The following is a 122,067-nucleotide window of genomic DNA, read 5'->3' as shown; positions in this document are numbered from 1 at the left end:
GACGTAAGGGAACTCTCTGTACTATTTCCTCAACATTCTGCAAATCTGAAATTATTCCAGAAGAAGAAGTTAAAAGAAAAAAAAACACCTTAGGGGAGAGTCCCGTTTGACTTCAGACTACATGAACCCATTCACTGTTACAGCTCCATCAGTTCCACGGCAAATGCGACTCGGGAAGGGGCTGAGAGGCGGTCCCCCAGCGAGGGCACACATGTCAGGTTGAGCAGCTCTTCAAACAACTTGTATAAACTCGTCAAGTTATCCAAGGGCCCTAATACGCTGAAATGGTGAGTTCTGTTACCGCTACTGAGGGATAAGAATAAGAAGAGGCCCCGAAGCTCCAAGTAAACGCACCAGGCGGGGAACGTTCTCGCAGGCCAAAGACACCCACAACCCCAGCAGGCTGTCGTAACCCTCAGACGTGGAAAAGCTGCAGCCCCTCCTGAAGGACAGCATCTGCTTCGCAGCAGCAGGCATGGAAAGAGACACGAGTTGCCCAGCTTGGTTTAGGCCCATTAAGTGAAGAAATGGGAAGCACCCCAAATCCATGTTCTTTAGAAAAAAAGATTTTTATTGTTGCAACTAAAATGCAAACCATCATTTATATGGCAAATTGGAAAACTGTACAGTTTGACAGTTCTGTGAGGTCACAGAAGACCCTGAGACGCGCCCCCCCACCCCCATCATGCATCCACGTATACACACACCTGGAAAGGTATTATACCAAAACACCTGGCTTTTTTGTTTTGTTTTTATTTTTGTAAAAATGGTTTATTCTATGGCCATTGTAAAAAATAATGACCTGATGAGTAAATGTTGGCTTAAGGCATATAGCACAGCAGCTCACTACTTCTCTAACATACGGGCGACAGGACGCAGAGCCATCTGTTTTCCAAGGACAGGAGGTTAAACCAGTATATTCACTTTGAAATGCTACTGTATATACACACCCAAACTACTACATACACATACAGGACTTAACAGAACAGACGCACAGGCCCAGCTCACACACGCTTACAGCCTGGCCCCCAGCCTCATCTGCACCTCACCAAGGCCTGCGGGCAACACCGCAGATGCTCCCCCATGGAAACTTCTTGCAGAGCTTCTAACACGTGAAAGGCAAAAATGTGAAAATGCTGGCAAAAGAGCAGCTCATGAGCCACAGCTGCCTTTTTTTTTCTTGGTAAAAAAAGCCACTGAATGTGGAGGTCATAGGTTCCCCCCACACAGGCGGAGTCCTGAGCACCATCAGTCCCCAGAGTTCGAGGTGGGGGCAGACGCCTCGTGCAGCAAGGCCCCCGGACCTAGAGGGCCACAGGCTGACTTGAAGGGACCGTCGTCCAGGATGTTTCAGGAAGGGCAGTTTCCGACAGTTGCCTTGGTTCCAAATCACGGTCCGCTCAAGCTGAGTGTGAACTTGGGCGCAGTGGAGGCTGATCGCAAAGGTGCGTGTGTGGGTGGGAGGGAGGGAGGGAGGACCCTGCTTCTCTCCAGAGTGCAGGTGTGACTGTGCTTCCCATCCCCTTGGAACGTCTGAGCTGCAGTGCACCCAGCTGGAGCAGGACAGGCTGGGCCTCACTTGAAAGTCACCAGACTGTCGTGCCAGGAATTACGCAACTATCTGTTACTCGAAAACGTCATTCCACTGCTGAATGGCGACTATTTCAGCAACAGTCTAAGGAACCACAGCCACGTAACGATCAGACCGTGCAAAGGGAAACTGGACTTGTACACGGGGCACGCTAGTCAGCAGAGCGCGAAGTATTCCAAGCACGTCATATCTGATGGGGACACAGGAAGATGGGACATGCATCCTAATACACACAGAGGGAGTGGTGGCTGAGATCAAGGTTGAGCAGATAACTGGGGAGGTGAGGAACCAGGACAAAGGAACCTCACACCGTGTCTTAAACAGCCAAGTGTCCATTATCATTATCCCCTTGCTCTATGAACACACGCAGACTTCCTCTCAAGCTCCCCGTAGCATCACGACACGACAGCTCCCAGCCATCCTCCTACTGGGCACTGGTCTATGCAGAGGCTCACGGCAAAGTCCTCCGTTCCCAGCCCGACCTGAGGGTTCACTGCTGTAATTCTGGATGAAGCCCTTGGTGCAAGGCTGACATCAAAAAACTGGAAGCTGTTACTGGTTTAAGAAGACGCTAGTGAACTGTGGATGCCCTCGGGGAAACAATGTAGAAATAAATACGGAGTGGAGAGGGGCTCACTATGGGCAGTCTCCCAGGAGGGCGGAGGGAAGGACTGTGTGCCAGCCACCGAAGGCCCCCATGTGAGGCTCGTCCCGCTGCCCATCCAGGCTGCCCTGCCCCGTGCCACGGGCACAGCACCCTCCCGTGCCCTCTCAGAACCGGGCTGTGGGTCTGGTCGTCCAAGCAGGGGAGGGGGAGGAAGGGGGGACAGTGGAGCCGAGGCCAAGTGCCCAGGAGGGCCGCTTCAGTGCAGACCCGCGGCTCAAGGGCAGCTGCGGCCCTGCCCGCTGCCTCACTCACGGTGGCTGCCTGCCAGGCGGACGAGGCTGGCACTGGGTCAGGCTGTATGTTGCTGCTGAACAGGAACTGAAAAGAAACCAAGTATTTCCAGACGAGCCCGGCACTGCAGAGCTGCAGACGCACGCACACCCTGGCCACCCCCACCTCCCACGAAGAGTTTGATTTTTCACAGGAGCTCTGCCTTCCCAAAAATCACCTCCAAAGAAGAAACTGTTTGCATGCTGCTAAACCGCTGGATGCAAAGACGGTTGCTTAGAAAAGAAGTAAAATGTGAAAAACCAACAAAGAACGAATCACCTTGGGAGGTGATTTCTGTGACCGGAGATTTGAGGCTCCTCCTTGGCCTTTTCCCTAACTTGAACAGCAACACGTTCCAACGGGGGGATTTCTGCTGAGACAGCATTCCTATTCCGGGCCGAGCGGAACCTGCTCCGTCTGGGTCTCGGGGCCTGGGTGGAGGGCCGGCAGCCGCCCTGTGGTGACCTCTGGCCCCAGGGGACCCTGAGTGGGGATGGAGCGAGGCGGGCAGGGCGGGCAGGCCGGCCGAGAGGGGAGGGCTGTATGGGGAAACAGACAGCGGGACACAGCGGGACACCCTGAGCAGAAGCAGAAGCCAGGTTCTGATTCCTAGAGATGGCCTTCGCTGCTCTCCTTCTCCCGGTGGGGAAGTCCGCAGCAGGGGCTGCGCCCAAGCCAGACAGGGTCCGACCCTCAACCCTCTTCTCCAAAGGAATTTACATTCGTACACGTGTGGGAGTCTTTCCCTGGGAAATCAAATAAAAACTGTATCTGGTGACGCCACCTAAGGGCACAAGACAGTTTCGTTAAGTGCGCCTGGTCTTTTCTCCCCACCACCCCAGAAATAACAAAAAGCTGCTTTTTATAAAGGTTAAAAACAACAATGTGTTGTAATTCTATTATTTTTTTTTCAAAAACAAATGAGCAAAAAAAAGGAAAAAAGAGAGAGAGAGACGTATTTGGCATTTCCTCTGCTTACTCCTGAATAGGTTAAGGCCCTGAGATTAGACTCTTCTACTCCTGGGACCACAGCGCCTCCAGACCCCAGTGCATCAATCCCCAGTCCTCTCTCGTTAGCCCTTCACAGTTCCAGACTCTGAACCCTCTGGCCTGCTTCTTCCGGGACAGGCTCAGCGCCTCCTCTGCACTGAGCGCCGCCGCCAGGCGAAGGCCAGGCTCTCTGTAGGCGGCCCGGCCAGCACGTCCGTCAGTGGAAACAGACCCTGTAGCAGAGGTACGCGCCGGCCGTGAGGACCGTGGCCACGCACACGTTGACCAGGAAGGGCTTCCAGTGGCTCAGCGGCTGGTCTCGCTCCTCTGCGGGCAGCGACGGCTCCCCCTGCGCAGGGTCTGCGCCCACGACCCGCCTTCTGACTTCAGTGTCTTGACTCGCGCTGAGGAGTGAGGGGGCAGAGAAGGGTTACTCACCCGGGAAAACAATGGCAAGGACGCTATTACCATGGGAAGAGCTGTAGGGAAGGGGAGCCCCCTGGAAACGGCCTGAAGACGCGGATACTGGCCGGAAGGCTGCCTGTCACCACCTCCTTCCCAGGGCCCGACTGTAGGGCCAGGGCAGGGGTCTGGGGCGAGGCCTGGGTGCATGTGGGCTCCCCCCGGTGCAGGCGCTCAGGGTCTCGGCCCGCTCCATGGTCTCCTGGCATCCTCTGGCTTTCAGCGCCCAGATCCACGCTTCCCTGCTCCTCACTTTCACCCACGGAATGTGGAGGGCACCTCTCCCCACGGTCTTCATGAATACAGAAACAGGACACGTGACACTGACATGACACAAGCCGCGTGCCGGCACCTCTCTCACCCGTGGCCCACAATGAGCCCTCGGGTGGAGCACACCGGTCCACCCTCGAATGTCAGTGGAGGCCCGGGAAGCCGGGCACAGCCTCCCGCACTCAGGATCTGCTCTGGGAGGCTCCACCGGACAAGTGTCTCTAGAGCCCCAGAACCAGAGGTGCATGAAAAGTCCTGGGAGTAGGTTCATGGGTGGGGACTCAGGTCTGGAAGCCAGCATTTGGCAAAGTAACCAGGGAAGATCTGGGTGGCGAGCTTAGCTGGAGGGCCTGGCGGGGCACACACCATGCGTAACCTGCTCTCTCATGCATGATGTTCCCAAGCCCAGCCACAAGAATACACTCTGATCCCGTCTTTCAACAGCTGCAGAACATTCAGCACAGGGAGAAAGCCCTCCCGATACACTCCCTGGATACAGAATCAACCCACCTCTAGTTTTTCACCATTACAGGTGATGCCAGCATGAACACCTCTGCCTACACACCTCTGCACTCCGCACGCCCGCTGAGAACTGCTGCAGGCTGAATCTCAAGGTGCAGACAAACGTGAGGTCAGAGTGGGCGCTAATCTTAAGCTGCCCTCTAAAACAGCAGGTACTGAGGGCACTGCTTTCACGGGCTCAGGCTGACCCCTGTCCATCCTTCGAGCTCCTGCACAACGCCACCTCCTGCAGGCAGCCCTCCTTGACCTCCCAGGCAAGGCTGGGTGACTCTTCTCTAAGGCTGACCACCTCAGAGTGCACCTCCATCAGTCCCGTCCATGGGGCCCCCACCACAACCTACTGTTCCCTTCCCAACAAGGTGGTCCAGAACACAGAGCAGGGGCCCTGGTCTAATTATCTCATTTCTCACAGGCATCAGTAGGTGCTCAATAATCTTTCTCAAACTGTAAGGAAGCAAAACGACAATCAAAGCTGCATGAAAAGGTTAAGTTCTGGGGGCTGAAGGTACGTGGTCAAGCCTGGACATCAGTTTCAGGACCTGCCCGAAGCCCGGCTCCTGTTTTCTGTCGCCGTCAACACTGGGCCACCTGTCGCGCCGGAGCCCCGGTTCCGAGAGGCACCACCAGGTGGCGCCAGACCCCGCTGCAGTCAGTCCCTCTCCCTGCCAACCTGTACTCAGTCCAGAGGCTCCGCCAACCAGCGGCGGCGGAGGCGCAGAGCTGGTCCAGGGCCCGTCTCCCCAAGGACACAGAAGTACCAGTTGCCAAGAGGAGGCTGCCCGCCCCCGCCCCCTCCAGTAAGCCAGGACCCTCTTCCTTTACCTCTCCAGGCTGCCGGGGGCATTTAACGGGGCTCTGGTTGCTTCCTGGACGGGGCCGTCTTCTTTATCCTCCTCCTCAGTGTCATCCTTTACCCACTGATGGTTGGGGAAGAATTCCTTGCACTTCCCGTTGTGTGGCTCCAGGACTCGCTTGGGGGGCCGGGGAGGTGGGGGGACGTGCTCAGGTGGGGGCTCCAGATCCTCATGGGAGAGCTCTTTCCATTGCTCCTTGAAGAAGCAGCAAGAGGAAGATTTCACAGTTGGTGATTTGTCAGGAAATCTGCTCCCTTTCAAGTGAGCAGAGGTGAGGGCTACATGAGGGGCCTTTCAGCTTCTTGGGTCTCCAGCCATGTGCTTGGAAGATGAGATCTTTGGAAAATAAAGTCTATTCTCCCTATTAATGCTCTCTGTGTGAGCACTTCAAAGAAACTGGAACATGGTGACAATTTCCACAACTTTCTAGCTAAACAGACTTAAACATGAAGTCTAGCTATTTCCCCTGACATGTGACATTATTTCAACTTTGACAGTGAACAGCCTCCTTTAGAGACAAAAGTTTAAAACCAGCACACCCGGATTAAAGCAAAAGGAATGCTGACCTGCACCGAAGAGTCTCCCATGATGAACTTGGCGCCCTCGATCACAGCCAGGTAGGAGAAGCGGAGCTGGTCTGCTGTCTGGATCAGTCCCATCCGAAATTTCCGCATTTCTAACAAAACTTTCTTGATATCAACAGAAGAAGGGTCTTTCCTTTTGTCCATCTGAAAGCCAAAGAGGAGACACAGCTGAGTGAGGTCTGGGTGTCAGGTACAACACAACTGTACACGTCCTAGGGGAGCGTGAGCGGGAAAAGTGTGAGGGAAGGGGATTCTCTGGCTTCCACATCAAAATTAAAAGCACTGCTCCAAATGAAGCTGTTTAGGGTAAAGCTCCCTTGATGGGAGGGAAGCTGCTAGAAAGTCAAGACCAAAGCTGGCTGATTGCAGACAGTGACAGAGGGCCGCGGCCAGATCAGCCTGGAGGTCACTGCATGCTCCCTCTGCTTCCTGTGGTCTTGAGGGCCGTCTTACCAGCAAGAGGCAGGTGTCAGCCAGGCAGAAGGTGCCTGACCTGCCGATGCCAGCACTGCAGTGAACCACGATGGGGCCGTGCTCACGGCTGAGCGAGCCCGACTCTCGGACTTTGAAGAGAAAGTTCAGAAACGAGGCCGGCGATTCGGGGACTCCGAAGTCAGGCCACGTGGTGTAGTGGAAATGTAAGATCTCTCGGGTTTCTCGAGACTGAAAGAGAAATACACACGTGACGACTCTCAAAGAATCACCTGAGTGAGAAGCACTGACTTCAAGTAAGCGTGAAGCGCCTTTCGACGTGCCTGCCTCCACAAGGAGTCTTTGTTCCCAGATTCTCTCCTCGGGACCACAGACTCAGCGGACAAGATCCGAGACCCAGGCAGGTGCCAGGCTGCTCCTGCCAGCTGCAACACTTTTGCCTCCAGGAGCCCTCATCTCGACGCCCCTCTCCCTTCTGCCGTCTTCCAGGTCACAATGACTTCTCTCTGTAAGTCAAAGTGATGCTGCACTACCGCCCACAGCAGTCTTGTCATCAGCGCCTCGGGGTTTCACACCAAAGAGTGGAAATGTAACCCCAGGTGTGGGGCACCAGCTCTGGGGAACTTGGGGCTTTACGAGGCGATCGGGACGTCTCAGAGGACTGTCATTTTACAGAAAAAGGTTACTGACTCGGTCCCCAAAGACTGGAGGCTGCACGTGTGACCTTCTGAACAGACGGTCAGTGAGGAAGGGGTGTCATAAGACCAGCTGGCCCGGCCCCACAGTGAGAGTCTATGTGCTCCCGCGCTGGGTGCCTGGGCTCCCGGAGCTCTCGCATGCAACCCCACTAGTCCAGTTACTCCCATGCTCCAGATTAGAAGCCTGAGGCTTGGCAGGCACCCCCCTACTAGGTAGGGAGCAGGAGTTTCAATCTGAGTTGCCTGACTCCAGACCCCGCGTTCACAGCCTGCTGCAGGGACCCTTGAAGGTGGACCCTGACACTTGTCCCCGAGTGTTTCTCCTCGTGGCCCCATCAGCTCCCAGGGGAACTGTGAGGACGGCCTCTGGGGCTGATTCCAGCTCTGCTCCTCTGAGACTCCACTCCCAGGGCAGATAGCGGGCTGCCAGGGGGCGATGGTCAAACCGTGGTTCTCATTGAGGAGAGCCCTCACGCTAAGAGCCCACAGTCATGGGAGCCAGTCACGGGGCAAGTAAGGCCTGAGACAGGAATCCCACCAGCAGCATGGAGCCAAGGGCCACGCCGGCACCCAGGTCGCCTGCAGAACAGCTGATGGAGAAACACTGGGCCAGAGACCTGGTGGCCGACAGTGCCCCTCCCCTCATTTGGCAAATGCCCACCATGTGCCTCCTGGGTGCCAGGTGCCACGAGGGAGCGACTCGGCCCTGCCCTCTTCCCCGAGCTCATGCCTCCAGTACAACCACCCTCCCTGACCTGAGGGTGACAGAAACGTGGGAAAGGACCCACAACAAACAGCAAGGACCTGACACCTGCAGAGAACACACACGGGTCACCCCGCACCAGCCATGACACATGCTGGTATCTTCCTGCAGAACTGGAACCAATCTGCTGATCACATCAGGATAACTTCGAGAACCACGCAGACAGCTCCACGCCTTCCTCCCTAGAAAACGACCTCCTTACATACTTTAATGGTTTAAAAAACAAACGTGTCTTCCTTTTTTTGGGGGGGGGTGGGTAAGAAAAGCACTTAAAAACAGATTTTAAAAAAATGGAATAAGAAAACAGGCCCAAAGCAAGTTCCTTCCTTAAATTCTTGAAAAGGTGTGGGTCATCTGTTTACTCCCTCCCTCATGCCTGCCCACTTCTTTCTCAAGGAATTCATTCCAGACGTACGCGTGAACAGATCCACAAGGCTCAGAACAGACTTTTTTTTGAAAACCACATTCTGTTAGAGCAAACAGATCTCCCCCAAACCTCTCTGCTCTGACGCCCAGATAGCGCGAGCCTCTTCTGCTCCGGTTGAATTCCATTCTCTTCAACGAGCGAAAGAAATTTTCTCAAGAGTTTATCAGAAGTCATTCGTAACGCCAAGCTCGCAAGTGCTCAAAAGCATTAAAAAAAAAAAAAGTCTACCACACAATCCTCCAGGCACATTCCAACCCTCTGCCAAGATTACTCCTGAAAACTGCCCGTCTCAGCCCCTCCATCGGTCAGCGCGGGAGCCTGTGTGCGCCCCCCAACCCTCCCCCTGCCGCCACTCCCCACCCCCACCCCCCAGCTGCAGCGTCCAGCAGGGCGGGACCTGGCCCGGCACAGTTCCCCGGAGCCGCAGGGTTTCCACCTCTCCTCCACGCCCAGGCACCTGTGCGGAGCTCTCCATCTCACTCTCACTATGAACCCACCCCAGGAGCCACAGCGACCACAGAGCAGAAGTCGAAAGTTAAGCTGCGAATGAAGACAAGGCCGGAGCAGACCCTGCCCATCAGCCCGCCCGCAGCCCTGGGGGTCCGTGCTCCTTCAGCCCCGCTGGAGCCCGCGAGCCCCTCACGGCGTGTTCTGGGCCTGCATTGCTCACACCACACACAGACCGCTGCGAGAAGCCTTCCAAAAGCCCGGGCTGCGGGCAGACTGACACGCGGGGAGACACGGTGCCCTTGGCTCAGGGCCGACAGTTTGAGGAGGTGGGCCGTGGGACTGCACCAGGCTGGGGTGCCCGCGTCTGAGGGAGCCCCCCGGAGCTCCCCTCCATGGTCTCCGTCACCGGTGGGGGCACAGGCGAGCTCTGCAGCCTCCCAGTGAACGGGTCCTCAGCGGGGCTGCTTCCAGCAGACCCAAGAGGTGGCCCAAGGCCATCATTTAATGAGAGCCGGCCCCTGGTGTTATAAACTCCCCGCCACCCCCGCCAGAAGCCCAGGACTTCATCTAGAAACTTTACACTGACCACAAACTGGGCCTTTCTTCTGTCACTGCCGATTAGTGACTGTGGATGAGAGGCCCGCGTGCTCTGCTCGTGTTAACTCCCAGGCTATCATGTTAGACCTTCTGTAGTTGGTCCGAGGTAAAAACCTACCCTTTCCCCTAAGAACTGGTGTTAGCTGGGACTGAGAGTTCGTTCTGTGGAAAGGGAGGTACTAAGACTTGTCCGCCCCCCAGACACTGCTGGTCACCTGGCAGGTAAGCAGGTAGGCGCTGCTCACCATGGTGTGAAAACCGCATCTTGCTCAGAGCTCAGAAAACCACTGGTGCTAAGTAAGTCGCAACTGAAACAACACCTCAAGGAGATGTCACCAACGGGCCCGCCCCGGGCACTCAGGCGTGGGTCGTACTCACCATGAGGTTCTCCAATTCCAGCTGTCGTACTGTGTAATAGGACTTAATGTCTTCCGAGATCAATGTCAATTTCAAATTTGTGTCTTCAAAGACCATTTCTCTCTCTTCTTTCTGTGGCCAGTACTGTGCACATTTTAACTAGAACAGAAAACAGCGCCCAGTTACTGTGAGCAATGGACTGTCTATCTATGGAGTGTGGAGTACTGTCCATGAGCTTTATGGTAACCACCAAACCGAGGGTTTTCTGACCTTGGAAGCTGACATCAGTGTAAGCTGCCTGCCTCCTGGGGAGATGGGGCCAGGGCGAGGCGGGCAGACAGGACATGCACTCCACACCCAGCCGCCCCGGTTATCCGCACAGAGATGTGCTCCAGGCGTTGCATCCCCTCCCTGTCACCCAGGAGAGGAGCCAGCCTGCACACAAGGTTCAGTCTCTCAGGAATGACTTCATGTAGCCATTTCAAAGATTATCAAGAACCTGACTGGTGCCCTTGGCACAGCGCCGACTCCTTACCTTGGGGACGATAACAAGACTAGACTGTGAAAAGCTTGAGGGGTTGTGCATGCTAATTTGCTTCAGTGGTGTCCGCAAACTTTGGCGACCCCATGACTGCAGCCCACCAAGCTCCTCTGTTCATGCGATTCTCCAGGCAAGGATACTGGAGTGGGTTGCCATGCCCTCCTCCAGGGGATCTTCCCGACCAGGGATGGAACCCACGCCTCCTGAGGCTCCTGCACTGCAGGCGGATTCCTTACTGCTGAGCCACCAGGGAGCCCCTTGAAGGCTGTAATCAAATGCAAACCAGGATCTAGAAGGCTTGAGAGGGGTCCTCCAAGGCTGGGCATCACCTCCTGCCCCATCCCACCCTTTTATTCTGGTCTGGTTCAATTCAGAAAAGTCCTTTTGATGTTCAAGTTTAAAAATCCCAGGAACTACTTGATAGTCTTGATTTAAATGTAGCTCATTAACATTTTCCTTAAAGCAAGCAAGCTCCCAAAGACTTGGGTTTCATTTAGAGGTCAAGAAGGAAAATTTGGGTCAAATTCAGTGCCAATGCTTTGTGTGAGCCAAGCTGTTACACCAGACATTTCTGGTTGCTGATGACTATTCTGGACAAAACCAGCAGGTAGATGGGGAGAAGCTGCTGGGTCCATAAGCCAGAAGAACTGACACATCCCCAGACAGGGGCCCTCAGAGGCAGTATGACTTCCATCAAATGAAGTATCAGTGCATGTCAACAGCTCTTTGGGAAACAGTACAAGTTCAAGACACTTACAATTCAACACGCACTGACTCAGAGGAGCCAGGAGGCTCTTGAAGAGGCTGAAGACAGAACAACAAATGCCCATTGATCCTGCTTTAATGAAAACCAAAGCCACAGAAAAAAGGAGGGAAACAAATTAAGAAACACCACATTGTGAAGCCACCAAAGCATCCAACTTTATGATCCCCAAACAGAAGGCCAGTAAGGTTTTCTAAAGAGCCCGGACATGGAAGTTTTGGACAGTTTCACCCATGTCATCTCCCTGCACCGATGTGCACGTGTGCATGCTAAGTCGCTTCAGTCGTGTCTGACTCTTTGACATCCTATGGACTGTAGCCCTCCAGGCTCCTCTGTCCATGGGGTTCTCCAGGCAAGAACACTGGAGTGGGCTGCCATGCCCTCCTCCAGGGATCTTCCCGACCTAGGGATCAAACTTGCGCCTCTTAAGTCTCCTGCACGGGCAGGCAGTTTCTTCATAACTAGCACCACCTGGGAAGCCCAACTATCAGCATCGAAGTGATCCTGCCACTCAGGACACAGAAGCATTGGTGGCATCGCACGATCACGAATGCATGCTTAGCCACAGTGGGCAAGGCAGGTGAGAGCAAGACTTTAGAGGATGTTTAAAGGAGGCATTTATTCCTACACTTTGAATAATCAGATCTGTGTAATGCCTTGAGACACCAGAAACAAAGAAACCACCTTGGTAGGCCCAGAGCCACGAGTGCTGAAGTGGGCACCCAAGGCAGTGAGCAGACAAGAGTGAAGCCAAGCAGCAGAAATGCAGAACGGCCAGCTGCTCTCAGAGAAAAGACCAGTGTTTTCATGTCTCATGGGCAGGAGAGGCAAGTCTTTTAAATCTCATCTCCACACAGCAAGCACTCACTTTCAAAAGTGAATATAAAGCCTCACAAATCTCTGTTATCTGGATAAAGACCAAGACTCTGAAACTTTATCGCTGAGGAATTTTGGCACACACCGAGTGTCAATCAACCAATACTTATTTAAAAATAGGAGTTCTTCAAAGAACTCTTAGGCATCTCCAGCAACATGCCACAGTCTGCTCTCTGTCATTTCCTGTAGAAGTTTTTTGCTGTAAACACATAAAACAAAACAGAAGCAGCACAAGATCACCATTTCCTACGACCCTATTAAGCTGATCCACAGGGGCTGGAAAAGGGGATTATTTTGTTGGAAAGCAGTCCTTTACTGAGTTAAACTGGAGGCATGTCTTGAGGGGGCAGCAAACAGCCACAGGCCAGGGCCAGTGCTGGCACCTGTTAGAGATGCTGTCACTACCAGGAGGGCGGCGTGAGAGTTCTCGGGTTCTTCTAAAACAGCTAGGGCATGCTGAGAAAAATCCACAAAGTCATCTGAGGTGACCCTCTGATGGGTGGGTGATCTGGCTGAAAGAATGATGAACACAGAGAACTAAAAGTGGAGTGTGAGAGAGACAGACAAAGCCTAAAGCGCCCGTGATATACAACTCAGGGTCCCGAGGCTGAAAGCCCTTGAAATCAAACAGCATCTCTAGTGGGGACTTCAGGACAGAGATTCAGGCGACGCTTCTGGGTGAACATGGCCTGGCTTATTCCCCCTGCCTAGACAACTTGCATTCCCGGCCCCTGCACACATATGCACGCTAGCTTATCATGTCTAAATGCAATGTCTACATGGAATGAATGAGAACTTTGGCCACTTGGACGAACCTGGTCTAACACACACAATCATTTTTTGCACAACTGTCTTCCAGGAAGTATATCAGGTCCCAAAAGGGTAATGGGTAGTTCTGCCAAAACATACGAGGGGGACCACTGGACACTATTTGGTGAAAGAAACCAGAAAACAAACATGCATTACACGGAGACACTCTGCAAGCTGGTTTTTAACCACAGGCTGTAGTGGAGAAATTATAATTAGATTAGTTGAGCAAACAAGACACTGCAACTTCTTATAATTCCCCCGGTCAGCTCTGATGGGGGTGGTAACTGAGAACGCGGATGCAGAATTTAAAGTGTTTATCCCAAGGAAGGTTCAAGAACCATAAACCATACACTGCTTTCCATGCCAATCTGCATGTCCAAGTGCCCTAGGGTAAAAAGGAGAGCTACAGAGGGAAACAGGGACTGCGCCACACCACCACAGTAACCACCGTCAGAACCACACAGGTGTCTCTCAACGGCCAGCACAGAAGTCCAAGGGGAAGGACGGCACAGTGGATCTGCGGTCTGCTTACGCTCAGCCTGGGTGGGAGGCCACGGAGGGCAGGGCCTGCTGAGGAGCACGCGGCCTGAGGACCTGGATCCCCTTCCTGGTGTCCTCTGACCACAGCAGCTGGAGCAAACCGTGTGCAAACAGTGACGAGGTTTCACCTCAACTTTTAGTGACAAACAAACAAAAGGCAAATGCTACCTTCTCTGATGAGTTTTGAGTAAGTCCGTCTTGATTTAAAATTCTCAACCCTCCACACCACGATAGAGTGAGTCGCAACCGTGGGCAAGTCTGCCTCCCTGGGGACACCGGACAGTGTCTGGGGACGCTTTTACAGGCTTCGGCCGCGGGCAAGGTGCTCCCAGCAGCTGGTGGGTGGAGACCATGATGCCCCAAGGCACAGGCTGGGTGTCCCTGCCCCTCGGCAGAGCGTGACCCGGAGCGGCAGCAGCACTGGGGCTGGGAGACCCCGACGCTCCTCTGTGCTCAGCACCCACGCCGGCCACCACGGTTCGCTTTCCCTTGCGGAGCACGTGCGTGGCAGGAACCTGATGTTTTGTTTCTTTATTCAAAGTTGCTGACAAGAAAGTGGTGGAGACGGCTTACTTCATGTTCGCAACTTTGTGTTTTACTAATCAAGCCACTGCAGAGAAAATTAAAAAACCACTTTCACTGAAGACTTTTTTTTTTCCTCAGACAAAACACACTGCTGCAGCACTTGAATATTCAGGTAAGCGCTTTATCTGTTTCTGTAGAACAAATGAATCCTTTCTTCTCAGAGAAAGAGGCAGAGGCAAAAAAGACGACTCTAAACAGGAAATGTCCTAAGAGGGCCGTTTGCTGTCGCCAAGCCCCGTCCCTTCTGGGGAGAGACGGACGAGTCCGTGAGGCGGGTGCGTTACCCCTTCAGGTTTTCACTGCTCAAGTTTCCTTTGACACATTACTGCTTCACACTTTTACTTTTCCCGAGGGCCACGATAGTCCTTTCTCTGGAGGCAGGCTTCTCTGGAGCGGTCACGTCCTTCTGGAAGCCGGGACAGCGCATCCCCGCTGAGTCCGAGCACGGAGCCAGTGCCGGCCCTGCCTGGGCCCCTCTTCCCACTGGCCTCCACGCTCCTCGGCTCTCTTCCCCTGGGGCCTCCACCTTGGAGGCTGCGGAGCCCCCCGGCTGGCAGTGGGCATCAGGGAGAGGACAGGAGCCTGGGGGGACATGACACTACACCCTGCGGTGAAGACCACACTGTACTCTCAGGCGTGAGGGAGGTCAGAGGCCACGCGGCGCTGAGGGCAGCCATGCGCGCCTGGAGGGGCTGAGTGCGATTTGGGTCATTAGTCCAGAGAAGGGGCAGAAGACTAAAAAAAAAAAGTTTTTTTAATAAAATACAAGTCTGTTCTGGCTGGAATCGGCTGATGAAGGGAGAGAGCGGGGCCTAGCTGTACCCGGTCCAGCAGTCACACGGCGTATGTCCTGGGAGGCAGTGGGAGCCCCAGAAAGGTTTCAGCTAGCAAGAGGTGTGGGAGACCTGGTTTAGAAAGAGCGCTGGATGTAGAGGCAGAAGAGACTGAGGAGAGGCAGGAGTGGCCTGAACAAACAGGCTCACGTTGCAGAGTACTCGGAAGGGAGGCTCACACTCCTGAAGGGAAGTGCAAGCGGACACTGTCCCTGTGAAAGGAGTGGCCAGGGGCCCAGCGTCTGTGGGTTTGACAGGGCTGAATCTGCGTCCAGCTGCTCCCACCGTTTGGCTGTGCAAAGGGACACTTTACCAGAGAAAGCAGGCTCGATCAAGGCACAGTAGGAACTTGCTTTTCAAAGTGAAACTCTGCTCGCACCACTCCACGAGGCCAACAGAGCAGCACCAGAGGCACCGGGGAGAGGAAAGTGGGGCTCACTCACCAGTGCTGGGAGGCCGGCTGACAGGGTGGGGTGGACACCAGGGCAAGGGCTGTCTGACCTTTCTCTCCTTTAAATTCACCTGTTTATCTGACTTGTTTACAATAAACATGTTATTATGTACTGCTTCTTTGTATTTTTCTAACAGAAATCTAAAGCAACCTGAGGAGAGGAACAGACAGACGTCGCCCTTACGGACTGGCGCCGCGGGAGGCGGCGTGAGGTTCACTCACCGATCCTTTCTCCATCACTCTGTTGAGCATGACAACGCCCCTGCTCTTCTGCTCCCACACCATCTCCCAGAAGTGGCCACAGGTGTTGGGTAGAGGGCCCTGCAAACAGAATCCACAGTGTGTGCATCTTACGTACAAACCCGCCCGGCGCGAGGCGCCCTCAGGCAGCGTGGAAGCCGTGGCTGCGGCCAGGGCCCGCCTCTCCCTGCCTGGTGGTCAGTAACCACAGTTCTATTTTCTACCACGTAGCGAAAGGTCATTTCCGTATTTCAGAGCTGGTTCAGAGCCGAATGACAGAGGAGAGAAAACACTGATTCTGCTCTCTGGTTTGGGCTGGCCGGAGCAAGGGCGCCAGAGATCTCCACGTCAGGGCGGGGGGCCAGCGAGCAGCACCGCTGGCTGCAGGTGAGCGGCGGCTCGGGGAGGGGCCCCACCCGCACGGCCTGGGACGAGCCACCCACCTCTATTCCTGCAGCTTCTCCACCAGCTCGCTACCCGTTAGAGCGCCTGAAGTTCACAGGGCTGTGAAGGTAGGCAGACTTACTACGCCTTTCCACAGGACCCGGGACACAGCGAATACCCAACACAGTGTGAGCTCTCATCATTACTATTAATGGCTAACCTGACCGTGGACTCCCCTCATCCTCGGAGCATGGAACCTAAAACATGAGGGCACACAGACAGGGTGGGCAAGGGCTGCGGTGCCACTGGCCCACAGCCGGAGTTCTCATCACGGCCCCAAACACCACTCCAGTCCAGAACGGGTCTGAGGGACTAAAGTCATGGAAGATCTGAAAGGGCACACACCAAACAGCCAATACTTGAAGGTGGGCGTGAAGGCCAGTATCCGTGACATTACTCTCCCTACAGGTTTAAAAAGTGAGACGAGAGCCTTGCATTATTTGCTTAATGAACACATTTTAAAAATGGGCACCGTGTTCTTGGCTTTGTGGCATGGAGATGAGCTCAGTCCCACCGTCCAGCAGTGCGACTTTGGGCCAGGCTGCTCGAACCCCTTACATAAACCTCAGGGCAGAGGGAGACCACGTCAGCAAGCAGCTGGGTACATCTGGGGTGTGATCTGACAGACAGACAGAACTTCACATGTGCCAAGCAACCGCGAGGGTGTGAGTGCGGTGAGGACAGCAGGGTAAGTTTTCACGGTGATTTCCTAATGCCTGTTTGACTTTATATACCCTATCTTTGCTTTGGGCTTGCTGACCCCAGACCAAAGTTGAATGGCTGAAATCAGAAAGTAAGAAACTTGACTACTTCTAAAAGAGAAGTTCCCAAGAAGCCACTTTGCCACAACCTCTTCCCACCAGCTTGCCACCAAGGTCTCCCTGCCCCTCACCCCAACCCCAGAAGGGCTGGGAGGATCACGGGCTGAGGGCCTGGGGACTGATGTTCCGTACAATGACTGGGGGGGTGTTGGGCCGACTCTGGTCATGTGCGGAGAGGAACCCGGACAGAACAAAAGGGACAGTCAAGAAGGGCCACCAGGAAGACACCCGCCCCAAAGCAGACTTTGGTCATCGTGCTTCCTAGCTTCACTGTCATTTTAGCCTCCAAATATTAGACAGGGTGATGATGTTCAGTCACCCTAGGACCCAAACCTAATGTAAAACTGAAAAACTGACATGCAAAGAGAAAAGAGGAAATCAGGATTTATATATAGAGAGATTTAGACTGTGTATATCAATGTACCAGTAACAGATGAAGACTTGAGAAAATCGGTTAAGAGAGACCCCTTCACTCTTCCCCGGGCTCCTGTGGTCTTTGGGTCATATACCAGTGTTTCACAAAAGGCCAATTATGAAACCACTGTTGTGATTTCTTTTTCCATAAAGATGCCAAAAACCAATGGGAGTTTCAAGTGAGTTTGTATGCTCCTCCACATAACCTAACTCACCCCTCCACCCCCAAGGAATGAGGACCATGCAGAGGAATTCTGAAAGGCCATCTGGATAAAGATTTCTGGTCTATTACTAACCCTCTTACGTGTCCATAAGCAGCCCTGATGCCCTGAGGCAAATGCTTAGGGACTCAACACAGGTACAGTCTTTTCTAGCTACTGCCTCTGTCAACAAACAAGACAACCCTGGCATTTTACTGCTGTTGTCTACAAACCCAGCAACACCATACTTCCCAGAAAAGATTCATGTCATGACCAGACTGAATCTCTGAAGGAAGACTTTTCCCTTCCATGTTGCTTTTTTGGGTTAGAAACCTGATCTTCTAAAAGATGTGGCAGACTTTATCTGAGGCGTGGATAACGGCACTGTCAGACTCTTAGGCTGACATCGAGAGAGGCGAAGCCCACTAGGGAAAAATTCAGACTCTGTTTACCTGGGTGAGAATGTAACTCCTTTGGGCTTCTTCCATTTTTATCAAACTAGCATTGATATAGTCGTTATCTTCTTGATGAAGTTTAATCCGACTGTGATCAACTGAAAGGCAAACCAGAACGCAAGGTTAATCCAGGGGGACTTAAGTGCTTGCACACGCGATGTGCCCTATGGGGAAAGCAGAGAAAGCGAGTGAGGCGCTCAGGGTGTTCACACTGGCTGAGTCCAAACTGTTCTGAGATTAACTTAGTGTCTCCAATAATGGGAACCGCTAGTACTTTCAGAAGGTTTCTCAAAGTATCTGAAACTTAATACAAAATAGCAACAGAAACAAATTACACTAAAACATAGATTATTAATTCTTGTTTGGGAAATCTGTTTTTAGGCTTTATCGTCTTATTTATTACTGTCCTCACACCTCAGAAGACTGGGGGGGAGGGGATGTCAAGGAATCTGTTCTCTGAGGCCTAAAACATACTTTTATGAGTGAAAAATGCAATGGCTTTGATCTTTAAAAGGGAACAAAATCCACCAATATTCCACCCAGTCCCCAGAGTTCAAGTTGGTACAATGAACCAAGTTGGTAAGATTTACGATCACGTCTCAGCCTCACCTGTGCCTAAGGCTTCCAAGATTAAACGGCTGAAGTCTACAACAGGGTGAAAACTCACACCTTGAACTGCCTGATACAAGGTTGTCTTTAGAAAAGCTCAAGTACAACATATATGTCATAATCAGAGACACTTAAAAGCGAGTTTAACAGGAAAACACAGACTCTGAATCCAAAACACAACACCGAAAGTATATTAAAGTAACTTTCAGAATAGCTTTTAGAAATACACTCGCATGTGAAAGGCCCACCCCAGGGGACAGAAGAAGCACAGCCGCTTCTCCTCCTCTCTGCCACGGTCACAAAAGCCCTACTTTCCCGAAGGCAACTCTCCTTATCCTGCCGGGGCCATTGACAAGCGCAGGTGGGTGTTTTATTTCTGGTACAACACAAGGGACGGTAAACTCAGGAGACGGCCCGTAAACAGTTCTCCCCTCGCCCAGAGAGAAAGGAAAACCTAACAGGGTAAGCAGTTAGGGCCTTCTATTCGAAAGCATTCCAAAGAGACGTTTTAGTGAATTAGCCATTGTTTGGAATAACGTTTCTCATCATAGAGGGTTATTACACACTGAAATACTCGGGTGATACTGAAATGGGCCATGGAGATAAGCGGTCTCACAGCACTGGGTGGTGACCTTGGACAGACAACTTATCTTCTGAGTGCTGAGTTTTTCACCTGCCAAATGGAAGATAATAGGATCACCTTCTACCTTGAAACATTCTCCCCATTTCCTTCATAATTTTAAAAGCAAATTACCTTCTCTAGTGAAGAGTGGAGGTAGGGGAGAAAAACGCAAGGAGTTAAGACTGGCTAAAAAGTTTGGGAATTGTATCCCTGGAAGAATATTTCAAATGCTGTTTTTTTTCCCTCTGTAAAGCTGGTTTACAACCTTATTTAGATGAATACTGATCAAAATCATAGAAAAGAAATATGAAAGATAATATTGTTGCCTAATTCAGAGCGAGTACAGCAAAGCCTACAGACCAAGGGCTTGGTGGGCACCGTGTGCATGGTGTGAACTGCGACGGTGATTCTAGCGCAGGGCAGCTGGCCAGGGCCTCATGGCAGAATTCCCTGAGAAGAGGCCATTAGTATTATTTTTAAATAAAATCTATGTGCAGCCGTAGCCTGGAAGTGCTAAATCAAGAGAATCAGACACTGGGGCAAAATCCTGTGTCACCCGACCTAGACCCACGTGGTGGACGTGCCCAGCGGGCACTTCAGTTCCTGGCCGTCTCAACCACAGCCGACACTGAGAGTGAGACTCGGGGCTAAGCACTGATGTGCCCTGACTTCAGTCTGCGCCCAGTCCTGAGATCCCTGTGACTCCTGTGTGACTGAAGATCAGGGGAGAGGGCAACCCGCCTGAGGCCAGCAGCTCAGAGGGGCAGAGCGCCGCGGCAGCCGTCGGAGGCAGACTGCTTAGCGCCAGCCCAGGTCTGATTCACTCCGCCCCCCCCACAGCCTGGGGCACTGCACCATCCGGCAGGGGGCACAGCCACTCTTCTGTGGAGGGCACCGGGAGCCGCCCCTGCAGCAGGCTTCGGTAGGACGGGCCTGCCCGGGGGCCTGGCGGCATCGTCACGTCCCCGGCAGAGGGCACTGCTATGGAGCTGCTGCAACCACGGCCCTCGCTGCTGGGCGATGCCACGTGGAGGTGAGTCCCAAGGCTCTCTGTGACCCAGAGGAGGTGGTGAAGTTCCTGTCCTTCCCTCCTCTCCAGTTTTTCTCACTTTACACAGATTCTAACACAGTTCATTCACTTTCGAGATATCAGCAGACTGAAAGCCAATTACTTGGAAGGCAGAGGAGGCTGCCAGCGGGCACACTGAGAACTAAGGATAGGAAAGAGCCAGAAAAACAGTGATGGCGGAGGGGGTGGGCTGGGGGAGGTGAGGTCAGTGAGCAGAGCCGACTGCGTCTCTAGCTGAGGCGGCAGGTGAGTGCCTCCCCGACCCTGGCCCATGCCCGCGCAGGGCATCACTACTGGTCAGTACAATGCCTTGGGCCCAACAATACTGTCGCGGAGTCACCCGGAAGGGGTATATTACGCCTGCCATTACACACACTCAGCTGGTAGGAAATGATTCATCATTAAAACAGTAAAAGCTAAGGAAAGCGCTTTGAACTTTGCTGAATTTTCTAGAAACTGAAACCTTATCCCTCCTCCATGGGCGGAAAAGTGAGCCATTACTATAAGCCTCTAATACCTTCATCATAGGAAACAATCAAGTCATAAACCTCAACTGCTATTGATTTATTACCAAACCCCAGGGCTAAAGGAGTCTGAGAGGCCCACAGCCTCGGAGGGGCTGGCTGGATGGGAGCAGGTAACTGTGGTGTGTGAATACTTACAGGGACTGACGTCTCTGTACCTGTTTCGGTTTTTGTTCTTAGGAAGCTTGGCCACTCTGCATGGGAAGTCACTGGCTTCATGTCGGATATCCTACAAAATAAGAGATAAAGAGTTCTCTCTTGAAACTCTGGCACCAGGAACCCAGCTGACTGCGTGCGGGCCATGTGCCAAGCACTGAGGAAGACGCAGCACAGAAACAAACAGCAAAGGGGGCCGGGGAGTGCGGGAAAGGCAAGTGCTAATTCAAGAGGCACGTCCAAGGTCACGGGAGGGAGACAGAAGGATACCCGCATGCCGCAGGCGGGCGGCGGCGGTGTGGGGCCGGGAGCTAGAACGACGAGGAAGAGGGCAAGGAGATGGGAACGGGGCGCAGTACTCAGAACACCCAGCACAGCAGAGGCACAGGGGCTGGGGTTCACACTTTGTGTGGGGACGCTGAGTGGGCTGGTGGAGGAATGACAGGGCTGGAGTACACAGGTGGGTAGAGATCAGATCTTGGAGAGCCTTCTATGTCAGGCCTGGGAATTCCATCTGCAACCTCCTGTAAAGCTACAGTTTATCAAGAGCAGATAAAAGGCCCCTTTCTGCCAAACAACTATCTAAACACTTTCCCATACGTGTGTGTGCGCGTGTGCACACACAAATGCCATCAGTTATGTCCAACTTTTTGCAGCCCCATGAACTATATAGCCTGCCAGGCTCCTCTGTCCACAGAACTTTCCAGGCAAAAATATTGGAGTGGGTTGCCATTTCCTACTTCAGTGGATCTTTCCAACGCAGGGATCAAACCTGCACCTCTGAAGTCTCCTGCACTGACAGGTGGACTCTCCACCACTAGCACCACCTGGGAGCCCCAATGCTTTCCCAGGGGATGGCAAACAAACCCCATTAAACCAACCGTCAGAAGGAGAGCGAGTGCCTGAGCTCACAGGAGACTGCAGCATGTGTCCTACCAGACAGACCACACACATCTCATTTTGCTCTTCTACATCAACACCACTATAACCCCACTTAGAGATCTTTTCCTTTACGTCTGTATTTTACTAGTACTGTCATGAAAGACAAGCTTGCCCAACAATGTGCATATACTCAATGCCGCTGAACTGTACACCTAAACATGGTTATGACGGTCAATCTTTGTTATGTATGTTTTAACAGAACTTTTTAAAAAAAGGGAAAGGCTGCAGTGAGAGAACAGGAGAGCAGACAACAGCAGCACAGCTTTGGAAGCTGGCAATCAGACTGATGAGCAGCTGGCAGGTGGGAGCAGGCTCAGTCACAAGCCGGTGGCTAGGAGAGCAGAGCACCGGCCTGGTTTCCACCACAGAACCCTCCAGAAGGGCAGGAAGCCTGCTTCTGGAACGAGGGGTGGGATTCACCGCAGGGGGGCAGGGCTGGACCAGAGGAACTGCATCTCCGCCCCTACCTCCCCCTTCCCGCTGCTGGGTGCCTGCTGCCTCACACCTCTGCTGAAATCTGGAGTTTACTTTTTGGAAAATGTGAATCAGGGGGCAGAGTGCCGTCCAGGTGATATGAGCAAACAAGAGGAAAGACCAAAAGGTACCATCATGAGGGTATACAAACAACAGCCCACCTGCACCCAGAGGCCTCGAGGCAGACGTGTGCTGACCAGCCCCGTGCACCTGCTGGGAGCCTGCAGTAGACCCCGGAAGCCCCCCATCTTCATCACATGCAGACCACTGATTAAGAGACGTCAGAGGAAGGAATGCCTCTAGTACGAAAGAGATCTAAAGGAAAAATAAAATGGGAAAAACAAGCCCCTCGGAAGAAAGAGTGCAGAGAAACCAAAGCTTAAAAATATATTTATCATTAATATACTCAGAAAGATAAGAACCATACATTCATGGATTAAGAACAGGATGTTGGATAAAAATGTCTCTTGGAACTTGAAAACAAGAAATGGCAGAAATGATAAGCTTAACAGAAGAGTCAGAAGATAAAGGCAGAAGAAATTCTGCTTTTCCAGAAGGCAAAAATAATTAACAATGGAAAATTAAGCAGAATAAAATGCAAGGAAAGAAAACATTAAAAACTAGTTCAAGGAAATCTACCAGATACATCAGGTGCTCAGCAAAATGATAAAAACAGACCCACACTGGAGCACAGTACCGTGCAGGTCGAGGGTCTCGCCAACAAAGAGAAGATTCTGTAAGTTTCCAGGAAGAAAAAATAGTTCACTTTCAAAAGGTAAGGGGATCTGAATGGCTTCAGATTTTGCAAGAACACTGAAAGCTGAATGGCAACAGAGCAATGCCTTCAAAATTCTGAAGAAAAATGATGTCCAACCTAGAATTCTATACACAGCCCCAATAATCGTCAGGCAAGAAGGAACGAGAGAAACCGCTCAGATCTGTAGGGCCTCAGAGACCCCACCACCTCTGCTCCGTTTCTCAGCATCCACTGGCGTTTCCACCTGAGTGAAGGAAAAAACCAAGGAAGAGAAAGATGTAAGGTACCCAGGGGAAAAACAAACAAAAAAGGATCCACCACAAGAGCAAAGGCACAGGAAATTTCCACGCAGGCTGTGGTGGGGGAGGCCCAGGATGACAGCTACGCACCAGCCCCAGGAGGCGAGCACCCAGACCAGACCAGAGTGACTCAAGAGATGGACATGCCAACAGCATGCCTCTGTCCAGCATACCCACCGTGACTGAGCAAGACCACCAGAGGGAAACGAGAATACCTGCAGTCCAGAAAACAGGGATGCCAACTGAGAAGCAAAGCAAAGCGGTCTCAAGATGGACGCCGTGTGGCAGTCTTCAGAGCCAGTGACCCAGACAGAGGGATGGAGGTGTCCAGGAGGGATGCCTCCTCCAAGACCAGGGCTGCTGAGTCACCTGAAGCTGCTCTATCTAACACAGTAGCCATAGGCCACCTGAGACGTGGTGAGTCTGCAAAGAGATGCTGTGCAAATGTGAAAAACACACATCGGGTTTTGATAACTGAGTACTAAGAAAAGAAATTAAAATATCTCAAATACTTGAAACATTGACTATTGGTTGAAATGACACTTTGAACATGCTGGATTAAGCAAACTATGTTGTTACTTTCATCTGCTTCCTTTTACCTTTCTTGCTGCATGCTAAGTCATTTCAGTCGTGTCTGACCCTTTGCGACCCCATGGACTGTAGCTGCCAGGCTCCTCTGCCCATGGGATTCTCCAGGCAAGAATACTGGAGTGGGTTGCCATGCCCTCCTCCAGGGGATCTTCCTGACCCAGGGATCGAACCCAGGTCTCCTATGTCTCTTGCACTGGCAGGCGGGTTCTTTACCACTAGCGCCACCTGGGAAGCCCCTTTCTTACTGCGGCTACTAGAAAAAGCAGAATTACATACATGGCTGGTACTTATTTCTATTGGATGGTGCTAACTGAGCTGGTGGAAAATTGCTGTGAGAGGTTCTCAGAAGGTATGAGAAGAGTTAACAACAGGTAGGGGCTTCCCTGGTGACTCAGGCAGTAAGGAAACTATGCAAATGAAGAAAAGGCAATTATTAACTACGAGAAAATCTATTAAAAAGGAAAGCATGACAGTACAGCACTACCTGTGACTGTGTGCGAGGCAACAATGTAAACAGTGAACACGGCTTTCACCTAGAAGTATCACAGGCTGGGGGAACGGGGCGGGGAAGCACGAGGGACAGCAGAAGGCGGGGGCTTAAGAAAGCCACATCCTGTATCTCCCTGACAAGCTAAACTCATGAATCAAAGGATAGACATTTTCCTTAAAATCTGGGAACAAATGCAAGCTCGAAGCAGGCTCAGAGTTCAAAAGCCATTCATAAAGAGAAAGACTGGGAATGGGGAGATGTGGGCAGCCAATAAAACTTCTTAAACCATGTATACATTCAACTTGGATTTAAAGAGGAAGTCCACATTCTGCTATTTAAAAGAAAAACCTACAAAACGGCAAGGTTTTTGACTCGTACGAGCAAGATAGATAGCACCTGAAAAGTATGATAATATAAACTCACTTGAGATTAAACAAATTAGTCTAGTAGTAATGTATCCATCACATCTTTTATGGATGAGATTAAGCTTTTGGGGAAATGCTACAGAGCACAGAAAAATGACTTCAAGGGGGAAAAAAAAATCTCATTTTTAAATTTCTTACTCTAGTTGTTATTTGGAAGTGTTCACCAACAGGTACAAATCTGCCTTATGACATGAAACAATCTTGATCAGTCCAGCTGGTGTGACTGAAAGAAGATGGAAGAAACAGTTGATATGAATAAACCACTGAAAAAATATTCATTCTGAGGAAATAAGGGCCAAAATAACAACAGTGTGCGACTGATTCTATGTAGCCGAAGGATCTAGTAATCTGTACTTTTTTGGTTGAAGAGAACACACCAAAACAGCTAATAAAAATATTGGGAAAATAGAAGCTATCCACACAATACTTTTAAAAGAAGAGTCTAAAATTAAGGTAGCCTCAAACAGTCAAATGCACGGATCTTAAATACGTAGTTCAGTCAGTTTTTCTAACCAATTTCTTTTTGTTTCCTGATTTATTTTTTCCCCAAATGTCATACTTTTTGTTCAGTACTGGGGTATAGCCAATTAACAATGTTGTGACCGTTTCGGGTGAGTGGAGAAGGGACTCAGCCACACACAGACCTGTATCCATTCTCCCCCAAACCCCTCTCCCATCCAGGCTGCCACAGAACATTAAGCAGAGTTCCATGCGCTACACAATAGGTCCCTGTTGTCTAATCAATTTTGAGGTATAATTTACAAATAATAAAACAAACCTGGTTTAAGTGTTTCTCTATTTCAGAACTGCACATGAGAAATACATGCAGGCTCTAAATATGAATTTACATTTCACTCAGTAAAACAAAATGCCAGGATTATAGTATTAATATTGAGGAGTGATAAAAGCACCTATAAAATTAAAAGTTAACTACCAATAGTGGTTTAGAAAGGTAGCAGATGAACCACTGTCCCTCGAAATGTGACAGAACTACAGCAAAACAAGATTTCTGCATTGGATTCATTTTGATATTTGGCAAAACTAATACAATTATGTAAAGTTTAAAAATAAAATAAAATTAGAAGAAAAAAAATAATAAAATAAAAAAAATAAATAAATAAAAATAAATAAATAAAAGGGCATCAAAGGTGAGCCGACCTTCCAACAGCTGAAGAAAGCAGACACTGACTAATGATCAAGTTTAAGGGGACTGCCATCACAAGCACATGGCATCCTTAGATCTTTTACTACTTTGACCAAAGATTAAAGAATCTACTGAGGCGTGCAAAACATCCACACAGAGAAAATAACACAGGATAAAGGTCTTAAAGCTGATGATGAGAAGATGACTGTTGGGTAAATTTAGGAGCCAAGCCAAGAAGGAAATAGTAAACTTGCCATGAAACATATTCTCAGAAGCATCCCCTAAAAAAACCCCATTCAACATTTCAAGCACCTTTCAAAGTGCACCTCACCCTTTCAGGGATGAGATCACACTGAATGAGAACTGGAAACAGTGAAATGGCCCACACCAACAAACAGATAAGCTGCCCGTCTCCTTCCCTCGGACGGTGCTTCACTGGCTTTTCTGGAGTCTACTTCCTATTCTTGGTACAGGTTTCTTCAGAAATGTGACAGAGAAAGCAGCACGTGTAACAGCCATCAAACGTTCACGCTCTCCTAGAGAACACATCTGACGGTGTGCGGCCAAGGGAGAGCTCACGTTCAGTCACAGCTTACTGGTGAGTGGTTTAAATTACACCGTGTCATTTTATATAGGCACTGGGTACCCAAAATGATCTGCCTCATTTCTACAGTGAATCATTTTCATGGGAGAGAAAAAAAAAACAAGTTCTTTTAAAATTATGACTGATCTGGGCTAGAAAGTTGGGATAAAGATGCCTGATAAAATTTAAACAAAACATCTGAACTGAAAATCGATCTTAAGAGGCAAGGTAGGGCAGAAACCATCATTACTTGAAACATTTCTGAGGCTAGTTCTGACTCCCCATCCTTCCACACTCACTTAAGAAGATGACCGATGACCTCCCAGCGAGCACCCACTGAGCTCCTCATAAGGCTCTGGGAACAGAAGGAATCAGGGCCCAGAGTCAGTCAGTCTGTCTACTTACAGGAAAGCTCATTATCCATTATTTAAATACCTCCCAAATCCAATTAGGCAAAAGTCAAACATGGGGTAAAGCTGATAATGCTTTACGTGAGAGCTCTAATTTTTGAAAACACATAGGCATAAAAGCCAGGCTTGCAGAAATATTCTAATGTTTATAGCACTTCGTTAAGTTAAACCTAGCAATTTTGGTTTGAACATCCTTCTCTCTTCAGTCCCACAAGAGGGCGAATGTCTCTGGCTCCACTGTAAAATGCATTATTTCTCTTAAAACTATCCAAGAGTGATGAGGTGGAGCCAGTGTCTCATTAAAGCTGGGAGTCTACTGGGAAGGTCCTAGACTCTCAACCTTCCTAGCACCAGCCTGGGCCCAGAGTGGGCATTCAACCTAATTCTAATGACTGAATTAAGGAATGGTTCTAAAGGTGCTCAAGGAGTCCTTAACTGTGTACCAGTCTGATTCATATTATGCAATAGAAATGTTCTTGAAAGAGAATGCGTTTAAACCAATGTCTGGTCCACTCCTGCTTTCCAATAATAACAATAATTATTATTACTACTATTTTGCTTTGCAATTGAGTCACACAGCCTCTCAACAAGATAGTACTAAAAGAGCTACTGAAACACGAATTCAAAGCATAAACGGTTGTTTCAGATGGTTCAGACAGCCATCTGTTTCAAATGAAGGAAGAAAGCACTCCAGCGGCACCCTGTATCTGCCAGAACCGCAGCTCCTCAGTATCTTCACATCTTCTCTACTCCCCACACCTCGTTTTACAAATGGCTGCCTAATTTGACTGTTCTAGCTGCTACCTAGTACTTTAAGGAAACTACTGGCTCTCAGAAATAGAGCTAGATCAAAGGGAAATACAGAAGTACAGTAAAGGCAATAATTTAAAATAAGAAGTGAACATATAGGGCATACATTTCCTGGAACTCTTGCAAGTAGTCACCACTGAATAGGAAGATATATATAGAAGTGGGGAGGGGGGCGGGGATGGCTAGACTAGAATTTTAGGAACCAAATCTTCAAAGTGACATTTGTGTTGAACAACTTTGTTACTCATAAATCTCATTATAAATGACAATATAAAATTACGGTATAGTAAAGCATACTGAGAAATACACAACTTTCAAAATCAGAAATTCAACGTCTTTCACGGTGAAAGCAATGCTGTACTCTGTCTATACTGGTTAATGGAACACTGTAATTGACTACAAAGATCTTTGTTGTGGTTTAGTTGCTAAGTCATCACTAAGTCACGTCCAATTCTTTGCCACCCCATGGACTGCAGCACGCCAGGCTTCCCTGTTCTTCACTATCTCCCAGAGTTTGCTCAAATTCATGTCCAGTGAGTCAATGATGCTACCTAACCATCGCATCCTTTGCCACCCCTTTCTCCTTTTGCCTTCAGTCTTTCCCAGTATAAGGGTCTTTCCCAGGGAGTTGGCTCTTCATATCAGGTGGCCAAAGTATTGGAGCTTCATTCAGCTCTTCCAATAAACCTTAGGAAACGATTATATTTATCCATTTATATAATCAATATGCCAGAAGTCATAGTCAATACTGCTAAACTGTAAGATAATCTACAATGCTTAGATAATAAAAAGTTTAAAATTTAGTTAACGAGTAGCAAGCCTGCTTTGGTTTAAAGTTTAAAATGATTATGTACTGAATAGAAAAAGATGCTGAAAAGTAAACCCAGAGCCTCAGAATCTAATGTGGTAAGCTGAGAGAGAGGAAGGAGAAATGAGCACAACCAGCCTGCGTTCAAAAGACAGCAGACCTGCAGTGATCAGCCTCGCCAGAGCCTATGGAGACGCTGGGTCATCCTGTCCACTGTTCGGGGGGAGGTTCAAAAATAATGGAGTTACAAATCACTACCAGAACAATTACGTGCATTTGGGAAATGACATGGAAAAAAGCAGAATCAAATTGTTTTACAAATTCCCCACAAATCAGAGGATGAGGGCAGGCATGGGAAGTGTGGAGTACCCTCCACAAAGTGGGCAAGGGGAACCGGGGAACCAACCGGTAGAGGTGGTGGGGCTGATTTCAGCTCTGAACTACACCCTCTGCTCTGAACACAAAGTGAGGGTCGATTAAACATAGAGAAGAACACAAAGGCACAGTCAGTTCAGTCGCTCAGTCGTGTCCGACTCTGCGACCCCATGAATCACAGCACGCCAGGCCTCCCCATCCATCACCACAAAGGCACAGCTAGGCTCAGACACAAAACAAGAACAAACGAAAACAACAGCCCCCCACTCAAAATCACCTGTAAGCACAATGCCAAAAACAGAAAAACACACACCACCACCAAAGACTCGTTCTGAAAAAGATAATCAACTAGAAAAATAACTATTTCACATGAAATTTACTGTTGGCTTGTCAGGCGCTTTAAAGATAAATGTATTTGAGATCAGGGATAAATAAAGAAATTGTGTATAAAAAAGATGTTACATATACATCTAGGAAGGAATAAATGAAGCCACAATAAGCAGATAGGAAAGAATAAATGAGAAATCTTGAAATGAAATTGACAACCACTGACATTTAAACAACAGACCTTAACAGATGAAGATAAACTCTGCACTGAACACAAAGGACAGGCACTTTGGAAGCGAGTGCAGAGGGACACAGCGTGGACAACAGGAGACAGGACAGAGCGGCCCCAGCGCGCCTCCAAGACAAAAGTCAGTGCCCGCGTGCTAGCGTCAGAGTGAAGCTGCAGGATACTAGGGTAAAAAAAAATCTGCAAAGTAAATTGTATTATCCTTTGGACGCTTAATATAACGTTAACATTATCATTTATTTTTAATAACTCTATGGTTACACAGTCAAATAGTTAACAAAGAAATATGAAAATTGTGTTTTCAAGGGTCACTGACTTTAAACCTTATTTTTACAATCCTTGAAGTATCTGGTTTTTGTTTTTGTTGCTTTTTAACATCACTTACGTTTTCTGTTAAATGTCATAAATTTCACCTTGGGCAGAAATCAATAGGCAGCAAATGAATCAGACTTACAGTAACTGATGTCAGTGAAGCATATTGGAACAAGTTTTTTTTTTGAATGCTGAGAACCACAAAACCGTTCCTGTAAGAGAACAGTCTAAAAACTGAATCCACTTTCACTTCTGTTTTGTTTACCTTCTGCTTTCCATAAGGACAGTTGGCGTGTTCAGGCCCTGGGTTCTGCCACTTTGCCGAGGACAGCGGCACAGCTGACTGAGGACACAAGCAGCTGGCAGGCATCTGAGAGCGGAAGGTTCACAGCTTGCTTTACAAGGAACCAGACTGCCAACCACCAGCTTCCTCCCTCCACGTTTAATTTCCCTACAGGGACCTTAGGAACCCACACAATATGCCTACTTTGAAATAACTGAAAACCATATTTATGAAACTGATGGTATTCTGTGGATAATCTGGGAGTGTGAATGGGAGGGAAACAGAATGTCAAATGAAATCAGCTTTGGTTAAGCATTTAACACTCCAAGAGTAGTACAAGATTTCTTACCATAACCAAAGAAAAGGCTTTTGTATTACTGTTACCAAACAAGTGAGTTTTCTAAATACCTTCTCAATATAAATGTACTTTTCTACACACCATTTGGGGATTAGAGATGATGAAGGAAGATATGCCCATTGCTCAAAAGCATTCTAAAGTGATAGTTCTTTAGTGAAGCCACAAAAGTAAAATGACAATTCGGGGAAGAGAGGAAGCGGTGACCAAGCTCTTCTGCCTGGCTCTGCAAAGAACTCAGCGCATGCGGATCAAGGAAGCAAGGTTTACATTCAATGTTTGAATCTCTTCAATTCATCCAAATATTTACTTAGCACTGACCATGTGGAAAGCAAGAAGGACAGGAGGGTGAACAAGGGAGGCAAAGTCCTGCCACCATGGACCTTGTGCTCCAGTGGGGAAGACGGCCAGACAGACAGACACGAGGTTCTGAGCTAGGCGCTGCCACACAGAACTCACACAAACATGCCCACGATTATTCATCAGGGACTGATGGTAAAACAGAAGGATTAGAGCTCCGAGCAAGCGGATACTCTACCTACACCCCCTCCCACCACCAGGGATCTGATCCCTCCTGGAGGAGCAGAACAGCAGTTCAGAAGCCCCGACCTCCATCCGCACATGCATTCCTTTCGCTTCCTCCTGGGCTCGAGCGCTGAAGTGCGCCTGAGAACAATGAGGGACACCAGGCACCACGCGTAGAAGCACACGCACCGCACGTTACGGGTTAATGAAGGACAAGCTGATCTATGAGCAGGCCACTTCTGCAGACAACCCAACGTTAACGGTGTCTTTCGACAAAAAGAGTTCTTCATGTCAACACAGCTCAATTTATGGATCTCTTCCTCTATAGTTAGTTTTGTGGGGAGTCTTGCTTAAGAAACGGTTTTCCATCTCAAGTTTATACACACACTCACCTACATTATTTTTGAAAGTGTAAAGAAAAATGTTTCCCATATAGTTTCACTTATATCTTGATTATGACTCAAAATGCTGGAATAAAACAGATGACAAAACGCCATGTCTGTCCCTCCTAACAGCTGTTTTTGTGCACAGTAAGCACTCCTTTAACTTACCAGCAGGCACTCAACATCTGCTGAATGATGTACAATGGAACGGATGCCTGTCTTTGCCTTGAGAATGTAAGCATTTTTCCTAAGCTCTTTACATATTTTAAAGCCATCAATTCTTTGTCTGTGCTGGAAACCACTTTTCCAATTTATTTGTTTGCACATTTAATTTCCCTTACATAAAAATTTTTTTAAGTGTGGGAGGATGATCGTAAAATGTCATTATAGCAATAGAGCTGCCAATTGGGAGAATGATTGAGGGAATTTTTATTTTCTATTGTTTTCCGATGGTTTTCTAAGCACATATGCATTATCTAAGCAATAAAAAGTTTTAAAGTAGTTCTAAATTTTTAAGTAGTCAAAGCCTATTGACCTTTTCCTCTGCGATTTCCTTTATTGCTTCTAATGGTAGAACGTCGTCATCTTCTTCAGTATGTAGTAACACTTTAATAAAAAAAAAAAAATCTTAATCCATCTGGTTTATTTTCCTTCTACAATTTTCACCTATACCCACTCTACTGTCTCTAAATCTTAAACTAGGCAAAGAATAGGTGATTCTTCTCCTTCTGTCAGCCTAACAGTTACTCTAATCTCTGTGTCCCTTCAGAGTGCTTGACCTCCCTCTCCCTAAACTCAAATAGCAACAAAAACGCAGCTGCATCTGATCATTCAGATTTCAGAAAGAACAAATCACTATTTTTCAGAGAAAGAAAAACCATTAAAACTAGGTAGAATTAAAAAAAAAAAGATTAATGAAGGCTCGACTCATTCTTTGCAACTATTTAGCAAAGATCAAGAGGAACACAGGAGATTAAAATAGTAGGAAATTTAAAAAACCCATAATAATATTCCTGCACTTACGACGACACTGCTCCTTTGTTCTTCTGTGAGGAGAGGGCAGGCAGCACGGCTCTGGCCCAGAGTTCTGCCCCCGTGTCTATCTGGTGTGTATTATTATGTGTCTGAACTTGTAGTGAAATACATGGAAAAAATGAAAACGTTAAATTATTTCTGTTCGCCATGTCAATAAGCAGATTGTTTTGTAAAAAGCATACTTCTCCATGTTACCTGACGTCTAAGTTTTTAACTTCTGTCAAAGCAAATTTTACTTTATTGAGTCAGTCAGTTCAGTCGCTCAGTCGTGTCCGACTCTTTGCAACCCCATGAATTGCAGCACACCAGGCCTCCATGACCAATTCCCGGAGTTCACTCAAACTCATGTCCATCGAGTCGGTGATGCCATCCAGCCATCTCATCCTCTGTCGTCCCCTTCTCCTCCTGCCCCCAATCCCTCCCAGCATCAGGGTCTTTTCCAATGAGTCAACTCTTGGCATGAGGTGGCCGAAATACTGGAGTTTCAGCTTTAGCATCATTCCTTCCAAAGAAATCCCAGGGTTGACCTCCTTCAGAATGGACTGGTTGGATCTCCTTGCAGTCCAAGAGACTCTCAAGAGTCTTCTCCAACACCACAGTTCAAAAGCATCAATTCTTCGGTGCTCAGCTTTCTTCACAGTCCAACTCTCACATCCGTACACGACCACTGGAAAAACCATAGCCTTGACTAGACAGACCTTTGTTGGCAAAGTAATCTCTGCTTTTGAATATGCTATCTAGGTTGGTCATAACTTTCCTTCCAAGGAGTAAGCATCTTTTAATTTCATGGCTGAAGTCACCATCTGCAGTGATTTTGGAGCCCAGAAAAATTAAGTCTGACACTGTTTCCCCATCTATTTCCCATGAAGTGATGGGACCGGATGCCATGAGCTTCATTTTCTGAATGTTGAGCTTTAAGCCAACTTTTTCACCCTCCTCTTTCACTTTCATCAGGAGGCTTTTTAGTTCCTCTTCATTTTCTGCCATAAGGGTGGTGTCATCTGCATATCTGAGGTTATTGATATTTCTCCCGGCAATCTTGATTCCAGCTTGTGCTTCTTCCAGCCCAGTGTTTCTCATGATGTACTCTGCATAGAAGTTAAATAAGCATGGTGACAATATACAGCCTTGATGTACTCCTTTTCCTATTTGGAACCAGTCTGTTGTTCCATGTCCAGTTCTAACTGTTGCTTCCTGACCTGCATACAAATTTCTCAAGAGGCAGATCAGGTGGTCTGGTATTCCCATCTCTTGAAGAACTTCCCACAGTCTATTGCGATCCACACAGTCAAAGGCTTTGGCATAGTCAAGAAAGCAGAAATAGATGTTTTTCTGGTACTCTCTTGCTTTTTCGATGATCCAGCGGATGTTGGCAATTTGATCTCTGGTTCCTCTGCCTTTTCTAAAACCAGCTTGAACATCTGCAAGTTCACGGTTCACGTATTGCTGAAGCCTGGCTTGGAGAATTTTGAGCATTACTTTACCAGCGTGTGAGATGAGTGCAACTGTGTGCTAGTTTGAGCATTCTTTGGCATTGCCTTTCTTTGGGATATTTAATTAAAAAGCAACTTTCTGAGTAACTACTTCAAACAAGATCCAGCATAAAATAGCTGGTTGTTGTTGCTCGGTCGCTCAGTCGTGTCCGACTCTTTGCGACCCTGTGGACTGTAGCCCGCCAGGCTCCTCTGTCCATGGAATTTTCCAGGCAAGAATACTGCAGTGGGTTGCCATTTCCTTCTCCAAAAATAGCTGTACCTCAACAAATTAAATCAGAACATCTTTCCACCTCCTTCAACATATTCAGATGCAATTGTTTTAAAGAAGATGCCTGTCAATGCAGTAGCCACAGGTTCAATCCCTGGGTTGGGAAGATGCCCTGGAGAAGGAAATAGCAACCCACTCCCGTATTGTTGCATGGGAAATCCCATGGACAGACAGGTCTGGTGACCTGCAGTCCATGAGGTCGCAAAGAGTCAAATACGACTTAGTGGCTAAACCACCACCACCACCACAAACTGCTTTAAGAGGGTTCTGTGCCCTCGTCTTCTCTAGTCATAAGCCATGGGCGACAGCTACATGACCTTTTGGTCATCTGCCTTCTTAGAATTGGATACATAAAAAATACATTTTCTATGGGATGGAAGGAGGCAGTAAACCTCTTCTAATAATAGATGATCAATTTTTAGAAGCTTTTGAAAGCTGATGCATGCCAAATCTTTCCTCAAGAGGATTTGCTCAATATCTCAAAGCTATAACTAAAACTATATAGGAACTAAAAATCCATATACATATTGCTAGATACAGACTAGGGTCACTATTATTACATAAATAACTGAAGCTACTGCAGAAGCAATATCCCTTAAGATATTACAATAATAGCCAAACACTCTTCTTCCCAAGGCTCACAAAATGAAGACATTTATGCTGGTTTAGCAGGAAAATAAATCCCTAGGACCAAATAAAACAAATATTTTGCAAAAACCAGGATAAATAAAGAACTTTAGAGACACTAAGTCTAGTGACATTTTCATGGAACAAGCAATGCCTAAACTTGAAAAAAAGCTCAGCATTAGAACGTTTGCTTTCTTACTGCACTGAAAAGCAATCTTCACAAGATTACTCAGAGCAAACAGTGCATAACTTCAATAAGGTATATTCATTAGAGAACAGGATAGTTAAAAAGCCAGAGTTGTAACATTCTTAAAAGTATTGGTCTTAACACCCAAGTGTATTTTTTAAAGCAAAGCCTTACATATGATGCCAAAGTCAAGTTTTGAGAATCACTTTCAGAACCCAGAGCACAATATATCATTGTACTTGCAGCCAATTTTTGGCCTTGCATTTCATGCTGCGCCAGTGTTGTGGGGCAGGTGGTCATGATCCCTGTCCTCATTGAGTTCCCACTCAGTGGGGAAGACCAGCTGTGGCCAAACACAGCACTACTGAGTGGAGTCCTGCTCGGAGGGGACATCTATTCACAGGAAGAAGGGAGAGGCATCGAGAAGAGCCAGTGACAGTGAGAACAGCAAACTCAGGAGCACCTGGGGAGCAGCCACATGGATGCAGAGCAGAGCTCTTCTGGCGCTGCTGACCTGCTGCGTCTCCTCTCCTTGCCCATGCTGGCTGGCGCTAAGCGCAGAAAAGAAGTCCGACAGCTGATACCCAAGCTGTTTCGCCTAGTCTGTTCTGACACTGTTGATTCAAAGGAAGCCTAGAGCAACGAGGGCTGGGGAGGAGAAAGGATGGCCATCCTTGACTGGAGCAACCCCAGCAGCCTGCCGCCTGGGCCTCTCCAGGCCCATTTCAAAGAGGAGAGAGTGGGCCCGCAACTCATCCAGGCCTGCAACCCGGGTCTGTAACCCCCAGAGGCACACCGGGCACAGCTACCATGTCCTAAACCTGCCTCGGCTCCACAGGCTTCCCCAGAGACTGCGATCTGAGCCTCCTCAGCTCCAAGGAGCAGACACGCCAGGTCGTGTGTTTCCCCGCAGAGCACGACTCCTGCAGACGCATGGCCCTCATCAAGGATCCCGAGTTGAGTCGGCTAAACAGGACAAACCAAGCCGGGAGGGAGGAACGTGGAGTGAAGAAATCCGAGAAAACGTGAGGATGGTGCTGGAAAACAAACAGTGGCTGTAAGAAGCGAGCACCAGTGACCCCACTATCTCTGAGCACTCTGCTCTCGGACTTCCTCAACAGAAAGGTTGGGGTGATTTTCCAGTGATGAGTAACTTCCTGCCATGATGCCCAGGGAACGGCTGGGTGTGAGAGCAGCATTTCTTGGAAGGATGCGTCGCTTCCTCTCCACTTTTCCTGCAGGCGGTACGGCTCTCTGATGTGCTACCTTCCTGAAGAAGGCTTCACTCTATCTGAGATGGGATCTAGGCTACCTGAACCCCACCCCTACAGACCAGCGGAGGAGCAGGTCAGCAGTTGGAGTATCAAGAAGGCTTTTCTGGAGCCCGGAGCCGGGCCGAGAACTCAGCCTGGTAGAAAGCACACCCCCCCACCCCCGGGGCCCTCTGCAGCAAACAATATTCAGGCAGGAAGGGCAAGTGCTGTCTTCCCAGCTCCCTGCCTAGCAGAGCATGCCATGATGTCCAGCTCCCTAGAGGCCGCACTCTGAATTTCTGTCCATGTATGACCGGGCTGACGGTGCCTCAGCCCAGACCCTGGACATTAACGTCAGCTTTCCCTGACATTTCCCTTTCCTTCCCAAGTCCAAAGGCGATGTGGCTCTGGCTCCTCTGATCCCTGAGTGTTCAATTTTTCTTTTTTAAGTATTTATTATGATGCTAGGACATACTTCAAAATAAATGAGAGCTGGGAGGAGTTAATGGGTAGGGACTACAGAGGAAAAAAGATGAGCCATGAGCTTATAATGACTGAAACTGGGTGACAAATACACAGGGGTTCGTTACACTAATCTGTTTCTATATGTTTGAAAGTTTGCATGAAGGGCTCTCGCAACTCAATTCTTTTAAGCAGGGAGGAACACTACAATCGGACGCATGTTTCTGAGAGACTACTCTGGCTTTACGGTTCTGGGAAGTCAGTGGCAGCAGCACAGGTTTCCCCCCCGAACTCCCCCATAAAAGTAAACAGGATGGCAAAACCGACAGACAACCCTCAGACAACAACGCCAACAAACCCCTTAGGGTTTTGAAAGTGCAAGGAAGTGGGGGACAGCCAGTGATTAAGACCCATGTGGCACTGCACTGTATAGGAGGAGGGAGGATCCAGACATGGGGGATTCTGATGGCTGTGGTCAGGAGAACCCCGAAGCATCAGGCCTCGCGGGGAGGTGTGACAGTCCGACCGTGTGTGCAGCCAAACCCGGAGCAGATCCTGCAGGCTCCGATTCACAGGCATCAGCAGGCTCCCCCTCCCCCAGGTACCCGGAGGCCCTCCAGACTCTCCCGACTAAGACCTTCCTAGACAAAGCCTGTACCGAGAGGCTTCTGGGAGTAGACCACATCGAGCACGGTAAGGACAAAAGGGGCAGAGGAGAGAGAAGGTTGAGATAATAGGTAACAACAGGAGGAACAGGGGAAGCAGATCCTGGAGACACAGAAGTCACTTCACAAAGGCAGCTGAAGAGGGAGCCCGAGAGCCCTGAGCTAGGCCGTCCACGAGATCCACCCCTTCCTCCTCAACACTGCTAGGAAACTGTGTGCTTAAAGATGGCCAACAGACAAGGAACAGCTAAGTTCCACATAACATTACTATACGAGAGAACAAGGGAAAAAAAATACCCCTACGGAAAAGAAGAGCAAGCCAGAAAGAGGCCCACAAAAGATGAAACTAACCCAAGTTGAGAAGACCCTAAGAACATGGTAGAGGCTCAGGAAGAACAGTATGAATGAGGATGAGAACTCACAAACAAAGTGACCGGAAAACAGAAGGGTTCGAAAGGTTAGTGCAAGAAAGCGGGGACGAAGTAAAAAGAAAAGAAGGAAGTATTTTCAGAAATGAAGATAAAACAAGGAGAACCCAAGAGCAAACATACATGTTTAATGCCTTCAAGGAAACAGATATAGTGGAGTTAAAAAAAATTTTTTTCCAAAAAATATAACCAAAGAGAAATAGGTTCTTTGTACTGTTTTAATTGTGTAAGTTTGAAATTGTATTTTTTAAACATGCAATTATATTTAAAAATTTTTTTTTACTTTAAAAGCTAATTAGATTTAAAAATTTTTTGAGGAAGTGAAAGAAACAGATGATAGAACAAGAAAATCAAACAAACACACAACAGGCTGAGTCCCTGAGAAGGAAATCAAAACAATGGAACAAAAGAAAATACTGCAACTTTGAATTTAAGACTCTCCTGAAATTAAAAGAAAGAAGATTTGAAACTATACATTAAAAGAACACAGATTTGGGAGGAGAATGACCCAAGATGACCAAGAGCAAGACACAGTTTAATAAATGATAACACTTTGATACAAAAGGTTAAGAAAAAACTCCTCTGCGCATCTAGCAAAAGGACCAAATCACTTAAAAGGCAAAAAAAACCAGACCGTCAAACGCCCACAGCAGCGCTCTACACCGTGAGACACACAGTGGGCAACATTTAAAGTACTGAAGGGGATAACATGTGATCCAAAGATCTTTATATAGATAAAACGGTCTTCAAATAGTAAAGCTGCAAACTGTTAGGAATATGCATTGATAATTCACAGAGTATTTCTATAAACCATTCCCAAGGAACCTAGTAGAGAAGGAGCATCAGGCAACCGAAATGACAAGAAAGGTTTAAGGAGCAATGACCGTGAGCATTGAGGAGAGTCGGATACGACTTAGTGACTGAACAACAACAGAGCAGGCCTAAGACAAAAGGACGGCTGTGCGGTGGGCAGCGTGCATACAGCGCGGGGACAACCTCCAGAGGGGCCGGGAGGGCGGAACAGGAAGGGCAATTAGCGGCGGATACTAACTGAGGGTCTCTCAGACGCCAACCAGAAATACTTCCCATCGGATGCTGGGGGAGAGGGAAGGCGAGAACGGCTGACTACTACATAACTTCAACAGTGCTCACAGAAGGGAATCGCAGGAACAGTTCCAAACTGAGGGCATCAAGGGTACAGAACAGTGACATGAGTGTCGAAGGAGTCATCAGAAAATGCAAACATCCCTAAATACTCAAAGACTTACTTACAAAATCCCTCCCAGGAATTATACAAACATGTCCAGTGTATACAATATAAAGGTAATGGAAAACTTCACCAGTGTTAACAGTCTAGCACTATCTACTCCTCCAAACACACAAAACAATGAACTCTTAAATAATGAATTCATTATTTTTGAATTGTTACTACTTGTTTTTACATAGACGGGCCCACAATATATGTATTAGTCTATAATATAATCTCCTTATCCAGCCATCTAACCTACCTTCATTTACTCAGGTAATTTTTCTAAAACTGCATTCTCTGGGTTTATCAATCACATTGCAAATAGAAGAAATCAAACTGTCAGCATCCACTGGCTCACAGAAAAAATAAGAGAATTCTAGAAGAATATCTGCTTCACTGATTAGGCTAAAGCCTTTGACTTGGGAATCACAACAGACTGTGGAAAATTCTTAGAGAGATAGGAATATCAGATCACCTTACAAAAAGATGCTTGCTTCTTGGAAGAAAAGCTGTGACAAACCTAGACAACGTATTGAAGAGCAGAGATACTGCTTTGCCGACAAAGGTCCGTCTAGTCAAAGCAGTGGCTTTTTCAGTAGTCTCACATCCATGCACAGATGTGAGAGCTGGACCATAAAGAAGGCGGCTGCTAAGTCACTTCAGTCGTGTCCGACTCTGTGCGACCCCATAGACGGCAGCCCAGCAGGCTCCCCCGTCCCTGGGATTCTCCAGGCAAGAACACTGGAGTGGGTTGCCATTTCCTTCTCCAATGTAAAGAAGGCGGAGCACCAAAGAATTACCACTTTTGAACTGTGGTGCTGGAGAAGACTCTTGAGAGTCCCTTGGACAGCAAGCAGTTCAAACCAGTCAATCCTAAAGGAAATCAACCCTGAATATTATTCACCGGAAGGACTGATGCTGAAGCTGAAACTCCAATACTTTGGCCACCTGATGCAAAGAGCTGACCCACTGGAAATGACCCTGATGCTGGGAAAGATTGAAGGTGGGAGGAGATGGGGATGACAGAGGATGAGATGGTTGGATGGCATCACTGACTCAAGGGACATGACTGTGAGCAAACTCCAGAAGTAGTGAAAGACAGGGAAGCCTGGCGTGTTGCAGTTCAGGGCTCGAAGAGAGTCAGACACAACTTAGTGACTCAACAATTAGTTAAAAAAACTTCACCACTTTACCAGGTTTGAGAGACAGATTCTCTTGTTGAAGTACCTTCCACACATTCTTACGTTATTAAATCTTAATTATTAAGAGTTGCTGAACAAGGTTAGCCAGAACCAAACAGTTCTTTTTCATCAGTGGGAGCCTAACGTCCACTGAGATCCTATTCTGGACAAGAAGGCGCCCTCTTCTCTCACTCTCCAAACTCTAAACTGACACTCACGCCTCGTGTTCCTTCTGGGGTCCTTTCCATGTGCATGCCCTTGGCAGTTACCTCCTTCTGCGAAATTTCTCCAAGCGGTCTGTCTGGTCACCGAGCTTTCAGCGACCTTGTGCAGCTTCATGACTGGCATCAATCATCTTGGCTTCTCTCCCACTCTATTCATGCTTCCTGAACTCAGATACTTAAAACCAATTTCCTTCTTACTTTTCACATGTCTACTGTTTCTTTTTACTCCAAAATTGAAAACTTGGGGGTATTTTCTGATTATTAAGGTAATATATTCCCATTGAGAAAACTCAAACAATACCAAAAACCAGACCACATATGAAAGTCATATGACTAATGAAAAATCAACTGACCACACATGCAGCAAGCAAGTGGTTATTGGCTTAATGAGAAGACTATTCACTCAAGAAATAAGAGCAAAATTCTCAAAGCCTCCTTTGTTACCTGTACTTTCCCTGTATATGTTTATTCTACTTACTCTGCTCTGCTTAAATTACAGGCAACTTGGCATTTACACATCCCTGTCAGGCTTTTTTTCAGACATACTTTGGTCTGTTTTGAATGGCACTAAATGGTTCTCTCTTCATTACAAACCACCCAGAGGATCTTTGAGTAGCAGGGCCAGACACTGTAAACTGGCTGAACTGTCTACAGACAATCAGTAAGCTGGTAAAGTACATTCAGACTGACAATTCTGCTCTCAATCTACTTATTTCCCTTATGGGCAGTTGCTTTTTAAAACAAGTTGCGACAAAGCACATAAGGATATGAGAGGGATATATGATTAGGAGAGGAGATGCTTTTTGAGGGCAAAAAAGAAAAAAACTGGAAGGAAATCACACCACAAAATAGCATTACTAATAGAAGAATCTATGGAAAACAGCACACACACAAATGAGCACAAGTAAAGCCGAGGAAACCTGATAAGATGACGAACTGCTATCAATGTCAGTATCCTGGTTGCGACAGTGCCTTACACTTTTGCATAATAGCATCAAGGTGGAGGAAACTGGGCAAAGAGTACAAGGGATATATTATTTCTCACATGAATCTAATTATCTCAATAAAAATTTCAATTAAAAATGATTGGCAGAAAATAGACAAAATGGTTATAGTACCTACACTGTGCAGTGATAGGGATAAAGAAAACTTTCATTCTTTTTTGTTTTCCATAGTAAACATATCACTGTATAATGAAATATAGTAAAATTAGAAAAATAAAGAATTCTTAATAAGGGTTAAAAGGGTAAGATCAATACTTTAGTATTCTCAAAATATTATATAAAATCTCAATGTGAGTACTCTTCAACAAATCACGGGATTCTAGTATAAGACACATCCGTAATTTTAAAATGTCTATAAACAAAGAGGAGGTCCTACTTTCTGCAAGTGAACAATTAACTTCCGGGAGTCATTCTCTCAGGAGGTGACATACTCTGGAGACCAGTGCTTAGACCATGCATGTCTTCCCTGCTTTCTTGAAAACTGCTAAGCCCCTGCTGTTCAAAAGGCTGTCCCACCCCACCCTGTAAGCCTCGCCGAGGCACTCACTGACCTCTTCACACCAGCTTAAAGCCCTTTCTTCAACACTCTCCTTGCACCTTTTAGTTTTCTTTCATGGCACTTTCCTCCGCAAGTCATAGTCTGCGTGACTGTTCATGTCATCGCTCTGCTGTGACTGTTACAGAGACCACAGGCCGTGTTTCCGATCACCCGCGCCTGTGCACGTGTCACTGCCTAGCGTCCTGCCTGGTATCCACGGGCACCCAATCAAGCTGGAATGAATTAAGTGTCAACATAATTTATATGAATTTATAGATGACCAGCATAATGGTCTGTAGGGAAAATTACAACTCTTCTGTTAGTGAATAATTGTTAGGCAGCTTACCCTTACGTGCTGAGTCCTTAATGTGGTTTCTTTAATTTCATAAACATTTCTGAAGGGTGTACAGAGGTATCCATCTTACATGGCAACTAAATTCTATAATTTGCGATGAGGCAAAAATTACATGCAACTGAGATTAAAACACTGGGGGAGAAGATCTTGAATTGTCAACACTGAAGCCTGAGATATTTTAAAGATCTTAACTTCTTTTGCTTCTCTTTCACCTGCAGTCTCCCCTTCCTTGCAGAGGACATCAAGGCGTGGTCAGACAGGACAATGTGGTACTCAGAGAAATTTCTTTTTTTGCTTGTGGCACTATGTACAGTTTAACTAAGTGTGACTAACGCGTGCACGACACAGGTCCACAAGCTGACAGTAAGCCAGATGCCACGATACACTTGGTCCTGAGGATACAAAGGTCTGAAAGGCACGATCCCATATTCTTGGACGGTTCATGTTCTAGCTAAGAAGAAAATAATATATAAGCAATAGAAGAAAAATACTAATTCACATAAAATGGAATTGTTAAAAAGGAGCAACATGCTGTTAAAAAAAAAAAAAGTGCTATTTGGCATGTTAGAGCCAGAATACATGCTTTCTCAGTGGCTTCCTTCCTGGGACCCAATACTAACTTTCCTCCAGGGAGATGGATTCCTCGGGTGGATAAGGGAAAATTACTGCATTCACAGAGGTAACAGAGAAAGCATACTCATAATATTTGCCATAGTTCTTTTAAAAAAGGGAACTGAACAGGACAGTCAGCTCGGCGTTGGGAGCAGGAGGCATGTGCTCCACGGAGGTGGGGCCTGTGAGCTGAAAGGAGGCTCTCAGCAGACAGGAGATCCAGCACCCATGATGACTCGGTCTGAAGTGCAAAGGGAACAGGGTGAGAGGGGTTTGAGAGGGTGGGGTTGGTGGGGGAGGCTAGCCAGCAGAGCAGGCCACACCCTCCGCAGACCGGCTTTAAGCACCTGTGTTAGGTGAGGCCAAGGAATCTGGAGATGCCAGACCCAGCAACAGGGAGCCACTGGAAGTCTTCAAGTAGGACAAGGATATCCCTTCTCGTCCCATGAAAGACAGGCTGGAAGTGAAGGGCCCAAACCAGTTGAAGGGGACCGTACCGGCCAGAGAGGAGGGGGCCTGAATGGAGGCAAGGGGAGAAGATGAGGAAAGAAGAGGGTCAGACGCACACTTCAAGAAGGAAGCCGGAAGACTTGGCAATCAGCTGGAAGAAAGGGAAAACTAAAGAACTGAAGGTTACTTTAGGTTTTTAGTGCAACTAGGAACACGACTGGAGTGACTTAGCAGCAGCAGCAGGAGGAATAGATACATATATTAACGTGTAAACAAATGTCTGCTGATTTTATAATTACTCAGGGGATTTCACAACATACAAAAAAATGTTTAGTAGTTAAAAAATTTATGAAGCTTATTAAGACAAGATAAAGCAGTGCTTTATGTTACAAAATACATCCTTCAAATAAGAGCATAAGAAAGTCTACAGAAATGTATCTAATATAAAAAGAATGCATTAGAAAATATATAAAATCTTACAGGTAACCCATTTCTGTCTGATCTATTTTAAAAGAATGCAACATATTTGCATAGGTTAAAAAAAAGGGCTGTCCTTGAGTGATTTTCTGGCAAAATAATTAGATGTTTTCAGAAAAACTGCCAGTAAATTTGAGAGAGAAAGCCTAAAGTCTCATTTGGATAAAACTTGTTAAAAGCAAAAAGTGCTGTTTAATATGACAGCTTCCACAGCCAGACAAGCCCACTCCCCCATCCCTTCTGTGCTATGATTATTAAGAGGAATAAGATGCCAGAAGCTTCCATCACACTACGCCACAGCGCACTTGTAGAACAATGCATAATTCTGGGGAGCAGCCACATTCCACCTCCAGCCCCGCCTGACCCCACCCCCCTCTTGTTTACGATGACGGTAGACCCAATCTTTCAGGAGTGGTACATCACACCTTCCTTTCCGAGTGCGTGGGTAGGCCCAGTGTCCCTTTCTGCTGAGAAGTGAAACAGCAGCCGTCCAGTCAGGGACAATAAGCTGGACGTGAGCTAGCAGGGAACCTGTGCCCTGCAGCTCTCCACAAGCCAGTTCAAAAGCAGCCAGCTGCTAAATGGAAACACCCAGGGCGACTACGCCGTCAGCCTGCAGCCCAAGGCCCCCGCATCTCAGCACTGCTTGGTTGAGCACGAAGATGAAGTGCAAGCTGGCTATTTGTGGGTTCAGGGAGAGGAATATGACATTTATGGGAGATGACAGCCCCGGAGGCAAACTGTTTCTCCAAGGCAGCAAGGGCCAGGCCTGCGGAGCCGTTCAGACGCTCTCTAGGCCCCGCCTGCTAGGCCTGGCTCGCGCTGCCCGTCCTTGCCCGTGAAGATCTCTGTGCATCAGGTGGGGAGGCCACAGAGGTCACCTGCCTGGAGGTTTACCCAGGTGCCTGCGGGACTCATCTTGGACTCTGTGGACAGTTTCCAAAGGTTTAAGTAGGAAGTGCGTTGTACAGCTTCATGTACTGTCATGAAAAGGTCTTACCTGAAAACAAGTCTTAAAAAAGAAATATAATCAAGGGAAATGTTTCAGTATTAACTATAAAAGCTCTTATTTTCTGCAATGTGATACGCATCAGGGGAGATGAAACTGAAATACAGGTACAGTTTATAAAGTTTAGTCACCTGGGACTCTACAATTTCTCACAGCAAAATTAACAGGTGACAACTCTGCTACAGCATTTAATTGTGAAAACCTCAAAAAGACTATATATTTATTTCAAAAACAGGAGCCTCGGATAGGAAATTCAGGTGCAGATCAGAAGCAAAAATCCTGGTCCAAGCAAAAAAAAAGGTAACCAAGGAAAAAAGGCCAATGTCTGGAGACCCCAGAAGACAATGAAGAGCTGGCTGGCCCGAGAAGTGCTGCGGGAGCTGCCGCTGTTCTCCAGCCCCAGAAGCACCAGCCTCATCAATTCCTCAAGCTCCAGTCTATCCCCCGCATCCCTGAGTCCAGCCTCTCCCCTAAACTCCATGGGAGTCCATCCTTACCTGGAGGGGAGGACAAAACTACTTCCAGTGCCGAGGCCTCATGAGAACAGGACACGTTAACACACCCGTTCCACGCTCCCCCAGACACACACACGCTACCTCCCAGATGGAGCCTGGGATGATTTCTATTAAAATCACTATTACGCATAATATTAAATATTATATATAGTAATCATCATATATAATAATTGTCCGGGAAAAGCACATATTAATATGCGCACTTCAGGGATACTGCAGATTAAATAGGTACCAGGGTAAGTCTGGACCTTAACCACCGCATTGATTCCATAGAAACAACGTTCTGTGTCACGAACAACGAACTTTCCACCTTCTGTACTGGACACGTTTACGTATTAGGGACTGTCTGTACTTTCATGCTTGGTTACCGTTCTAGAATCTGCCAGCCGGAAAAGTCCATCTGAACACTGTTCCCGTGAACTGACCCAAGTAAGATTTAAGGGACGCTCCGGACAGTCATAAACTTGGAGCCTCACACCCAGGTACTCCACGACACATGAGACCGCCCACAGCCTTTTATCTGAGGCCTGTCAATTTAAAAAAGACAAAACAGGGAGATTAAAACTCAGACAAAACACAAAACCTGTGGACACCGAACTTGGCCCCTCGGAGCCTGTTCTGTTACAGGCTGCTGCACCCAGCTTTCCGGCTGTTCATGAACACCTCTCCCAATCTGCTGAAAGTGAAAGTGAAGCCGCTCGGTGGTGCCTGACTCTTTGTGACCCCGTGGACTGTAGCCCGCCAGGCTCCTCTGTCCATGGGATTCTCCAGGCAAGAACACTGGAGTGGGGTGCCATTTCCTTCTCCAGAGTGCTGCAGGCTTGCTTAGGCAAGCCTAACACAGGCTTGCTTCTATCATCCATCCTCTTCAACCGGCCTTAAACACAGAGGCAGAAAACAACTACAGAGTAGACGGTGGAAGTATCATTTGTTGCTAGTTTGCAGCCAGTCAAATGTCCCAAGGCCACAGCGCGAGAACCCGCAGAGCTTGGTTCCGACGCCCACAGCCAACGCCACTGGCCCCGTGTCCTCAGGGAAGCAGCCTTGAGATCCAACATGGGGCTAATTGCTACCGGTGGCTGCAGTGGCCTTGGGGGAAGAGGGTGGTGAGGAGGGGAAGCAAGGAAGGGGGAAACAAGACAAAGAATGTGATGCTGAGTGGGGACTCGGTAACGGAGACCACAACCCGGGACTGTGTTAGTATGCCTGAACCCAACCTACTGGGATAGAAATGCTTCCTGCTTCCCATAACCATCTTCAACACATTTTACAAGACTTCTGCCAACAGCTCTGGCTTTAATGCTATTTCAACTTTGTTCTCAACTGGTCTACCTCTGGCCTTCAAACTTGTTTAAAGGTACTTTCATGTTGAAAAACAACTTCTGTAAGGAGCAATGAGGGTTCAAGGTTAGCAGGTTGAAGGCAGGAAAGTGCAGCAGCCCCAACAGGAGCCCTCTACTCCGCTACTCCGACAGAAGGCATCCCCGGGCTCCGGGAGAGGCGCATCTGGAGGAAAGGCGCTGGACCAGGAAGAAAAGGACTCTCTGGTCACAAGTCTGCTTTACGACCACTTAATCACGCCAGGCCTCGGTTCATTCGAAAAAACAACCCTGCCTCACGCCATTCACCACAATGACTTGTGTTTAATACAGGTAACAGAAATGTGTGACGCCAACTGTGAAACTAAGGGTGTTTATACACGTGTGATTACATTCACATAAAAATTCCAGTTTAAAAGACAAACCTTCAAAAAAAAAAAATCAAATCCAACAAGAAGCCAAACCAATCCAAAATACCCCTTCTTCACCAGATTAGACACGTCATTCCGCTCCAAGCCGTAAAGCCAAGCCTGCCTAGGCAAGAATAAGGCTTTTACGTTTATTTTTATTCCTCTCCTCCATTCAAACAATACCACTCCTTTCAAAAGAACCAGAAGATGAGGGAAAAGTTGAAAGTCACAAAAAACAGAATAACCTTCAGGGTTGAACCAAGGATAATATGTTAAGAAAAGAGTTAAAAAAAAAAAAAAATGATTTCGTTTCACATGCAAATTCTTCACCTGCCCAGAATTTTGTTTTGCTGGAAATTTTCTGGCTAGATCAAAATCTCAGGAAATTCCAAACAAATGAAACTCTAAAGGCAAATTACTTAGGAAAAAGGATCTAACTCTAGAGACCCAAGCACGCTCCTCCCATTTTTGCCCAATTCTTTACTTTTATAGAGGAGCACCAAACCAACCACAAAATCATATGCTAACAGGAGTTCTGCATCCTGCAAGAGGACAACTCTGGCTTTCAACAAATGCCTCTATTTCCTGTCAGCACTGGTCAGTTGCAGCTATCAAACCTAAGGCGTTTCAAAGAGGGAAGACTCCCCCCGGCTGACGACGCTCATACTTGGCCAGCACGCGGAACACGAGGACTGAGAAGCCACAGGGCAAAGGCCCCTCCCAAGCGGCGAGGGCTGTGCACCGCCAGAGGCAGGACCAGCTGAGGAGGACAAAGGCGGTTTACAGGCGAGACACAGTTCCGGCGGGTGTATTTACGTGTGTCTGTGTCTATCTACCTGAGATGAGGACCACTGGAACGAAGCCCCCCTACATGCAGCGCACTGAAGGACACCAAGAATTCCACGCGGATCCGGCTCAGAAGGGCTTCTCATCTCAGTGGAGCAGGGGGTGGCTCCACACACACTCTCAAAGGTCAGAGAGAAAACAAAGTGTGTGCTAAACTGACGGTGGGTCAGTAACACATGGTCTGCACAACACTTACCAAGTCAGTGCCTCCCTATCAACCAGTCTCCAGTTCACGGACCCAAAGAGCACAGCTCATCGACTCAGGCAGGAACTACGTATTAGGTTCTTTCATGTGCCCGGCACTATACCGGGTACTAAGGGACAGAAATGACTCAAACAAAAGCAATCCCGCCAGTCCTGCCCTTTTGAAGACTTCTAAGACGGGTTAGCTGGCGATACGTACGCAAACAGGCAATTACAGGACAATGGGCGTCATTGCAGCGTCACCACACAGAGCGCTATGGAAGCGGAAGTACAGGGATGGGGGAGGCGGGGGAGTCTGAGAAAGCCTCCTGAGATGCCCACGCTGGCACTGGAAGGCAGAACAAGACTTGGTGAGGGAGAATGTTCCAGGCAGAGCAAACAGCAGACACAAAGGCCCTGTGGGGGACAGCGAGCTGACATTTCAGGAGTGATGCTCATTCTGGAAGCTGTGCCCGACTCCAAGGCCGTCTGGGAGCCACTCTGAATTCAGGGGCTGTTACGACTTCTGGGTGAACACCTGAAACAGCAAAGAACAGAGAGGCAGATGAAAGCAGCAGTGTGGGGGATGCACAGGGGCTCCCCCAGCAGAGGAGCCCAGGAGCGCAGGAGGGCGGCTGGGACTAACCAGCTGGAAAGGGAGGAGACATCAAGGAAAGGGAGAGGAAAGGAGCGCGGAGACCGCGGTTACAGAATATTCAAGAAGCAAACGGGTCGACCGTGTTAAGTGCTGTTATGATAAGGATGCAAAGAATCCGTTGGATTTAGCAACAAGGAAGCGAACAGTGACCTTGTGAACAATTATTTTCACGGTGTGGTAGGGTGGAGCGTAGCTTCCCTGGGTCGGGGAGTGACCGGGAGGTGAACAATGGACACAGTGACCTATTTATTTCAAACATTTCAACTGGAAAGAGCTGATGGTGGGGGAATTGCTGCCAGAGAAAGTGTGCAAATGTTTAAGTGGTTCAAAAAAGATGGCAAAATAGACAGAGGGCTAAGGACACACACCTAAGTGTCACAAAGCTGTCAGAACAAGATGCCTTGCAGAGGTAGGATGGGAAGGCGTGGAGAGCACAGATATAAGGGCTGTCTTAGGAACAAAGCTCCTTTTTCCCGTCAAGAGAAATAAGGTTTGAAGGATGGCTGGCAAACTTCAGACCTGACAGCCAGGAGCTGGGGGAGACAGATCTGAGGTTACTGACCAGATTCCTAGGGGGTCCATCTGCACAAGTGGAAGATTTTCTCCAGCAGCACTTAGGAGCGGGGGCCCAGGGAAAGACAAGCAGGTGGCTGGCTTGGTCCACGGTGGGGCTGGTCAGGTGTGCTGAGGGCAAGAAGACGGGCAAAAGGGAGAGGTGGGAATACTAGAGAGGCAGCATTCCAGGGGACTGACCACTGCCTAAGGAGGGAAGGGGGCTTGGGCTGGAAACAAGCAGCTGAAAATCTGGCTGAAGGAGTAAACCCAGAGGAGGGAAGTAACTGAGGGAGGGGGTGTGGAGGCACAGGGTGCTATGACCGGAGAGTGGGAGGTCTGAGTCTAACAAGACAGCAAAGACAGAGATGACCCTAAGGGCCACAGCACGCCTATGGGAGTCGGACCGAAAGCAGAGACACGAACCGTACAAGGTGAGGATGGCAGGAGGCCAGCCCTAGCGAATACTGACATGGTCCGCACGGACCGCAGCCGTGGGACAGAGGACACGCTAGGAGCCAGGAAAATTAGGGGAGACGGAGGGATGCAGAGGGGCCTACTTAAAACATAAGCAGCACAATGCAGGCGAGTAATTAAACCAGTCCTCAAAGGTGATTTACTGACTAGGAGATGAATCCCTGCTGGGGTCCTCTCTAAGATATACCCTCCACCTACACCTCCCTTCCAGCCCTAACTGTTCTCACTGTCTTCAGCAAATCTAAAGACACAGCAAAATCAACGAACTGGAGTCTTGTCCAGAGTTTGGACTTCTATTGAAGGTCTATTTTTATGATGCTTTCCTATTCACTTCCATCTTAAAATAGCTGCTCCATCACCCCACGCCTGGCAATATTCTGCCCGTTTAACTGCTGTGCTTAGTGATTCTGCGAAAGGTCTGTGAACTAGTGTTTTTCTACTCCACACATCTACTGCTATGGATGTTCTGTAGTATATCCATTCAGTGACACGTAGGTGACTCCAAAATACAACTGGAAGGAGGACAAACAAAACCAAAAGCACACGTAAACATCCTCCTTCACTATTAAAAGAAAAATGGTCAAAGCCTCCTTTACTCTACTTCATCACCCATTAGTAAGAAAAACTCTTCCCTTTTCAAATCTCTGACAACTAGTAATCAACAATTATTCTTTAAAAAATAAAATCCAGTGTTACTTTGATACATGATTTTCATAGCCAGAATTAGAAAACGGGAAAAATAGATGTTTCACAACCTTAATGGTTTGCAGATATCTAATTCTGACTGTTCCTACACAGCAAGGAATGAGTTTAGTAAGTATGTGAATAGAAAACAGACAACATTCAGCAACTCATTCAGAATTGCTCAAGATGGTAATTTGTATGTTTAAATTTAAGTAATCATAAAGTCTCAGAATCTGTAATCATATCCAAAATGTTAAAATGCCTAAGAATTAAAGCCCATCGCTTAGTCATTTGAATCTAGGATAAATTATCGGCAAACTTATTTTACAAGGTACTAGACATGAAAGAATCACTCAAACAAAGCCATCTATTTATAGAGAACCGCTAACACAGACCACATAGTGGCATGAGCTGGCCAACACCATTAAAAATATTCTTTAAAGTTCACAATGAATAAATGAGACCTTTATTCTTAAAGTATCATCTGCAGATCAGGGGGATAGCCACATATTTTCAATTTGCTCTTAGTGAGTCAAGTTTATATTTAAAGAGTCTTTTAAAAACGATTTTACGTGTTAAAATGTAACGCTGTTTTCTGTACAGACTGCAGAGTATCTGCAGGGCTTCTTGCCGCGGTGGCTGCTGTTGCTGCGATGCACAGGCTGTAGCGTGCTCAGGCTTCGGAAGGTGCGGTTCCCGGCTCCGCAGCGCAGGCTCAGTGGTTGTCGTGTACGGGCTTAGGTGCTCCGGGGCATGGGGGATCCTCCCAGGGATGGGGGATCCTCCCGGATCAGGGATCGAACCCGTGTCTCCAGCACTGGCAGGTGGATTCTTGGCCACTGAGGCGCCAGGGAAGCCCAGATGTGACGCATATAAACTGTTTCTCCTGAGAGCGCCTCTGCCTGCTGTTCCTTCTCCTGAATGCCCCAGGGCCCAGGCCTTTGCCAAGAGCGCGCTCATTACTGAACTGGGATTGTCTCTCTTCGGCCCATGCTAGCTGCACTGCTAAGCTTCTTAAGAGCAAGGACCGACTGTGTCTTTCTCGCGCACCACTTATCCTCACTGCCTCCCAGCTCATGTACTTGAATGAGTGAATGGGCTCTGCCTGAGAGGAGTGTGCAACTAGAGAACAGAAGAGGAAATGAAGGGTAGCTAAAAGCTTCAGGGAGAAACTGATCTTCAGTTACTGACTTTAACTGCATGTATACAAAAGGGTATGAAATGAGCAGTGCCATCATGTCACAGATTCAGGGCTGCTGAAACACTGAGTCAGTTCTGTCCTTCTGGGATTCAGCTTTAGGAAGGGAAAAGGTATAAACCCTAGAACAAAGATCCGGATTGTTTTATAATGGTAAAGAATCTGCCCTACCTAGTGCTTGTACTTAAAAAAATGCATTTATTTTTGGCTGCGCCATGCAGCCTGCAAGATCTTAGTTCCCTGACCAGGGACTGAACCCACGTCAGTGGGGGTGAAAGCACAAGTCCTAACCACTGGGCCACCAGGGATTCCCCTCTATTGCTTGTTCTGACTTATTACATAGAACACAGCTCTATGGAAGAACAGATGTTCGAGAGAGATCAAAGAAACAGCATCTCTTACAATAAATATGAACTTCTGTTGCTAACAGGTATAGAGACCTCTCACATCTAGTCTTTGTTACATATATATATATATATTTTCTTATCATGGCTATCATTTTTTTCATCTCTTGCTAGAGTATACAGGTAGAGAAAGAAACTTCATGACTTGAGACCCACAACAAATGGTATCATTCCTAACCAGGTCACAAAGCAAGTCATTAAAAACCTTACTTCTTAGATTTCTCAGTGCAATACATTTGGGCAAGTCATTCTTCTTATCAAGTCCCACATGGACTATCCAATTTAATTTCCAAGTTGATCATCAAAAATAGTTCATGGAAATAATTGAACATGGGACAAAAATATAGTCACACTCAGTTGCTCGAGGTGGAAAAATGGCGGCAGCTCCCAGCTTCCTCAGAATAGCAGAAGGGGACAGAGGATGAGAGGGAGGGGAAGGGCAGGGAGGAAAGCAGCCCTGCTTAAGGGTCTCATCCCGGCTTTCAGTGTCAAGGGCCTGCCCTCGGGCACTGGGACACCAGCCACCACATCTCAGGCTCGTATTCCCTTGCTCTGATTTCATCTAATGACAGTACTACTTACAAGTGGAAACATCATCTTAAAAATCATCTTAATTCTAATGCTGATAGCAAACTCTAAGGAAAAAACCCAGCCTGGAGTAGACGCTCAAATCTAAGGGTCCAAGGGCTGGGTAGTTCATACAAGAGAGGACAGGCTGACCCACTGGAGAGCTGTGGTAAATGAAGGATACACATTTACTAGCGTTAGATTACTAGTGTGGAGTTAGCGGGAGTGGTGCCCCTGGGCCCACCAGACCACTATCACGCTGGGTTCAGACCGTATGACCTGCAGATGATTTTCAAGAGAAGTCAGAAACCCAGATTTGTATGTGATTCCTCCTGATTTACCAACAATGACAAAAGTTCAAGCCCCTCTTGTTTTTAAAACACTGTGTGGACCAAGTCCAATATAACTGGGCGGTCACCTCGTGGCCGAGGAACAGGCCAGAAATGCGGACAGTGGTCACAGTCTTGGCCTTCTCTTTCCAGGTGCTGATCGCCCAGGAGGCACAGCACAATCCCCTGCCTGCAGTGGTGCGTCGGTGTGAGCATGGCCACCAGGCCGTTGTAAAGCTGATCTAGGACACGGGAGACCTCAGGCAGGGAAGAACATAGAAGCTTTGACACCTAATTGTCCTCCTAAAGCATTTCCTGCTATTAAAGACCAATTTATGGTGTGTAATAAATGGCACTGCATGTAAAGTGCTTTGCCCAGTGCCTGGGGCATACAACAGACTTTAGTAAATGTTAGCTATACCGGGTTTCATTATGAATGAGCACAGAACATGGATCAGACCGTGTGTTTCTCCCTTGAATGGGAGATATTAGTCCAATTACAAAAATCTAATAATCCTCTTTAGACATGAGAAGAATTTCAGAAGAAACTGCATTCGTCAGCGTGGCAGTGGGTCATTTTATAAAATAATCAATTTATGCCTACATAGAGTGCGTTCTTTATTTTTAAAGACATAATGAGGTCTTTGAAGTTTTGATTTGAGCTAATATGAAAATTTAAAGTTCTGTCTCACTGTTAGATAAGGGGGGAGCACGGAACACAGAAGGCTCCTGGATCTAGCAGCCGTAGGACATAAAGCCCCGCTTTTCCCAGCAAAGTTGTCCCACTCTCCTGGCTCTTCATCTGACCACGGAGGTGCAGATTGTTAGATTCCAGTCATGCTGTAAGGTTATCTGGTCTAATCACTACATTTTTTCTGATCCTGAATGTTAACTCCTTTGAGGTCCCACAATAGTTGAAGGCAGACCCAGAACCCAAACCCCGTGATCTCCCTTCCATCACCTCACAAGTCCCTGGGGGTATATCAGGGTGGTTCAGGGTGGTTCCTTAAGGGTGGGGAGCAAGGCAGCTTGGAACTAATGCTTTGAAGCAAAACTCCTGTGTGAACCTAACCAGTACTGGAAAGAGACAAAAGCCCAGTCTTTAGGAGTACAGGCTCCATTAATGAAGGGGACAGGGTGGGAAAGGTTTCCTATGCACAGTTACATCCCAGGATCAGACAGACTCTTTTTAAAAAATACCCTCTTAGCTGCTGTCCTGGAGCAGCAGTTCCACGCCTGGAGGAAAGAATCTAATTTACCTGCTGGAAAAGGACAGACATTACTCAGCAAAGGAATCGATGATTTTAAAAGAAAGCTGCTATGCTTCAAAGTGTCCAGCTACCAAAGTACTGAGAAAAATATGCTTTTGAAATGTAGCCAAGTGCAGAATATAGACTGAGTCCTACATTCAAAATTTGTCTTTCTAAGAAAGCATGTTTTAATGTCAGAGGATACAAAGCAAGCTGTGAACAGGAGACTAAAATTAGCTCAAACCACAAATAACCTAACACACTTATCACTTCCTTATGATCAACCTACAAAAATCAAACATTAAAAGCACTTACAAAACTAAAGGAGTGATGCCAATTTAATCCTTTAACTTCAGCTGTATCCTTTCTTCCTTCTAAAGTGGGCCTGACATGGAAACATTACCAAAGAATGACACTGTATTACTTTGAGCAAGTACAGGGGAAACCACTAGAGCCAAGTCTCTCCCTGTAAATAAAATAGCATGTACTGTGCAGCTCTTCAGTGGTTAGAAGGGTAACCACCTCCTCAAACTGAAGATAGGAAATTTTAGATGACGGACCACACCCATCTCCAGCTGCACTTCACACAAAGAGCCATGGACATGCCAGACTCCTACTGCAAACCAAATCTTGCCTCCATCTCCTCCAGCCATTTATTTCTTACGTTCAAAAGGAACATCATCCTCCAATGAACAAAGTCTGTTGGGAAACAATAACAAGTAGTGGAACATGTTGCAAAAGGAAGCTTAGTTGACAAATATGGGTTCCTGGCTGGAGGAGGTACCAGTTTGTTAAACTTCAACTATTTTTTTTTACAGTTATTCTGAGTGATGACTACATTTTGGTAAGTTTTCTGAGGCAAGTTCAAGCTCAAAAAGGATGGAAACAAGTGGTTAAGAAAAGATGAGCATAAAACTTACCAACTGCTACTGTGCATTCTTCAAAACTACTACTAAAATTATGAAAAGCATTCTTACCAGTAAGTAGGAAAACAAGGCACAAGAGCAGACCTGGATACTATGATGAGGACAGATGCGATAAAACTCTGCTAATGGCACTAAATATTCCTAGGGTGCATTAAGAAAAACTGTCAGCAGGACATGAAGGAGTATTTAAATACACCTAGAAACAGCACCATGACAGGCACATGAAGGGCCCCTGAGAGCACAGCACACATCCTGGGGACGTGGATTCTCAACCAACAGTCAAGAGACATGTGGCCTGGCTGGCCCTACACCACGGCCACCTCACCCCGTGCACTGAGGGTTGCTCCAGAGACAGGCTTTGTGCCTGTCAACCCGATGGGGCTTAATGCAACTTCCTGATCTTGCACCACTCTGCTTCACCCCTTCACCCCACCTCTTAGGATGATGATCTGAAAGACCCTGGCAATAAGGAAGTGGCATCCAGGCAGTAGGGGAAGATCCAAGAAGTGGCATCCAGGCTGGGAAGTTCCCCTGGAGAAGGGACAGTCTACCCACTCTAGTATTCTTGGGCTTCCCTGGTAGCTAAGACAGTGAAGGAGCTGTCTGCAATGTGGGAGACCTGGGTTTGATCCCTAGGTTGGAAAGATCCCCTGGAGGAGGGCATGGCAACCCACTCCAGTATTCTTGCCTGGAGAATCCCCATGGACAGAGGACCCTAGTGGGCTACAGTCCATGGGGTCGAGAAGAGTCGGACACGACTGAGCAACTACACATACACAGCACATCCACACGACAGAGAAGAACACTGGCGACACTCAACTCTAAGATGCTGTCAAGAAACAGTTCAAATTAGGGTAAAAATAAAGCAGAACAAGAACAACAAAAACCAGAAAACTCCCTCCAATACACCTCTGAATATCTTCTGAGAGGCCTCTTCTCTCTGTGCGAAGGCCACACAAATATTGACTAGCCACCGAAGCATACTTCACCTTTATCCCTGCAGAAGCAAACTCAGGCCTGATTCTGAACAGTGAAGCAATACAAGGTCTAAGAGAGATAAATATAACAGCGACAAATGTTTAACCACCAAGGGAATTTAAAGCTAATTTACCCTATTATGACAAATGCAGCTTGCCTATTTGTTCTCCTGAGTGAAGTTATATTCAGAAGTGATTTCATGTGCAGACATTTTTAAGTGACCCCCTGTTCTTCAGAGAACTCCAACTATTTGAAGTGATTACTTGATGTTCACCTTCCTGTAAGCAATTCACAGCAGTGCATAATTTTCTGAGTAATCAGTAGTCATCAGAATAAAAATTAGCTAAGCTGTTTCCTGGGACTCAGTGTGGCAATTTTTAAATGTGATTCTTCAAAAGGAAGAGTTGTACCAATAACAAAGCCATTAGGTGGGAAGAAAAAAGTCAGGGGGGAGAACATTTAATAACAGAGTAATAGAGCGTATAAGGGAGAGTCTTCCCTCTGCAATCACTAATAAACCGGAGAAGCGCAGTCTTGGAGCCCTAGTTTTGCCATGCTCATCTTATCTTTGCAAGTCGTGCTGCTGGCCCACAAAAGCCGCAAACACAACCGAGGCTCTTCCTTCTTCATCTGTCAAAGCAAGCATGCCCCACTCAGTCTTTGGGAAGCCTGCTCTGCAAGTGAAAGAGCCCAGGACACAAGGTTACTTGGGCCCAAAGGTTTGCTTCAACAAGTGGTTAACCTTCTTCAATAAGGACTCACAATTTCCTGGCACAGTACTAGATTAAGAGTAGTAGGGAATATGTGTATTTTTCTGAGAAAAATACAATCCTTAAGGGTCCCTTTGCTAATAAGCCATGCTGACTGTGTGATTCTGTGCTGCAGAACTCCTTAAGTATCAAATCTAATTACCATGGGGTATCCATAAAACTTTTGGAGAAAGAAATGGCAACCCACTCCAGTACTCTTGCCTGGAAAATCCCATGGACAGAGGAGCCTGGCGGGCTATGGTCCAGAGTCACAAAGAGTCAGACACGACTTAGCCAGTAAACCACAACAACCACCCGTAAGACTGTACATACAGCCTCGGTAGAAGCATAAGCATTTGGAACTGCAAATTAAATCAGGTCACAAATTGAAAAAGAAGAAAACTGAAAATCATGTATCAGTAGTTATTTTTATCTGCAGTGTGACTTGCACCACAGTCTCAAGACTGATTGATGGGGGCGGGGGGAGTGTCTGTGTGTGCGCTTGATTTTCCTTTGGCTATTTATTTCGGTAAAGAAAAGATCTTACGTGGGAAATGGTCTTATTCCTAGCTTTCAGACATTCAGAATTTACAGACTGTCAGTAAGTCACTTGTGATTACATCAAGCTGCCTTGAGAAAGGGGAGGGCGGCTGTTAGGCAACTCTGAAACCCAAAGTGAAGCATTCTTTCTCAAATGCTGGAGCCTCAGGTACTTTGTTCCCAAACATGGCAGCTGTGTATACTAACATACTCTTCAAATGAATTTAGACCAGATGTAGGTTTCTTTCTAAAAGTACAACATACAGGGCAGCGACTCTTCGTGTGCCTAGTTGGGGCTGAGTCTTTCGTAAATTCTCAAGAATCAGTTCCTCTATCTTTACAGGAAAAACCACCAATTGCTACTTCGAGAAACACTGCAAGCGTAGCTCACATGTCAGTGCCACTCATTTTCCCACATTACTGAACCAAGGAAGCCCACTTATTAAAAAGGTTTCAATACCTCTTGGGGAAAAAAGCTTCGATTCTTTTGACTCTTGAACTATACTCACAAAACTTTCATGCATTTTTGAGCCTAATTGTATCCACTGACACCCACACACCTTACAAAACTGAGTAACCACTGCAGTGTTTACAAGAGTACTTCAAGAACACTAAACTCTCTTTGTGAGTACATTAAAGACTTTTATTACTTGATGAGAACTTAGCTGTCAGTTAGGTCGAGGATTATTTTTACAAAGGAAGGGACTGAAGCTCAAAGCAGGGAAGGGACCCAGTCTGCCTAGTTAAGTGTTAGAACTGACTAGAGAAAAACCAAAAGATTCAACTACTCTCTTGGCCAGAAGTGTGGTCTGATCAAAGGCCAAAAATGTTTGCCTTTAATACTTTGGGGAAAAAAAAGAAAAATCACAGATTTTAAAAGGGTTACTTTACGGAGAACCATATTTTTAATCCCACCATAGTCAAAACATATTTTACAAACCAGGTACATGTGAAGCCCTTCTAGAAGGCATGTGAGAATAAGTCAAGAGTGATGAGAAGAGAGTAATTCAAAAATTTTTAGAGAGACAAATATACTACCTCCAAGTTTCCTATTAAGTTCACCCCAGGCCAAGGACAAATCTGTTGTTAAACTGAAAGTTCCTGTGAAACACACTGGTGGTGTGAACTCCTACTGGGTAAGAACCCAAGCTTTTCTTCCAAGCCAGCACAGTAGGCAGGACCAAACTGCCTCATCAAGCCATGGCTCCCACCGTGCTGGTTTTCTCTGCGTGGCCTCTGCTATCAGTACCGACACAGGCTAATCTATTAATGTGTGTGTCTACCATTCCTCCTCCCTGAGAATGTGAGTTGGGAACCATGACTCGTCTATTGTCAGGGCCCAGAGCAAACTGCTGACAATCCATTCAACCCCAACATTTCTTAAGGCACTCTATGGCCGGTGCAAAGCACACCAAGATGAATGAGAAAGATGGAAGAGCTGACTTCCATAGCTTGGACTCTACAGGAGATGAGCCCAGATACGAAGAAACCACTCCAGTGAGAGCACGGGGCTTTGAAAGAGATGGGTGTGAAGGTGTACGGATGCAGACAAATGAGAAGGCCAAAATCTAGTGTGAGGGGCATGTGTCTGAGCCAGAAAGAGTGGGACTGGCAGCCTAAACAGAGTGTTGAGCCAAGGGACAGAGAGAAGGGTGTCAACATATTTTCCTCACAGGATTTAGCTGTTCCTAATGAGAGAGAAGGGTGTCTGAGAAGACTGCACCTTCCAGGGTGGCCAGAATAAAAGGTGTGTGGGAGGGAGGGGAAGGCTGGAGCCTGGCTGCCACGCCAAGGAGTCTGGACCTCACAGATAAACGACAGCGTAGAAGTAAACAGAGGAGGGACAGGCTCAGGTCTGTTTTTAACACAACCACTCTAGAGACAATGTGAAGACTACATCCGGTAGGGCGGGGGAAGATGTGGAGAGATGGTTGAGGGACCTTATTAGTATGTTTCTGGTTTCACTAGAATTTCTGTCATGTGAAACCAGAAATGGTAGCAGCATAGGCAAAATCTGAGAACTGAGACCAATGGATGGTAGGAAGCATGTCATGGTGATCAGTCAATGAGATGTGGCAGAGGAATCAAGAACCACTGCAAAGTTCCCAGCACTCTTGGATATTCAAAACGTGCACCCAATGACTGGTACCAAACTCCACTGTCTTGGACACAAAGACCCAGCTGGACTTCCCATTGTTCCCAGCACAAGGAAACACGCCCAGCCTCTCTGCAGTCAGTATCAGCTGCTTACCACGAACGAATTAACAGAAACACTGTAGGGAGGGGCGCCAGCTTGTGCAAAACTCACACGCCATCAGGTAGGCTGATGAAAAACGCATGCCATTAAGAGCACAGCATGGGACGAAAACTGCCAAAAGGACTCCGCAATCCAAAGGATCAGAGAACGGACAGCTCAGAAAAAGGAAAAAGGCGGGGCGGGGGAGGCACGGGGCAGACGCAGTTATTTCGCGGTTTAGAGACTGAAAAAACCCTACAGGAAATTTAAAGATTTATCATGAAATTCAATATACATTAATTACGTTACTTAATACCAGAATTAAAAAAAATAGATTTGGGAGAGCTATTTGTGCTAAAATGCAAAATGCACTGGAGAGACCTTGGAGCCCAATGGAAGGCAACTGCAAATCCCTGCATTACTGGCGGGATACAGTCCATGGGGTCGCACAGAGTTGGACACGACTAAGCATATACGTGCGCGTGTGCGCACACACACCACACGACTAAGCATATACGTGCGCGTGTGCGCACACACACGTTATCCGCCAGCTGACTTTTTAGAACCATCTGGTATGGTTTATGATGTACTTCCAAAAGAACCAAAGTATTCCTATAAATACATCAGTGATGTCAAACAAATAATGACAGCAAAACATTCTTCCTTTCACTATTTCTACTTGTGCCCCCTGTTAATCTAAGAGGAGTCCAGACAATTACAAGCGCCTTTGCATGTTTCCAAAGTGGGGATCAGACACCTAAATTTAGTGCACTCAAACCAGGGCTACAAGAGAACATTTAGATCTAATGGGTCACTCAAGATGACGAGGGCTTCCCAAGCTCTCCATGTTATTTCCGTTTGTCTTTTTTTTTTTTTTTAACTGAAGTGAGTCATAGTACATAGATCTCTTCCTCTGCACAAAGCACAGTTTTTGTCTGAAGAGCATAGATTTACATAAAAAATTATTAGGAAATTTTAATATTCACCTTAGACTATAATGACACAAGTATAGCACAGTAAGGAATTTTAGTGGACTATTGCTATAACATGGTTTTAACACAGTCAGGCATTAAGTCGTATTTCACAATGAAAGCAGCTATAAAAACAAATGTCAATTGGAAGAGTGGCCCATTTTACAAAGCCTGCCTCTAACACAGAATAAATCTTGCCTTCGAGTCACAAGCTATTGTTGCAATCTCTTTTATCTGAGACAATCAAATCATTCATACTGAAAAGTTGTGAACAGTGTCACAGAATCAAAGAATCAGAGATGAGAGAAATAGTGAAAATACCTGACCCCAGCTTTAAATTACAAGTGCATAGTTTTTCCGATTTTCATTCATTCAAGCCCACTCTTCTCATTCTGGCTCCAAAACCAATCCCTTTCCCATCTCTCCTCTCTTGAGCACTCAGGGCCCGCTATGTATTACTTCCACTTTTCAACCCAGACATACGACCGTTTAAGTGATAGAAAACAACTTTTAAAGCCACCTGCACATGCTTTCAGAGCTGACTTTTTAGAGACCTAAATGCTTATTAATGTCTATGCTGTTTATTAGCATTAACGACTAAAACCAGTTATACTCACTTTATCAAACTGACAAACAGAATCTTTGCTTGAAACATTTGTTTCCTAAGCCGCCACATTCCTCAGCATGTAAAAGTCTACTTCATCCTTTGTTCTTTTCCCATTGTTTCCGAGTTTCTACATCTTTTTGTTCTAGTTAGAAGTTAGTATAGTGAGAAATAACTGCACTGCTTTGTTTACAAAAATTACTATTATTTTAAAAATCACAATAGACTAAGCAAGCTCAAAGTGGCTTGGTAGAAAGTTGCCTTCATTGTGACATGCCACAAAATATTTTTAACTTCCATTTTCTACCAACCATAAACACATTTCTTTGAATTTCTGAAAAATAATGGTTTCGGTACATTGACACATACTTTGGAAAATCTGCCACCTTAAACTCAAGGTCATTTGAATTCTACATTGTTTTAAAATGCCACAGTTGGCTGTTAACACTTTTAACGATAAGAAGGAAAAGAGCTTCTAATTTCGATTTTGTAAAAGAGAAATATCTGTACTGCAAAGGTGAGAAAGCCTGAGTGGATAATTCTCTAAGATAAAAGAAACCACCTCCAGAAATGTGGCAATCCATTATGAGTCTAGAGAAATCTCAACATGTAACTCATGGGACTTCAAGGTGGTAGACAAACTTAAAACAATGAGGGAAAGGTAATTGAAGACCATGCTCCATGCTAGTGGCTTGCTTAGCACAGTTTTAACAATGTTTGCGTGACAGGTCTCTCACTCTGCCCTAAAACAAATCAAATTCAACCAAAGACTTTTTACAATATGAATTTGTTTTTGCCAACTGAGTCAGTTTCCATATAAAAGATTTTCCTCCAAAACTCCTGGAGGCCACCCCTACTTGAGACCGGGTACGTCATAATCAACTTCAACACTTCAGACCCAGAGTTTTGTCTTTTAAAATCACTTCAGTGTATTAAATTTGATGCAGAAAACTTGTCTACACATTCTCAGAGTCACTCGTGGAATTCATTCAGCTCAGAGACCAGACATGCAATACAATTTTATATATTGATCGACCGTACTTAGACAAATTAGAGTGGTTATAAACATTAGTCTATCAGAAGCTAATATACATTACAGTGCAAGTAAAAAGAATCCTGTCAAATAAGCTTGATGCAAATCCACATGAAACCAAGCCTGCCAAAAAAAGGCTTCTGTTAGTCGAGCATACCAAAGAACTGCTTAAAGCTTTCTTCCTTTTTAAGTGGAGCTCAAAATAGATTTTAATACTACCAGCTGATGGGTCTCACAATTTGCCTTTTGAGCCTATAAGCCGAAAACAGCCTTCTCCCTTTACACAAGTAACAACATCTCTCTATTCTGTACATCGCTTATTTAAAATACCCAGTGTGGTTTTGGTTAATCCTCACAACCCCCGCAATGACATTTAATCAGGAGCAACATATTTTCCTCACAGGATTTAGCTGTTCCTGAAAGCAGACCTCTTCATCTTTTCTATCTGATGATGCAGACATATGGGAGAAACCCCACCTCCCTAAGTTTTTATTCATGAACCACCATAGCCCACAAGGAGATGAGGACTGGGAAGACATCATCATCTTTACCCTGACCAAAGGGTCGGATGCTCGCCGGAGAAAAAGATGCTGTTTTCGAGAGGGTAAAAACGCTAACCTCCCCCCGCGCTGCCTGCCTGACACGGGGTAACCCTCTGGCCCCAGTGGAGTGGGTGCTACAGACCTCCTGGCTGGAAAGCGCTTGAGTTTGATACTCTCAGGGCTGAGCGCACGGAGCAAATGCCTCTTCCTCTGACAGATCTTCCCTGATCCCCTTCTCTGAGACAGCCCCTCTCCCCTGAAGTCACTCTCGACCCGCTGATATTGTTTTCTTCGTAGCCCCTGTCACCATTTGAAATCATCTGTTCACGTGTTTGACGGCCCCCGTTCGACTCTAAGCTACCGGGGTGGATAGGATCTCGCGGGTCTCGTTCAGCAAACAGTACCTCCAGCGCCTCCGCGGTGCCTAGCACGGTAAGAGGCACGCGGATGCAAATCCATCAAATGAATGAACAGGAAAGGGGAAAGGACTGTCATCCTTGGGACTCGACGCAGCACGGCGGCGACTAGGGGGAGAGGAAATATAAAAGAGCCCTTCTCCCCCCGGGGAGACAAAGGAAGGCAGTCCGCGGTGGTCCGGTCTAGGAAGGGAAGTGGGGGGCGGGCGGCGTTCTGCCCACCACCCCAAGGGACAAAGAGTGGCCGGGCAGGGGGGCGGGGTCGGGGTGGGAGGCTTCACGCCGAGAGCGGAGGCCGGCGGCTTCCAGGCTCGCGAGGTCGGTCAGCCGGGGCTGGAGGACCTGAGGAAAGTGGGGGGGTCAACGGGGGGCTGCGAGGCCCGGGAGAGACGCAGGCCCGCCGGGGGACAAAGACACAGGGCGCCAGCCGCGGCCGCCGTCCGACCGGGTTCTCAAGCAGCGGGAGCCGAGGCGGAGGGCGGGACGCACAAGGAGACCGGGGCCGGGGGCGGTGTGTGTGAGGGGAAGGCTCTCGAGGCCTCAGGAAAGGCCTGCAGCGCTCCGGGGCGCTCCCGCACCTGGTAAATGGCCGCCCAGCTCCCAGCTCTGTCGATCTGCTCGAACTCCTTCTCCATCTCCATGACGGGCAGGGGCGGCTGCCGCGCCTCTCCCTCGGCCCCGCTGCGCCGTCTGCCGCTCTAGGCCGCGTCGCGCTCGCCGCCCCGAGTCCCGCCGCAAACCTCGGCTCCGTCGCTACCGCCGCCTCAGCCGCCGCTGCCGCCGCCGCCGCCGCCGCTTCTTCATGTCAACCCGGCAACCGGAAGTACGCACCGCGCTGCCGCGAGCTCCGCCCTTCAGCCGGGAGAGCCAATCAGCTCTCGTAGGTGTCGGCGAGCACTTCCGCGGGGCGGGGCCGGGGGCGGGGCCGGGACAGACATCTTGCCGCGCGCGTTCCCCCCTCCTTTCCCGGACTCCAGGCTTGGGCGTGGCGCGCGCCCGTTGCCTAGGCGACCCCTGGCGCCCCGCCCACGGCGCATGGGTTTGCAAGCCTCCCCTCCACCCCGCCCACGCGTCTTGAGTGCCCGCCGTGACGCGGTGCGTTGGATTCAAGTGACCTTGAAGCAGTGATGCTTCTTTCCTGCAGCGCCAGGGCCTAAGTCTCAGGGCTCAAAGCTGGAGGAGGCGCGAGGAGCAAGGGAGCGTTACGTGATCCTACCAGGCTCCCTTTGGCCCGATGTCTGCCCTGGTTTCTTGAAACTTAGCGCTTCATGGTTTACGGGACTGTTGGGAAAGGCCCCGCTATTCTCTGAATGTATTTTCCGTTTTGGAGTCTCCTGGGCGCTGCGGAAATGAATGGATTGGGATCTTGAAATGATTTTCAATATTTCCCAAAATAGCAAGGAAGTCCTGGTCAGACTGGATTCAATGTAGCACACATTCCACGGTGCAATAGTGTTGAATAATGGCAGGTTTCCGGGCCGACCTCCGAAAGATTCGGAAACGGGAAGGTGTATTTTTCACCCGCCAACCCAGCTAATTCTGTACCTGTGGTCCTTGAAGCGCACGTGAAAAGAGGTGGTCAAGCTGCCTTCCCGCAGGTTCTGCTTTCAGCCATCCACCTTTGGCTCTAGCACCTTATTTGGATTTTGTGAACTTCGTGGGGTCAGAGACCCTACAGGAGGGAATCATCTCTCTTCACTGTTCCCATCTCAAGCCTCCCCAAGAGTTATGTTGAATTCCAGCTCGTTCCTTGAGTGCTTACGGTGGGTACTGTGCCAGGCATTTCAAGTACATTTTCTCAGTTAATCTCTACAACCACCCTACAATATAGGCACTTTTATTATTCTCATTTTATAGATGAGGAAACTGAGGTGCTGGGAGGCAAAATCACTTGGCCAACGTACCTTTGCATATGGGTATGGAAGCCAGGATTCTAACCTGTCTCCAGGAGAAAACACCCTTTGGAGCCAGGCTGCCTAAGTCCAAATTGCAGCTGTATTAAATATAATACTGGCTGTGCAACCTTGGGCAAATTACCTAACCCCTCTCTGCCTCTGTTCCCTCCTTTGTAAAATGAAGATAATAAAAGTACCCACCCCCTAGGGTGGTGTGAAGGTTGAAAGAATATGTGGAGTCTTTTGGGGTCTTCCCTGGTGCCTCAGCGGTAAAGAATCTGCCTGCAATGCAGGAGACACAGGAGAGTGGAGTTCGATCCCTGGGTGGGGAGGATCCCCTAGAGGAGGGCATGGCAACCCACTCCAGTATTCTTGCCGGGAGAATCCCATGGACACAGGAGCCTGGCAGGCTGTGGTCCATGGGGTCGCGAAAAGTCAGACACAGCTGAAGAAACTGAACACACACAGCACAGTGCTTTTAGTCTGGTGGGTGGATCAATAGATACGAGCCCCTGTTATTGTATTCCATCAAATAATAGCAAATGGGAGATAAATTATTATTGGGTAAATGCAGTTGGTTTGCTAGGCAGTGTCTTCAGAAACTCTTTCATGGAGGGGGAAATTAACAAAAGATGTCCCTTCAAGTGAAAAGTTTGGGAACCCCACACTTGGCAGTTGCCTGATTTAAGTCTTAGCTATTTGACTCTCCAGGTCCGTGAACTCTTCCTGCCCTTGTTTCTTTAAGTGCTTGTTTGTCTGGAACTCACAGAAGAGCTCCTTGAAGGGGACAGAGAACAAGGCTGGTCCATTCCTCTCACATGGGCTGAGCTAAGTAAGTAAATAAATCAAATGCCCATATGGAGCCCAAGTGGCCCTCCTGCCTTCAGGGAGTGCCACCCAGTGCCTGGCGCGGCTTTGGAGTAGAGCCAGTGCTATGCACAGGGTGTTGGGGAAGGAGTGTGGTGCGGAGCAGGTCTGTGTGTGCCTAGTGGACGTATTAGTTACCTAGGGTGACCCTAGCAAATGACCAGAAATGTGTTGGCTTAAAGCAACAGAAATAAATTTTTTGAACAGTACTGGAGGCCAGACGTCTGAAGTCAACGTGTTGACAGGGCCACACTCCCTCTGAAATCTCTAGGGGAGAATCTTTCTTGGCTTCTTCCAGCTCCTGGTGGCTTCAGTTGTTCCTCAGCTTGTGGCAGCATAAATCCGGTCTCTGTCTTGTCTTTACTCAGTTTTCTTCTCTGTCTCCTCTTCTGGCTGTCTAATCTCCCTCTGCCTTACTCTTTGAAGGGTATCTGTCATTGGGTCTGCTGCTGCTGCTGCTAAGTTGCTTCAGTTGTGTCCGACTCTGTGCGACCCCATAGACGGCAGCCCACCAGGCTCCCCCGTCCCTGGGATTCTCCAGGCAAGAACACTGGAGTGGGTTGCCATTTCCTTCTCCAGTGCATGAAAGTGAAAGTGAAAGAGTCCTGGAGTGGGGTGCCGTTGCCTTCTCCGGTCATTGGGTCTAGGACCTACTCTAATGCAGGGTGACTTTGCATGGCCAGGTGATCCAAGATGATCTCATGTTGAGATCTGTGAATTAATTACATCTGCAAAGACTCTTTTTCTGAATAAGGTTGCATTCTAGGTTCTAGGGGATAGGACTCAGGTATATCTTTTTGAGGCCCCCCACTCAACCTACCACAATGGCCGAGGGTAAAACTTTGTCACAATATTGATCCTGAATGAAACCCCTCATTTCAGATTTCAGCTAGTCACTATGATATCCATTCTTCACATAGCAGCCAGAAAGTGCTCTTAACTTTTAGATCATGAAAACTTATATGTAAAATCCTCTGGTAGTTACCCATCCTTATTAGAATAAACCCAAATAAGTCCTAACCTTGGTGTGCACTTCACCAAGCTCTCTCCTTTTTTTGTACTCTAGTCCAATTCTCTAATTCACTGAATGAGTTTCAACCTCAGGACCTTTGCACCGGCTTTTCCTGCTGCCCGGATCTTCTTGCAGTTCTTCTCACCCTTTAAATCCCAGGTAAAATGTCCTCTGCACACAGGTCTCTAACCACCATCTCTAAAATAGACCCCAGTCACTCTCTAACAGTGAACTTGTATTTTTTCATTTTTTTGCATCACAGAGTTCATCGCTGTGTTAAATCCCCCTCTGTATTCATGGGCTTGTTTGCTTTTCCTGCCCCCCACCCCCCACTAAAGCATTCCATGAGGGTAGGGACCTTAACCTCTTGGTCCGTGTCCCAAGCCCCTGATATTGGGTTGGGAGGAGAGACTTGAGTTGCTGGAATCCTCTGCAGCTCTCTGAGGCTTGGCTCTTGTCCATAACACTCTGCCAGTTCCCTGCCAAAGCCTGGCCTAGAACTAGCCAAGGCTTGATATCCCCTAGAGATGTGATGGTGATGTTGGGGAATCTTTTAGTGATGACCGGTTAGAAAATAAACAAATAACCATGTGTCATGATAGCTAAAACCTTTTCCTGGCAGGCCTGCCTAAGGGATGGTCTCACGCGATTTCCTAGGTCTTTCCTTCACAGATTTAGCTAAAGGAGGAAATCAATGACCCATTAAACTTTTAAAAATGTCCTAAAGACTTGTCAGTAGAGAAGGATGGGTATTTACCAAGCCTCGGGCAGATCATTGACTCCTGACTTAGCAGTGTCAGCAAGTTTCCTGGTAAAAATCCATCCCAGTCTTTTTTTCTCGGAGGTAGACCAGTGTTAGGAGCTTGGGATTCAGGGGGAGAGCAAAGTAGTTTCAATGCGATGTCGCTTTCTCAGAGAGGCCCCTTCTAATGCCCCTGAGTAAACAGTGCCCCGAATCCGCCTTTGAGGACATATTTTCTCCCTACTGTTACCACGTGGTGTTATCTCATACATTTTTCTGTGTTCTCGTCTACCACTGCATGTAAACTGCATGAAGAAAAGAGACAAAGTCGATCTGATTTAGTGTTGTCTTCCTTGAGCTACAGGTCATTCCCAGATGGGCCCACCAGACCTTGGAAGGTTCCAGAAATCAAGACAACAGGGCTTTTTTCTACCTCATAGACTCGGACCCCTAGAATCCTTGCGGGCCCCCAACTCCTTCTGTCTGCCAGTGAGGATACACAGCCAAGAAGGGACACGGCCCTTCCCTCTGAGATTCACAGCTGCTCTCCTGAAGAGGTTTGGGCATCTGGACCAGTTGGCTGATTTGGTGACAGCCAAACACATCCCTGAGATGGGATAACTGAGATGAGTTATCTCCATCCCTGAGATGGGATAACTGACTCGGGACAAAACCCAGGCCCGCAGCACGGAAACTGGATGTGTAGAGAGAGCTTCAGCCATGGGTTACAGACATGCTAGCTGTGATGTTGCATTTTATTTTTTAAAAATAGTTTATTTTGGCTTTTTCTTTAAAAAAAAAAAAAAAAGAATTGTTTTTTTGGCTGTGTGGCACATAGCATCTTAGTTCTCTGACCAGCATTTGAGCCTGCACCCCCTGCAGAGGAAGTGTGGAGTCTTAACCACTGACTGCCAGGGGAGTCCTGATCTCGCATTTTGTATTTTCCAACAGTCCTAAAAGTCTGGTGTGATGCCATTTTGTGATGAGAAAACGACTAAAAAGAGGTGAAATCAGTGAATACCCCAATATAGAATGTTGGTCTGACTGCAGTTGGTTAGAAGCTTCTAAACCCTAGGTCTGCTGCTTGCTGCCTTTCAGGCTTTGGGCAAGTTGCTTAACCTTCTAGTGGCAGCCTGGATGCTTTCCAGCGAGAAAAGCTCAACTGAAAGTAAGCTTTCACAAAGTGGGGAATTCACTGGCGCATGAAGCTGGAAAGTCCAAAAGTGGCTTCAGGCGCAGCCGCGTCCAGGGGCTCAACCCTCGCCGCTGTGACGCTCTTCCCCTCCTGCTGTCTCAGTGCTTCCCTCCGTGTTAGCGCCGGTCTCCTCGCCAGGTACCCGGGATGGCCCTGGCAGCTCCAGGCTCACTTCTTGCCGACTCAGCAACCCCGGCAGAAATAGTGCTTTTCTTCCCCTGTGGTCCCAGCTCCAGTCTTGGCCTTGAATCTCATGGGTCCACTTGAGTCTCATATGCCATCTCTAAGCCAATCATTTTGTCTAAGGAAAATATTGGCAAATAAGTAAACTGAGGCCCAGAAAGGTCAATTTCTTACAAGGTCACACAGCTATAAGTATGGAAGTAGAATTTAGATAAGAGGCAACCTGGTTTCAGCACCTGTGCTCTCAGCCACAGTCTCTCCAAGAACTCCCATGATCTCTTAACAAATAATAACCACGTGTGCATGCTAAGTCATGTTTGACCCCATGGGCTGTAGCCCGCCAGTCTCCTTTGTCCAGGGGATTCTCCAGTCAAGAATAATGGAGTGGGTAACCATTCCCTTCTCCGGGGATCTTCCTGACCTAGGGCTTCACCCCAGGTCTCCTGCATTACAGGAAGATTCTTTACCATCTGAGCCATCAGGGAAGCCTTAATAATAAACCATGGATACATGATAATCGTGAGAATAATTATCCCAACAGCATGGTGTAGCTACTACTATTATTATCCCACATTTGAACTGAAGCACAGAAAGTTTCACAGCTTGCTTGTAGTTACAGGGCTAAGAAATGGTGGTGTCGGGATTTGAACCCAGTTCAGCTCTAGAGGCTGTTTCTAATTCTGAAATTCTATGACTACATTTGAGTTCTGCACTGTTTCAGAACTCACAGGAAGGTTAGCAGCCCAGAAGCTCCTCCCTCACCTCCTCCCAGGACCTTCCCCATCCTTGTGAAGACTCTTCCACCTCCCTCCCACCCCGCCCCACCACCCCCACAAAATATTTCAGACTTGACTCCAAGCCGTTAAAAATAAAAACAAAAATAAATACATAAATCTAATCTGGAGCTGCCTCTCTTGCAAGGGTGGGTTCCCAGGGACTGGAGAGGCAGGCGCTCAGGGGAACTAGGGGAATCACGTGTCTTCTGAGAAAGGAGGGTGTGGGGCGGTGATTGAAGCAGGGAACCTTCGAGCAGGGAAGTTTGACTCAAGGATGGAAACTAGACCTGGCCCCATGCTTTCAGCAAAGGAAGGTTTCCAGAGGCCACCCCGCTACAGTGGTTCTGGGCGTAGATTCTGCAGTCTGGCTGACTTGGGCTTATGTGCCCTTGGACAGGTTACTTACCCTCTCTGATGGTCAGTTTTCTGTCTTTTATGTTAAGACAGGGATGTGATGGTTGGATGAGTTGGTGTCTGAGCCTTGTCTCTGGTTCAAGGACAGGACTTCATAAATATTGCTGTTATTATTGCGACTGCGTAGGTTGCTGAGTGAAAAAAGCTACCACCTGCTTCCAGATGTTTTCATGGTGTATGTTGCCACCTCCTATTTTACATTTCTAATTTTTGGCACGCTGCTGGAGGTGAGAAGGGCTGGCTTTGTGGGTGTGTCTCTCATCTGGTGGCTCAGGGGTAAAGAACCTGCCTGCTAATGCAGGAAACACAAGAGATGCAGGTTCGACTCCTGGGTCAGAAGATCCCCTGGAGGAGGAAACGGCAACCCACTCCGGTATTCTTGTCTGGGAAATCCCTTGGACAGAGGAGCCTGGTGGGCTACAGCCCACAGGGTTGCAAAGAGTCAGACACGACTGAGTGACTGAGCACACACGCACTGTGATCTGTGCAGCTGCACAGGGCCCCAGGCTTAGGTCTTTTTGATTAAGTATTTGCTTCAGCAGTTTTTGTGTTTGAAGATGGAAATAGCTTCCATTTGAGAACTGTCTGTGCAGACAGGGAGGGACTGGCCTGAACGTTCTCTCCTTGTGCTGGAGGGAGACCTGTGGAGAGGTCCCACACTTGGAGTGACTGAGCAGAGGGACCCAGGCTTGGGGAAATGGGTTCACAACTCTTTTGCTATCCTCACCTGAACCATGGGGAACAGTGGGTGGAGCTTTCCTTCGAAGAACCAGGATCTCCCCACTGCCCACATCTGGCGTAGGCAAGGGAGAGTAAGGGTCCACAGTCTAGAGGGAGAGGCAGGAAGGCCCCCTCCGTGGCAAGTAGACTGCCTCCCACAACACGGTCACAGGCTGGAGAGAAATGAGGAAGGAGACCAGCATGAGCGAAAGTAGGATGCAGGTACATGGCCTCTAGAAACTCTGTGCTTGCAATTTCATTTTATGTTTTCCTTTTCTGCGCATAATTCCCACCTGTTACACTCAAGGCTTCACTAAAATGTTGTTCACTGCTACAAGCTCATCTTATGTTGGGGGTTAGATGCTAATCGTTACCAACATCAATTCTCTTTTTCTTTCATAGGAACAGGATTGTACCTTGGCAATGGCTGCCCAACTAAAGACTACATTTCCCATGTTCCCTTGCAGGTAACTATGCCATGTGACTACATACTGGCCAATAGGATGTGGGTGTTAGTGATGTGGTCCACTTCTAAATCGTGCCCTCAAAGGCCTAAGCAGTTCTGGGCAGGGGGACAGGTAAGTTCTTTCTTTTGCTTTTTTACTTCATCCCTCTGCCTGGAGTGTAGGAGCGAGTTCCAACTTGAACTGTGCAGACAAAGGCAACATACAGGGGTGGAAGAGAAAAAGATAGAGCCCGGCCCATCACCCTAGACTGGTCATACATGGATTGTTCTATGAGAGAGACATAAAGGAGGCTGATATTCAGCTGATACATACAGGTCTAGTCATCATGGTTGCTTACAGACATTCTTACTGTTAAAAATAAACTTCTGCTTTGTTTAAGCCACTGTTTGTGGGAGTCTCATTTACAGTAATTGAGTCTGTTTTCTGGTTAACTCAGCCATGTTTTAGGGGGCTGATAAGGAAGAGGGCTGGGTAGTGCCTCCAGATTCAGATGGTGTTGGGGACAGGAGTGGCACCCTGTGGCAGGCAGTTAAGAGAAGGCAGACAAGGGCTGTAGAAGTCCTGGGAGAGACAGCTCACTGTGGTTGCCAAGCAACCACAGGGATGGTCCATGGGACATGTGAACATCCCCCAGAGATTCTGAGTAATATCCGCAGAAAGAACCTGATAAAGTTTAGTCTTGTTCATGTCATGGGGTCTGATCGTTAGTTAGACATTAAAGGGGAAGCTGGAAATTTTGGGGACAGCTGGGGTTAGAAACCATGCTCAGAGAATGTTAATTCCCTTCTGAGGCAGATACTTTTTGGTTGCCTATCTCCCCACCATTCCTTCCCCCACCCTTCTTCTTGGCTGACTGAGCCCACCCAATATAACAGAGGCAAAAAAAAGTGAGCTGTTCTTTTTCCAAGCCGTCTTGGCAGTTAGAGCATGGACATATAACTCAAATGCAGCTAATTCAATGTCAGGCAAAGTCCGCCCAGGAGCTCCTGGGAAAGGTTTCTCCCTCTTGTAAGAGACACGTGGAAGGAATTATGCTTCTTCCTTGACAGGCTAAGGCTGGAGGAGCACACAGAGAGAGAGCCCTGAGTCCTTGACAAAGTCAGTGAGTTACTGAGCTGTCCCTGGAACCACCTGGCTCTGAACTTCTTTGTAATGACAAGGTTTTTTGTTTTATTGTTGAAGCTGCTTTTTTGTTCCTTGCAGCCAGAAGCATGCTAACTGATACACTGTCTTTGTCTTCTGTCTCAACCTTCCTCCAGCCCTGTGGGTCTCAAGTGTAACCTTTTTCCTTCTGCAGAGCCCTCATTGCTTTGGAAGTCAAGCTCTTCTGGAAACCACCTGCATCGACTTGTCACCGCTTTTCTTCTAAATAAGAATCTCCCTCATCATGTCTTACTTCTTCTTTTCAAACCAAGATCTGTATCTGGGTGGGGTGGGGTGAAAGCAGAACTTCAACCTTTGTGCAACCCTCTCTTTTGGCACAGATCAGTCCTCTTGTATTGGCTTTATCCGTCCGGATGTGTGTCTCTCTCAGCTGACCAGGAGCTTGTCTCATGCATGGGCTGAGGAGTGTTCATCTTGGTATACCTTTGAGTAGCTCAGGGCTGGGCAAAGGAGGTGCTCCCTGAATGCTTGTTGAATGACTATATGAAAGAATGAATCATCTAAACCCAATTTTATCGCCTCCCTAAACAGAGCCAATTTCCCTCCCCACTGCCCTCCTACACTACTCTGGGACAAGACAGTTCCTGCAGAGGTAGGGACAGGAAGAAGTTAATTCAGTTCTCAGTTCCAAAGCAGCTTCTAATCCTTCTCTCCTTAAATTACCTTTAATCCACCCACTGTCAGCCTTAGCTCTGGTTCAGCTCAGAGCTGACTCTGACCCAGAGCATCTCAAAAAAAAAAAAAAAAAAAAAGGAAGGAATGAGAGAGAGAAGAAAGGAAACTGTGTTTGTATTTAAATCATTTCAAGAAACATGGACGAACTAGAGACAGAAATGATGCGCGGTGGGCATGCTCTCCACTAAGAGTTGTCAGTTTCGGACCTTCCCCGCCCCCTCAGCTCTTCTAGTTACAACAGTGATACACGTTTAGTGAAGAAAGCTTGGAAAGCACATATGAAAGAGAGGAAACTTAGTGTTGTAGTCTGACCGCTTATGATGGTGACTGAACGTTTTGGTATGTGCATTTCCACATTTCTTTGGTTTGTCCCTGTTTCTTCCCCTCTGTCTCCCTCTCCCTCTTTCCCTCAGCCCCTCTTGACTCACTCACTCTCTCTCCAAGTAGCTTTCTTTCCTTCTCAAGTTTAAATACTTCCAAGTTCTTCACCCTCCAGACTGGGTCGTCCTCTGCCCTCCTTAATAAACAACTCAGCTTGATCTAATTCCCGTCTCGTAAGGCAGCAGGAAATTCAGTGCCCTGGCCTCCGCAACACTTTCTGAGAAGTCTGAGTACCTTTTCCTCAAACTCAGCTTATCGCTTGTCTCTTCTCGCTCTCAATGGTTACTTCAGCCTGCTCTCCAGCTTCCCTTGCTTTTCCTGCATCGGTGGGGAATGCTTCGGCCCTAAGTCACACTCCAGCTGAGGCAGGTCAGAGCTTCGTTTCCCCACAGGATGAGAAACCCGGGGACAGGTGTCCCCCGGTCAGGCTCCTGGCCTGCGCATCCCCTCGGCCCCCTGTGTTCACACCCGCAAGCTTCCTCCAGTCACTGGAGTGGGCTCAGTGGCCCTCAGGGTCTGGTCGCGAGTGCCAAGGAGCGCGTGCCTTTGGGAGGAGCCCTCAGCCAAGGATGAGGGGAAGCTGGTGCGCAAACACCTTGACTCCCTGCTCCTCAAAGCAGGGCCTCTCAGGGACTGGTTGTTCCTGGACTCTTGGGAGTCCCCACGTGGCGAAGTCCTCCTTGCCCACACTGGTGACTGGCTCCTGCATGCCCTTCTTGTTCCCTTAACCCTGGACCAGTCCTCCCTAAGATCTCCTCTCAGGTCACTCAGTTGCATTCAGAGCTTTGCCTCCACATTGGCTTCTGGAGGAACTCTGCCCAAGACGGTAGACTTGGGCCTTTCCTTCTAACTAAAGGGCCATGAATAGAAGCATCGTCTTCAACCAGGTGTGATCCACAGCTTCCTGGCATCTTCAAAAGAGCAGAGCATCCCCACTGCTAGTCCTCGAGACATCAAATATATTGGGTTTCATCTAGGGCCCCCCCCCCATTACATATGCTTTGCAGCCACTACTTCATATATATACAATAAAATGATGAGGGGGCCCTCTGGGTTACTCAGTCTAAATTCAGAGCTCATCCAGCAGGTGGGGGCAGTCGCTTCTCTTCTGGGCTCCCTGTGAGGCCATTTCAGCGGGAAAGCACCCGACTTCCTCTCCTACTTCCCCTCCCCTCCGTTTCCAAGCCCCTAAGAGCCAGAAGTCTCACTTGAACTGGGTGATGGAAGTGAGGAAGGTGTAGAAGAACTTTGCATCGAATTCTAATTTTGTTTTCTTCTTTTGACTGCACCATGTGACCTGTGGGATATTTGTTCCCTGACCGGGGATTGAACCTGGGCCCTCAGCACTGGGAGCCCAGAGTCCTAACTACTGCACTGCAAGGGAAGTCCCTTTGCTAATTTTTTTTTTTAAATCAAATTCTAGATTGAAGGTTTTTTTTCGAGCAAATTTTTAGAGAAATATAACATATATACAGAATAAGTACAGAGTTTAAAGTACACAGTCTTAAGTACGCAGTTTAAAGAACTTCTCCCAGCTGAACACGCTCATGTAGCCAGCATTCAGATCAAGACACAGAGCCCGACCAGCCCCCCGAGAACCACCTGGTACCCCTTCCAGTCACATCCCTTCCTCAAGGACGACCGCCATCCTGACACCGAACACTCTGAGTTGGTTTTGCCTGTTTTGAACTTTGCATCAGTGGACTCACTCCGAGTGTGTGCTTTCATGCCTGCCTTGCCTTCTTTCCATCGACATCGTGGCCATGAGATTCATCCGTGCTGGGTCTAGCTGTGGCTCACTGGTTGAGACCAACATTTTAATTTGAGGAGTTTCGAGTTTTAAGAGCTGAAAGGAGATAGTTTCGGTAACTAAAAGAGTCCCCAAAATTATAGAATTGGAGAGAGGTGGGTTGAGGACACCACATGTCTTGGGGCAAGTGATCAAACTTCTTGTTTCTCTATTTCTGTAACATGGGGCTAATATAAGTTCCTACTTCACAAGGTTCTTGTGAGGACTCACTGAATTAATGTCTGCAAGGTGTGCAGCGGCTTCCCTGGTGGCTCAGACGTTAAAAAATAATCTGCCTGCAATGCAGGAGACCGGGGTTCCATCCCTGGATCGGGAAGATCCCCTGGAGAAGGGAATGGCTACCAGCTCCAGTATTCTTGCCTGGGGGACTCCATGGACAAGACTCACACACAAGGTGTGTAGAGCAGGGCCTGGCCTGTGAGGGGCGCTCCATGGAAGCCTGCTGCTGCCTCCATTCCTGTCTCTGCCATGAATCCTACCTTTACTCTAGATTTTTATTATTACCCAGAGGGAACACGGGGGTTTCAACACAGGATATTTGGTAGTAATTATTATAAAAATGATTTCATAGTAACACTTCAACTAGTTGAGACATATCCCTAGACCGGTTAGGTGTGTGTCTCAGGTAAAGCGCACGTCAAGCCTGAGAAGTTAGTACGGCTCATGCTTGTTTAACAGATGAGGCAACTGAGGCTCAGAGGACGAAGCAACTCCTTCGGGGTCACAGAGGGGGTTGGTGGTGGAGCCGGGGCCTCTCTGACCAGGGAATCCTGTTCTTCTCTTCACCCATTCACCTCCTTCTCATCTCCTGCTAGATCTAGCAGCCCTCAGGATGCCCTGGGGTGGTCCTGCCTGGCTGCCCCTTGGCCTGACCCCTTCCCGCTCCCCGGCAGCCGGGCGGTCCTGCCTTAGGACTTTCGGAAATGTTTTCTGTCTTGGTTTTCTCACTGACCTGTTCGCATGAGGCTCCACGTTTCTCGCGGGGCTCGTAAGCGGCACTTTGTGAGATACCAGATGAGTCGGTCATCCTCAGCAAACAGGTTCTCAGGTAGCCTCACGGTCGTGCTGCGGTGGCTGCGGATGTCGGTTTCTATGGAGCCGAAATTAGTCAACTGCAGTTATAGAATTCTTCTACTGCCAAATCATGAAATTGGTTCAGGCCAGCAGGCATGGTAAAGGAACTTGTGAGAAGGAGGTAGGCACTTTATAGAAATGGAGAAAATGCCAGAAGCAAGTTCGAAAAAGGCTTGAGAACAGGATGGCCTGAGGGAGCCTTGGTTACACAAGAGGGCAAGTCAGCTCTGATCACGTGTCTCTTAGGGTGCTTTGGCCGCAAGCAACAGAGAGCAGGGCTTCACACTGGCTTAAGCAGTACAGGAGCTGGGAGGCAGGGCAGCTCTCAAGTCGCTTGACTTGGGGGCTCAAGAATGTAACAGAGAACCCAGGGTCGCTCTCTCTTCCCTCTGCCATCCACACGCTGGCTTCAGCTCATAGCTGGTTCCCTCTGTGGCTGCAAAGTCGTGGCCAGCAGTAATCAGGCTAAAAAATAGTCAGCATCCAATGGGGAGAAAAGAAAGAGTGGCTTTCTTGGACTCTCTCTTAAGAGTAAGGAAGCGTTGCTGCCCGAAGTCCTCAGGACATCTATCCTGGCGTCCTGTGGGCTAAGGTGGGTTGGGGCCGTTCACCCCTGAACCAGTCATCGGCAAGAGGCATATTTGGAGGACATGTTTTGGCAACATTGGTAGACATCTGGAAGTATTAGTGGCATCTCACGGGTAGAAATCAGAAGTTTAGTCACTAAGTTATGTCCCAGTCTTTTGCAACCCGTCAGACTGTAACCTGACAGGCTCCTCTGTCCATGGGATTTCCCAGGCAAGAATACTGGCGTGGATTGCTGTTTCCTTCTCCAGGAGATCTTCCTGACCCAGGAACCAAACCCACATCTCCTACATTGGCAGGCGAATTTTTACCACTGAGCCAACAGGGAAGCCTGTAGAAATCAGAGATGCAGCTAAGTACCCTTCAGTGCCAGGCTGGTGCCTCCCCCGTTCACACACTACAGAGAATTATCCGTCCTGAAACGTCATCACTGCAGAGGTTGAAAATCCCTGGCTTAGACTAGTCAGGCCCTCTCTGCACTGGGTGTAATGGTTGGAGGGGAGTCGCCTACAGTGTCCACTGCAAGCTTTTGTTTCAGGCTTTGTCACTCTGTTAGGGACACTGTGTTAGGGATTCGAGTTTCAGGGAGGCTTTGTTTGGCTTGGCCTGGACCACTTGCCGACTCATAAGCTTATAGAGTGTAAGGCACCGTGGTTGACCAGTAGTTCCCCCACAGGAAGCTCCTGGTACAGGAAGCGGGAAGGCATGTTAAACTAGCAGAACAAAGCAAAAAAAAGCCCACCTCAACTTCTCTAAGAAGCTTAAGCTCTTGATACTGCTGGAGGGGACAAGTTTTAGGTCTTAACTGAGAACTCCCAAAACTGTGATCTCCCCCCAGAGAAGTGACATTCCCCTCAAAGAAGGAGAGGGAGACATCCCAGAATGAAATAGGGAAGTGGGGGAAGCAGGCAACATCCTGGGATGATGTTGGGGAGGAGCGGGGAGGGAAAGAGTACATGTTAACTGGACTTCAGAGATGGCTGCCATTCATTCTTTCCCTTCAGGTATGGGGTCTAACCTTCCACTCCCTTGAATCTGAACTGGCCTAGACTTTGTGTCTCTTTTGACCAGTAGACCATAGTGAAAGTGATCCTGGCCCAGTTCTGGGCTTCCTGCCTCATGGTGCCCTGAGCAACCATGGAAGAAGTCAAGGCTAGTCCAGTGGGAGGGCACTGAGGTGCCATCTTGGAGGTCCAGCCCAAGTCAAGATGCATCAAGCCCTGTAGCCATCTGCTTGCAACGGCCTGAGAGAGTCCAAGTGAGAACCACTCAGCCGAGCCCAGTCAACCCATCAACCCACAGAACTGTGAGTGAGAAGAATAAACCGTTGTTTTTAAGCCTCTAAATTTGGAGGTGGTTTGTCATGCATCAATTGATCATGAGAACAATATATATAAAAATAATATACATGTAGTTAAGGTTTTCAATTTTAATATTTACTAATATTTTCATTAAAATATTTTATTATAAAAGTGTTACCAAAAATGGAGAAAAGAAACACCACCCCTAGTTATTCTGATTTAACTCCAATCACAACCTCTACTTGCATTTAAGTGTGCATTCTCCCAGTCTTCTTTCCTATGGAAGGTTTTCATAGGGCAATTTGAGAGCATATTTTTTCCCCTTTACCAACATGTCCTCACCAATATTCTACGTTGCCACAGAGTTCTTGCAGCCAGCAAACTATATTAATAATGCCATTAACAGCCACTCATAGTAGATAGAATGACGGTCCCCTTAAAGATGTCTAGGGGCTTTCCAGGTGGCACAGTCGTAAAGAATCCGCCTTCCCAGTGCAGGAGATGCAGGAGTCGTGAATTTGATCCCTGGGTCGGGAGGATCCGCTGGAGAAGGAAATGGCAACCCACTCCAGTATTCTTTTTTTTTTTTTTTTTCACTCCAGTATTCTTGCCTGGAAAATTCTGTGGACAGAGGAGCCTTGTGGGCTACAGTCCATGTGGTTGTAAAGAGTCAGCTGAGCACACACACACACCCCCAAAGATGTCTATGCCCTAATCCCCTGAACCTGTAAATGTGTTGCTTTATGTGGCAAAAGGGACTCAGCGGGTGTGATTTAGGTTGAGGATGTTGAGATGGGAAGATTATCCTGGATTATTTCAATGGACTTAGTGTAACCACAAGGGTCTTTATAAAAGGGAGGCAGGTGGGTTGAAGTCAGAGAAGATAATGTGGGTCAGGAATCAGGGTCCAAGAGAGTGAGCAGAATATGCAAAGTTGTTTGCTTTGAAGATGGAAGATGTGCTGCAAGCCAAGGGATTCAGCAGCCGTCTAGAAGCTGGAAAAGGCAGGGAAACAGACTCTCCCCTGGAGTTGGTAGAAGGAACACAGCTCTGCCAGCACCTGGTTTTAGCTCCATAAGACCCATTGTTTTGGACTTCTGACCTCAGAACTATAAGATAGTAACTAAGCCACTAAGCTTGTGATCATTTGTTACAGCAGCTATCATAAACCAGTACATCGCCTTATCAATCATTTAACACTCCAGTATCTTATTTAATTCCCACAACAGCCTATGAGGCAGGTCCTGTTACCATCTCTGCATTTTAGAAACGAGGAAGCTGGTGCTCAGAGGGACAAAGGGACTTCCTCAGGCCACAGAGTATTAAATGGCAGAGCCCAAGCTGGCCCACCATTTATGGTTATATTTATAAAACCCACTGGTATAGGATTTATTTGGACTTGGGTAAACATACAGATGTTGGTTTAAGCCTTTGTCATATTGCCATCTTTTTTTTTTTCATTGTTTGTTCCTGTATTAAGTTAACATTGTGACTTCTGTGGAAGTCCCCATCAGCCATAAGATGAAAACCACAGTTTTGAAATTGCATGAGCCATTGACTCATTGGCTTTTATTGTTATTGGCACTGAAGTGTCTCATTTGAGACGACAAAATCCCAATTCACTTTGGGGTTTGGTGGACCAGATGTAATTTTGAAGGTTGCTTAAATCTTAACCACTGTGTCAATCTTTTGCTTTTGAGACTGAGTTTTAATGACCTTTAAAGAAGCTCTGCAGGGTCTCTGAAATGGAGCCTGAATGTATCTATAATCTGAACATAGACAAAAGTTTGTGCAAAGAAGATTCTTTTCTACTCAGTGAAGTTTCCTCATCTTGCAGCAAGGTCGGTCAATCCATGAGCTAAGTTCACATAGAATGGCATGAAATCCAGTAGTGTTCCCCCAGACTGCTTTTGCATTGATCTGTTTGGAACAATCTTTTTTAAAATTTATTTTTAATTGAAGGATAATTACTTTACAATGTTGTATTGGTTTTAGCCATACATCAACATGAAACCAGCCACAAGTATGCACATGTCCTCTCCCTCTTGAAGCCCCCTCCCACCTCCCCCCGGTCCCACCCCTCTAGGTTGTCACGGAGCCCCAGGCTGAGCTCCCTGCTCTATACAGCAATTTCCCGTTCGCACCCTATGTTACACATGGTAATGTATATGTTTCAGTGCTGCTCTCTCACTTTGTCCCACCCTCTCCTGCTGCTGTGTCCATAAGTCTGTTCTCTATCTCTGTGTCTCTATTCCTGCCCTGCAAATAAGTTCATCGGTACCATTTTTCTAGATTCAGTACAATATTTGTTTTTCTCTTTCTGACTAACTTCACTCTGTATAACAGGCTCTCGGTTCATCCACTTCACTAGGACTGACTCACGGCCGTTCCTTTTTATGGCTGCATAATATTCCATTGTGTTTATATACCACAACCTCTTTTCCATTCCTCTGTCAACAGATATCTAGGTTGCTTCCATGTCCTGGCTATTGTTCATAGTGCTGCAGTGAGCTTTTTAAAAATTTTTTAATGTGTGGAAAACAGTCATCCCCCACATCTAACACCAAATGTCTGCATTTCCATAAAGATCTCCCAGTTTCTTACATGTAGATTGGTTCCAATGATCCTGGGTTCTTACTCCCTCTCACACAGTCCCCCACTGGGGTCAAGATTTGCTTCAGAGTTCTCACCAAGCTTGATTTCCCCCCAAACATCCAACTGATAGTCCTGCGCGCTTTTTTTGGCCACACCCACAACATGTGGGATCTTAACTCCCTGACCAGGGAGCGAACTCTCACCCCTGCATTGGAAGCATGGCATCTTAACCACTGGACTGCCAGGGAAGTCCTGATAGTCCTATTGTAGAGTCTTCTAAATAATTTACTTTTTTTTTTAATTAAGACATTATTTACTGTAAGATTTATCCTATTTAGGGTCAAGTTCTACAAGATGAAACATCCTATAATGCACAGGACAATCCCCAACATTGAAGCAATTCTGCCCAAGTTATCAATAGGCTGAGGTTGACAGCCTGCATCACAGCTGTGATTTCAAGGAATTTCCCTTTACTGTCAGCCTTCCCTTCCTTGTCTCACTTCCCCACTCTGGGATCCATATTTCTGGTGCTTCTCATCTGTGTATTTATTTGTTTAATGTCTCCTTTGCCACCTGTAATATAAACTCTAAGGGGCAAGGATTTTGTCTCTTGTTCTCACCAGTTGCTTAATAAATGTGTTGAATGTATGAAAAGTACAAACAAAAACTATATTTCATAAAGCATTTTTAAAATTTGAGGATATGGGTGGTCCAGTAGTTAAGACTCTAGGCTCCCAATTCAGGGGGCCTGGGATGGATCCCTGATCAGGGAACTAGATGCCACCTGCCACAGGTAAGAGTTTGCATGCTGCAACTAAGACCCAGTACAGCCAAATAAATAAGTAAATAAATAAATAGTTAAAAAATAGAAGAATAAATTTTGAGGACGCCAGGAGGCTTCTCTGGACTTCAGTCTTGGTGACTCTCTAAACATCATTTGGGAAAAAAAAATGTATGAGTGAGACAGAGAGAGAGAGAGACATTGTCTTCATAGACTCAATCTGAGCTGAAATTCTAGCACTGCCACTTAACTGCCACATTGCCAGAAACAAGTCACATGCCCTCATCTGTAAAATGGGAATTATAAAAAGGAGATTAGATGTGCTCATGGATGGCAGCACCCTGCACTTTGTACATGTTGGCTTTGACCTTCTTCTCTGTTTCCTCCTTCTCTTGGGTTTCCGGGTCAGCACTGGCTCCCATGGTCACCCTCGCCAGCCCACGCTGGAGGACTGCCCGCAGCGTGGTGGACAGCTCCATCACTGCCCAGGGCCCGTGCGATCGGCATGTTCACAGCAGGTCAACAAGGGAAGTGCCTGGCAGTTGACAGCCCCAGGCGGTACCGTCAACCACTGGGAGATGGGCGTTGTGGATAAATGTTGCAGCTTCCTGACCCCTTCCCGGGACAGTTCTGAAGTGTCCTCTACCTCCTCTTCCAGAGGTCCTCCGTGAGGTTGAGCCCCATGTGCCCACAGAGGTAACCAGCTCATTGACACGCCTGCCATTCTCCCTTCCCTGTCTCACCTCCCACTTCCTCATTATCCTTCCCGAGGTTGTTTCCCAGATAAACTACTTGTATCAGGGAGTAGCAGTCGCTATCTGTCGGCCTCAGATTTTATCATTTGCTCAGCTTCGTCTGCCCATCTTCTAGCTGTTAGCATCTTCATCTTTTTGCATGAGTTTGTTTGGTGTCTTTTTTCCTGGCTGTAGGAGTCAAGCAGGCTAGAAGTGCTGAAGAATTAATGCTTTGTCCCTTCTGCCCAGCAGCCGTCAACCTGTGCGTGGAAGGAAGCGGTGTATAAATGCCCCCAGCTCCCTGGTCCTTCAGGTAGAATAACTCTGAGACACATGTTCTGCCCTGGGGTTGGGACGTGGGGTTAAGCTCCAGTTGCCCAGAGTAGTAAGTGCCTTGATAACTTGCTTAATCCTGGTTGTTCTTCCTTCCCTCACTTTCCTTTTCCCTATTGGTGTGTCTTTTGCCTTCCAACTAAATTACGTGTCCTTGAATCTTTGTCTCAGGGTCTGCCTCTGGGGAAACCCAAGTGACCATACAAGCTCTACTGTGGGGGGTTTCCAAACTAAGATATCCGTTAGATCAATTGTAGTTTCTCTTTAAATCTCTGAAGAATAGGAGGGAACATGCTATTGTCCCATGAAGCAGCATTCTTCTAATAATCCCACCTGGAGCCGAAGCAGATGACTCCTGTTCACTGAGTGGAAGAACCTCATCTTTCCCGTGGCTTTAACAAGCCTCACAGCCGACCCTTGGGTACATAGCCACCCCCTGTATTTCACACGGATTCCTTTGTCGTCTGAAACACAGAGGATGCTCTGTTGGTAGCCCTGGAAACGTCCCTTGGGTCTCCAGTGGGGGGGGGGGGGCGTCTCCTGTTCCTATTTATTTAGTTACTTTCTGGGGATAGGCACACATGTTGAATGTTGGCAGCAAACAGTCTGGCTCAATACTTTCATTTGTTTAAAACAAAAAAATGTCAGAGTGGCTGATTGGAAATCCCACAGCAACTAGTCCCCCCACTCCCATGACACTTTGTTATTTTTCTAAAAATTTTTCCCCCTATTTTCTTTCTTTTCATAGTGGTGAGTACAAAGGGTGTTTGCTAATTCAGGGCCCTGCTGCATTGGGGGCCCATCTCTCAATGGTTGACGGTACCGCCTGGGGCTGTCAACTCCCAGGCACTTCCCCTGTTGACCTGCTGTGAACATGCTGAACACACGGGCCCTGGGTGGTGATGCAGCTGCCATGGGCATGTGCAGAGCTGCCCACCACGCTGCAGGCAGTCCTCCAGCGTGGGCTGACGAGGATGGCCATGGGCACCAGGGCTGGCCCAGAAACTCAAGAGAAGGAGGAAACAGAGAAGGTCAAACCAAGTTGCATCCTCTTCTATGCCAAGCACTCTGTGTTTCGGTTGGCACCACCCCTTATGCAAGTTCTCTGTCCAGGAGGTTCCTGTGACACTCCTCCCAACAAAGAACATGTGACTTAGCACCAGTCAATCAGAGCAGCTGAAGTACAAGGACCATCATGACATGTGGTGCAGATTGGTCCAATCAGAGTTCATCTCAGGATTTGTTTGGTAGCAGCCAGGAAGCAGGTCTGTCTTGCAGTCCCTTGGGAGTTTAGTGTGGTTGGGTTGCTGACAAACAACTCGGCTTACTGAACGTCTCAATTCCAGAGGAATTTCAGATGCTAAAAAATATTTTTTTTTCACCAAACACTGCTCATTATTGTATTATGTTAAATCTCCCTGGAGAGCAGATTCCTTACCAGTATTTTTGAGTAGCATCTGTCACTTTCTAGTCACTTCTGCTTGTTTTAAAAAGCTCAGTCTAAAATAGATCCAAAAAATCTGAGCAAATACCTGATTTAAATCTTGTATTGGTCAGAATATCAGTCCCACTGCAGTAAATAAAAGGTGAAATAATTGGCTTACAAAATGAAAGTTGAATCTTCTCTCATGGAATAGCCCAGCGGTTAGCGTCCAGTTCACCATGGTGGCTCCACCTTGTCTGGGGTTCAGACTCTGCCTTGTTGCTGGGCACTCTTAATGTGTGACTTCCACTTCCTGGTCTGGGAGGACTGTTTTAGCTCCTACCATATTTCCTCCTGCCAGTGGGAAGAGGGAAAGGGAGGAAGAGGGCCCTCTGTTCCCTCCAAGGGCACAATCCGGAAGCTTGTCGTCACAGGGCTGGGGACGTGAGCCCTGGTCTCCAGCCTCCTCCTCCTTCCCTCCAGTCCTTCCCACTCTGCTCTGTGACCCTGTGTGCAGCATCAAAGGGCTCTCTTGCCCTCTGGCTTCTGGTTGGGTTTGATCGATGAGAGACACTGGCAGGAGACGGGAGGAGAGGAGCAGCGCGGGCCTGGTTATTCCCCCAGCTCTCCTGTTGGGATCCTGGGCCACCGTGTCCCTTGACTGAAGGTCACAGGTCCTTCAGACACCCTCTTCAGAGGTCTTCTCTCCAGATCTGGCAACTGCTTCCATCTTTGCCCTTTGCGCCTCCACTGTTACTACCTAGGGGTTGGGATGCACCCCCACCCTGCCCCGTTCCGACTGCTTAGTGGTAACACCCTCTCTGTTATTAGCCCTGGGGGCGTTGTAGCGTCCATGGGGGCTGCACCCCGCCCAGTGCCTGGTAGACAGTCCATTCATAGCCCTGCCCTCCTGCTGGGTCTCTGACCGGTAGGAATCCTCCTAACAGTCAAAGGCCACAGACGCCTTTATTATCATCCCTGTTGCACAGATGAGAAACGGAGGGACAGAGTGGTTAAGTCAGCTGCCTAAAGTCACAGGGCTAGTAAATGGGGGCACCAGGGTTTGAACCAGGGTGGTCTGGCTCCAGAAACTGCATTCTTTATCACTACACTGGACTTAGCTTCTTGAAATATGAGGCAAGAAGGACAAGGTTGTGGATTATCCTCCAAGTCATCATTAACTTGTTGGGGGCCTCAGTTCCTCATGTTTTTGGTGAAGGAGTGGGCTAGTCCAAGAGTTACGAGTCCCAGTGCCTGTGGAAGCCGAAATCTGACATAAACAAGGGTCGTGGACTGCGTCACTGCCAAAGAAACACGCTCTCTCTTGCTTTCCTGTAACAATCTGGCCCTCCTGTCTATCTTTCCTTCCCCACTAGCATAGAGAACCAGGCACACAGAGAAGCCATTTAGAAATTACACTTGGCTGACAGTAACCGTTATCAATACTTGACCGTAGCAGTTTAAACCAATTAGAGGTTCCTTCCTTTTACTTAAAGCCAGTCTGGAAGTCAGCATTCCAAGGGGGTTGCTCCGTGGTGTGGACAGAGATTCCGTTTCCTTCCATCTTTAGTACAGAACCTCTCTCAGGTCACAACATGGCTACTTAAGCTCCAGCCATCATGGTTGCATTGCAGGGAAAACGCAGGAGAATGGCAAGGCACCAAGAAGCATTCTTGGAAGCCCCACCGTCAGCTTTCACTTGCAACGCACGGGCCACTCGGCACAAATGAGGTTTGGACTGAAGGATTCTTGGTGGTGGGATCTGTCCCGGGCGCTGTGCCCACAGGATGTTCAGCAGCATCGCCTCCTCTGCCCACTAGATGTCAGTAGTGCTCCCCGCCTGTAGCTGTGACAACCAGAAACATCTCCGGGGACGAAACTTCCTAGATTGGGAAACATTAGAGCACTCTCACATTCGAGAAAAGCTGGAAAATGTGATTTTTGAATATATCACCACCCCCAGCAGTGTAGTGGTGTAAGTACGAGGGAAATAGAGCTTAGATATGTGGATGCCAAACAGCAGTCCTTGCTCCAGGAGGTCTCATTCAATTTCCTCTTATTTGTACTGAAAGAGAAACAGAGACCTCAGGGCAGTGATGAACATTGTCAGTGTCAGGAGAGATAGAGAACGGTGGGGACTGTGGCAAACTTCAAGCGAAGGCCCCATAGAGGGGGTGATTTCCAGCTGCTTCCCAGTAGGTAAGCCTTTGTGACCCAAAAGGGTTATGTGGGCCTTCCCTGGTGCTCCAGTGGCTAAGGCTTCCTGCTCCCAACGCAGGGGGCCCAGCCTTGATCTCTGATCAGGGTGCTAGATCCCATATGCCGCAACTAAGAGTTCGTATGGCACAACTAGAATGAAAGAGAGAGAGAGAGAGAGAGAAGAAGAAAGAAAGGGAGGAAGGGAGGAAGGAAGAAGAAAAGATCCTGCATGCTGCATCTAAGAAGATCCCACATGCAGCAACTGGGACTCGGCGCAGCCACATAAATTTATGAATTAAAAAAAGGATCATGGGACTGGAGTTATGAGAGATTCTGATTTTTCAAGAAAAACTAGAAACCAAGCCTTTAATTTGCAATCTGCCATTTCTAAATATTGGCAACTATTCGCTTTTTATAAAGATTTTTATGAATAGTGTTTGACCCATAGGTTGCTAGTTTGCAGTGAGTAGCCGACAAGATTGAAAAACTTTTTATTTTTAAACATATAGAAAAAATAGATAATACTTGGGTATTATCTTTTACTTTACCATCTTCCAACAATTATCCACATTTTGCCAAACTCATTTGGTCATCATCCTTTAAATTACCCTTTCTTTGCCAGAGTTCTTCTAAAAGAAACTGGTTGGCCTCGTGTCATTTCACCAGTGAATACTTGATAACCACTTTAAAAATTAAGTCACCACGCTGTTACCATACCTACCAAAGTTAGCAATGAGACCTTAGATGGAACCAGATGCTTCTTAAGGGGGCAGCTGGCTTTGCCATTCTAAACTTTACTAACTGATTCTCCTTCCTGTCTCCTGATCACCCTTGGTCTCACCTCTGTCCCTCCTTCTACACACCTAGACAGACAGACAGATACATAGATAGATACACACGTGGAAGCAGCAACACTGGAGTACACACAGACACACAAACACACAACTCGCAGGACACCCACGACACATTCCGCACACACGAACTCCGCAGCCACCTCTTTAAGAATAAAGCACACGTCCTGAACTTAGACCTGCAAGCTTTTCAAACTGGGACAGAGCCGCTGCCTGCCCCGTCCCCGCCCACATCCTGCGTCTCCCTTATGCTGGCTAGTTTTTGACCCTGGATGGTTCCCTCACCCAGGCCTTCATTTTCCTCTGTGCAAAACAGGGACAACAATTCCAACTCTCCCCCAGCAAAGGGGCAGGGAGGAATGTAATTGCAGGATTGCACACTCCTTGTCCAAGTATTAAAGTGCTTAATCATTACTGCCACCGCAGCAGCAATGATGAGGTGATCAGAAGCCCCAGCGGAAACAGACAGTAAATGAAGAAGTCCAGAAAGGGCTCTGATGGTCTGAACCTTCCGATTCCAGACAGTTTAAGACCCACGGCCCTTCTGTCCCTGAAGTCTTCCATTCGCCTTCTATCAGTTCATGAAGACTTTTTGGCAGCCTGGCAAGAGAAAAGGTTCAAAATCCAGATTCCCAACTCAAGCCGTTAAGGGAGAAAGATATTTTGCAGCTTGGTTCCTAAATTAGAAGATGATTTCTGGGTGTTTAAATATCTCCCTTTATCTCTGTGCCACGTACACGGCTGCTGACACAGCTCTGGGGCCTGGGTGGGGCTTGGGGTCAAGGGGAGGGCGGGTGATGCATTCTTTAGGTGTGTCCTCGGAGGAGATGTCCAAACAGGCCCCTGGTTCCTGCCATGCTCTGCCAAGGACACTCCCAAAATATCCAGGGGACAAATGCTATTTTTGAGGTTCAGCAGCCCAGCTGGTAAAGAATCTGCCTGCAATGCAGGAGCCCCCGGTTCGATTCCTGGGTTGGGGAGATCCACTGGAGAATGGATAGGCTACCCACTCCAGTGTTCCTGGACTTCCCTGGTGGCTCAACTGGTAAAGAATCTGCCTGCAGTGTGGGAGACCTGGGTTCAATCCCTGGGTTGGGAAGATCCCCTAGAAAAGGGAACGGCTGCCCACTGCAGTATTCTGGCCCGGAGAATTCCGTAGACTGTATAGTCCATGTGGCCGCAAAGAGTCAGATACAACTGAGCAACTTTCATTTGCATTTTAAAGGCTACCATGTCACCCCCACCCACCCCCAGAATCTGATTTCACTCAGAGTTTGCTTTTAAACAGAACCTGCCTTGCCTATTGATCTTCCAGGAAATTTGGTTTCTCTTGGGGTCGCTGGAGTAAAATGTGAATCAGCCTCAGTGCGTCTAGCCTTCTCATAACTAAACTCTCTTAATGTTTAAAATTTTCTCTCTTAATCTTTTGCTGTTTCTTTCCTATTATCACATAGAGAGAATGCCAGTTAAGTGCCTGATGTTAAAATTTAAGATGCCAGCTCTTTAAATCCAGTTCTTCCTGAAAAGGTACAAATTTATCGTTCCTAAGGGCAGTTTCTGGCCTGGTCAACAGAAAATGAGGATTTTTTGGTTCCTGTTGTTCTGCTTTTTAAATACGTATCGGAGGTCAACACCCTTTGAAGATGAATTCAGTTGAAAAATATTATAAAGTTGAGAAGTGGCCATTTTAATTTCTGCAAAATGGTCGAGATGATGATGATGTAACGATCATAGTAGCATAAGAGCTGCTTTAATTTGAGCATCACTGTGTGCCAGGCACTGTGCTAAGCTCGTCACTAGCAGACCTCCTTTATAGTAGATACACAGCATATCTCATGTACAGTAGATATATAGAGAGACACATATATCTCATATATGTGAGATATATAGCATATTCATGTATAGCGGGTACAGCTATTATTCTTATGATGACTTTTCCACCTCTTCCAGGAAGCCCTCCCTGCCTCTAGCCTCATGCCCTCACCCCAGGCTGAGTGTTCTATCCTTTGGACCATTAGACTTAGTGCTCTTTGAAATTACTTGATTTCATGTCCTTGAGAGCAGAGCTCATGTCTTATTCAGCATTTGTATCCTAAGGGGCCAGAGCATGGTAGGTATGTAGGTATATAGGTAGATAGTTAAGACTTGTTCAATGAACTGAATAAAAAATCTTAGGCAAATTGCCCAGTTTCTCTGAGCTTCCTTTTTCCCCTCTCAAAAACTGGGTTAGCAACAATAATAATAACAGCTGATATTTATTGAGTCCCCATGTGGCAGAGATGACTGGCTGCTCTCCCAATATCTATTCCTTATTAACAGACCCTGATCTGGGCAGCAATGTGCCTCCCATGCAGCTAGGGGAGAAGCTAGCAGAAGTTGCTGGGTGGAGCTGATAGTTATCAAGTACACACCTTTCACCCCTCTTCATGCCCTCCTTCTTCGGGCCTAGAATGTGGACACAATGGCTGGCACTCTGGCAACTGTTTTGATCCTTGAGGCAACCTCAAGGATGGTGGAGCAAAATGATAGAAATCTAGGACCCCTGTGATTATCTATTCGTCATTCTAACCCTGGATGTCACACCTTTTGATTTCTTAAGTCCATACAGGGAAAGGAGGAGTTGGCGATGGGAGAAAAAGGAAAAGAGCTCTATCTTAAATCACTTACTTGGGTTTTTTGTTTTATAAAGCCAAATGTAATTCTCACTGACAAGACTTGGCCAGGCCCATGTTCAGTGCTTTTACTATGCACCTCAGTTAATCCTCCCAATAGCGCTTTTAAGCAGGCATCATCATTATCACTTCTATTTCACAAGGAGACAGAGACTCTGAGGGATTAAGTGACTGGGATTTGAAGCAGGCAGTCTGTGTCCAGAGCCAGCACTACATTCTGCTGCCTGCTTTACCATGATCTTATGGGGGGTGTGGAAGTACACAGATACTGCAAATCACTGGATTCATAGTCACTGTTCATTCACTTATTAATTCATTTATTTAGTCAACAAGCATTTATGGAGAGCCAACTCATAGGCTTTATTAGACTTGGGGCTATGAAAACAACCAAGATGGTTGTCTGCCCTCCAGAAGTCCCCCCACTGGGAGGTTCTTTTGCTGTTACTTCCCAGGGGCAGATAGTGGGTCAGGGTCCCAAATACGGTGATGCACTGTACAGCCCCCGGACACCATCTACATGGACCTCAATATGAAGGGTGCCTCCTAGATTTGGGCAGTCCACAACCCACACAACTGTATGTGGCAGCCCAGCCACAGACAGAATTGCGATGCAAAGCCTAGTCTCCAGTCTCCTACTTGGATGCCTTTCCATCTATTCCCTGTAATGTCTTCATCTGTTCCCAGATGCCTCTTACTGCTTGTCGATTCCAGTCTCTGTCTTTTCATGTTAGAAATGTTTCTAAGATGTCGGGGGCTCTTTACCTCCATTCATGTGGGAGAGGGAGGCACAAACAACTCTTTGGAAGCTCCATGTGTTTCTCTGCAGTGTGGCTGGGCAGTGAGCCAGCTCTTTCATTCTGGGACCCAAATATCGTTATTATCAGTGTTTTTGCCAAGGAGGTTCACTTCTGCTTCTCTGTGGAGGACTCTCCCAGAGTCCTGCCCAGGAATCCTGCCTGTCAGGCTGCCTGTGTTCTGGAAGCCGAGGCAGGGAAGGGAGCTGGGTCTGACCATTTTGGCTCCTTGTTTCATCCCCAGCCTCTCTGTCTCAGTGTCTCCGGAAAGTAACTCCCAGACCCCTGCCGAGGGGCGGGGCAGTCACCTGGCTACATCAGCGAGCAGAGGGGATCGAGAACCTTCCACCAGCTTCCAGTCGAGGTTCCTGTGCTCATCCCCTCCTGTTCCTTCACCCTCAGGAGCATCTGGCACCACCATGAAATTTTTTAAAATGGTAGGTGTGACTGATTGAATAGTTAATAAAATTAAGTTTAATTTTACTTAAATTTGGGACTTCTACTCCCCAACCTGATATAAAGTCTGGTGTGACTTTTATCACTATAAGTTAGTTCTGCCGATCAAGGACCCTGTATAAATGGAATTATACAGCATGCATTCTTTGCTGTCTGGCTTCGGGTTTTTGCGGGGTTTTTTTGGCGGTGAGAAAGGCCTGAGTGGTTTATTGCCGCTGATTTCAGGCAGCCGCCCCTCATGGCCACCAGCCAGTCATCCTTTCCTGTCCTGGCGACCGAGTTCGTGTCCAGAAACTGCAGAGGCTCCAGTGGGAATCACCGTGCGGAAGGTGGGAGGATGGCCACACGGGCCCTGCCTCTGGTGGCACGGACTCAGGCCAGATCCCGAAGCAGGAGACGGCAGGCCCGGTGGAGATTCCGGGGAGGCCGGGCTGCACCCCACCTCATGCAGCCGACATCCCGACAACTCCTGTCTCCGCAGGAACCTCAGCTGGAGCCTCAGGGCGGGGGTAGCCGGCCAGGACTGCGGCCAGCAAGGCCCTCGCTCTGCGGCCCATCCAGGCTTCCGGCGGTGGTGACAGGTAAAGGGGGCCCTGGGTGGACACGCCCCTGGGGGGCCTCGGCCTCCAGCAGTTTCAGGCCAGGGTCCACCCCCAGGTGGACGAGGACCTGCGGTGCCCAGGGCCCTGTCTCGCGTCTTTGATTCAGGGACAATGTCTGTGAGCTTCACTCAGGCTGTTGGGTGTATCCATGCTTCATTCTTTTTCATTACTTTAGCTTGTACCTTCTATCCATCTATCTGTCTGTCATCTAATTTATCACAATTTATTTATCCACCTGCTGTTGAAGAACACTTGAGCCATTTCCAGTAATGAATAAAGCCGCCATGAACGTTCTTGAACGTGACTTTTGGTGGACATGTGAACCCAGCTCTCCAGGGTGGCCTGGGGCTCTAATTTGGAATCCACACGGGACCTGTCCTTGTTATTATGTGTGTGCTGTCTCAGTGCTTACTGGCCTCCTCCACTGCAGGCTCGAGCACCCAGCCGTCTACTTGATGCTGCCACTTGGACGTTTTACCGACCTCTTGACCTTACCATGCCTGACCCTGGAGTGCACCCCATCCCAAGCCAACCCCAGTCTGCTTTCCCCCGTCCCCCCGGCTCAGTCAACACCATCACCGCCCCCACAGTGCCTCCAGAAGCCAGCCCCCAGTCTTCTCTTCATTTGAATCCCTGCTCCTCCTGGTGCCACATCAGCCTGTGGATTCCAAGTTCAAACTCCCCTTTCAAATCCATCTTCTCCTCCCTGTCTCCACTGCCTCCTCCGGGTCTGACCACCTCATCTCTCTCTTAGATAGCTGCCCAGCCTCCTAATGGGCCTCCCTGTTTCCATCTTGCTTTCCTCTAACAGCTTCTCCAAATGGCAGCAAGATGCTCTTAAAATGTGAATCAGATCATATTCTTCTTTTGAATGTCTTCCCACTGCACTTGGACTCAAGACCAGACTCCTAAAGGGCGGTTTACAAGCATCTGGCCACCACCTGTCACATGTCATCTCTCCCAGGCACTCTCCTAGTCCTTGGGATTTACCACCTCCGCCCCCCCTTCTTTTTTTAACCTTGGGGACTTTTGAGTTTGCTGTTCCCTCCACCATTGTGTTATTAGTCCCTTGCATAACCTTTAAAATATCTTTTGCATATAAGCAAATATGAAAATATATTCTTTTCCTTTCCACCCCCTGAAAATGTCACAAATGAGTATATGCTGTACACATGGTTCGTTACATTTTTGGTGTGTGTGTTTTGCTTAAGAAGTCCTGGCGTGAACCTTACTTACCTATTCACACAAACCTGCCTCCTTGCTTTTTAAAAATGATTTTTGTTGATTTGCGTGGGGCTGTGCTGGGTCTTTGTCGCTGTGTGGGCGTTTTTCTGTAGTTGCAGTGGGCAGGGGTGCTCTCCAGTTACAGCGCACAGGCTTCTGATTGCAGTGCCTACCCCTGTGGCGCACTGGGGCGCGCGGGCTCCAGCAGTTGTGGCTCCCGGGCTGTGGAGCACAGGCTCAATAATTGTGGTGCAGGGCTTAGCTGCTCTGCAGCGTGTGGGATCTTCCCAGATCAGGAACTGAACCATGTCTCCTACATCGGCAGGCGGATTCTTTACTGCTGAGCCACCGGGGAAGCCCCTGCCTCCTTGTTTCGTATCACTGAATTTTATTCTGCTGTAGGGATGGACTGCCATTTATTCATCCGGTCCTTTGTCAGCAGATACTGTTTTCATTTTTTTTTTGCTATTATAAACAATGTGATAATGAATAACTCTGTATATGCCATTTAGCATATGTATGAATAAACCTGTAGAATAATTGTCTATTATTTATTCATTGGCCACACCGTGGGCTTGTGGGATCTTAGTTCTCCAACCAGGGATGAATCCTGTACGGTGAATGCCTGGAGTCTTAACCACTTGACTGCTGGGGAATTCTCTGGTCATCAGTTTCTACTCACCAACTCAGTAGATTGTCAGACTGGGATTTCTGTTGATTTGATGGGGAGGTAAATGATATCTCTTATTATGCATGATGTTGATCATTTCTTTACATACTTAAAAGCCATTTGCTTTTTCTCCTCTTAGAACTACCTCTGTTTGCCTGTTTTCCCACTGAATTGTTGATACTTTTCTTCTGATTTGTTGAAACACTTTGTATGTCAGGTGAGTTAGCCTTTTGTGATTAGCCCAGTTTGCTTCTCAGCATTGAATGTGGTAAATCTTTTTAACCATAAAGAGTGTTTTTAACATCTTTATGTTGTCAAACATATCTATGTTTCATTTTAGCATATTTCAGGCTTCTCTGGTGGCTTAGATGGTTTACCACGCAGGAGACCCGGGTTCGATCCCTAGGTCGGGAAGATCCCCTGGAGAAGGGAATGGCAACCCACTCCAGTATTGTTGCCTGGGGAATCCAATTCCATGGACAGAAGTCTGGCGAGCCCCAGTCCATGGGGTCACAAAGAGTCAGACACAACTGAGAGACTTCACTTCAGACATTTCAGTTTTGCTTCATTATTCAAAAGGTCTTTCAGAGTCTGAAGTTATAATAGATTTATACCCATCATATTTTACTACATTTACAATTTCACTGTATACATTTAAACCCATGATCTTTTTGGAATTTGTCCTGGTTTAGGTGTGAAGGAGGTGTCCAACTAGATTTCCCCTCCCAGTGACTACCTGAATTGTTTCTTCTCATGTTCAGTTCAGTCGCTCAGTCGTGTCCGACTCTTTGCGACCCCATGAATCACAGCATACCAGGCCTCCCTGTCCATCACCAACTCCCGGAGTTCACTCAGACTCACGTCCATCGAGTCAGTGATGCCATCCAGCCATCTCATCCTCTGTCGTCCCCTTCTCCTCCTGCCCGCAATCCCTCCCAGCATCAGGGTCTCTTCCAGTGAGTCAACTCTTAGCGTGAGGTGGCCAAAGTACTGGAGTTTCAGCTTTAGCGTCAGTCCTTCCAAAGAACACCCAGGGCTGATCTCTTTCAGAATGGACTGGTTGGATCTCCTTGCAGTCCAAGGGACTCTCAAGAGTCTTCTCCAACACCACAGTTCAAAAGCATCAATTCTTCGGCACTCAGCTTTCTTCACAGTCCAACTCTCACATCCGTACATGACCACAGGAAAAAATAGCTGTTGACGCTGTTTAAATGTTGCCTCCTCTCTGACTATCCTGTTCAAAGTATTTCCTATCTCAGTCCATTGTCTGTATCTTTCATAGAACTTAGTGCAATTTGTAGTTCTAAAAGCGTTTGTTAGCTTGCTCTTTTTGGTCTCTCCCACTATGCCAGTTCCTTGAGGGCTGGGAGAGCTCTTTTTCACCATCATATACCCGACAGCGTGCGCAGCGCCTTGTACATAGAAGGTGTTTGTGGAGGACATGTGATGTTGCTTCTGCCTTCTGGCATCTGTTTTTCCTTCTAGTATTTGCATTCCAATTTTCCTTTGACAAAACCACACCTCCATTGCTGCCGGGCCAAGGAATTTGAATAGTGTGGACTCCACCCACTGGCTTCAGGTGTGGGGCGTGACCAATCTGTGGCCCACCCCTGTCAACGGTGATTGGCTGAGATGGGCGCATGACCTAAACTCAACCAATGAGATACGACTTCCCGCCGGCGAGGTGTTACTGAGAGAGGGTGGGGCATTCCCGGTACAGATTTTCCGAGGCCCTTGGCTCTGGGACAGAGGGACCAGCCTTCTCACGTAAAAATGAAAGGAAAACATAAATAAAAAAGGAGTCCTGACAAGGCAACTATGGTCTCTCTCTTGTTGATCTTGAAAACAAAAAGAATATTGTAATTCTGCATCTGGGGTCTTTTGATGATTAAAGAGACGCTTCCATTTCTTTCAACCCAACAAATCCTTCTTGAGTGCTTATAAGCTGTGTGAGACTTGAGCTGAATTCTGGGATTGGGCTCAGATCCTAATGGTGATGCGTTCAGATACAGTTCAGATACAGTGGGCTTCTAAAATATTTTTGAATTAAAACAACATATGTCAGAGTTTATAAAATATATAAAATATAAAAGCAAAAAGGCCAAAAGACCTTTACTGACATTAAAAAAAAAACAACAACAACAAGTAATACTTGTACGTGGTTAGAAAAGCGAAGTCCTTCAGAAAGGTTCGAAAGGTAGTACACAGGTGTAATAAACCACCCCCACATTCAGGGGTTTAAAAACGGACATTTTTTAAAAAGCTCACAGGCAAAAAAATGGCGCTGAGTCTACTCCCCATTAACAGTTTCTTGTGGTTGCTTTCAGAAAACCTTTATACATACATAAGACTATTTATATGTATATACCAAAATATTGTTCTGCTTTTAATTTACAAAAGTGAATATAATATGCATCCTGTTCTTCCCCTGCATTTTTCACTTAAAAACGTCAGTAGAAAAATAGATGAGGGATATGAACACACAGTTCTCAGAAAAGGAAATACAAACAGCTCATAAATATATGAGAGGATGTTCACCCTTCTTTGTAATAAAAAAAAAAGCAAATTAAAAGTCCACACAGAGAGCATTTCTCATCTATCAGATTGGCAAAAATCCAAAGTCTGATAGCACTCGAGTCTGCACGAAAAGACACACTCTCGTACCCTGCTGGTGGAAGTGGAAACCGGCACAGTCCTTCGGAGAGCAATTTGACCACATCTATCACAGTGACGAATGCATATACTCTTTGATGCAACAGCCCTAACTGCTGCAAACGAAACCTTCAGATGGTCTTGCTCAGGCGTAAAATGACATACACCTGGGATCATGTTTCAAGTAGAAGTTTATTATCAGGGAAGCTCTGAGGGCCAGACCTTGTTGGTCTTGCTCACCTCTGGGGCTCCAGGTCCTAGAACAGTCACTTGAACATAGCAGATCTCACAGGGACAATGCTTAATCAGTATCCATTTGCTCTTCTGCCTTCGTCACCTTCTTTTGCAATCAGGTTGTAACTATGCTCATTTCTGCCCAATGGGATGTGCAAAAATCATGGAAACCACTTCCAGCCTAGTCCTTAAAAAAAAATCCATGAGACCTTCTAGCTGTCTCTTTGCCTGCCAAGTCCACCTCCAAGACCACCTATTCCAGACGGCATAGCAACAAGATGCAGAAGGGCTCTCCCTCTGGGTCATAATGTGAAAGTAAGGAACCAACCTTTCCTGTCTTAAGTCACTGCCACTTGGGAGGTTGTTATGCAGCATAGCCTGTCTTATTCTGACTAAAACGTAGGTGCTCAGTGTGTGTGTGTGTGTGTGTGTGTGTGTGTGTGTGTTAGTCGCTCAGTCGTGTCTGACTCTTTATCACCCCATGGACTGTAGCCCAACAGGCTCCTCCATCCATGGGATTCTCCAGGCAAGAGTACTGGAGTGGGTTGCCATTTCCTTCTCCAGGTGCTTAGTAAACACTTTCAAAGAACATTATTGCACACGTAGCTGGATGAATGAGGGCAATCTTAGGCAAAGTTTTCAGCCACCATGTTTCTGGGTCAAGGTGGACATACTGAACATCTTGGTGCGTGCTCACACTCAGTCACTAAGCTGTGTCCGACTCTTTGCAACCCAGTGAACTGTAGCCCGCCAGGCTCCTCTGTCCATGGGATTTCCCAAGCAAGAATACTGGAGTGGGTTGTCATTTCTTTCTCCGGGAGATCTTCCCAACCCAGGGACTGAACCAGTGTCTCCTGCATGGGCAGGTGGATTCTTTACCACTGAGGTACCAGGGAAACCCATCATCTTGGTGGATAGTGCAAGTTGTCCTCCTGAGAGTTTGCATTCATTTATAATGGCAACACACTCTGGTACTCTTGCCTGGAGAACCCCATGGACGGAGGAGCCTGGCAGGCTGCAGTCCACGGGGTCGCTAAGAGTTGAGCACAACTGAGCGACTTCACTTTGACTTTTCACTTTCATGCATTAGAGAAGGAAATGACAACCCACTCCAGTGTTCTTGCCTGGAGAATCCCAGGGACGGGGGAGCCTAGTGGGCTCCCGTCTATGGGGTCATACAGAGTCGGACACGACTGAAGCAACTTAGCAGCAGCAGCAGCATACCCTTCCCAGGACTTCCCTGGTGGTCCAGTGGTTAAAACCATGCTTCTACTGTGGGGTGTGTGGGTTTGATCCCTGGTTGGGGAACTAAATCTGCATGATGCTCAATGTGGCCAAAAGGAAAAACAAAATTATACTCCCGCCAACAGGTGTGATGAGAACCAACACAGGTCTCACTCTGCCCCAGGCACCGTGCTAGCGTTTCATACATGTGGAACCAGCTCACCCTCACAGCAGCCCTGTCGTGGCTCCTGCTATTACTGTCCTCATTATTTGGGAGAGGGAACGGCAGCACAGGGAAGTGAAGTAACTTGCCCAAGGTCACGCAGCTGGTAAGGCGAGCTTACCAGCTATAATTTACTGTCTAAATTATAAATTCCTCATCTCCTACTTCTTCGAATGAACTGGCCAAGGCCCAGGAATCTGTATTTTAGAACGACTCTACATATGCTACTGACAGTCAGCCAGGTTTGGGAATTCAGAGTCTGGGGGACTTCAGTTAAAGGTGCCAGAGCGATTTTGTTACCAACCAGGGTTTTTGGCCTCCTACATCAATAGAAATTGATCCGAGGCCAGACAAGAAATGCAGGCAAAGCTTTATTGGGGTCCCTGCTGCAGCAGGGCGGGGGGAGGTGAGAACAAACAGGTTTCCTTGCTTCCTTGCTTGCTCCCTCGGCTGAGGGGGCAGCAAGCTTGTTTCTTATAGGGGTGAGGGGTAGAGCATGTCCATGGGTCAGGCTGGAGGGGTGACTTAGGTGTTTCGCCCACCCCTAGGTGGTGGTGTGTATAGGGGTTTGCTTTTGCTCCTGACACTCTGTTTTTGCTCCAGGATCCTCAAAAATGTCAGGTGGGCTCTTTGGCCTCTTTGTATCTTTGGGGTCCAGAATTTGCCCCAGCTGTGCAGGCACGCAGTTATTTTTAGGCCCATGCAGTTTCTTTGAATTCTGTTGCTGGAGGAGAGGTGTGTCCAGGTTCAAGGATTGCAGCACTGCAGCAAAGTGTCCCAGGTCCCAGCCTGTCTCAGTTTTGTTAAAGCAGCTAAAACATCAGGGCACCCTGGGCAGGGTGTCTTCCTTGACATAGTCTTCAGTATTTGTAGAACAGGAATAAACTGATAAGAGTGCATCAAAACTGTGTACTTCTTTTCGTTGTTTTTTTTTTAAGGATTTACTCCATGCATATGCTGTACGCAATTTTCCAAGTCAGACCCACTTCTTTAGAAATGTGGGACTGATGTTGAAGCTGCAGCTCCAATACTTTGGCCACCTAATGCGAAGAACTGACTCATTGGAAAAGACCCTGATGCTGGGAAAGATTGAAGGCAGGAGGTGAAGGGGACGACAGAGGACAAGATGGTTGGACAGCACCACCGAGTCGATGGACATGCGTTTGAGCAAGCTCTGGGTGTTGGTGATGGACAGAGAAGCCTGGCGTGCTGCAGTCCATGGGGTCGCAAAGAGTTAGACACGACTGAATGACTGAACAACAATATTTTGAATATAACTTCATCTGTGGGGTTCAGAGACATAAGAGATGGAAATATGATAAAATTTCCCTTTTGCACGGAAGCCTGAGTTGGGATGGTGACTCTCCTCCATGAAGTTGTCGGAGGCTCGGGTCCCATTAGCAGCATGTTGTCCCCATCCCGAAACCCAAGTGGCTGACCACCACATTTGCTTCCCCTGTTCACACCCCTTTGTCCATCCCTCAGTCACATGGCCACTTCCCACTGCAAAGGACTCTGGGAAATGTAGTCTTTGTTCCAACCAGCCATAAGCTTTTATGGAGCTTCTATCATTATAGGAAGGGGAAGACTGATATTGGGGGACAGCTTTCAGACTCTACCACTGAAGAGTATAGACTTTAGATTCTGGAACAAAATAGGTTACTCATTCCCAATAACAGCACCACACCATATGGTTTCAGAATTTCAGCTGACCGTGACTGCCAATTTCAGGAGGCCCCATTTGGCTGGTCGTTGGGATTTGTGGGCTGCCTTATGGTTGTATCATGCAATAAGCACATGTGGCTCCTCAGACTCATCAACAGTAATAGATTAGAGCCAACAATATTTATTTTTAAATTTCTTCTCAAGGGTGTCATCCTCAGCATCAGAAGAGAGGTTAATATTTTGCTGATTATGTAAGAAGTTGCATGTAGAAACTGAAGATTTCTTTTGCTTCCCAACTTCTGATTTCTTCCAGCACTGTTAATGCCATGGATACATTGGGGTCTAGGCTCTGCCTGAATCACCTGCTCCTTATTCTAGCTCCATCTCTGGTGTTAGCAGAGTTCCCCCTGCTTCACCTCCCACCTGTATTCAACTTGATCCCAAATAAGGCTCCTGTTTCATCGAGTGCATGCTAAGTTCCTAGGCACTCAGCTAGGTGAATAATCTACTTTTGGGAGTTTGCCTACCTGACATTTATTTCCTCTTTTTCTGATAAGAGCATCACAGTTTTGTTGCAGAACACCCTGTCTGACTCAGTGCATGTAGCTACCAAGAGCTGAGCCTGCTCCTGTCCTTAGCTCTGGGCGTATGATCTTGGCCTGGCCGACCAGTGTTCCATTTCCCCGGCCTGATTGGGTCAGAGAGAGACATGTAATCTGAGGAAGCCAGTGAGATCCAGGTGATCCAAACCATTGGGAATGAGAAGTTCTTTATCAGCTGGACTTAAAGATAGTATGATGTTCAATAAAAAAATAAATAAAATGAAATCTAAAATTAAATAAATAGGTTCAAGAGGGAGGGGACATATGTATACCTATGGCTGATTCATGTTGATGAATGGCAGAAACCAAAACATCAAGCAACTATCCTTCAATTAAAAATAAATAAAATTTTAAAAAGTAACATAGAAGACATAAATAAACAGTGGGGGAAAAAAGATACTATTATGCCCTGGGCCTAAAGCTTCTGGGGTTTACCTTTGCCATCTTGTACTCATCCCTTCACTCAGCAAACGCTTCCTGGGCACCTACTGAGTGCCAGGTGCTGTCGTCAGCACGGGGGCCACCGTAGTGAGCAAACAAAAACTTTGCCTTCAGGGAGCTAACATTCTAATGGAGGATTCAGATTATAAACAGATATTTAATGTGGTCAGAGCGTCACAGGTGACGGGGAGCGAAAAACCAGGATAAAAGGGCAGGAGAATAGAGGGCTGCTGTTTTATACAGCGTGGTCTGAGGAGAACTCTTCAAGAAAGTAATATTTAAGCAGAGATCTCAGGGAGTGAGGAACGGCCATGTTCCTACCTTTGGGAGCGGCGTTATGACGGGAGGATTTCAAATTTGAAGCAAAGCTCTGAAGCAAGAGCGTGCTTGCCTTGTTCAAAGAACAACAAAGAAGTCAGTGTGGCTGGAACCGAGAACACAGCGGGGAGAGGAGACGGGATGAGGGGACAGCCTGGGAAGGCCTGTGGCCGTGATGAAGACCCCGGCCTTCGTCCTGAGGGTGCAGGGGGGCCCCCAGAGAAGTTAGGGCAGGGGAGAACCTGGTCAAATGTATGCGCTAGGAAACCCACTCTGGCTGCGTGAGGGGGGACAGAGATTGGAGAACTGGAAATGTGAACTGAGAAGTATTTGGGGGGCTCTGAGATGAGCTGTGTGCAACCTAGAGCAACAGTCTCCACATTTAAAACTCGGCACCAGTGTTCGCAGCTCCAGTCACCCAGCCACTACCTTGGTTATGTCTGTCCCCTACTGCCTACAGTCTGTCGACCTGTAACATGTCCCTGCCTCCTTACTCAGTGTGTGTCTTTAAACAAACACATTTATTTTACTAAAGTATATTTATTTTTAAAGGCAATATGTTATTTCTACTGTATCAGTCAACTCAGGCCAGATTCTGCTGCAATAACGAACAACCCAAGAATCTCAGTGGGCTGTCGACTACAAAGGTTTGTTTCTCATTCATATTTCATGTTGTTTGCAGGTTGACTGCAGCTCTGGTCCAGGTGTCCTCTTTACTCTGGAATGCAGGTCGAAGCAGCAGCCCACCCCCTGCCTCTGACTCACAGCAGAGAAAGAAGAGCAAGTGGCAGGACCACCAGCTGGCTCTTAAAGCTCCTGCTTGGAAGCTTGACTCAGATGCTATTGGTCAAAGGAAGTCACACTGCCAAGACTGACATCAGTGGGGAGAGTTACCAGCGAACTGCCAGTAGGAAGGACTGATAAACATCGAAAATAACACGATCCGATACATCTACTGTAAATGGAAAACCAGCACCACTTGCCTTCAACAAAAGGCGATCACAAAAGTGTAAACATGAAAACATTTAAATTTATTAAATTGTGGCCAAATAACTTTGCCTTTTGAAGGCTCTAAGCCTAAGGCCCACTTGCTTTTTGTTCTAAAGGAAGATGGGTGAGCATTAGAAAGGCATTGAAGACATATTAGTATCAACCTGTTGTTGTTGTTCCGTTGCCCAGTTGTGTCTGACTCTTTGGGACCCAATGAATCGAAGCACACCAGGCCTCCCTGTCCATCACCAACTCCTGGAGTTCACTCAGACTCACGTCCATCGAGTCAGTGATGCCATCCAGCCATCTCATCCTCTGACATCCCCTTCTCCTCCTGCCCCCAATCCCTCCCAGCATCAGAGTCTTTGCCAATGAGTCAACTCTTCACATGAGGTGGCCAAAGTACTGGAGTTTCAGCTTGAGCATCATTCCTTCCAGAGAAATCCCAGGGCTGATCTCCTTCAGAATGCACTGGTTGGATCTCCTTGCAGTCCAAGGGACTCTCAAGAGTCTTCTCCAACACCACAGTTCAAAAGCATCAATTCTTCGGCACTCAGCCTTCTTCACAGTCCAACTCTCACATCCATAAGTGACCACAGGAAAAACCTAGAGCCAGACATCCTGGAATGTGAAGTCAAGTGGGCATCACTACGAACAAAGCTAGTGGAGGTGATAGAATTCCAGTTGAGCTATTCCAAATCCTGAAAGATGATGCTGTGAAAGTGCTGCACTCAATATGCCAGCAAATTTGGAAAACTCAGCAGTGGCCACAGGACTGGAAAAGGTCAGTTTTCATTCCAATGCCAAAGAAAGGCAATGCCAAAGAATGCTCCAACTACCACACAATTGCACTCATCTCACACGCTAGTAAAGTAATGCTCAAAATTCTCCAAGCCAGGCTTCAGCAATATGTGAACCGTGAACTTCCTGAGGTTCAAGCTGGTTTTAGAAAAGGCAGAGGAACCAGAGATCGAATTGCCAACATCTGCTGGATCATGGAAAAAGCAAGAGAGTTCCAGAAAAACATCTATTTCTGCTTTCTTGACTATGCCAAAGCCGTTGACTGTGTGGATCACAATAAACTGTGGAAAATTCTTCAAGAGATGGGAATACCAGACCACCTGATCTGCCTCTTGAGAAATCTGTATGCAGGTCAGGAAGCAACAGTTAGAACTGGACATGGAACAATAGACTGGTTCCAAATAGGAAAAGGAGTACGTGAAGGCTGTATATTGTCACCCTGTTTATTTAACTTCTATGCAGAGTCCATCATGAGAAACGCTGGACTGACTGGAAGAAACACAAGCTGGAATCAAGACTGCCGGGAGAAATATCAATAACCTCAGATATGCAGATGACACCACCCTTATGGCAGAAAGTGAAGAGGAACTAAAAAGCCTCTTGATGAAGGTGAAAGAGGAGAGTGAAAAAGTTGACTTAAAGCTCAACATTCAGAAAACGAAGATCATAGCATCTGGTCCCACCACTTCATGGCAAATAGATGGGGAAACAATGGAAACAGTGTCAGACTTTATTTTTCTGGGCTCCAAAATCACTATAGATGGTGACTGCAGCCATGAAATTAAAAGATGCTTACTCCTTGGAAGGAAAGTTATGACCAACCTAGATAACATGCTGAAAAGCAGAGACATTACTTTGGCAACAAAGGTTCGTCTAGTCAAGGCTATGGTTTTTCCTGTGGTCATGTATGGATGTGAGAGTTGGACTGTGAAGAAGGCTGAGTGCCGAAGAATTGATGCTTTTGAACTGTGGTGTTGGAGAAGACTCCCGAGAGTCCCTTGGACTGCAAGGAGATGCAACCAGTGCATTCTGAAGGAGATCAGCCCTGGGATTTCTTTGGAAGGAATGATACTAAAGCTGAAACTCTAGTACTTTGGCCACCTCATGCCAAGAGTTGACTCATTGGCAAAGACTCTGATGCTAGGAGGGATTGGGGGCAGGAGGAGAAGGGGACGACAGAGGATGAGATGGCTGGATGGCATTACTGACTCGATGGACGTGAGTCTGAGTGAACTCCAGGAGTTGGTGATGGACAGAGAGGCCTGGTGTACTGCGATTCATGGGGTCGAAAAGAGTCAGACATGACTGAGCGACTGATCTGGATCTGATCTGATCTGACTAGACGAACCTTTGTTGGCAAAGTAATGTCTCTGCTTTTGAATATGCTATCTAGGTTGGTCATAACTTTCCTTCCAAGGAGTAAGCCTCTTTTAATATCATGGCTGCAGTCACCATCTGCAGTGATTTTGGAGCCCAGAAAAATAAAGTCTGACACTGTTTCCATTGTTTCCCCATCTATTTGCCATGAAGTGATGGGACCGGATGCCATGATCTTCGTTTTCTGAATGTTGAGCTTTAAGCCAACTTTTTCACTCTCCTCTTTCACTTTCATCAAGAGGCTTTTTAGTTCCTCTTCACTTTCTGCCATAAGGGTGGTATCATCTGCGTATCTGAGGTTATTGATATTTCTCCCAGCAATCTTGATTCCAGCTTGTGTTTCTTCTAGTCCAGCGTTTCTCATGATGTACTCTGCATATAAGTTAAATTAACAGGGTGACAACATACAGCCTTGACGAACTCCTTTTCCTATTTGGAACCAGTCTGTTGTTTCATGGCCATTTCTAACTGTTGCTTCCTGACCTGCATACAAATTTCTCAAGAAGCAGATCAGGTGTTCTGGTATTCCCATCTCTTGAAGAATTTTCCACAGTTTATTGTGATCCACACAGTCAATGGCTTAGGCATAGTCAAGAAAGCAGAAATAGATGTTTTTCTGGAACTCTCTTGCTTTTTCCATGATCCAGCAGATGTTGGCAATTTGATCTCTGGTTCCTCTGCCTTTTCTAAAACCAGCTTGAACCTCAGGAAGTTCACGGTTCACATATTGCTGAAGCCTGGCTTGGAGAATTTTGAGCATTCTCAAAGAAATAGAGGAAAACAACAGAATGGGAAAGACTAGAGATCTCTTCAAGAAAATCAGAGATACCAAAGGAACATTTCATGCAAAGGTGGCATCGATAAAGGATAGAAATGGTGTGGATGTTGGCAATTTGATCTCTGGTTCCTCTGCCTTTTCTAAAATCAGCTTGAACATCTGGAAGTTCACGGTTCGCGTATTGCTGAAGCCTGGCTTGGAGAATTTTGAGCATTACTTTACTAGCGTGTGAGATGAGTGCAATTGTGCGGTAGTTTCAGCATTCTTTGGCATTGCCCTCTTCCAGCAACACAAGAGAAGACTCTACACATGGACATCACCAGATGGTCAACACCGAAATCAGATTGATTATATTCTTTGCAGCCAAAGATGGAGAAGCTCTATACAGTCAGCAAAAACAAGACCGGGAGCTGACTGTGGCTCAGATCATGAACTCCTTATTGCCAAATTCAGACTTAAATTGAAGAAAGTAGGGAAAACCACTAGACCATTCAGGTATGACCTAAATCAAACTGTTACCTAGATGTAATAAGAACATTCAAAAGAAAATGGCGTGTTATTGGATGGAGCAGCCCTGTACATACCAAAATCTTTCCATGAAGCATCACTGGTATTTGGTCTATACTTTGGGAGATTCTGGTTTAGAATCACTCTGGAGGAGGACGTAGGAGACTAGAAGCTTGAGGGAGTGATCATAATGAGAACTGCGTTCTCCCGGGTGTTTGCCGTATAATAGAGCGGCCTGGAGATGATGTCCCTGGATTACCCTATTTACACCTCAGTTCTGCCCTACCACAAAAGCACATTTATCTCCACTTTACAGCTGAGAAAAATGAGATCCGGAGAGGTTCAGCACCTTGCTCAAGACCACTGGTGGAGGGGACGAGGAGACACTCCCAGGTTCGCAATAAGCCTGAGGCCCGAAGGTGTAGTTTCAGTCTTGGCCACTTGGTGTCACTCTTTCCAAGCTGTAGGAAGACTGCCCAGCAGAGATGGGCCAAGCACTGGGGACTCTGGGCAGAGCTATTTACAAACTAATCCTGAAGAAGGCAAAGGGCACCTATCCTGTCCTTCCTGTGAGTGTGCATAATTCCTGCCTGTTTTGTGTTTCTGAAATAAAAACTAGGTCTCACTGTTTCCGCCCTGAGCCAGGAGAGGAACTCCACCGGCATCACCTCAGCCAAGTCCGCGAGCAGCTGCGGTGTTCCCACGTTGCGGATGAGCAAAGTGAGGCCAGGAGAGGTGCACAGCTAATAAGTGACAGATCTGAAGCTGATTCAAGCCCCAGTATGAGTTGGAAGCTTAAGAGTTTTGATGGTACAGAATCCCCCTGCAATGCAGGAGACCCGGGTTTGATCCCTGGGTCGGGAAGATCCCCTGGAGAAGGAAATGGCAACTGCCTCCAGTATTCTTGCCTGGAGAATCCCATGGACAGAGGAGCCTGGTGGGCTACAGCCCACGGGGTCACAAACAGCTGGACGTGACTGAGCGACACACACACACGAGTAGGATGATTCTATTAATCCTCACTTTTCATGGGATGTAACTCCATGATGTTCTTGGTAGTGGAGATAACTGGACTATTTAGGGGCGGGCACATATTCCGTTGTTGCTTTTCAATGTAGAGGTTAGTTTCCCCCTGGCTACCAAAAGGACACGGAGAGTCTACTCTTAAAGAATCTTTGAAGTTATTAATACCAAATATCCTTTGATAATTATTTTTTAAAAATCAGAAAATCCATCTGAGTAAAAATGAGATAATAAAAGTCACTCCAAATCCCCATCAGTCACCCACGGGTAAGTGCTGCAGACATTTTGGAGCATATCCTTGCAGGTATTTCTCCCTCTAATTTAAAGGATGAAAAACTTTAAAAATATTCATAAGAAAACATATTTGCATGAAAAGTAGTTGAAAAGGTACCACGAGATTTACAGTGGATATTCCCTGTCTAATCTGTAACCCCTGTCTTCCCTGGTGGCCCAGTGGTAAAGAATCCACCTGCTAATGATCCCTGGGTTGGGAAAGTTCCTTGGAGGAGGAAATGGTAACCCTCTCCAGTATTCTTGCCTGGGAAATCCCACGGACAGAAGGGCCTGGCGGGGTGGAGTCCATGGGGTCGCAGAGTCGGAGCACAACTTAGCTACTAAACAGCAACAATCCTTTAGCCCTGCTCTCCAGCTCCAAATCTCCAAGCTTCTCTGTCAGGAAGTCATCCTGGCTATCGTTTCTTGGGGATCATTGCACAGATATCCAGAGTGTAGATAAGCAAATGTGTACATGGATTCCTGTAGCTGTTTCTCTAAAGAGAAGCATACTGCACACCCTGCTCTGCACTGGTTTCGTTTTTTACTTAATAATGTACCTTGGAGATCTTTCCCAATCAGCACTAGGAGAGCATTCTTCACACATTCCATTGTCTGAATATCATAATTTTTCTAACCAGTCCCCGATGATACCATGTTGCTGATTCCAGTGTTTGACTGCGGCAAACAATGCTGCAATTAGTATTCCTTTCACAGGAGTCTTTCCATGTATGCGGATCTATTTCCGTAGGGATGAATTCTTAGCCCCTGAACTGCCCAGTCATAGGGCAGGTGCATTTTTAAATTTTAACACTTATTGTCTAAATGCTTTCTGAGGTCATGCCTACCAACTGACATTCAGGGCAATGACTGACGTGAGCCCTGGTTTCCCCACACTCCAGCCAACACCAACTATTATCTGACCGCTCCATCTTGGCCTTGCCGATAGGGGAAAAGTGTGTTCACCGTGGTTGTAATCCCCATAGTCTTCCTTTACGTTGGGAATTAAAACACATATCTAAAGGCCATTTGTGTCTCTTTTCTGGTAGTAAAGCATTCCCATCCTTTGCCTATATTTCTATCGGATAATTGTCTCTTCATCTGCAAGAGCTCTTTATATACTAAGAAAATTAGGTCTTTGTTTCTCACAGATGTTACACATGTATGTATTCTGAAATCCAGGTATGTCACCAGAAATCCCCTTCTGCACCATGTTTTTCAGGCCTGAGATTATTTGACAATATGTTGTGGATCCCGTTCCGTATAGTAAATGTGCCTGTGAAGCAAAATTATTTTTTAAATTTATTTTTAATTGGAAGACAATTCCTTTATAACGAGCTAATTTCTGTTAACGACAGTGTGAATCGGCATAAGTATACATGTCTCCCTTCCCTCTTGAAGCTCCCACCCCGCATCACATCCCACCCCTCTAGCAAAACTATTTGTTTGAGAATTATTTAAAAATCATTCTGGTACATTGGAAGCTCATCCCCATGGCTCTGGATGTAGGTGGACACCCGTGTCAGAGAGGAGGATTATGAAGCATCCAGTAGGCGCCATCTGTCTATGTATGTTACATAATATAATCCTACCCACAACACTGGCGTAACATCATACCCATTTTACAGCTGAGGAAACTGAGGTCCAGAGGGGTCAAGGATTTGTTCAAGGTCTCCCTGCTGCTCTGTGGGAGAGCTGGGATCCAAACCCATGTCATTTTGTCTCCTAAGCCTTTGCTACCATCTTTCATGACCTTAAATCTCCACATTCCCACTGAGTCTGGATGAAGACGGCCCTGGGGTCAGTCCCTATTCCCCACTACCACTCCAGGCTGCAGAGCTTCGTGCAGTTTTGGTATGAAGCCACTGGGAGGCGCTAGGGACACACCCTTGTCTAACTAGCCACAGCCTGGAAGGGACGCACTGTGGCAGCCTAAGTCGTTAGGCATTGCCGAATGGCCCGGGTCTAGAACCCCTGTTGTACAGGTCACACAAAACAACCAAAGTCAGTCCTGGCTCACACACAGAGAGTTTCACATGTGGGAACTCATTAATACCCGGAGGTGGGAACTGACTCCATCTCTGCCTTAGAGACGGGGAGACTGAGGCACAGAGAGGCTCGGTGACTTGCCCAAGGCCGCGCAGCCAGCAGCCAGCAGCCCTGGGGCCGGGACCCGGTCCTCAGGCCCCAGCACCTGTGCCCTCAAGCACTGTATTCTACGGTCCCTCAGGAAAGCACGCACTGTGTACGCCTCAGATCCATAGGGACATTCTCTCCTTCCACAAACAAGTAACGTCTCTCCCAGTTTTCTTTCTATGTGTTTTCATTTCCCCACTTTTGATGGAAACTCAGGTACACGAGATTTTTCATTTTCATTGCAATTATACTATGAGAAGAACACCAGCCTGAAGTGCCGTAATAAATGGCAGCCGACACCCACCCTCAACACCAGAGATGCGCTGGGGAGCAGTGGAGACTGCGGTCCCAGGTGGCTCAGCTCTGTCAGTCCTGGCACGTTGCTTCCTGGCACGTGAGCTGGCCCAATTTTGCAAGGACGGTATCCTTGCTCAGGTGTGTCCGACTCTTGGCGACTCCATGGACTATAGCCCTCCAGGCTCCTCTATCCATGGGATTCTCCAGGCAAGAATACTGGAGTGTGTTGCCATGCCCTCCTCCAAGGGATCTTCCCAACTCAGGAACTGAACCCAGGTCTCCTGTATTTGCAGGCAGATTCTTTGCCATTATTACGGCACCTCAGGCAAGTGTTCATCTGAGCCACCAGGGAAGCCCGAGCATACTGCAGTAGGTAGCCGGTCCCTTCTCCAGGGGATCTCCCTATTCCAGGAATTGAACAGGGGTCTCCTGCATTGCAGGCAGATTCTTTACCAGCTGAGCTGTCAGGGAAACCAGAGATCCAGATTTCTAATGTGAAATTTCCTAATTTTAAAATAGTGAAAGTGAAAGTCGCCCAGTCGTTGCTGACTCTTTGCAACCCCATGGACTATAGTCCATAGAGTTCTCCGGGCCAGAATACTGGAGTGGGTAGCCTTTCCCTTTACTAAAATTTTAAAATAATGACAATTAATTAAAAAATTAAAAACCCTGAGATGGCCAAAACATGTCTGAAGCCTGATTTGGCTTGAGAGCGGCCGGTCTTCAAGCTTCCTGAAGGGTGCATTCAAGGACCAGGAACAAACAGGCATCCTCTTAGCGCCCTTGGCCTCTCATGATCATTTAATTAATTCTTTTACCTATTCAGCCATACATTCATTCCTGCATGCATTCCACCCACCCATTCACCCATCGATATCCATGCATCCATCATCCATCCTTTTATTCATTCATTTCGCCCACCTACTCACCCATCCATTCATCCATCCATCCATCTATTTGTCCTCCATAGGTTAATTCATTTATCCAACCATCATTATTGTCCTAGACCTCATGTGCTAGACTCTGGCCAAGCCCTGGGGACACAGTGAAGCCTGCGAACCCATCCTTTTCTTCTAGAAACTCATCATTTGGTTTCGTAGAAATGAGAAGAAGGAGGCCGTTCATAGACAAGGATGGAACCAAGTGGTGATAAATTTAGACGCCGCCATTTTCCAGCTCGGCAACCTTGGGCAAATCACCACATCTTTCAAGCCTTGGTTTCCTTCTCTGTGAAGTGAGGCTGACACAGTTGCCCCCAGCTGGCTCACAGGCAGGCTGTCCAGACCAGGTTAAGCTAGGTAACGCATGTGAAGAGGGGCAGGGACACGGTGGGGCGACCCCCGTTAGGCCGTAGGGACACGTGGGGCTGCGGTGTGAGGCGGGGTCCCAGCCCAGGCTGGGGTCTGCGGAGGCTCTGGGGCAGGCCCCACGCTGGGAGAGGGCGTGCTGGGTCATTGGCCGCACAACTTCCCCCTGGTCGGCGGACACCTTCCGCCGGCCCAGAGTGCGCCGGGGTTCCCACTCTTGCTTCACTTCTAAAGGGCAGTTCTTTCTCTGACCACGCCGCCCCGCCCCACCCTGCCCCAGTTTGTGGGAAAACGCTATGGAACAGAAAGGGCTTGCGGGCTCCCCCTTTGCTAGATTCGTTGTTATTTTTTTCCCTTTTAAATTGAAACCATGCTTATTAAAGAAGATTAGAAAAAAACACATCAAACAAGAAAGAAGAAAAATTATTCTTTGTCCCATTCTTCTAATGCAACCACACCAAACAGTCTAGTTTTCTTTTTTCTTTTTCCTCTTTCTCCTAACCTAAGGTATGTCCGTGTCCGTGTGTGTGTGTGTGTGTGTGCACGCGCGCATGTGTGTCTGTTTGTTTGCAGGGTTATAAATCATACTGCTCAACTATTTAGTGTTGTGCTTTAGAAAGCTTTCCCATTATATCACAAGCATTTCCCCCACTGCTCATCTTCACGAACACATTTGAAGGGCTGCATGAATTTATCCAGCAAATGTTAAGTGAGCACCTACCAAAGCCTTTGACTGTGTGGATCACAATAAACTGTGGAAATTATTCAAGAGATGGGAATACCAGACCACCTGACCTGCCTCTTGAGAAATCTGTATGTAGGTCAGGAAGCAACAGTTAGAACTGGACATGGAACAACAGACTGGTTCCAAATAGGAAAAGGAGTACGTCAAGGCTGTATATTGTCACCCTGCTTATTTAACTTCTATGCAGAGTCCATCATGAGAAACGCTGGACTGGAAGAAACACAAGCTGGAATCAGATTGCCGGGAGAAATATCAATAACCTCAGATATGCAGATGACACCACCCTTATGGCAGAAAGTGAAGAGGAACTAAAAAGCCTCTTGATGAAGGTGAAAGAGGAGAGTGAAAAAGTTGGCTTAAAGCTCAACATTCAGAAAATGAAGACCATGGCATCCGGTCCCATCACTTCATGGCAAATAGATGGGGAAACAGTGGAAACAGTGTCAGACTTTATTTTTCTGGGCTCCAAAATCACTGCAGATGGTGACTGCAGCCATGAAATTAAAAGACGCTCACTCCTTGGAAGGAAAGTTATGACCAACCTAGATAGCATATTCAAAAGCAGAGACATTACTTTGCCAACAAAGGTTCGTCTAGTCAAGGCTATGGTTTTTCCTGTGGTCATGTATGGATGTGAGAGTTGGACTGTGAAGAAGGCTGAGGGCCAAAGAATTGATGCTTTTGAACTGTGGTGTTGGAGAAGACTCTTGAGAGTCCCTTGGACTGCAAGGAGATCCAACCAGTCCATCCTGAAGGAGATCAGCCCTGGGATTTCTTTGGAAGGAATGACGCTCAAGCTGAAACTCCAGTACTTTGGCCACGTCATGCGAAGAGTTGACTCATTGGAAAAGCCTCTGATGCTGGGAGGAATTGGGGGCAGGAGGAGAAGGGGACGATAGAGGCTGAGATGGCTGGATGGCATCACTGACTCGATGGACATGAGTCTGAGTGAACTCCGGGAGTTGGTGATGGACAGGGAGGCCTGGCGTGCTGCGATTCATAGGGTCGCAAAGAGTCGGACACGACTGAGCGACTGATCTGATCTGATCTGATGGTCTGTAGGAGAGAAATGATGGAATAATGCTGAGCAACATTCTGTGCCAGACACTGCTCTTAGCCCTTCAATTAAACCGCTTCTTCCTCGCAACCATCCTGTGAGGTGGTGCCATCATAATGCCCACTTTCTAGAGGAGAAAACTGAGGCCCAAGGTTGTACAGCTAATAGCGGAGCCAGCACGTGAATGCCAGGGGGTCAGAGGCACAGCCTGGACTCTGGCCGTGCTGGGTACTTCATGTTTAGTTGCTCAGTCGTGTTTGGCTCTGCAACCCCGTGGACTGCAGCCTGCCAGTCTCCTTTGTCCATGGGGATTCTCCAGGCAAGAATACTGGAGTGAGTTGCCATGCCCTCCTCCAGGGGATCTTCCTAATCCAGGGATTGAACCCAGGTTTCCTGCATTCTTTGCCATCTGAGCTACCAGGGAAGCCCTATGGCCACCCACAAATGGTGACCTGAATCCAGAGGAGTTGGAGCTGAGACAGAGAATATATAGGAACATGTGACAGCCCTGAGGGAGCTCCAGACCCACCCTGGGCCTCATGGAAGGCTTCCTGGAGGAGGAGGTATCTTCTTGGCTGAGGAAGTGGAAGGTGAGAGTGCTGCAGACAGAGGAGCGGCACTTATGAGGCTCTGAGGTAGGAGCAGCGTGGGGTGTTGACAAGCTGACAACGAATCTGGCTGAGGTTGGGGAGGCGGGTGGGGCCAGATCGTGCAGGGGCTGTGGGTCCTGGGAATCTTGGGGAGTCCCGGGGAGCCCCAGAGAGTCGTCCAGCTGGGATGTGTCGTGACTGGGGAGGCTTTCCCTGCCCTGGCCTGGCAGGGCCCCTGCTCGGTCCCCACAGGGCGTCTGAGGCCCGCTGGGAGCTCCCGGACAGTTTGCCACCTCCCTGTTATTCTAGATGGAAGAAGGTTCTGGAAGGTGGGATCTGGACGGATTCGTTCACTTCTGTGGCCTGGCACCTAGATGGGTGCAGGCAGGTAAGACTCCTGGAATGAGGTAACAGCTGCCAGCCTGGGGAGATTCTGTGTCGGGACCGTGCCACGGCCAGGGAGACTGGGCCCCTCCGTGGCCCCTCGGGCCCCTCAGGGTGCACGGCCGCTGGAGGTGGGCCCGAGGCCGGAGCTTCTCCAGGACTCTGCTCTCACTTGCCTGTGGTGTCTTGTTTGGTTTCCGAGAGGCCCCGGTAAACAGGTCGACCCTGGTGGGGGCCCTCTCAGAGCTGATCCGAAGGTCGCAAGGAGTCGTGAGGAGCAGCGCGCGTGCAGCCGCCCCCGAACCCATCCCCCCCCCTTCCTGGCCTGGCTGGGACCCAGCACAGAGTCCCCCTCCTCTGCTCGGCCGAGGGCCTCCAAGGTAACTATTTGCTCCCGCCCCCTCCACCAAGCCCACTATCTTATCAGCTCAAACACTTCAGGGTTCAGGCCAAGAAGCCAAAGTCAACTTTGAAAAAGTCTTTAAAAGGCCAAAACACAAACACCAGGGAGGGCATTTGGAGGGGGTTGGAGAGGAGGGTGGGGAGGGAAGAGTGCTTGGCTTCCTCCAACAGACTGGAGACGATGCTCGTGACTCTCTGGGCCCGCAGAGGTACGTTGGAGGAGAGTCACTGTTTTCAGTAGCAAACGACTGAATTCACCCACATCCATCGATTGGGGAATGGATAAGTCATGATGTGCTCTACAGTCTCTAAAAAGAGCAAAGCCAATTCCCATGTGGTGATAGGGAAATAGATTATAAAGTGGAAAAAAGGAAAAGCAGAAATACAAAGCTGGTTTGTGAATAATCAATCAGATCCTTTCTGTGTAAATAGAAAAGGTGGGGGTATATCTCCCTACATGCCTGTTGATGTGTAGAAATTTTCTGGAATCATTGCCTGGTGTCTGGAACTGTTAGCTGCTTCTGGGTCAGGAGTCAGGGGCAGACAGGTTTCTCATTATCCTCATGGTACCTTCCAAATGACTTCATGTCATGTTAAAGTATTATTCTAGAAATAAATAAGCTAAATAAGAACATCAATGATTTTGTTCCAGGCAAATGGCTGTAAAAGGTAAAGTGACTTTTAGCACAGGTCAGATTATTGAAGGTCTAGCTTAAGGGGAAAACCTAAGCCTAACTAGAGAGTCCTCCTAGTAACTGACCATATTCGACCAGGGTTTTCAAAGTTCTCTTGTGTTTTATAAACCTGGATGCTTAAAATGCACTTTCAAGACATCATCTCCTTGAACCTCTTGAATATTCTATACAGTAGGATCAGATCACTGGGTAGATTGATTCATTCCTACAACAAATAGTTACTGTTTTAGGTGGTGAGGTTAGCAATCAACAAGACTGGCAAGATCCCTGATTTCAAGATCTTCCCCTGATGGTCCAGTGGCCAAGACTCTGTGCTTCCAATGCAGGGGGACTGGGTTCAATGGTCAGGGAACTAAGATCTTATATATTGCAACTAAAGATCTTGCATGCTGCAGCAAAGATGAAAGTTCCCGCTGCTGCGACTATGACCCAGCAAAGCCAAACAAATAAATATTAAAAAAAATATATCCCTGATTTCATGGAGCCCATGGGACCAGAGGGAGTGCTGAACAAATAACAAGCAAACAACAGCAATGCAAAAAGCAAGTATGGTCATTGCAGGTGGAAGGGCCGGGAGGGGAATGAGACCAGGGAATAGGACTGATGATGGGTGGTGTGGGGTGGTGTGGGTAGTGGTCAGCAAAGGGGCCTCCAGGAGGTGATACTTGAACTGAGAAAAGCACCGATCACAAGAAAATCAGGGAGAGGAAAGTAGCAGGAGTAGCTAGTTCAAAGGCCCTGTGGCTATGCTAAGCTTTGCTTGCGGGAGAAACAGAGCAGTGGCCAGCATGGCTGGCGCTTAGACAGAGAGCCAAAGAGGGCTGGTAGGCCCACCCTGGACAGGGTGGCAGGGACTGATCCTGGGGGCCTTGTGAACTTGGAATCCGGATGAGGAAACTGAGGCTCAGAAAGGTTATTTGCCCAAGTGAGAGTGAAAGTGTTAGTCACTCGGTTGTGTCTGACTCTTTGCGACCCCATGGACTACAGCCTCCCAGGCTCCTGTTTATGGAATTCTCCAGGCAAGAACACTGGAGCGGGCAGCCATTCCTTTCTCCACAGGATCTTTCCAACCCAGGGATTGAACCTGCCTCTCCTGTATTGCAGGCAGATTCTTTACCGTCTGAGCCACCAGGGAAGCCCAGTCTGCCCAAGGAGACACAGGTATCAGTGGCCAAGCCAGGATTCAGGCCCAGGTTTCCTGCTTCACATCCAATCCTTTAAAGAGTCATGTACATCTACATGTAGCAAGAACATGAAGCATGTATTTCCATATGGCACAGCCCATGTTCTGAAAACATTGGTGTTTTTTGTTATCTTTTGCACAGAAAAGTGTGCACATCCTACAGAGGCTTCTTGCCAAGGGACAAACTCATCGAGTCAGCAACCAGATGAATGTTCCAGAATGAAACAGAACATCCCCAAAGCCCCCTGTGTGTCTCCTCCCAGTAAATCCCCCCATGGTTAACGAACCCCTGTGCAGAGTTCTAACCCCAGAGCTTAATTTTACTGCTTCTGGACTTTATATAAACGGAATCACACAGCATGGGCTCTTCCTTGTCTGGTTTCTTTCACTCAGCATTACGACTGGAAGATTCATGGTGTTTCAGTAGACTTTTACTGTGTTACTGCCCAGACCAAGATATCACATGAAGCACGCAAAAGTTTCCCTCCTCCAAAAAAAAGGCCATGAGGAAGGAGCTTACATGGGAAACCATTCAAGGCATGTCATTCCGTGAAAAAGGCAGGGACAAAACAATACGTGTAAAGCAATCCCTGTTTTGCTGGGGGAAAGAGTTTTCCTTTTATGTGGAGCCAAAATGATTCTAGAAAATAAGTTATATTTTCTCTCGGCCACAGTGTACTATGCTGCTGCTAAGTCGCTTCAGTCGTGTCCGACTCTGTGCGACCCCATAGATGGCAACCCACCAGGCTCCCCCGTCCCTGGGATTCTCCAGGCAAGAGTACTGGAGTGGGGTGCCATTGCCTTCTCCGAGTGTACTATGAACTCTCTGTAAATCGAAATAGCCATTGGATGGAGGGACTTGCCTTGTATTTGAGGATGTGCTGAAGAAAAGATAGGATCTGCCCACTGGGCTCACCTGAGCTATTTAGGTCATGTCTCTCTCCCTCCTATCCCCACTTTGGCCCTGTGCTCATGGCGAACTTAAATACCTGTATCATGTGACTCAACCCTGGAGTCAAGGTTTCATGGAGAGTCCCCCTGCATGCTGGGGATGACAGGTGGATTTTATTTTTCCTTATTTGTTTATTCTAATTTGTGTAGAAAGAATAAGAAGTCTTGTGTGTTAGATAATAGCCGTGGCAGTGGCAACAATCTGACAGACAGAAAGGAAGCCTTTTCCATCCATAGTTGATGCTGCTGGTCAGGCTGAGAAAAGGGATGTCAGCTGACATACCGAGTCAAATGGGACCGGGGACGGAGCCTCGATCCCCCTCGTCACGGCCGGAAATGTGGTGGAGCAGCACTCATGGGGTCATAACGGGATGACTGTCACCAGACAGACTAGGATTTGAATTCTGACCTTGCCCCTTGCTAGCTGGGGAGTTTGGCTGCTACTGCTGCGTAACGAGCACCCCCAAACTTAGTGGCAGAAGACAGCCATTATATTCTTTTGGATTTATATCCCTTAGATCCTGTGGGTCAGGAATTCAGACAAGACACAGAGAGATGTATTTCTCCATTCTATGATGTTGGCTGTCTCAGCTGGGATGACTTGAAGACCGGGGGGTGACTTGGTGCCTAGAGAGCACTGGTATCACGGGAAGTCTTCACTCGTGCAGTTGGCAGCTGGTTCCTCTTCAGGGCTGGCGGGAGGACACCCTGTGTGTGACTTCTCCATGGAGTCTCTTCACTTGGGCTGGTTGGGCTTCCATATAACATGGATGGCGGTGGGGCTCCCAGAGCAAGCGTTCCAGGAGATCACGCTGGAAGTGCAGGGCGTTTCAATGATCTGGGCTCAGACGTCACCAGGGATCATTTGTGTTTTGTCCGTTGATGCAGTCATAAAGGTCATCCGAGATTCAAGGGAAAGGGACAGGAGAGGTGGCGAGACCTCCCTACTCAATGGGAGGGGAGTCAAAGTCAGTTTGTAAGAAGAGCCTGAGGAGGATATCCGGAACCTGGAACCTCACACATGGCTGGGCGGAGTTTAGCATGAGGCAGACATTTTGGAAAACAGTTTGGAAAAGCACTTCCTCAAAAGGTTAAACATGGAGTTTCACCAGTCATTCTTCTCCTGCGTAAAATATATACTCAAGAGAAGTGGAAAGAGAAGTCTGTCAGCAGATGCATGGATAAACGAAGTGTGCCGTACCCATTCAGTGGAGTATTGTTCAGCCCTGAAGAGGGACACAGTACTGACACAGGCTGCATCCTGGGGAAACCACAGAGACATGCCAGGTGGAAGAAGCCAGGCACCAAACCCCACAGACCGTACGATTCCATTTATCCAAAACATCCAGAAGAGGCATGTTCACAGAGACAGAAAGTGGGTTACTGACGCCAGAGTCTGGGGAGGGGTGAACGGGGAGTGTCTGCTAACGGACAGGGTTTCTTCCGGGGGCAAGAACCATGTTCTAAATTAGTAGTGATTTTTGTACAACTCTCTGAATATACCAAAATCCACTGGTTTGTACACTTTAAAAGGATTCTGTGGTGTACGAAGTATATCTCAGTAAAGCTGTTTCTCAAAGAAAAAGCAAGAAAAGTCATGAGGGTGGGCAACGCGGCTGTGAACCTCTCTAGACGATACACTGGGTGAACAGGAGCTCATATTCCAGTGCCTCATCTGTAAAATGGGGCTATTTGACAATCAAATGGGCTCCTAAGGTCTTTGGGGGATTAAAGATACAGCCCTGAGGCTGCATTGTGCAAGGACAATGCGGCTGGGTCAGGGTGAGTGAGGAAACTTTCTCATACGTGCCAAAAAGAGCCTGGACACACAGTGATTGTGACCCGAACCCCAGCTCTTCCCACACCTCTGTGCCAGCGCCCTCATCTGGCCCCCTTACCTTGTGCCTGGACTACTGCAGTGGGTCTTCAGTGCCTCCACGCCTGGTCCCCACCCCGCCCTCTACACACGCACACATGTACACAGTCCCTTCATGCAGCCACCTAGAGAGGGGCGTCCCCGATGACTCTAAGTCCAACCATGTCCCTCTTCTGCCCAGAACCTTCCATGGCTCCCACCTCAGGCAGAGGAAAAGCCACAGATCCTAGAAAGCCCTCAAGATCTGTACCCTGACGCCCCCCTGACCTCACCTCCTCACTGGCCCCCTCACCCTCCAGATGCACCGGCCCCTCACCGTTTCTCAGGCACACAAGGAACGGTCCTGCCTCGGGGCCTTTGCACTCGCTGCTCTTTCTGGCTGGAGCATTCTTTCCATAGATACCTTCAAGGTTTGTTCCTCACCTGCTTCAGGTACTTCCTCAAATACCACCTTTTCAGTGGGGCCTGCCTCAACCACAGCCTCACAGTCCGTAGCCACTTTGGCTGCATTGTTTTTCTCTGGCATTTCATATATTTTTAACTTCCTTTTTTGTTCATCATCTGTGTTCCCAGCTGGAACATAAGTTCTACAAAGTGGGGGATGTTCTTCTGTTTTGTTCACAGCTATGATCCCAGGGCCTGGCGCACGGTAAGCGCTCAGTAAACACTGCTTGAGCGAATAAAGTGTGAAAACAAGCAGCGAATGAAGCAGTGCCGACGGAGGGCAGCAGGGAGTGGTGGAGACTGGCACGCCGGTAACCCCGGTCCCATCTGCAAGGTGCAGCCAGCACTCGGCTCTACACAGCCTGATGTTTCCACGTAGGGACATGGACCCAGTATGGCCAAGTGCCGAGTGTTTCGAGGGAAGCCAGAAACTTCTATATTTATGTGAAATGTTTTGATTTTGAAACCATTGAACGACTGCTGATCAAAAATCCACACCGGCCGCCTATACGGGTGTGTGCACGCAAGTGCACTTACTCGCTCGGTCATGTCTAACTCTTTGCGACCCCTCGGACTATAGCCCACCAGGCTCCTCTGTCCCTGGGATTTTCCAGGCAAGAATACTGGAGTTGGTTGCCATTTCTTCCTCCAGGGGATCTTCCTGACTCAGGGACTGAACTCACATCTCCTGTGTCTCCTGCCTTGCAGGTGGATTCTTTACCGCTGAGTCATCGGAGACGCCCCTCTCTAGGTGGGAAGCTGCCATCTGTGACCTCTGACTTAAGTCACAAATGCTTCCAAAGGGGTTTCACAGAACCCCAGATTTCCGGGAAAGCTGACAGGACTTCTGAGAGCGGCAGCTGAAGAAGTAAACGTGGCCTTTGAGTGTTTCTGTGAAACGAATGGCATTTTCTTATTTAGGTTCTTGAGACGATTTTATTTTAGGGTGAGTTCCTTTCTCGTCTCATAACTCTCAATTCCACCCTCACATTTATGCCGTGCCCGGGCATCTTTCCGCCACGCTGGAGCAAAGATCAAAAGTAAATATTGGCAGAACATTGGTTTTACTGTGACCCAGATAAGGAACAGCCTAAAACGGAAATAGTGAGATTTTATTGTTCCTCCCACAACTTCCCTCCTCACCGGGCTCCCTCAATATTTAATTATGAATTTCACTTCATACAAAGTCTTGGTGTTAATTTGGTTGCCAACAGGGCGGGGCCTGAACAACTCCAGGAGCTCCAGGCTATAAATAACCCCATGAACAGCGCCCCCTGGAGTTGTGCCATGGCTGCGTACACGCGTCTATTCATATTATCATCTCATTCTCATTGACGGGGCAGAGGAATCTTTTTTGCTTCAGCAAATGTTTCCTGCTTTGTGAAAGAAACATGAGCACACAGAAAAATTCAGACAGGGTAAGAGGGTTGCGGGGCAAACTGTCTTCCTTCTGGCTTCACCTGATCTTTCCCAGTTCCTGTCTCCAGAAGCTCCAACTGTTGCTCGTTTTTTGTGTGTGCTTTTAACTGTGCGTACGAACCTCTCTCACTGTCTCCCTCTTTCCAGCTATATAGCATATCACACACATACACATCCATCCATATATGTACTGTGGTGTCTCTTTCTCCGTTTCCCACGTTTGCCTAACATCTCTCTTTGTACCAATGGTTTATACAAGGCATCGGCCAACGACAGTTTTCTCAGGACAGATCTATTCTGCTGCCTGTTTTTGTACAGCCTGCAAGCTAAGAATGGTTTTTATATTCTCTTACATTTTTAAATGGTTGAAAACAAATCAAAAGAAAGATAATACTTTATGGCCCATGAAAATGATATGAAACTCAAAGCATCCGCGAGTAAAGCTGTGCTGGGACACTGTCCTGTGTGTTTGCTTTCACGCTCAGACGCGTCCTTGAGGACTTGCAGCAAGGGCTGTGTCGCCCAAGAGCCCCGAGTGTTTACTGCGTGGCCCTCTACAGAAACTCTGTTCACCCGGCTCACGTGGCACACGTTCTGCTTTTTTCACGTAACCAGAGCTCCTGGAAGTCTTCTGCTCTCAGCACATGCAGATGGTTCCTGACTTTGTTTAACTTATGGCTTTTTGATTTTCAGTTGAGTTCAGTTCAGTTGCTAAGTCGTGTCCGACTCTTTGCGACCCCATGATTCGCAGCACGCCAGGCCTCCCTGTCCATCACCAACTCCGGAGTTCACTCAGACTCACGTCCATTGAGTCAGTGATGCCATCCAGCCATCTCATCCTCTGTCGTCCCCTTCTCCTCCTGCCCCCAATCCCTCCCAGCATCAGACTCTTTTCCAATGAGTCAACTCTTCGCATCAGGTGGCCAAAGTACTGGAGTTTCAGCTTGAGCATCAGTCCTTCCAAAGAAATCCCAGGGCTAATCTCCTTCAGAATGGACTAGTTGGATCTCCTTGCAGTCCAAGGGACTCTCAAGAGTCTTCTCCAACACCACAGTTCAAAAGCATCAATTCTTTGGTGCTCAGCTTTCTTCATAGTCCAACTCTCACATCCATACATGACCACTGGAAAAACCATAGCCTTGACTAGATGGACCTTTGTTGGCAAAGTAATGTCTCTGCTTTTCAATATGCTATCTAGGTTGGTCATAACTTTCCTTCCAAGGAGTAAGCGTCTTTTAATTTCATGGCTGCAGTCACCATCTGCAGTGATTTTGGAGCCCCCCAAAATAAAGTCTGACACTGTTTCCACTGTTTCCCCATCTATTTCCCATAAAGTGATGGGACCAGATGCCATGATCTTCGTTTTCTGAATGTTGAGGTTTAAGCCAACTTTTTCACTCTCCACTTTCACTTTCATCAAGAGGCTTTTTAGTTCCTCTTCCCTTTCTGCCATAAGGGTAATGTCATCTGCATATCTGAGGTTATTGATATTTCTCCCAGCAATCTTGATTCCAGCTTGTGCTTCATCTAGCCCAGCGTTTCTC

At 47.5% G+C, this 122,067-nt stretch overlaps 1 protein-coding gene and 1 long non-coding RNA gene across 2 annotated transcripts in view; one reads left to right on the top strand and one right to left on the bottom strand.

The window, feature by feature from the left end:
* Window positions 1–550: 550 nt before the first annotated feature.
* Window positions 551–64,156, bottom strand: PTPN1 (protein tyrosine phosphatase non-receptor type 1). The gene is made up of 9 exons (XM_061437951.1): window positions 63,913–64,156; window positions 20,870–20,960; window positions 17,905–18,005; window positions 15,556–15,654; window positions 9,956–10,093; window positions 6,664–6,873; window positions 6,193–6,354; window positions 5,595–5,821; window positions 551–3,922 (listed from the first exon to the last, which is right to left on the bottom strand). Exons 1-9 carry the CDS (start codon window positions 63,973–63,975, stop codon window positions 3,736–3,738), a joined length of 1,278 nt encoding a protein of 425 aa, XP_061293935.1. The 5' UTR covers window positions 63,976–64,156; the 3' UTR covers window positions 551–3,735.
* Window positions 64,157–119,823: 55,667 nt separating this feature from the next.
* The window catches only part of LOC133259891 (uncharacterized), a 9,404-nt gene continuing 7,160 nt past the window's right edge, over window positions 119,824–122,067 (top strand). The window contains exon 1 of the long non-coding RNA XR_009740574.1: window positions 119,824–120,522. This is a non-coding gene — a long non-coding RNA (uncharacterized LOC133259891). The remainder of the gene's footprint in view (window positions 120,523–122,067) is intronic.

This window comes from Bos javanicus, chromosome 13, assembly GCF_032452875.1.
Source record: "Bos javanicus breed banteng chromosome 13, ARS-OSU_banteng_1.0, whole genome shotgun sequence".
Classification (NCBI taxonomy): Eukaryota; Metazoa; Chordata; class Mammalia; order Artiodactyla; family Bovidae; genus Bos; species Bos javanicus.
The sequence above is the reverse complement of the archived record's forward strand: the minus strand, read 5'-3'. Positions and strand labels throughout refer to the sequence as shown.

What these genes read in the sequence shown, in the direction of transcription:
- PTPN1 (XM_061437951.1), bottom strand. Translation starts at nt 63,975, where the DNA reads ATGGAGATGGAGAAGGAGTTCGAGCAGATCGACAGAGCTGGGAGCTGG. An exon ending in GCTGGGCGGCCATTTACCAG is followed by an intron (nt 20,961 to 63,912) that starts GTGCGGGAGCGC and finishes CTTATTTTGTAG; the next exon opens with GATATCCGACATGAAGCCAG. An exon ending in TGGGAGACTCTTCGGTGCAG is followed by an intron (nt 5,822 to 6,192) that starts GTCAGCATTCCT and finishes TGCTTCTTCAAG; the next exon opens with GAGCAATGGAAAGAGCTCTC.